Below are 121,682 nucleotides of genomic sequence, written 5' to 3'. Positions count from 1 at the left end.
TATTTTTGGATTGATTAATTAAATAATTAATTAATTGATATGGAGGTGTGGGCCATGGGTCCAGCCAATGTGGGTTTGGATAGGAAGAGGAGCATTTCGTGTACACAGCAGAGTGGATAGTTGAGTCACTTTCATTATCCACGCACATGCCACATATGCTTAGGGGATTTCTGGGCACATGTTAAAGGGGGAAGCAAAAGCATAAGCCTTTTTTACCCAAAAAAACAAAAAGCTTAAGCCTTAAACCCTATCTGTTCCATTTTAAGCAAATTAATTAATTAATTGTTGCGTGAGAAACCCGCTATAAACAATATAGAATTATTAACTACTTTTTCAAAATATAAGGTTTTTTTAATAATACAATCGATAGTCTAAACTACAGAGAAAGGGGATTTCTCACACTCACACAACTAAAATGTCTTAAGGGTTCGATGTTAAAATACGAAAACTTAATTATTTCTTTGGTTTCTAGTTTCCAGCTTGAATACGGAAAATGAAAATTAGAAAATAGACCAAATAGAAAACGAATAAATATATGGGATTTCGTATACAAAAATAAAGCTTCTATATTCAATATTACGAGGCATGGAGCTAGCTAGCAGTTAATCTCATAAAGATATATTCTTCTCACTATTAATAATTTTCGTATTTTTTATTTAAAACCCTAATTAATTTCATTATTATTCTAGTGCAAATCTTAACAATAACGGAAACAACGAAAAACTGCACAACAATATAGGAAGATACAAGCACAAAATGTATAAACGCTTGATTATTCTTTAATTCGATATCATAATAAGTTTCCTTTTTTCACAATATTTTCTATTGTGTATTAATGAAACCATGATGCACTGAATTAGTGGAATATAGTCGTCTTGGATTGTTTTTTTCTCTTTTCAATTAGAAAGATTTTGGAGTGTCAATAATAAGAGCCATGATAATTTGCGAGGTTCTAATTGCCGACCAAATTAAATATTTCAACGACCGACCCTCGTAGAACATTTCAATAGGGCATTTCTAATTTGTTTTTTCTTTTTTCCTACTAAAAGCATATATATTCCTCTATATAATATATTTTGTTATTTTCGACCAGGCTTAAATTAATGCTTAATCATTTTCTGTTTGGTAGTAGAAAGAAACATCCCACGTTCGCAGATGGTGCATGGCAATAATTATCTGGGATAACTAACCCTTAAGCTTAGACAATGGCCCATCTTGGAGCAATGAGTCATTGATGTGATCGTATTAGGCGATTAACACTATTTCCAGTCATTCTCTCAATCTTGTTGAAAGCAAAGCGAATTGAGCAAAGCGAATTGAGCAAAGCGAATTGAGCAAATCGAGGGAAAGAAAAAACTAGTAAGAAATCATCATCGGTCCTGTATTCATATGTTGATCGAAGTCGCACTTTCTAGGAAAACCATTAAGCTTATGCCACAAAGCAAATTATATATGTGTGGCAAACCTTAAACGTAATTAATCAGCATAATGAGTTTTAGTTGTGGCTTAACATATTTTTCCATGGCAACTAGTTAAGAGACTATATCTAACTAAAAGAAATGTATTGTCAATGAATGATTTTACATTCATTCATGCACACGTGTCAAGTACAAAAATCATGTATAACTCAAGAAATGTTAACATTATTATTATTATTATTTTACAATTGTATGGTTACAATCACGTTAATTTTACCTAAATACAAGAACATCTAGGCTTAATTTCCAACATTTTTATGCACATATGGCAAGTTATAGGGAAAGTTTAACTACAAGAAATGCTAATGTTGTTGGTTTCATAATCGTGCAATACTCATATTGCTTGGGTTTTAGTTGATGAAAAAAGATGACAGGTTTGTAAAACTTCAATCAAAACGCTTAAAGAGGGCGTGTTGGTATGTACTGCGGGAGGGTTTTCAATTTTCCTCTACAAGAACGTATGCTACAATCACGTGCTCAGAGACTGACCATATTTTGTCTATGTACGTACTCTATGATTTGTCTATGTACCTGCTCAGAACAAAATATCATACTTGTTGAATCATTATGACTCTTAAATTGACTCTTAAATAGTGCTACACCACTTAATGAGGTAAATGTACTAATGAATAGACCACCGTGACCCAACCAATATTATATTTTTATGTATTATAGTAGCCGGACCTAGAAATATGATTGTGTACCTTTCATTTGGCAAAGAGCTAGTGCATGCCATCAAGGCTTGTCGCGACAAAATATCGCATGTTTGACAATTTGCCATACCTGTGACCCTCCCTATCCCATCAATTTCGACCCAAACAAATAAAAAAATCCCATCACTTACATGGTAATTACTAATTAACCGTTAACGCATGGACCACAATATTGTATAAGTTGGTGTGACAAATGACAAAAGGTGACCGATACCTTTCTTTTTCGTTCCAATATCATTTTAAGGAAACAAGATCTCAGTGACTCGACCACACATCTACTTGACACGTCATTGGGTAAGGTAGAAATTATAACTGCCGGTACTTGGTACTATGTTATTATCACTATGGAACTTGAAAATTATGACCAATCAAATAACTTGTTAGTTTATTTTGCTATTTTACGTAATAAATACGAACGACAACTGAACGTGTCACTCAATAGATAAAGATGAATTTTTGAGGAGTCAACGAGTATGGTATTTCCAAGTGTTTGTATTGAATACGAGTTCGAATTGTTATCAACCTTCCAACATATTATTATGTGAAAATTTGTAATCTCTTGTTTATAATTATACGATTGACGGATGTGTCTTCCACCTTGAAAGTAGGTTTGGAATTTCCTGAACCTTTTGATGTTGTTTAACCATAAAAGTACCATCTACAGAGGTGAAAAGCATATATAAGTAGATCTAATGGATACGTTAAGAATAATTTGAGCTAGCTAGTGTAAAAGTGATTGGAAATTAATTAAAGAAATAACTTTTGCTGTTGTTTTTGAGTCACCAGTATCTATTATATTTATTGCGTACTGATGTTGAAGGATACATACCTTTAAATAATTTTCACTCTCTTTCGCCAAGTGCCCTAGTGCTAGTGGGCTGGGCACAGACTAAACAGTGTTGAATGTTGATGGTAACGAATACTAAATACCAAGCATATAGCCGCACAAAAACCGAAAAAGCATCTAGCCAAAAAAGAGAAACATAATAATTTGGGAAATAATTTAAGATTACGATAAATCGAGAGTTTGATACCCGTAACCAAAAAATAATTTAGACGTATATGCAGTAAGATATTATGTCATTGCATCTTATGCTGGTTTGATTCCATGAAACAATGGCGAGCATGAATGATTACGCGAAGGATTGGTGGGTTTGTTTGTTGGCAAATAGTGTTAGCATAAGGTCCTTTTAGTTGGGAAAATTCCAATAATATTCCTGTTTTTGGGGCTCTGGCTTGTGATATTCCAAAGTGGTATCAAATTATTAAATTAGGCAGGAGGTCCTGTGTGTTGGGTGGAATTGGAATCACATTCCCTTGAAGCACATATGGAGATTGTTAAAGAATATATAGGGGAATGGGAGAGAATTTCTGAAGGAGGACTATTGATAAGTGGATTGTGGACTGAGGATCAAGCATCTTCCCTTATGCTGCCAAGTTTTCTAAATTAGAAAGGTACCTTTTTTGGACTGATCGGTGAAGTCTTATTCACAGGGGACTTTGAATTTTTATGACACAAAAACTGAGATTGGGATAGAGAGATGGTAGCATAAGGACCGGAATATTCTTTTGAGGTGAGTCATATGCTATGAGGACAACAATTATGCCCTAAATAATACTAGTGTGACAAAATTTTGAAAAGCCCTTTGATACGAATATTTGTTTGTTTTATATTTGGCCTCTTGAGTGTAGGGGTAAAATACCTCTGTATACACTTGCTCTATTAGTTAGAGGAAATGGCATATTGGTTGGTGTTGAGTGATATTTCTATAACAGTGTGTATGCGTTTAATGAGATTCTTTGTCTTTTGTGAAAGAAGATTCGAACTTGGGACCTCTTTCAACATTGAAAAGAGAAGTATCACTAAACCAAGAATTAGTTAATAAAACCATTCAAGTTAATTGATTGACGTAAGAGTGACAACCATTATCGTATTCCCATTTCATCATATAGAACAAATTTGTACATGTCCACTAAAGATTTTGTTTCCACGTACCATACTAGAGCCAAAAGGTTTTGAGAGCTAAAAATTATATAAACAAGAGAACCACTAGGATTATTACTTGACCTAATAGGAGAAATCTTTGTAAGAATCCCCAACTGTAGACAAGCATTACTTTGTACAATAATGTAATCATTCTGTATCCATCTATCCTTTTTCTTGATTCATTGTTAACATAGAATCCAAAAATCCTTTTCACTAAAGATGCCAAATCCCAAAAAGTTAGTGGACTACGAGCAGCTTTTTCCCTGACCACCTTTTTCGACTGTTGTAAAGGAAGACATCCATACCGGCCCTTTTTGGGGCGTAACATGTGCGTGGGCTGGAGTTAGTAAGCGCTTACTCTTTATGGCCCATTGCTAACAAACTGATCCTTCATGGATCATTTACCTCAAATATTATCTCTCTTCCTCTTTTCTAAGCGATAGTCAAAATCACTCAAAATTAATCTAATCTACAATGATCGGAACTCAAACTTGAGTACAAGGGGGCGGATTGACTGCCCTGATCAATTGACCTAACCTACGTATGTAGATTAGTACACTTAAATGTAGGCATTCCTTCTCTCCAATACATAATTCTCTATCCCCCTTCTTTTTCCATTAAAATGTTTTCTTACACTTGCAAGTATCTCCCCCACTTTCAGAAAATGTAACTTTTAATTGTCTTTCTCTATGCTAGGTATGTCAACAATCTTTGTAAGTTAATTACAAGATTTAACTTTAATATAAAGCATGAAACATACTGGAATTCAAAGCTTCCCTTAGCTACTGAGCTTGTTATAGCAACTATAAACCAGGTGAATTAATTATGAAATTACTCATATAAAATTCCACCAAAAATAAAAGAAATTTCCTTTAACTTCGATCACTTTGACGCGACAGAACGCATCATTTGTACTATGTCCGAGGATTTATGAATCAACCTGGTCCCAACAAAAGCCAAGTAAGGTACTAAAGTCTAACCACCAACCTCACGTCGCCACGTAATCAAGCGCAGCTTAAACTACGTATGCCAAAGCACACCGTATCCGCGCTCTTTTCTCCCCTTCGTCAAACATTTATCACAGGTAGTGTTATCGGCTACTCCGCGCAATTGCTCTTGCTCTTCCTCTTCTCTCCCGGCTTGGCCAGTAAGCTCTTTACAGCTTCAATGGCGTCCGTACTGAATACGGTGTCGTCCATTAGATTATCGAAACTCAACGCCAGCCGAGTTCGAACTCAGTCCAATTTGGCGCCGATTTCTGTTTCGTTTACCAGTGAGTTCACTCGTCTGTGCTCCGTTTGGTTGCCGAGAATTCAAAATCCGGCAAACAACGTTTGAAACACTTTCAAGCTGCCCATTCAATTATTTCAAATTTTACTTCCATTTTCTTTTTTATTTTCTTAGCAATCTAATGACTAGTGAGATTTACTGATTGAGCTTCGTCTTATCTGTTTTTCTTTACACTGAAACGAGTTTGTAAACTTTTCAGGAAGAAGGCTTACGGTTAGGGCTGCGGAGACCGATACAAACGAAGGTATATTATCATATTGAGCTTGTGCATTTCTTTTTTCTCGAGAATTTTGATAGAGTGGAAGTGGATTATGGTGAGAGCTTTTGGGGATTTAAGGTTGCTATTTTTGTTTCGTTAGCTGTTGAACCTCAGGTACCCGATAAGGCACCGGCTAAGAATGGTTCGAGCTTCAATCAGCTTCTTGGTATTAAAGGAGCTTCTCAAGAAACTGTAAGTCGTCAAATGTTGGCTCATTATATAAGTTTTAGTACCTTTTCTATGTGCTCGGAATTTAGTTTCTTCAGATGATGCTAGAAGCTTAAGTTTATAATATACTTAACATGATTAAGGCGGATAATCGGAGTTTCAGATTTTTAGTTGAAATGCATCTTCTAGTAGATTTTAAGTTGATAGAGTTATAGTTGCAAGAAAAATGACACAAGATTTGAATATGTGCTTTGAACTGTACAGAATAAATGGAAGATTCGTCTTCAGTTGACAAAGCCTGTAACTTGGCCTCCCCTGGTATGGGGAGTAGTTTGCGGAGCTGCTGCTTCTGGTACGCTCGTTGTATATACCGAACCATCTATAGTTTCATAGTTTCTAGTTGCCTTATACTGTTGGTTTCATGATTGGAAATTGTCTATGGAGCTAATGAAGTCCCCTACAACTTACAATGCACATCAATATTCCTGTTTCCCATCTCCTCCCAATTTCCAATTTCAAGGGCTTACTTTACTTTGGAAGTTCCTGCAGTAGTACTGCCATCTTATCGGGGATGTGCTGTTCTCCATTAATACTTTCTTCCTTTTTAATACAGCTACTAAATTTCATGATTTGTTTCTGGCTTGGTCCGTTAAGCCTATAATGTTATACTAACCACACATTTAATGTTTATTGCTGATTTAAAGATTACACACCACTGCCAGAATATTTTCCTTTTGTAATGAATTTGGTCAGAATCTCAACTTGGAGATCCATTAAGGATAAAGAACTGCCACTTCACATTAATTTATTGACGTTAAGAATTTGGTTAGTATATGGACTTGGAGATTCATTTAGGATGTATTACTGCCAGTGCCAGTGATGAGTAATTTATTGATTTGAGACAAGAGCACGGTGTGGGAGTGGTCAGAAGTTTTTGACAGGTCATCTAATATTAGTGGAATTCATTAAACTTCTTGAAATATTTAATGTTTGCAATTCTAGTAATATTTCCTACACTTCTTCTCTGTCCATAAATTACTTTTGAGGCAATTCTTTCATGTTGCAGGAAATTTTCATTGGACTTTTGAGGACGTTGCCAAATCAATAGTTTGCATGTGTATGTCTGGCCCTTTTCTCACTGGCTATACCCAGGTATGCTTTAATTGGAATGCGAAGTTTGGTTTTGCTTTTGATCTAATGAGGTCTTTATACTCCAATAACTCCCTGGCCTTTTTTAGACACTAAATGATTGGTATGACCGAGAAATTGATGCAATTAATGAACCATATCGTCCAATTCCCTCGGGGGCAATATCTGAGAATGAGGTAATGGTGTACTTAACTGTGTTTTGTATAAAAAAGAAGGGATGACGACTACATTTTTAATCCTGTTATTTTGTTGTTAAATTTTCCCTCAGGTTATTACTCAAATCTGGGTGCTGCTTTTAGGAGGCCTTAGCTGTGCTGGTATATTAGATGTGTGGGTAAGTAATTGAAATGGACTGGCTCTTTCTTACCAATGTAAATATTTAGATCAATATCAATCATGAATTTATGTCCTTTTTAGGCAGGACATAAGTTCCCCATAGTTTTCTACCTTGCTTTGGGTGGATCCTTTCTATCATACATTTACTCCGCTCCACCTTTAAAGGTAAGTTTCCCCCACTATCAACAAATCAAATATTCCAGAAGAAACTTTGCTTAACCCCTGACTAAGCTTCATGAGTTGTTGCAGCTGAAACAAAATGGATGGATTGGAAATTTTGCCCTTGGAGCAAGTTATATCAGTTTGCCATGGTGCGATATCCTCTACATGATCTCTTTTTTGTGAATTTACAAAAATTGAATGATTCAAATAAGGGTTCAGAGCTCGCGATTTGATTTAGGAATCCTTTAGTAATTAAGATTGACGTGATTGTTTATGGTACCTAGATTTTTCTTGAAATTTAAAGAAGTTTTATCTGGTATGCTACATGCAGCCAAGAACTGCATTGAATTGGATAATCATCATTCCTGCTCGTTCGTTGAATTGGATACCTCTTAGGAATCTTGTTATAATGTAGCTCCCATTAATTAGGAACCGTCACCAATATATTCTTGTAATTTGGTTAACTGCTAGAAGCTGTTTTAGATTCACTGTGTTGGGTAACGTATTTTGGTTCAATCTTTTATTGATAGGTGGGCTGGTCAGGCATTATTCGGGACCCTTACACCTGACATAATTGTCCTCACACTCTTGTACAGCATAGCTGGGGTATGTTTCTGAAAGAAGTTCAATTATCTTAGCACGTGTTTACAAAAGATGATCTAACTGACAGTGCATATATTTCTGCCACATTTCAGTTGGGAATTGCTATTGTAAATGACTTCAAAAGTGTTGAAGGAGATAGAGCAATGGGACTTCAGGTCGTTTATTTTCTGTTTTACAATATTGTAAACAATCTTAGATGCAGACTTTGTAACATTATTGTTGCGATGCTGTTTGCAGTCACTCCCTGTAGCTTTCGGTTCGGAAACTGCCAAATGGATTTGCGTTGGCGCCATTGACATCACTCAGTTATCAATCGCCGGTATGTTGTGTTCATGCAGAGCAATTTAGGTCAAAGAGATTGTAATTGTTGAAGCTGGTTTTTGTGATCATCGGACGTGTGGGTTATGTTGTTATGGTTGCAGGTTATCTGCTAGGGGCTGGTAAACCATATTATGCTTTAGCTCTCGTTGCTTTGATAGCTCCCCAAGTCTTTTTTCAGGTAAATCATTTTTAAAAGATTGCTATTCTTTCTAAATCAGTTTTCCTTTTATTACCACAGATAGATATATGTTATGCTCTTATGTTTAGATTGCGAAAGTTTCGGCATTGCTTATGCTAAATTTTTTGCTCTGCAGTTCAAGTACTTTCTCAAAGACCCTGTCAAGTATGATGTTAAATATCAGGTATTGCTTCAAACCTTACTTAACATAATCTGATTTTGCACCATCCAAGAATCAGATATTCAAATCTGCTCTATTTACATTCCAGGCCAGCGCGCAGCCGTTTCTCGTGCTTGGTCTTTTGGTAACAGCATTAGCGATGAGTCATTGATATTTTGAACGCATGGCGCTTGGGCACGAGATGAAATAAAAAGAGAGATATATAGAGTGGCAATCACACAAATCACCGAATGCAGTACTTTTCCAGTCGTGTACAACAGCTACTGCTAAATTATGTCTCCGTGACTTATTGTACCAAAGTTTTGCTGATTGATTGAGAATCAATTTACTGGGAAGTTGCTGTTGTAAATATTCTTCTTTTAGCAGTGTCATCTTTAGGTGAATGGTGGATCAGTAAATTCATTCGGATAAAGCAACAATCTGTTATTTATGCTCTTGAAAGGAATTTGACTGTTTGTTTTGTTACAATTTTGACTTAATGTTACGTGCCTCGCTTGAACATAACTAGATTGTTGAACTTAAGCTATGAGATTGTAGTTGGACCTTTCGAAATCCAAGAAATTAGGATTATTATAGCAATCTGAACCCTAGTAATTAGAAGTTCCATTGAGACCTGGTCAGTGATACAGTTAGTACAGAGAATTCCAAGCCCAACTTCAGATACAAAAGAAAACACAAGGGTCACACATAGTGGCAGTTCAGAGACTATACTGACAACATACTTGGGCAACAAGTAAGAAAACTACAACCAACTAGGAGCCATCCTACAACTCTAGTTGGAGCAAAAACACTAGAAGCGAAAAAACAAAAATGAGAGGCCTTGAGCTTGGAAAGTCAATAATGAACATGTTAGCGGCTCTTGGTTTTGTACTTGGACTCATCAATGGGGATGCCTTCCTCAGCAGCACGCTCTCCTCCAGACTTGTCCTTGGTGCTGAGCCCTCCTTTTTTCCCCATCTCACGGTACCCTTCATGGCCTATCTGCTCCTTCCTAGTCTCGCCGCCACGGTGGCCCAACTCCTGGTACCCTTCATGACCCACCTGCTCCCTCCTTGTCTGCCCTCCGCGGCTCCGCCCTTCACCACCACAAAAATACAGAATTAGCCAGGTTAATAATGTGGAATTACACTTAAGACCCGAGAAACAATTACACAAAACAAAAGCCATGGAAAGAGTGGTTTTATTTTACCTTCAGCAAGGTGCTCTTGAGCCTCGAGGCTCTTGCCACCAGTTCCACCAGGGACAACAACCTCTCCCTGCCTTGCCTTCTCGTCTAGTTCTTTTCTTTTGCTTGGGTCACTTCTTTCCTGCTCTGATGCCATCTCCTTTGAACTTCAAGTCTTTCTCACAAACTCTGAACTTACTATATATTGGAAGTTGAAATGAAATCTCTGCTAATATGCAAAGTCGAATTGGAGGGAAATGGGGTGTTTATAAAGAGGGAGGCTTGGAAGGTGAGTGAGGAGGCTGAGAGAAGGAGGAGGTGACACGTAATAGCTGTTGAACTATGCTGTGATGACACGCAGGTGCTTTTGTCAGTGAAGATGCAGTGAGAAGGACGCGAGTCCATAGCAGCTTCATGGTCATCACTAATTCTCTGTCTTGTTTCTTTTCTTTTCGTGTCCCAGCTCATACTCATAGGCTCCAGTGCAACCGCAAGGTTGCCAGGAGATTCGAGATGATCCTTTCTTTTAGGATGGCTCTGAGATGAACTTTAAGATCAGTGTAACTTTCCATTTATAATTCGGCATCCGACCCTAATTTATAATTAGAATTGAGTGGGCTTTTAGACTAGTAATTAAGGAACCTTATGATCAGTGTAATCTTCCTTTTTTTTAAAAAAAAAACACGATCCTATTTTTCCACCCACAAATATTCCTAAAATACCCTTTTAATTATTACCTCATTCCTCTTTCCTTTTATTCACTCTGCTCATTTCTTCTCTCTCTTTGACAGCCTACATATCTCTCTCTCATTTTTGTTGTATCTTATTTTCCATCTCTCACGCTCCATCTCTTTCTGTCTCACATGTTTACTATACATCTCTCTATGCCTCAATGGAAACCACACCATCTCTCAAATCAAACTTCCTCTGGTACAGCAAGACCTTGTTCTTCTTCATCAAATATTCCACCATGTATTTCACTCTTCATCACATTTTCATGCAAACAATAGGGTTCGTGAGAACTTGAGAAGTCTACATCTTTTTTTTTTTTTTTTTATCTCTTTTTTTTTTCTTTAAGTCCTTTAAAGTCATTTTACAATAGGGTTAAATTTGTCTTTAAAAGTTTAAAAATAAAGTGGGTGGGAAAATAGGACAGGTGAGTGGAAATAGCAGCACTCTAAATTATATAGAAAAAAAACCCTAATTTATTGATCACTTGTGTGTGTGTGTTTTTTTTTTTTTGCAGTCAAATAAATGCTCACTTGTTGATAATTAAGAAGTCTGCAACATTGTATCCCTCTAATCTAAGTTGTGAAACGACTACAAAAAAAAAACAAAAGAAGTCTGCAACCTTGTATCCGTCTAATCTAAGTTGTGAAACGACTACATAATACAACAATTACTCTGCATTCTTTTGGTTTGTTTTAACCGTTTTGTGGAAAGGCTGACAGACTTACGCCGCGTGGAGATATATGAGGAATTTTATATACTACCCCTTGATGAGAAACAAAACAATAAGAAACAACTAACATCTAACATCTTTTAGAATTAATGCAATTTTATTGTATAAAATTAAATTAAAATAGTAAAATTTTAATTGCATGCATCCGTAATGGTTGTTCAATAGTTCAATGCAATAGAAAAAATACATCAATTAATTTATTTTTTCAAATACATTCAAAATTGATCTCTTTTTAAAGATCTCTTTGAGAATATTGCAATGGTACAATTTTTAGTGTTATAAAATTTATCCCTTTTATTTTATTTGAGTATGTAAAAAAACATGTAAGTATATATAACTATTGATATGAAGCTATTGAATTGTACAATTGAAAGTAAAATTGTAGTTCAATTCAATAGATGTAAAAAAAGATCAATTTATTGAACTATTGAACAACCATTGTGGATGCTCTTAACAAAGACCGATTGGCTATACGCACAAACCACTTTTTTCTATCAAAATCACCAAAATTTCTTACAAGAATCCTAAAAATTCATGGAGCACTGCAACTACCTAACCAAAGGAAAGCTAGTTATCTTGATTATACTACATCATTTAGATACCACTACATTTTGTATCACAATCTATGTAAGACCCTAATAAATAAGGAAAAAAAATGAGAGAGAGAGAGAAGAGAGAAAAACCATACCGTACAGTGAGTGTGATAATGATACCATACATCAAACGATATATCAGGATGAGTGATGCTGAGATATTGTAAACTACTAACAGGGCGTCGATATTCTATGGCATCAGTTGTAGGAGATCCATCATGAACAAGGAGATGAGCAAAAGTGGACATGGGAACAATGACCTCCTTAGCACCATCCATGTGAGCCTTGTTTAAAAGCTCTTGAATATACTTGTGTTGGGATAAGAAAACACCACTAGCAGTAGGGACAACTTCTACACCAAGAAAATAATTAAGGGACCCCAAATCCTTAATAGAAACCATTGGGCCAGATGCTGGATAAAGGTAGAGATAGTAACAATGTTGTTTCCAATAACAACAAGATCATCAACATACACCAAAAAATCAATAATATCACCATCCTTACGATAAATGAATAAGGAAGCATTATAAACAGCCAAGTAGTTGGATCATAAACAGATCCTCACTAATAGAGCCATCCATAAATGCATTATTTATGTCAAGTTGATGAATAGGCCATAGGGTAGTAAATGTAAGATAGAAGACAACTCTGATAGTAGTAGGTTTAACTACTGGGTTGAATGTGTTAGCGAAATCAATTCCAAGGCGTTGGTGGAACCCCTTAGCCATCAAACGAGCCTTATACACGTCAATACTACTATTAGGGTGCCGCTTGATGCGGAACACCCATTTGCAACTAATGAGATTCTGAGTAGGAGAGGCAGGAACAAGCTCCCAGGTTCCATTGCGAATGAGGGCATAAAATTCCTCGGATATGGTGGCACACCATTGAGGATCTCGAACAGCTTGGGAAACACATGTAGACTTCAAGAGAGAGGTATGAAATGCTTTGTAACAATGTAGAGATGCTTAGGTTTAGAAATATTATTTTTGTGATGAGTGATCATTGGATGGTCATTAGTGAGGGTTTGGGGATAGGGCTTTGGAGGAAAAGGAGAAGAGAGAGTATCGAGGGAAAACTAGGTGTGTCCTAAAAGAGGGGACTAGGCTGGGCTGGGAGCTAGATGGGCCTACGACGTCAGGGGTAAATGAGGGATTTGGGTGGGGTTTAGAGAAGATGTACTGGGGCTAATTGGGTTGTGGGCTAGGTGGGCATACGGCTTCAGAGGATGGGAATGGATTTTGGTGTGGAGAGAGAAAGGGGGGGGAAGAGAGAGAGGAAGATGTTGCGTAGATTTAGCTCCACCAAAATGGATTAAGCTGCATCCTCAACTTGTGATACTCGCAAGTGCACGAGCCGTTGGTAGTTTAGCGTATGTAAGTGCGAGGTCGATTCCACAGGGATTGGTGATTGAATGATCCAATTTAGTTTCCCTACACAAAACAGAAATGAAAAAGAGGAAATAAATAAAACAAGGAAGAAAGAAATAAGTAACTCAAGCAAATAAGTTCCCAAGTTCAATTAGATTAATGGATTGATTCTAGCTAAAGTATGATTAAGCCATGGTGTGTGGTCATAACCTTGTGTTCCTAATTCCCTAATTTGATCATTTGTTGTCTAACCTAAAATTAAGCATTAGGAACCCATTAAGCATAGAAGAACATTTTAAACAACCAAGCATGTATCTAATCCCTGTTGTCGAATGTCCATACATACTCTTCCTATTCATAGTTCAATTCGAATTAAAGCATGGTGTATACTCTTAATTCAAACCAAGATAGCTAACATGCAAACCTAAATGGTGATCAATCATTCAAACTAGCATATTAACTTATAAGCATAATGAATAAGAACAAAAACCATAATTGAAACTTGGAAACTAATTCAACTTGAAAACTTAAGAAAAGAATTTACATAACAAAAAGTAAAGTGGAACTAAGAAAAACTTAAGGAGAATTTCAGCACAAATATTTCATTACTACAATTGAAAACTAGAAAATGAAACTAAGAGAATTTGAGGAAGAGAAGGGAAGGGAGCTCTAGAGAAGTGTTTGAGAGCTCCCCCCCTTGGGGTGTGTTTACAAGCTTGGGAAACCTCACTATATATAGGCCTAAGGAAGCTGAAAATCTGAATTAAGTATGGCTAATGCATACAACACTTGTTTTATAAAATCTGAAATGGTTGATGCACTTCACTAATGCATACAACACTTCCATTATAAAATCTAAAATGGTTGATGCACTTCACTAATAAATCCCACCAGCAGCCCTAGCTCATCTTCATGTCACCATGACCAAGCTTCCAACCAGAAATAATAGCTCATCCTGAGGTCAGCATGACCAGCAACTTCAAGGGCTTACGAATTGGGCTTCCCTTAAGCAAATTAAGACTTTAAGCACTCAAACTTGAAGTTCAGAATGTCTTCTTTCCAGCCATATATCATTTGGGCCAATCCAAGGTCGGAGGAGGAAGTTAAGGCCAAAACAAATTGCTAACTCATTTTGCGCGCTGATAAAATCCATCCTGAGCATGGCTCTGTGTTTGCTAGGTAACAGACTCCAAAATTATCCAATGGGGCTGAATTTCGGATATGTTATAGTATACACCCATTGGAACAACTTTCATGAAGAATGTGGCCTCATCCGAGCTATGTAGGTTGCTGAAACAAAGCTTGCAATATGACCTACGAAACTGGGCTGGCAGGGGACTGTAGCCAAAATTGAGTTTGTCTTTAAGCTCTTCATCCATTCATCCAAATTAGGCCCTAACATGCATGGATTGCATCATTTACTATCCAAAGCCATCATTATTACCTAAAGCTCAATGAACTGAAAGATAAACACAAAAAGGATTAAAAGCACAAGTTTAACTCAAAAACATAACCAAATCATAAGCTAGAAGGGTACAAAATGATATACAATTATGAACCGATCAGAAGACACCTCCGAGGCTGGGAAAGATTGTGAAGATGCGTCAGCGAAATGAGCAGCAGACGATAAGGACGACGCCAAGGGAGGTGGCAACATAGTAGATGTGTGGCGGAGAGGGACATGGGAGACAATAGGGAGAGATTACCATGCGAAAAATAAGGTGGGGGAAACTTCGAGAGTAGTGGCATCTAGAGAGGAGAAGGGGAATATGGACTCATCAATCCAAATGTGACGAACATAAAGATACAATGAGAGTCAAGACGAAGACAATGATAGGCACTTTGGGAGAAAGAGTAGTCAAGAAAGAAACAAGTACGAGAGTTAGACAAAAGTTTATGAGAGTTATATAGGCACAACCATTGGAAACATAAGCACCCAAAGGTGCGAAGTTTAAGGTAATTTGGATTTTCATGGAAGATAGCAGTGTACGTGGCTTCGTTGTCGATGGTGGTGGTGGGCATATGGTTAATTAGGTATGTGGCTATTTGAAAAGTGTAAGACCAATAAGAGAGTGATAAAGAGGCATGATGAATTAGTGTTAAGCCAGCTAACGACGTTCCGCTATGTCGTTGTATTCAGGTGTATGCGGAGGAAGGGTAAGGTGTTGAATGCCATGAGAAGCAAGGAAAGTTTGAAGTTGGCCAAACTCAATTCCTCCATTAGAGAAAAGGGAAGTGATAATGGTTTTAAAATAGTTCTCAACAACAAACTTAATGTTAACAAAAACAAAAAATACATATAATTTGAGTTTTATTGGGTATGACCAAATGTAGCGCATGTATGATCAAGGAAAATGACAAGGTGGAATACAAGTATGAGGAACTTCCCATCATTACCTTCGCCGGGCACTAAACAATTACCTTTGTGCTCATCTTTGTATACTTTTCTGTACTCTCCACATAACCTTGCTCGAGCCGCACAACATTGTATTTGCAATTGGAAACTTACATAGGTAGTGCAAGCATGCTTGGACACCCAACCCATTTGTTTTTCTACTAATTATTCACTCATGGTATCAGTAGCACAATTGTAATCTCATTCTGACAAAAGCTGAAATAGATACAATCAGTGGCTAACCATGCGTTTTAACTAATAAACCAATTTTCTAACTTTAAATTAATGCTCACTGTTGCATTCCTAAAAGGACACAATTTAATGTGCAAACAACCAATTAAAAATACCCGCAAGTGCACGAATCTATTGAAGTATAGATTATGTAAGTACGGGGTCGATCCCACGAAGAACTTGTCGGCTTCCTATAAGTTCTAATTTGAGTACGTAAAGAACACTTAATTGACACACCACAAATGCACAAATGCAAAATGGAAACTAAAAATGAGTAAAGAAGTGTAAAAGAAATGAAACAACACAAGAAAACTAAACAAAAACACAAACAGCATTTTCTATCACCCTTTTATCACCCATTTATCACCTATGAACAGTGCTAAAGCGACCGGTCGTCAGGTAAAAGCGACCGGTCGTTTTTGGGCAGATTCGAAACTCAAAATTTGACTTGAAAAGCGACCGGTCGTCAGGTAAAAGCGACCGGTCGTTTTTGGGCAGATTCGTTTTCTCTGTTTTTCAGTTTCGACCTCTGTCCAGTGTTTTGCCTATAACTTTCCAACCGTACGTCCAAAATTCACGTTCTTTATACGGTTGGATTCAGCACAGAAAATGGAAGAACACAACGCGGACCAAAAGTCCAAAATAATTACAGAAAGAAATAAAATTCAGTAACAAAGACACGTAACGTGTCAAACACGCAACTCACACACACATTGGGGGGGGGGTTTTGATTTGGTTCAAGTGATCTATTTCTATTGCATGTAAGTAAATGGACTTCGAATTTAAATGAGAATGGAAGAGATGAATTATCAAGATGTGAAATCAAAATGTAACAATCACTAGGGTTTCGGAATCCACCCTAAACAATTCTACCCAAGTTCATGAATACTCAAGTGATGAACTCTAAACGTGTTGATGAAGATGTTCGCAATCAAGACCATGGGTCGTGGCTCAAGACGCATTGATTCTCTCTAATATACGTAAAGTGCATGGTTCGTGCTACAATACTTGTGCCCTCCTCATAACCGAACCTAGGTATGGTTCGTACTTCGATTCAATTACAAGGAGAACCCATTAAGTTCAAAGAGAATATGAACATCACAAGAATCCTAATAGCATGGTGTTTACATTAGGTATTCAAGAAACCAATTCACATGGATGATTCTTACTTCATCCATTTATTGCTTAGGATAACATGAGGATACACATAATCCCAACAATCTCAAGAAGCATGCTTTCAAAGGTGATCAATCAAAGAAGAACATACATCAAGGATAGATTAATTTGGTGAATTGGAATTCATCAACAATATCTAGAAATTCATACACTCAAGCATCAAAACAATAAGGTATTCATGTTTAGGGCTTCAACCTAAGCCCTAGCTATGGAGTTTAGTTCCTCATAATCATTTCAAACACAAATTCGAAATAAAACTAGAAAGAAGTTACAGCTTTTGTGAAGGTAGAAGCTCAAGGTCTTCAATGGTGGAAATCTCTTCCACTTCTTGCTTGGATGACTTTGTCTTCCTCCTCTAGCTCTCTAGCTCCCAGCTTTTAGAAAGTCTCTGCAAATTGTAATAAAAACTGAATGAATGATCCGTAGCCTAGCTGCTGCCCCAAAGTCAATTGATTCCTCTCTATGCTCCTCTCTCTCCTCCTTTTCATCATGGCACACTTTTGCCTTTGTTTTCTTGTCTCCTCTCATGATGAAGTTTTGTCCTCACAAATATACTCTCAGAAAATTCCACTTAACTAAAGTAAAATATTGTTACGAAAGGCATGGTAACAAGTAGAAGTAAGATCACACTAAGTGGAGGTGAAAACTGGCCAACTCGGATTTCCAGAGCTGTGGTAACATGCTGGATTGGTTGGATAGGCAATACTTATCCAATAGAGCTCAAATTTGGATATGTTGTAGTCAACATCCATTGGAACAAGTCTTATGAAGATCATCACCTCATCCAAGGACCGGAACATGCTGATCCAAGGCCACGAAGTTGACCTACGAAAATGAACAAAAACAGAATTTATATCAAATAATGCACTTTTAGCTCATTTTCATACAAACCAAAGTAAAACCTATTAAAACACAAAAAAGAAGTAAAAAGCTATAAAATGTCAAGAACTAACTCAAAATAGTGGGTGAATAACATGAAAAATCATGTGTAAAAATGAACCGAACACTCACCTCAAGAGTTCATGGTCGAGTTTTTAATTATCGTCAAACAATCCATCTTCTGGATTGACGGCGAGGCTCCTGTTCTTGAGACAGAGAGGCGAGTAAGTCCAGACAGAGGCGGTGCAATTCTTTTACGTTCCACTCTGGGTTGTTTGAAATTGAACCTTTTGAAGAAACTAACAATGAATCCCCATAAGAAAAAGACACCCGAACCCTTGGAGAGATCGACGACATTGAAACCTCCCAAAATATCTAGTCCTATCCCAACTCTAGTTCGAATTGCTTTTTCCCTTTTTGTAGGAGTTCATATTTAATCTTTGTCTTTTTTTTTTTATAAAGAAACTTTGTCTTATTCAATGTTTTTTGGGTCGAAATGTCTTATTCAATTTTTAGATAAAGTAATCCTAACTCAACTAACCAAATCAAAATTTTAAACTTTATATAAATCCAATTAACCAAATCATCGTCCGTTTTAACTAATCAACCAAATTTCTAACTTTAAATTAATGCTCACCTCATGAGTTCATGGCCGACTCTTTAATCATCGTTAAACAATCCATCATCTGGATCAGGGTTATCGTCCTCTAGATTTAAATTATCGTTATTTGGATCTGAATCATCATCCAACACTTGCTTGTGTTGATATATGTTGGGTTCAAGTATGTCACTTACACAAGTATTTTCAATTGGAAACTTACACAGGTAGTGCAAGTGTGCTTGGACACCCAACCCAGTTGTCTTTATACTGGATTATTCACTCCTGGTATTAGTAGTACAATTGTAATCACATCTTGACAAAAGTTGAAATAGATACAATCAGTGGCTTACCTTGTGTTTTAAATAATCAACCGTTTTTCTAACTTTAAATTAATGCTCACCTCATGAGTTCATGGTTTGATCATCGTCAAACAATCCATCTTCTGGATCAAGGTCATTGTCATTTGGATCTAAATCATCTTCCTCTGGATATGAATCATCATCCAACACTTTTTTGTATTGATCTAGGCCAGGTTCAACCATGTCACTGGAGCCGTACACTATTGTATTTGCAATTGGAAACTTACACATGTAGGGCAAGCTTGCCTAGACACCCAACCCAGTTGTCTTTCTACTGGATTATTCACTCCTGGTATTAGTAGCTTAACTATAATCACATCATGATAAAAGCTGAAAAAGATACAATCAGTGACTTACCTTGCATTTTAAATACTCAATCATTTTTCTAACTTTAAATTAATGCTCATCTCATGAGTTCATGGTCGACTCTTTGATCGTAGTCAAACAATCCATCCTTTAGATCAGGGTCATCGTCGTTTGGATCTAAATCATTGTCCTCTGGATCTGAATTATCACCCAACACTTGCTTGTGTTGATCTAAGCTAGGTTCAACTATGTCACTGGAGTCGTACAATATTGTATTTGCAATTTGAAACTTGCACAAGTAGTGCAAGCTTCCCTGGACACCCAACTCAATTGTCTTTATATTGAATTATTCACCCCTGGTATCAAAGCTAAAATATATACAATCAGTGGCTTAACTTTAAATTAATGCTCATTTCATGAGTTCATGGTTTGATCATCGTCAAATAATCCATCCTCTGGATCAGGGTCATCGTCGTTTGGATCTAAATCATTGTCCTCTGGATATGAATCATCATCCAACACTTACTTGTGTTGATATGGGCCATGTTTAACCATGTCACTGGAGCTGTACACTATTGTATTTGCAATTGGAAACTAATACATATAGTGCAAAAAATCCACCAGTTCATGGTCGACTCTTTGATTATCACCAAAAAATTAATCCTCTGGATCTGGGTCATTGTCCTCTTAATCTAAATCATCATCCAACACTTACTTGTGTTGATCTAGGTTAGGTTCAACTATGTCATTGGTAAGACTTTTATGGTAGTTTCATGATAAAGATAATACGACATGCAAATATTAAATGCATAGTTTGTTGACTCATGTTTCGTAAGATAGATTCCCTTAACAATTATCTCATTTGGTGGTCGGAAAATAAAATTGTGGAAGCAAGGCCGAGTTCCATTTATATGTTTCTCTGACCATATTTTGAAGAGAATGTAGAATCGACCAGTGATGCCCTCATCGAAAGCAATAACCAACAGCTCATATTTGAGATTATGGTGATTCAACAAATAATGACGCTTTACATCGCCAATTAAGTCATCAGCTTGCCCTTCATAAGATAGACTAGAAATAAAGTCGCAGGGTCTTGCTCTGCTTGTAAGGTCCTAGGTGAGAGAAAAGAACACATTAAAAATGTTTGTCATTGTCATATATGAGAATTGCAACCATTTAAGTCATTTACACTTTAATATTCTCATATATGTGTATGAGAATGGGTAAACAACTTTGGTAATGCTCAGAAAGTACTTGAGCACAATTTGGAAACCGCTTATTCCCTTTGGAAACAATGTTTGCATATATAGAAGTATGGAAACCACAATGGAGAGTCATGCCCTTCAACAATGTTAGTCATGTGTTGAGATAAACTCAAATATGATAGAACATAGGTTCAAAAGAGTTTTTGAGAGTTCTAAAGGGCACATATAAGGGAATGAATAAGTTTCAAGGCCTAAGAAGTAAGGATTCTCTAAAAAAAACTATTTTCATGGTATTTTCCGTAGGATGATATATACACAGAGGGTACTTAAATTGTTAAAGTTTTTGATTTCCTAAGCGTATGAAGGATAATTACCTATTTGCCAAAAAATCGATTGACTCTGGAAAAACCAATCCAATCACCCGCTAGAGCATGCCCACCACCGTAACAAACTGGCCCCTCATAGCTTATTGTTGAGGAACTTGATGGGCATTAGAACCATTAGTAATTTTTGAGGAAAAAGAAAGACACACACACGCACACGTATATATAACTGTCTCAGGTTAATACCACACATGAATCACTCATTGTTACTAGCTCCTACTGAGAGCCTATGAAATTAACAAGAAGAAAATCAAAACCCATATCTTAAACCCAAATACATAATCAGTGCTATGTTAAACGATCAGACCTTGTGTTGGAAGCAGGAGGAAGAAATACATTAAGCAAAGGTAGCACACAATCTTGATTGAACCAATCTCATAAAAAATTTTCTTACAGGAACCCTAAGAATCCATGGAACTCTACAATTACGTAACCATAGGATAGCTTGAAATCTTGATTTTACTTTTATTTTTATTTTTACAAAGGTAACTGATAAACAAAAGCTACCCAACTGGGATACAACCACATAACAATAGCATCCCCCGAACATTGACGGTGAGAGCATAAACACATAGCTGAAATACAAAGATAATACAACATTAATGAAATTTAAAGCTAAAACAAGACATAACCCCAACAAAACTAGAACAACACTACAAACAGAAGAGGTCATGGTGGTCATAGTCAGAAGTTATGACACTCATTGAGGGGAATGGAGGAAATCTCGACTCAAAATGTGCACAAGAGAGGTAGAGGGTATGGACAACCAAACTTTCGATCTCGACCTCGAGAATGTGAGTGACGCCACATTATCAACCGCTTGATTGTTTGTCTTGCTAGTCCATGACCAACTCTAGTAACCAAACTGCGAATGGCAGTCTCAAATTTGTGTAAAGATGGGGTTAGATGTTACATCTTCCTCAGCGAATGTTGTCATTCATACTCTTACTAGATGTTTGGAATAATATGCAAACTAAATATGGGAGTGATTCAATTCAATTGCCCACTTACAGCTTTCTAACACTGCCTTTGCTTCAGCCATAATTGTCGATTTTGCTTGGAAAGGAAAGTACTTTACCATAATGAACTCACTATTAGCTCCTATGATAACCATTCCATCTCATGCTCTACCAAATTGTCCATCACATCACCACAATAATATGTAATAATCTCCTTTTGTCCTCCTTCGAATGCAACTCGTTGTTCACACAGCTCAAAAGCCACCGATCAAAGGTAGTAATGCCTTGCTTATTGAATATGTAGCTATGAGGGCTCCCAAATCAAATTAAGTTGACCCATGGGCATAATAATAGTGGGTGCTCAATCAACTTTCCTTGAGAATGACGAATTGGACAGAAGGGCATATGGGATGATTTTATTTTGAAATGATTAAGATTCGTGGCCAAACTTGCATGTGTAGCACGCCATAAGAAATGTTTGATCGTTGGTGTAACATCTGTCATCCAATTCGTCTTCCACATATGTGGGTTCTATGTTGCATCGACACTCCAAATTGCTGGAGTGTCAGAGTGTCGGACACGCCGACACGCCGACACGGCTCAGACATGCGTTGGACAGGGTCAACGACTGGGACACTGTCAAGACACGCCGCCGACACGGTCAAGACACGGCAGGGACCATATTGAAATTTTGAAAAAAAAAGTTGGGGTCTAAACGTGATTTTTGAAACTTTAGTGGATTGATTTGAAATATTTTTAAAAAGATGGGTTAAAAGTGGAAAAAGACTTTTTTAAACCTAAATGAATCCCACATTTTTCCCTTTGTTTTCAAATTCTTTTTTTATGTTCTCTATCTCTATTTTCTTTTCTTATCTCCCTCTTCACAGCAGTAGAAGAGTTGAATTTGGTGGTGAGGTGAAGATTATTTCTTCTGTTTTTTTTGAAGAGAAACACAACAAGAAGGACGATTCTTTCTTGCAAATCGTGACCAAGAAGGACGATTCCTTCTTGCAAACTTAGGTTAGGTTTCACAGATTTTTAATTTTGTTTCTCTGTTGTGTTTTTTGTGTGTGGGTATTTTGTATGATTGTATCTGTTTGGAGTTTTTTTTTATTTTTAATAAAAGTCTTGTTATTAGTTGTTGAGTATATTTGAATTTGTTTTATTAATTGGGTATTAGACTATTAGTCATAATGAATGTGAACCATGTTTTATTTTGTTTCTCTATTTTGATGTGTTTTGTATCTTTGTATGATTTTATCTGTATTTGGTTTTTTATTTTTAATAAAAGTCTTGTTTCTCTGTCTTGAAATATTGAGAATTAATTATTATTTTAATTGCCGTGTCCTAGCTGTGTCCGTGTCCTACTTTTTTGAGATTTTCCATGTCGTCGTGTCGCCGTGTCGCGTTCCCGTGTCCCCGTATCCGTGTCCGTGCAACATAGTGTGGGTTAATAGTTGAGGAAACGGATAGGCGTCTCGTTCTCATAAGTTTTTATTTATTTATCGTGAATGCAATGGTAACCAGACCACACAAAATAGTTGTGTTTGTTCCCTGGCCACACTAGACTATCAGGATCCCGCCCACTTCCAATAGGGATATGCAGAAAAGCATTTGCCTCCTCGTAAAAAATACAGGGCCTGATGGATGATAAATTCCAAGCTCTAGATTCATAGTCGATAATGAATTCCACATTTGTGTTTAGATTCAAGGGAATATCATGATTAAGGTGGAGCATACCATCCGGGATGCTAGTAATCCAAAGATGAGTCCAAAAACGAGACTTGCCTCCATCCAGAACTTGCAGTGAGCTCCATTTAGAATCACTGCCCTAACTTCTAATAAGCTTGCCCATGCCTATGATGCTCGACCGCCTTTTCTTGACTCAAGGAAGTTGCAGTTGGGGAAGTAGCGCGCCTTCATCATTTGTGCAAAAAAAAAAAGAAAAAAAAGAATTGAGTTCATGGATGAGGAGTCAGCATTACTCGACCAGAAGTGTAAGATTAAAGTCATTGAAGTCCCTAAAGCCCATCCCACCCTGCTGCTTCGCAAGTCCTATGTTCACCCAGCTAATCCAATGGGTCTTCATATCATCTTGTTTTTGCCCCATCAAAACTTGGCAACATCCATTTCTAAGGTATGACAAAAAGTTTAGGGAATTTAAACAAACACATTGGATAACTTGGCATAGCTTGTACCATTGACTTTATTAAAATCTCACGCTTAGCTTAGGATAAGATGCCTTGCTTCCAATCCCCAATCTTTCTAAGCAGCTTTTCCCTCATAAAATTTAGAGCCTTTCTTTTTATCTTCCCCATAGTGAGGAAGTCTTAGATACTTCCCAGGGTCAGTCATAGTAGTCATTCCCAAAATAACGCCTAATTCATTTCTCAGGTTCAGAGGTGTATTTGGACTGAAGAACACACGTGACTTTCCCACATTAACTTGTTGCTTCGATGCCTTACAGTATCCATTTAGCAAATGTAGCATGTTACGACAATTTTGGATGTCTGCTTTAACAAACATGGAAAAGTAATCTTCTATTTCCCATCCCTTAAGAAAAAATATGGGCAATTATTTCCCATCAAATCTTTTCCATGAACCAAACAAGGCCTGATTTCTTAGAGCACTTCCACCCATTTGCCATGACAAAGGGCAAGGGTAAGGCAATGGCTGTTACTATTCACATGAATAGTGGCAGCCCTTGCAAAAGGCTTGTGGTGTTTCCACCCATTGCCATGGCAATCACTATTCACATGAGATATAAAGAGAGGAATTTGTATAGAGTTTGGTTGGGAAGTGAAAAATATAACTAAGTATTTATTTAAAAAAATTCTGAAAATTCTAGTATTTTTTTAGATTTTTAATAATTTTTTTTCGTTGCTGATGTCAGCAAATCCAAGCAACAGCTCATGCTATTTTTGCCTTCGGGATTGCCCAAGCTTGTGGAGCCCACAAGCTGCTCGGGCAGCTTAAGCCCGTTGGAACCATGAAATAGGGCTTGGGCCCCTTCCTACCCTAACAAGGGATGCATGGTGGAAGTGTTCTTACGGAAATTGAAGAATAAGGAGGGTTTTATCTTGCCCGGGAAAACAAAGGAGAACAAATTTCGAAATTTTGAATCAAATCGAGGTGAGATATTCGGACTTGTAAAATGATAAGCTCCAATTGGCAGATAATTTCTCTATTATAACAGTCAAATGGCCTTATTGGTTCAGACTAAAAAAATGGCCTTATTAGGCCTTCGGCCCACTATGAGTATTCAAAAAATTGTTTGATTGGGTTGATGAAGGCCCAGGTAGAATCCTGCAGTTTGGGCCTTGGCCCCACCAAATTTCCAAAATTGGTCTGTCTGTGTCTTTTTTTTATTATTATTTTGTCACAGAGTGTTGTGGATGCATGTGATCTGGGACTTTGTGATTGGAAAGCAAGCAATAATTTGATTGTGTTGTGACTTTCTTACAGAATCACTACATAATCATATGTTTCATGGGATTGTATATATAAACCTTTTCAATCCAAAATTAGAATTTAAGAGTTGATAATCTAGCTAGAGATCACGCTAATGTATGACGTAACCAGGTAAACTCAATAACAAAGTTCCTGACGGAACCAGGTTTATATTTATATTATATATTTTTTTGTTAGTATTTATTTAATCGGTTTCCTTTATTGAATCGGTTTATAGAGGGGTCGGTGGAATGGAAACGCCTATATATTCTCCCCAACCAAATATTAATTAATCAGATCAATGGAAGCAATCTCACGGGACAGGGTTCCTGAAGAAATCAGACCCAAGAAAAGAATTAGAATTAGATTTAGATGTAGGCAAGCAATGCCGACGGACAACAGCGTTAATATTCCTGAAGAAATCATTCACGACATCCTGCTCTTGTTGCCCATCAAATCTCTACTCAAATGCACTGCAGTGTGCAAGTCATGGAGGTCTCTAATCCAAAGCTCTGCCTTTATGCATACACACCTCAGCCGCGCAATCATCCAATCAAACAACCAAAATGACGACGCTCGTCTCTTGCTGCTACAGTTTGCCAACAGGGAAGAGAGAAAAAGATCTTACTCGTTGCATTGGGATCGATGCCCTTCATTCAGTGAGTACTCCAAGCTTACAGATCCATTCGTAGCTTACAATGAAATTAGTGGACGTCAAGAAGACAATAATCAAACAACAAAAATGGGTAACAGAAACTGCAAGGTCAATGTGTTAGGGACTTGTAACGGGCTGGTATGCCTCCAGGAAGGTGACATTGCGACATTAATTTGGAACCCCAGTATTAGAAAGTTTGTGGTTTTGCCTCCCCCTGGTGTTACCTTCATGGGGTCTAAAAGCCACGCATTTGTCTATGATCCGCGTACCAATGACTATAAGGTTTTCAGAACTGTTAGTTATTATAAGCCTTCCCGCTTGTCCCGTGCAGTTGAGATTTTTTCCTTAGCAAGGGGCTTCTGGAAGAGGCTTCGTAATGCTGTTGTTCCTGCAAACTTCTCGCCTGGAAACTTCACTAGTAATGATAAACTCGATGCTCTTGTTAACGGTGCTCTGCATTGGATTCAGACAGAGGGGGAGGACAAGTTCATTGTGTCCTTTTGATTTGTCCACTGAATTATTTGGCAAGATCCTGATGCCCAAATCAGCTTTGAGAAGGAGGGCTAAGAGGTGGACACGCGAAGCTCCCGTGGTAAAAAATGTTTGCTATGCTTCAAGATACGGGGACTGCCTTGCCTTTTTTGAGAAACATCAAAATACGAAGTTACCTGGTGATGTTCATTTGTACTTGTGGGTGATGAAAGACTATGGTGTTGCAGAGTCCTGGTCTAAATTATTCACTATATCTACACAAGAAAATGTGCTCAGGCCACTTAGTTTCAGAAAGAGTGGCCAAGTAGTGCTTGCGTATTCTTCGGATGACAAGTGTTATGAATTGGTAGACCCTAACAGCAGACAATGTGATGATTTTCGAATTGATGGGTACTGCCCCAGGACAAGCCTCTACTGCTTCATGGATTATTTTGTAGAGAGCATTGTCTTACTCGATCGACCCGATGCTATTTCGTACTAGATAAGGTTGGATTGGTTCGAATTAGCATTATCTGGGCTTCATTCCTTCTTACTGTTCTGTTTCTTTGGATTAATTATCTACGTTCGTGGTTGTTTTTTCTCTCTTCTTTTCTTTGTAAATTTTGTCTCTTGTAGTATTATTTGAAATAAAGAGTGCATGCTTCGTTCTTCATTGATAGTCTGAGAGAAGTGAAAGAAAAACATATTTGAGATAGAAAACTAATTCTAAATGAAGAAATCAGAGAAAAAGTAGAAAAACATAACACAATATTAACGAGGTTCGACAACTTTGCCCAACTACTTCACCTGTGGAGTTTGACACTACTATTGATCATGAGAACAACACACATATAGGCAAGCCTTTACAAAAAGGAAGATGACGAGGTTTATTACTGGAAACAAACATAAGTCGTCCCGATGCTGTTGTTCCTGCACAAGATGAGGCATATATGAAGCTTGAGACTTGGGACTTGTTACAACTTAGCTTCAAGTGCGCCTCTTATTGAAGTGAAATCCACAAAGTTTTATCACAAAAGATGTGACGTTCCTCCTCACCATTTGCTCATGCATAAAACTGATATTGGATTTGATTTCAAGGTAGAAATTAGATTCAAGAGCAAGGATGGGATGTGCTATTAAGTACCATATGGAGATCTAGAATACAAAAGCAGAGAAAACTTAGCACTGAAGCTCCACCCCAACTTTACACACACAAAAACAAAAGGATTACATAAGGGCGTCAAACAAAAACACACCAGCTAGCTAGAGATAAAAATCACACCATCATCCCTACTACAACTTTATTTTACACACACACACGTAGTAGCTAGAAACACCAAAAACCTAAGTCATGGTCAAGTCAACGAGGCCCTAGAAGCCTGGAAGCTGGAGCTCTTCAAAGTCACTCATTAGAACGACCGTTAGTTTTGTACTTGGACTCGTCAATTGGGATGCCTTCCTCCGCAGCACGCTCTCCTCCGGACTTGTCAGTTGTGCTCAGTCCACCCTTCTTCCCCATCTCATGGTACCCCTCATGCCCTATCTCATTCTTCCTTGTCTGCCCTCCACGGCTCCTTCCTATCGATCATATACATATATATATATATATCATCACATATTAGTTCACTTAAGAGAGAGAGACACAAGAGAGAGAGAGAGAGAGAGAGATTATATATATTAAACCTTCAGCAAGGTGCTCCTGAGCCTCAAGGCTCTTGCCACCAGTTCCACCAGGGATGACCACCTCTCCCTTTCTTGCCTTCTCGTCCAGCTCCTTTCTTTTCTGTGGATCCATTGTTTCTGATGCCATCTCTTTTCAAGTAAAAACTCTTCTTCCTTCTCACAAACTCTACAAACTCGAACTACGTCAAGTTCAACTGAAATCTCTTTTTCTTTATGGTGAGTTTGAAATGGAGGGAAATGGGGTGTTTATATATTAGGTGATGGTGGAGGCAAGGAGGAGGAGGAGGTGACACGTAATGAGGTAAACGCGGCTGATGGGGAGCTCTAGAGCCATGCTGTGTCGACACGCAGTTGTTTTCAGTATGTGAAAATTGTGTTTGACATGCAGTAAGAATGACACGAGTCCATTGCTTTGTGGTGACTCACTGAATCATCAATGTATGAGGAGGAAACCAAATATGGACAATGTCTACCTTAAATTGGTACCAAATAATGTTTTCTCTAATGGCATGACCAATGTGGTGAAGTTTATTTGACTTTGTATAATTCATTCAGTTTATAGAATAGAATGGTCATGTTTGGATGATAATAATGAGTTTAATGAAGAAAATATTAAGTCATACGGTCAATGAAAATGTTTAAATTCAATAATTTCTTTATATCATAAAAGCAACTGAATTGAACATGTACACGACGCGAGAGCTGGTAATGGTTTTTAATCAGAGCTACAAGTTCGGTCCAGTCTCTCAACAAGATCCCTCATTATAGAAGCTCCTGAGTCGTACGGTACCACATCTAAAGTCTGAAACTTTAGTGGACCATATAAGTGGGCCTCAAATGGCCTTAAGACAATTTCATGTTTCTCGTTGAGGGACTGTCCAACAATTATAGCCCAAGTTTGAAGGGGCATTTTGTGCTTAAAAAACCTGCTTGTGTGGAACCCACCACCAAAGCCGGGGGCCCATCAGATCAAATCCCGAGTCACGGCGTCTACAACTGGAAGATTCTCATTTCATCGTCACCATTTGTTGTTTGTTTACGCATAAAACACATGCTTATGACAGCAAAACAAAGCTCACCGTGCTTAATCACTAATTAATTACCCCTAATGGCTGCTTAATTCTTTATTAACGAACAAAGAAGAAGAAGGCTGCTAATTTCTTCACCTCCACAACGAATGAGAAAGGAGAAGAAGAGAACAGAAGAGAGAGACTAATTTCTCTTCTTCCTCTTCTTCTTCTCAACAAAACCCTGTTTTCATTTCCCACAGAGAGATTCAGTGTCACAAAACCATGAAAGAAAACCAAAATGAAAGCCCCAATCCGACGGCCAGTCCAACCAAGAGGCCCATCCCGCCGTACGTCAAGGCCTTGTCCGGTTCGCTCGGCGGGATCGTAGAGGCGACGTGTCTGCAGCCCATCGACGTCATCAAGACCCGGCTCCAGCTGGACCGGACCGGCGCCTACAAGGGAATTATTCACTGCGGCGCCACGGTTTCGCGCACCGAAGGTGTTCGCGCTCTCTGGAAGGGCTTGACCCCCTTTGCCACTCATCTGACCTTGAAGTATGCGCTTCGGATGGGCTCCAATGCGGTGCTTCAGGGCGCGTTCAAGGACGCTGAGACTGGGAAGGTCAGCAATCACGGGCGGCTCATTTCTGGATTTGGAGCTGGAGTTCTTGAAGCTCTTGTTATCGTTACTCCTTTTGAGGTTAGTGCATTTGTTTTCAGGTTTCAATTGCAAAATGATTTTTTATTGTTGGAATTTTATGGTTATTTGAATGTGGGTTAGATTTGTATCTTGGGTTTCAGTTGATAATTTTAGAAAAGCTAAAAATTTTCATTTGTGGATTTCTCTATGCTCTGGCAATTGTGGCTTAACTCAGTTCATGAACAGAGAATTTAAAGAATTTAGAAGCAGGGCAGTTAGGGGTATCAGTAATTACTTCGAAATTTTGATGACTGATAAGAAAATTTAGGGAAAATACTAAATCAATTTGTTTATTGAGGAACCAACTTAGCTTTTGAATTGCTCATTACACTTATTAAAGCCATTCTCTTCATTGTAAGCATTGGTTTGAAGTTTGAACATGTATGCACTCTAAGCATCAATCTGGGATCGTTTAAATTCTTCTGTAAGTTCTATTAGTTAAACTTAGTTTGCAGCTGTAATGGTTAGCTGGTTAAGTTACTTTAAGTTTAAGTTGCTGAGTTGTTCATTCAATACAATACAACCATTCTACATGTTCATTGTGAGCATTGTCTTGACTCTTGATGAAGAGTTAACAAGTTGAATTGGAATTTTGTTGGTGCAGGTGGTGAAAATTAGACTGCAGCAACAGAAAGGATTGAGTCATGATCTTCTAAAGTATAAGGGTCCTATTCACTGTGCTCGTACAATCATCCGAGAGGAAGGTATCCTTGGCCTCTGGTCAGGGGCTGCTCCAACTGTCATGCGAAATGGGACAAACCAGGCTGCCATGTTTACAGCCAAAAATGCTTTTGACGTTCTCTTGTGGAAGAAACATGAAGGGGATGGGAGGGTCCTGCTGCCATGGCAGTCTATGATATCGGGTTTCCTTGCAGGCACAGCAGGTCCCATTTGCACGGGTCCCTTTGATGTAGTGAAAACAAGACTGATGGCTCAGAGCCGAGGTGAGGATGGCCAGATGAAATACAAAGGCATGATCCATGCTATCAGGACAATATATGCAGAGGAAGGGCTTCTTGCCTTGTGGAAAGGACTGCTGCCTCGGCTCATGAGGATACCACCTGGGCAGGCCATTATGTGGACGGTGGCTGACCAAGTAATAGGATTGTATGAGAGACGATATCTTCCGAGTGCACCTTTGTAGGTATCATCATTTCATTGGTTTGCTTGTTCTGGTTTTCTAGTCCATTGAAAGCCTACGATCCTCAAATCATCTTCATTCTTAAGAGTTAGCATTTCTTCTTTGAGTTTCTTTTGATTCTCTGAATGAACTTTTTTGGACGGTATCAATATTTTTGAAGTTTAGGTGGGAGAATAGGCAACTTCTCATCTTACAGAAATGAATTCAATATTGTTTTCGATATGAGTGTGAGAATGTGTCAATGGAATTACAATTTTTGTGTTCTCTCTATGTCAATCCTATTTTCTTCATGTTTGTATCAAGGGAGTGAAATGCATTTTAGGCCCTATAATCCCGTTGCGCATAATGGTTGGGCCAACTCCTCGGCCTAGCCCATGGTTGCTGTCTCTGTTGCAAAGCCCCTCATGGTTTATGGCTCCATAAACCATGCAGAATAGCAATAAATTGACTTGATATTAGGGGTGGCCAGTGGCCACAATTCAATCCGGTTCGAATCGGTTTCACACCAAACCTGCGGCCAAGTACCTTTAATGGATCAATTTTGTTAGCTTTTAACTATAGTCATGGATGAAAGTTCGGTTCGGTTTTGGTTTGGCATGTTTAGTTTGTTTTAGGGGTCTGAGTTTGGCATGTTAAGTTCAAGCCCAAGTTTTTATTTATTTATATTTTCTAGAATGGGAAAATAAATTGGGCCCAAGGCCCCAGTCCAAGTAGACAAAAAGAGGTAAAAAAGGAAAGAAAGAATCAAGGTACAAGCAGACCAGTGCGAGGAATTCCAATGTACTACAAGTCGCTGCACCTCACCACGCTCCCAACGGAGGGAAAATACACTAACGGCCACATTAATTACTACTTCGCAAAAAGAAAAAAGAAAAAGTAGAATGTAAGAAGGTGAAGTAATTTAAAAATAAGTAAGACAAAATAAAAACCCTACCGTAAGCAGTAACGCAAAATCCTATATAAGCAAACGCAGCCGCACGTTGAAACCCTAGCTCTCTAGTAAGCCACCACCTTCCTTTCGGTACAAATTCGTCCATTTCTCTGTTTATAAACCCTAACCCCAAACGCCTAACTCAGAGCTCCGCACTCTGCTCATCACCTCAAATTTTCTTCCAATCAGGTCTGCGATTAATAGCTACTCGGATTGTGTTTTCGTATTGCTTGTGCTCATCTGCAGCACATTTAGACGCTTGTTTTTTGCGTTTCTCTGATTAAATTCTGATTAAATTCTTGGTTCTCGATTTTCAGGTTTTAGAAGTTGGAGAATTTACAAGGTCCCGAAACGATGTCGGACGATGAGAGGGAGGAGAAGGAGTTGGATCTCAGCTCTCCTGAAGTAGTCACCAAATACAAGAGTGCTGCTGAGATTGTTAACAGTAATTTTCTCGCTTTTTCTCTCATTTATAACCGTCGCAAATACATACGTATTACACTTTTGAATATTGATATACTTTTATGGCTGACTATGTTGATTACATTTGGGAAATTCTTGCAGAGGCTCTGCAGTTGGTAATATCCGAATGCAAACCGAAAGCTAAGATTGTGGACCTTTGTGAGAAAGGTGATTCATACATCAGAGAGTAAGTATCCCATGAATTAATTTTTTCTCGTTGGCATTGAAAATTTGTTTGTTTTAATTAGAATTTATTACTTATGGCTGTGTTGATTTGTCCCTTTAATGCGATGATTTATGGGTCGTGTTGTTTTTATATTTTTTAGGCAAACTGGTAATATGTACAAAAATGTGAAGAAGAAGATTGAACGAGGTGTTGCCTTTCCAACTTGCATTTCTGTGAACAACACTGTATGCCATTTTTCCCCGCTTGCCAGTGACGAGACAGTGTTGGAAGAAGGAGATATTCTCAAGATGTAAGTTTTGTCTCATAAGTTTCTTTTTATTACTTCTGCTGTTTTTGAAAGATAGCTAAATGTTATATGAACTGAATATAAGCTTGTAAGTAGGAACATATTGATGGTTTTTTGTTCTCCTGCAGTGATTTGGGTTGTCATATTGACGGGTTCATTGCCATAGTTGCACATACTCATGCTCTTCAAGCAGGGCCTGTTACAGGAAAGGCAGCTGACGTTATTGCAGCTGCTAATACTGCAGCTGAGGTTGCCTTAAGGCTTGTAAGGCCAGGAAAAAAGGTAATTTTGTTTGCTAATTATTATACTTTTTTTAATGTTAAACAAAAGGATTCTGAATGGTTGCATTGTTTTGTTTTGGGGGTCTAGAATTGGATTTCTTGTGTAATCAAGTAGCCTCCTTGCATTTCTTAGCATAACTCAAGACTTGTCGCATATTCTTCTATTTTCATGTTATACTTTGAATCTACATTTGCTTTTCTGTTTGATTTTTAAACTCGGAATACGTGTTTTATGCACATTGCATCCCCTGATGATGAGATGTTAGTATAAGCTATGGACTTACATCCAAATGAAGCTTTTTGTCATAGTTACACTGAAGGGGAAATGTACACTATTGAATTGAGGGTGAATCTTGGTACAGTGGAGTTGTTCCATTGAAACAGAAGAAAACCCTTTCGTCAACTTGGGAAGTCCACCTGAGACAGTTTTAAAATGCTCTCTTTCTTTCTCATATCTTTTTATCGCTCTTGTTCTCCGTGTTGGAAGGCCACATGTTTCCGATGTTGATGTCAAGCTGTTCTGATGCTGATGTCTGCTAGTATAATCTGCACTCGCTGTTCCAACCCATGTTGGAATAAATAATTGCACAATGATATAATATGTCATTCTATCGAACATCAAGTTTTGAAGGCAACTTTGCCGAGGAAATCTATGATTTATTGGTTTCCTCTTTTTCCCTGTTGCCTATATTATGCTTGGCTTTGGATGGGCTGATGTGGTGTACACTTATTTTGTTCATCCTAATGTCCTCTCTGGGCCGACATTGTTGCAATCCCTTAGAATATACTATTCTTGTTGGACTTGCGTGTCTTGAGCTAGCTGGGAGTTTGTTTTAATTTCTTTTCATGGATTAGATGTTTTTGTATAACTAGTCTTTCTGCTGTGTTATTATTTATTATATAGGAACAATCAACAAGGTCTAGTTCATACTTTTTGTGTGTGTGGGATGTCTCTTCAATTAACATGATCTCTCTAGATGATGATAAGCTATCACTGGCTATGGATTGAATCCAATTAAGCTTTTTGTCATAGTTACACTGATGGATGATTGTGTTTCTTTCATTCCATTTGTTCTTTTGAACCTTTCCATCTCTCTTCATCCAATGAATGACCATGGATTGTCATGTGCTTTCTTGTCAGTGCATTGGAAGTAAGATACATATGGAAGCCCTTTTAGTCATTTTTACTCAAATGTTGCAATTTGCTCTCCGTCAGTTGGTTACTTTTCCCTTCTTACTGCATCAGTAAAAGACGTTGGTTTATCTTTAAACTATTTATTGTGTTCCATACTTCTATATGATGAAACTTGTCAAAAGCTATGGACCAACATCCAAATGAGGCTTTTTGTCATAGTTACTCTGATAGGATAGTGAAATTATTTAGGGGTTGTTTTTTAACTGTGTTCATTTATGTTATTTATTACTTTTCTGTGAACTCTTCTGTGTTTCTTGTAATGTGGTTGCCTTCTACCATGCAACTTTGCCGAGGTGATCGATATCCTATTTGGTTTTCCTCCTTTCCTTGTTGCGTAGATGAACTGGCTACATTTGGTGCCTAGTGCAGATGTATTTGTTGTCTGCAATCATCATTCAAATTAGCCAACATCAAGTGCTTTGCTCTCTTACTTGTGCATTGTCATAAGAAAGAAAAAAGAGAGGCCTAATTGAGTAATTTGTAGTTGTAGGCAACTTTGCCGAGGTAATTGGTACCTTATTGATTTCCTCTTTTTCCCTGTTGCCTAGACTAACTGGCTACATTTGGTGCCTAGTACAGATTTATTTGTTGTCTGTGCGATCATCATTCAAATTAGCCTACATAATTTGATGGAGATCTTTGTATGTAACAATGCATAATGCTTGCTTTGTGCTATATATGAAAATAGATTTGAACATGTGCACATGAATTCTATTCTTGTACTGAAATTTTCTTCTGTATTTATTTCATTTTTCATTTCTTTTTCTGGCTGCAGAATAAAGATGTAACAGAGGCGATCCAAAAGGTTGCTGCAGCTTATGACTGCAAAATTGTTGAAGGTGTTCTTAGCCATCAGTTGAAGCAGTTTGTGATAGATGGGAACAAGGTCATATTAAGTGCATCCAATCCAGATACAAGAGTTGATGAGGCAGAATTTGAGGAGAACGAAGTTTATTCAATTGATATTGTCACAAGCACAGGTGAAGGAAAGGTAATGAAGAAGTCACGATCAGCCAGCCCAACCACCATTGTTATGCTACGTTATCTGATTTTCCATCAACACATTTTATGTCAATTTGCAGCCTAAGCTGTTGGATGAGAAGCAGACGACTGTCTATAAGAGAGCTGTTGACAAGAATTATCACCTGAAGATGAAAGCTTCTAGGTTTATTTTCAGTGAAATAAGGGAGAAGTTTCCCATCATGCCATTCACTGCTAGGTTTGTTAAAATAATGTTATTTCCTACTTTATTTGTCACTGGTTCTTCAGTTTCTTTTGTTTCTCTTAAAAAAACTGTACTGTCTTGCCATCAGAGCTTTGGAAGAGAAAAGGGCTAGGCTGGGTTTACTTGAATGTGTCAACCACGAGCTTCTGCAGCCATATCCTGTTCTTCATGAGAAACCTGGTAACAATCTTCCTACTGGGACTGGCTTTTAGGAAATTTAAATTCTTCTGTGACCCTGATTCTAAATCCATTTATTGGTTGTTTTGCAGGTGATATGGTTGCCCATATCAAGTTCACTGTCTTGCTGATGCCAAATGGATCAGATCGGATTACATCTCATCCTGTACAGGAGCTGCAGCCCACCAAACAAATAGATGATCCTGAAATCAAAGCCTGGTTGGCTTTGGGGACAAAGACCAAGAAGAAAGGTGGCGGCAAAAAGAAAAAGGGTGAGCAAGAGAAAATTTTGAGCAAATAAGTCAATTGTTTGCGGATTTAACAATGTTATGAAGAACTTTTAGGTTTAATTGTTGGGAGAAGGAATCCTGATGTATTTGCACATTGTAGGTAAGAAGAGTGACAAGGCTGAGGAGTCTACAGAAGCCGAACCAATGGATGCGACAACAAATGGTGCTGAGTCTCAAGCATGAGCCCTTGTTTCTTGTTAGCGATCAGATTTCAATTTTGGTTCTTTTCTCTACCCCTGTTGTATCTGGTTGGATATTAATTTAATATAGTGTTCAGACTTTGATTCCAGCCGGGTTTTCTCTACGTTTCAAATTCCAGTTCTTGCCGTTTACTTGTGTATCATCGAATTTTGTTGTCGATTAACATTATATTTAATTTATATAAGAACCTAACATAGACAATTGAGTTGAGGCTGTCAATATATCAACCAAAATTTCGAACCGAATTGTTTTTATGAATCTCTCTTGGTTATGTACGATGGGAGTTTAAAGAAATTGGGTTTTACAACCTCTTCCTTTTTTTTCTTTCAATATTTCATCGAAATGCTAATGATATCGGCGAAAGAGAACTTGTGATTTTGGTATTGCTGTGGTTGGAGATGGAGATCGAATTCGGATGTAGGGATTAGGGTTTGAAGAAAGGATAGAAAGGTTTTATATTCTCGCTCTGTCAACGATAGAAAGGAGAGTAGATTATAATTTTTAAATTCTGAATATCAAAATATCAAAATGTGATTGAAGTGAAATTTCTATAACATTGTGCATAAGAATATCGACAGATATCAGCTTTACGCTGCTCAAGATTTGATGAACTTAGCATCAGAATGTGTTCTTGAATCCAAGGGCTGAGTGATATCCGACCGCTAAGATCCTACGGCTCTGGCGTTCATCTAAGCTGAATAGTCACCTCAAGCATGCAGAGCGTAAAGAAGAAAAGCGCGTGATGGCGGTGCGTTCCCTTACACAATCAAGAACTCTGAAATACTATTGGTCAGTTTGCGTGGGAACACATCATCACGCCACGTGTACCTAACGGCCTTAAAGACGCGAAGCATCTGGATTTGTTTAGATCCCTCGAATTCCTTTATAAGCCCTCAATTTCAATCTCCTCCCTCCCTCTCTCTCTCTCTCTCTCTCTCTCTCTCTCTCTCAGCTGCGTCTAAAACGTACACACAGCTTTCGTACGGAAAAACCATTAAAAAGAAAACATCCCTAACAAATCTTGAAAAAATCTGAGTGTAAATTTCGTATTCGAATATGGGGAACCGGTTAGTGTTGTGGATCTTCTTGTCGGCGTTGCTCTTCTTCTTAACCATGGAAGCAACAACCATAGACCCTTACAAGGTATTGTTCTCATTGCTCTTCCTTCATTCCTTTCCTCTAATTTTTCCTCTTATTCCAGTTTAATGTGAATGAATTGAATGTAAATAGAGCGGTTTTGATTTTGAATATGGAGTTCTATGATCGAATCACGTTCTAAAGAATTTTTTTTTTCGTTTCATATGCTTGGTTTTGAGATTGAAAAGAAAAGAAAATTTGACAAAATTGATAATGAAAAAGTTTCAATCAACACTTGAGATAAACAAAAGGAACTGAATTTAACGACTTTTTTTATTTATAAAAAGAACTGATTAATCGTTAGTTCTGTACTTATTTACTCATTTTTTAGAAATGGTTTCAAATTCTTATCAGGTCCTTGGAGTCGAGCGGAATGCAAGCCAACGTGAAATTCAGAAAGCTTTCCACAAGTATGTTCCAATAACCATTTATAAAATTTTTGTGCCCTCTAAATGCAATTACTTGGCTAGGATTTTCTAGATGAATTTATGCAAAGCGAGATCATAATGTGCTTTATTTTGTGCTGATCACTGGGAATGAATTTTTTTTTCTTGGTGATGGTCATTATCTAGGCATTGAAAGTATTGACACTTAATGTGACCTCTAAGCTCATTTATGATATGTATACATCAGTTAGGATGGTCATAGTCTGTGCAAAGTGTTGTTATTGGTTTGGGTCCCGTTGGGGCTGGCACAAGTGCCAAACTATAAGTTTTCTCAGGCCTGAATCTGTCACTATAGGCCCTTAACATACAGTGCACCTTGGTGGGGGTGTTGGGCAATGACAGTTAGTGCTTGTGCAACTGTGTTGAGCTGTTGTTGTAGGATGATAGTTTAAATATCTCGAATATGTGTGTCTTTACAACATTGTAGTTGCCAGAATAAGCAGTTCATTGCTTTCTTTTGTCATATTTGTTACTATGAGACTAATATATGTTTCATGATACATTAAATAAAAAAGTTGGGTGTTCTTTGACCAATATTGAAGTTAGAGTTTCTTTACAAAATTGTAGTTGCCAGAATAAGCAGTTCATTGCTTTCTTTTGTCATATTTGTTACTATGAGACTAACGTATGTTTCATGATACATTATATAAAAAAGTTGGTGTTCTTTGACCAATATTTAAGTTAGAGTTTCTTTATTTTCTCTAAAAAGGAGTAGTAATGTTTCTTCTTTTGCTTTAGGATAATTTTGCTTAACTTTATTGATCCATATTACCTAGAAGGTTGTAAAGTCGTGTTCTGGGATATATAATTGGCTCTCTAAAAGTTTCTCATTGTGTGAGTGTTTGTGCTGTGCTTGTGCATTCGTAATGCAAATGCTTATAACACAACAAAGAAATACAGAAAGATACATGTAACATGCATTTGTGTCCAGACACGTTGTGTCACATGCTTTTTACTTTACTCAAGCTCATTTGAATAATTCCCTGTAGGCTTTCTCTTCAATATCACCCGGACAAGAATAAGAACACGGGAGCTCAAGCAAAGTTTTCTGAGATAAACAATGGTATAACCTCCTGACTTCTCTTCAGTCTATGCTTCCTTTCCTTTTGCCTTTTTGGTTGGATTTTTTTCAATTCATATATATCTATCCTGCTGTAGTGGCCACTTCCTCATAAGTTTGTACTTAATGTCGATTTGTTTCTTCTTTATTGTTAGCATATGAGATTTTATCAGATGAAGAGAAGAGGAAAAATTATGACACGTATGGAGATGAGAAGGGCAGTCCTGGATTTGGAGCTGGTTCTCCCGGAGATCATGGTGGATATACTTACTTCACAAATGGTGGACCAGGAAAAAACCAGTATACCAATGGACCAAGTGAGTGGCAGAGCATGGGTGGGCAGGGAGGTTCCAAGTCATTCTCCTTTTCTTTTGGAGGTCCCAGTGGTCCAAGTTCATTTGGTTTTGGTATGGACGACATTTTCTCAAACCTTTTTGGGGGAAAACCTGGAGGTTGGGGTCAGTTTAGTGGTTTCAGTGGTTCAACTGGGTCTCGGCCAGGGTCTCAACCTGGGTCTAGGAGTTCCCCAGTGAGCATTAGTGCCATCAGTTCACAGGTGTATAAGAAAGAAATAGTTGACCAAGGGATGACTTGGCTATTGTTATCTTACACACCGTCATTGAAGGGGCATCAACATGTTGAATCTATCATAAAGGAAGTTGCCAGTTCACTGCAGGGAGCTTTAAAGGTATGTGCAGATTCTTATTCGGTCCCTACTCCCTACCATCTGATCTGCCATTGATCGCCACATATGCTCATTCTCTCCTTTTCTTTTGTCAGATTGGAAGCATAAACTGTGAGACAGAACCATCTCTCTGTAAGGACCTCGACATATACCCTCGCAGAATGCCCAGGGTATTTGTTTATTCTTACAAAGTGAGTGAAAGGGGTTCTTTGGTTGAGTATGATGGTGATTGGGCTGCAAAACCTTTAAAAATGTTTTGCCAAGATCATCTTCCAAGGTTTTCAAAACGGGTTGACTTGAAACACTTTGAGTCCTCCACTGTCACAGTCCATAAATTGCCTAGTGTTGTGCTTCTTTCCACCAAGAAAGATACACCTGTTATCTGGCGTGTCCTCAGTAGATTGCATCACAATCACTTCCTTTTCTATGATGCAGAGGTATGTGGTGATTATTTGTTGAATTAATTTACTCAATTTTCCTTTTCTGAGTCTTTTTAATATAAGATGAATCTAGTGTCTTTGGCTATGGAATTGCTTTAACTGACTTCTTGAAGGAATCAGAAGCCTTTTCACTGTAACAATTTCCTGACATCCATCCTAAAAATCTGTTAGAAAGAATGAGGCAATGTATATGCTTAACAGAAGGGTAGGGTGCAATGATGATCCCGATACTTCCATGACAAAGTGAATCATATACTTTTGCTTTTCAGGAAAATGTGCTTTGGTTGTTTGCATTCACCTTAATTTTTTTTTTCTCAATTATAAAAATAACAACTTTTTAAAAAATTATTTCACAATGACCATGCAGGTCCATGAAGTTTCTGATCCAACAGTGAAGAAGCTAGGAGTTGATGCACTTCCAGCTATAGTTGGTTGGCTTTCAAACGGGGAGAAGCATGTCCTAAAAGCAGGCATTACCATCAAAGATATGAAGTCGGCAATTAATGAGCTTAGTGCTTTACTTGAAGGTTTTGAGAAAAAGAGCAAGAAGGCAGCTTCAAGTCAGGCCAAGAAGTCAGCGACTGGGGAGAAGCAAATACCCCTACTGACAGAGTTTAATTTTGATGCTCTTTGTGGTGAGAAAACTCCAGTTTGCATCATTGGTGCATTCAGGTCTTCCAAAGAAAGAAAGAAGTTGGAATCAATTTTGAACACGGTGAGTATACTTTCTCTTGTATTGAGGCACTACTATCCAAAACATCTGTTTCTTCACATGAAAATGATGAGCTTTGTCTAAAAAAATTGAATGTCTTTGAACTTTGTCTGACTAGCAGCCTCAACCCATGTGACCTGCTAAATTTATAAACCAGAAGTTTTCGTTAAGGATTCAAATGTAGTCCCTAAACTATCTGCTTGACTGGCTATTGTTACCCAAATCACCTGACCATGATCTTTTTATGGAAATTGCTTTTTTTTTCTTTAGTAATTTGCTTCATGATGTTTGCTTTCAGCTCTCTCAGAAATCACTATCAAGGCAACAGAATTCAGCCGATGGAAGGGATTCCATTTCCTACACTCTCTTGGATGCCTCCAAGAAGGCATCATTCTTAAATGCATTTGACAAAGCAGGATTTAAATCGTTAGATAAGGTCTTGGTTGCCTATAAACCTCGGAGGGGGACGTTCGCAGCGTTTGAGGGTGAAATGACCACAGAAGAAGTAGAGGGGTTCATTGGCTCAGTTCTTAATGGGGATATACGTTTTTCCAAGACTCGGCAGAAACCCGTCCTCAAATGAGAGCTATGGTGACAAAGTTTGGGCCAGGTAGTTTCTGGCTTATGTGTACATAGCTTCACTATTTATGTACAGAAAACATAACACAAATTTAGACTAGAACTAAGGAGGATCTGTCGAGGAGCATCCGTCGTCATCTTGATAAAGTGGGCTTGAACCCTACATAAGTGGTTCTTTTTGTAATGCCATAGTAGAAGTCTGTCTCATACATTTGGTTGTATGACCCGTGTAATTTATTTGTTCTTTTACGCGGTGTAAAATTGATGACCAAAATATATATGAAAATGAGAAGCTGATGAAGTTTGTAATTCAAGTTCTGGTTTTATCAGATACTGATCCGCGTCTTGCTGATTTTCATTTATTTGTGACCTGCATGCAGCGTGGTGATTGATGGATGCCCTGTTCTCTTATGAGCTTTCGTTGCTCCTTTATTTGGATTTCTTTTCTTTCTTTTCTTTCAAGCACTGGTTAATCAAATCCTATCTCACTACCGTGACTTACTCTAATGCCATCTCAATCTCTATCTTCTCACAGCTTGGGCTTAGCTCAAAAATGTTTAGTCTAAGAGTAGATACAAATTATTATTGTTATTCAAATCACTTACTCATTGCTATGAAAAAAAAAGAGAAGAAGACATTATCTTATGCATTAAAAGCAAGATACTATTTCATCGAATTTCTACATCATTGAATAATTAAATTTAGGTGAATAAGTTATGACATCAACTTTTGAATACCAACCCGACGTGACAGGACGTTATATATTTACATAAAATAAGAAGTTACCACACAAATTGATGACTCTAGTATTATTAATTAGTGCACCGTGCACGATGGTCATTGGCCAAACTTGCACCAATTTTCTGTTCTCTAGGACCACACCACACCAACAAGAACCAGCCAGTTATCTCTACACCATTCCATGCATAATTAACCCAATTAACAAAAACCAGCCATTTAATCATTGCTATATGGCGCTTTCCTTTTTTATGCATGCCCACAAGATTAAGATTGGACAGATGCAATGGATACGTAGTGCATTTCTTTTATTAACGAACATTTTGTATATAACTCCTCACGGAAACTCATTCATTTTTTAGTGTTTGTGATCAAACATTTCAAAACTTCACCATCTGGACTTGAAATTGCTCATATCAAATCCATGTCCAAATTACCAAACCATTTCTCAACGAACACAAAGGACCAAAACCCACTATAAAAACCCAAATCCCCTCTCTCTCTCTCTCTCTCTCTCTCTCTCTCTACAGCACAACACAAATGCCATTACAAAGCCTCCATTTTTAAGTGTTTCTTCTAATTCTAAGTGTGGTCAAAGTCACACAGATTCATTGCCTCCCAGGTAAAATTTGGCCTCTCCGATTTACCTCTGCACTGATTGAAGTGTTTTATGTAAAGCTTGTGACTTGTAAGTAAAAAGATTCAATTATTGGTTTGCTATGTCACACAGATTCAGTAATCAAATGGCCTTGGAGGCAGCAGTTGAAGCAGCAGCAGACTTGTTGGACAAGGCAGTGAAAACAGTTATGGTGGGTGAGCCTAAACTCCGAGTTGCACAAGCAGCTGATGCTTTTGCTGAGCTAGCTGATGCTAGTGGTTATGCTCTGGCTGTGATGCCTTCAGCAAAGGGGCTTGTGCCAGAGCACCACCCTCATTTCATTGGGACATACTGGGGTTCTGTGAGCACCACCTTCTGTTCTGAGATTGTGGAGTCTGCAGATGCCTACTTGTTTGCCGGATCGGTTTTCAATGACTACATCTCTGTTGGTTACTCAGCCCTTTTGAAGAAAGAGAAGGCAGTCATAGTGCAACCGGATAGTGTGACCATTGGAAATGGCCCTGCATTTGGTTGTGTTGTAATGAAGGATTTTCTGAAAGCTCTATCAAAGAGGATTAAATGGAACAAGACTGCTTATGAGATGTGCTCCTACAGAGCCTTTGAGGGTTAATGTTCTGTTCCAACACATCCAAAAGATGTTATCAAGTCAAACAGCTGTGATTGCTGAGACAGGGGACTCATGGTTTAACTGCCAGAAACTGAAATTGCCACCAGGTTGCAGGTAATTAAGCCATGGACAAAATTTGATCTTAATTTGATGCTTGTTTTTATGATTTTAATTGAGCAATATGATAATGGGTTTGCAGGTATGAATTCCAAATGCAATATGGATCAATTGGTTGGTCAGTTGGAGCAACTCTTGGGTATGCTCAGGCTGCACCTACAAAGCGAGTGATTGCTTTCATTGGTGATGGGAGTTTCCAGGTGCACTTATAACATTGTTCAATGTGAATAATCACTGGTCACATATATGAATTCTTCAATACTAAATCAAGTGATTTGGAAAAATCTTTCATTTTGATTTGAACCTCTACACTTTTAATCACAATTTTGATATATAGCAGAAGTTCCTTTTGTTTCCCAAGTTGACGTGTTTATGGCTTTCTTGTTGTATGTGGTATATGATTGATAGATGACTGCACAAGATGTGTCCACAATGCTGAGAAATCGGCACAGAAGCATCATCTTCCTGATAAACAATGGAGGATACACAATTGAAGTTGAGATCCATGATGGGCCCTACAATGTGATCAAGAATTGGAACTCCACAGGACTGGTTGATGCCATCCACAATGGGGAAGGCAAATGCTGGACAACAAAGGTTCATTGCGAAGAGGAGTTGATGGAAGCAATTGAGGTTGCAGAGGGGGAAAAGAAGGAATGCTCGTGCTTCATTGAGGTGATTGTTCACAAGGATGGAGCTGCTTCAATGAGTGTCTAAGGTTGCTGCAGTCAATAGCCGCCCACCAAGCCCTCATCAGTAAACTCACATATAGGTCATCAACTGCATCAACGGAGTGCTATTACGGGTGCTTATCGGTTTGAAATTTATAAATTAAGCCAATTCGTATTCGATATAATGTAGATTGGATTATAATTTTTCCAATCCAATCCGATTAGAGCTTACGATCCAATTCTCGTTAAATCTAATCCAATCAAATATTTTAATAGATGTAATTACATCTTTTATATAATATAGTTTATAAAAAGACGATATCGATCGAAAATCATGGATAAGGCGTGTGACAGTTTGGACTCCCTCATTAATGGCTGAGAAATTATCAAGCACCCTCTTGTAACAGAAGCACAGCCCTAATTTGATTTACATAAAATGTTAGTAGTTTGGATGAATATTCGCTCTTCAAATTTTGGATCAAGCCAAAAACTATTTCTTTGGTGTGGCAGCACACTTCACATGATGCTGTTAACCTTGAATCAAACGTCCCCAATAGTAAGACATTATAACTCGTGTATTAATGCTACATTCTAGATCCATACCATATATAAATTTTATCGTTAATTTATATTAAATTACATGAATTGAGAACACTAAATGATAATGTGACGGTCACACCAAATAAACCGAGACCACTTGGCTCGATATGTGGATGTAAATCGTTGCTGTCCTTTGTGGAATCAAGTTACAGAAAGAATAAACCACTTGTTTTCTGAGTGCAGTTTTGCTTGACAAATTTCGCAAGCTTTGAAACATTTAATTGGGTTTTCTTTGGGTTCATGTGTCCTTTAAAGTCTTGTTCGATGTTCGAGCTTTGAAGGACACACTAATCCAAAGAAAACCGAGACATGGAGCCCATAGGTTGTGTTTTTTTCTTTCGAGCAGAACACAGTTTTTTTTTTGGGGTGGAAAAACCTCAAACATTGCTTGATTTAGGTTTTGACTGCCAGACAATGGAGACGTGCCTAGTCCGACTTACCAAAGAGTCTGGTCTGTGACCGTAGTGGAAAAGTATAATGCCCTCACATTTGTTCCTGTGATTGCGCCACGTCACATGATGAGATCATGAGAATCACAGTCTACTACGCTTGCGTTCCACACTGCAAAGTGCATGAATCATGCATACCGCTCGCTTCCAAAACTTGGAAATTGCCAATTACCGGCGACTCTTGTGGTTTCCAAAACCAGTGGATTTTCTCCCTTTCTCGGATACAGTATTATTCCATAACGTCGTCGTCGGTTTGGTAATATGACTCTGGAGGAGCCGTTACGCGCCAAGTTTACGATCAGAAAGCCACGTGTCACTCATTGCGAGTGGCTGAGATTGGGATTTAAATTTGTGTGTTTTGAAAGGGGGGAACGAAAGCAACTTTTAAGCCTTTAAAAAACCAGATTAATTACAGCTAATAATTAAGTTTTTGGTAAAACTACGGCTAATTATTCGTTGACGCCTTGACTGGCTTTTCTTCAGGGCCACGAAAATACGTCCACCGTCAATTCTTGTAAACCATTTCACGCGCACAACAACAACAACCATTTATTTAATTACTACTTTACTGTTACCCTTTTATGGTTTTACCTTTGTTCATCTTTTGCATATTGACCACGGTCCGTGTGTTAAGTCCACAATATTAGAAAGAATTCAAAGGAGTTATAATATGCATTTGACTTTGCCATTAAACTAAAGCCACACGTAATTAAGATATTTTCCAACACAATTGAACAAGATCCAAAAGAAAACAGAAAAAAGCAAAACAAGATGCTGATACTTTGCCCAAAAAAGCAACGTCTTTTACAATTCTAAGTCCTCGGTAAGAAATCAAAGAAGTCTTGTTATGCGTTGGCTCTGAAATGGGGTAGCCTTGCCACCCCATAATTTTTTTTTTTCACCCAAAAAAGAGAAGAGAGATTCGAAATTAAAAGTTTCCACTATTATAGAGTTCTTGTCATTGGTTGGGCCACTAAATTCCATAGCTAAGTTGCAGATTTAATTGGAAAATAATCAGAATTTTCTAGTCCTTTCTAAACGAAACTCAGAAAAATCAGAAACAATTATTATAATACTTGCGCGCCACTCATTTACCTGTATTAAGAATCCACTGCCACCCACTGCCTTCACTAAAAGCCTCTCATGAAAACCGCCCCTGGTATCTTCCCTTCTCTGCCGACCGCCCTATAAAAACCCACCTCCCTTTTCACCACTAAACATCAAAAAACCAAAAACCAAAAGTCCCATTTCTCGCTACACGAAAATTCTCATCACAAAGTTTCGATTTTTATTGTTTTGAGTGTTTCTGAGTGTCTCCATCTTTCTTTTGTTTTGAGTGTTTCTGAGTGTGATCGAAGTCACTCAACAATCCATGGACACCAAAATCGGAGCACTTGACGTTTGCAAGCCCGCAAGCAACGAAGTGGGCAGCCTGCCAAACGGCACAGCTATGGCGATTCAGAATTCTGCCCCCTCCACCGTGATCAACTCTTCCGAGGCCACTCTGGGTCGCCACCTTGCTCGCCGACTCGTCCAAATCGGGGTCACCGACGTCTTCACTGTGCCCGGTGACTTCAACTTGACCCTTCTCGACCACCTCATCGCAGAGCCTGGGCTCACCAACATTGGCTGCTGCAACGAGCTCAACGCCGGCTACGCCGCTGATGGCTACGCTCGCTCTCGTGGCGTCGGCGCGTGTGTTGTTACTTTCACTGTGGGGGGGCTCAGTGTTCTCAATGCGATCGCTGGAGCCTACAGTGAGAACTTGCCTCTGATTTGTATAGTTGGAGGACCCAACTCTAATGACTATGGAACCAACCGGATTCTTCACCACACTATTGGGTTGCCTGATTTTACCCAAGAGCTTAGGTGCTTTCAGACCGTCACTTGCTATCAGGTCAGTATGAGATCAAAGTTTGGTTTTTTATTTTATTGTTGAACTTTAACTTCATTGATTGTTATTGGGTTTCTAATGGATTTGGTTAAAAGATTCATAGTGAGTTTGATTTGCCCTTATTTTTCGAAGTTCTGCTGATTTTTGGTATGTGGGTTTTTATTAGGCTGTCGTAAATAATCTGGAAGATGCACATGAATCGATCGATACGGCAATTTCAACTGCTTTGAAAGAAAGCAAGCCTGTTTACATTAGCATAAGCTGTAACTTGGCTGGGATTCCCCATCCTACGTTTAGCCGGGAACCAGTTCCATTTTCATTGTCTCCCAAGTAAAGTTTTGGGCTTTTTTAAAATTCCATTTGATGACGTGTTGATTAAAGGTTGTGCTTTTTAATTTTGAAGTGTGGGATTGATTTATTTGTTTTGTTGTACAGACTGAGCAATCAGTGGGGCTTAGAGGCTGCAGTTGAGGCAGCTGCAGAGTTCTTGAACAAGGCAGTGAAACCAGTTATGGTAGGTGGGCCTAAACTGCGAGTTGCACATGCTGGTGATGCCTTTGTTGAACTAGCTGATGCCAGTGGTTATGCTCTGGCTGTGATGCCTTCAGCAAAGGGGCTTGTGCCAGAGCACCACCCTCATTTCATTGGGACATATTGGGGCGCCGTGAGCACTGCCTTTTGTGCTGAGATTGTGGAGTCTGCAGATGCGTACTTGTTTGCTGGACCAATTTTCAATGACTACAGCTCTGTTGGGTACTCTCTCCTTCTCAAGAAAGAGAAGGCAATCATCGTGCAGCCCGATCGTGTGACAATAGCAAATGGCCCTTCATTTGGTTGTGTTCTCATGAAGGATTTCCTCAGAGCACTAGCAAAGAAGCTCAACCACAACAACACTGCTCATGAGAACTACCGCAGGATCTTTGTTCCTGATGGACACCCTCTAAAGTGTGCACCCAGAGAACCTTTGAGGGTTAATGTTCTGTTTGAACATGTCCAAAAGATGCTGTCAAGTGAAACAGCTGTGATTGCTGAGACAGGGGACTCATGGTTTAACTGCCAGAAACTGAGATTGCCGGCTGGTTGCGGGTAAGCCAAGGATAGAATATGGTCTTTCATGTTCCTTTCTATGTTTTGGTTCATGCTTTTAATTGGAATTTTGAAATTGGCATTGCAGGTACGAGTTCCAAATGCAATATGGATCAATTGGTTGGTCAGTTGGAGCAACTCTTGGGTATGCTCAGGCTGTTCCTGAGAAGCGAGTGCTTGCTTTCATCGGTGATGGGAGCTTTCAGGTGCATTTTATTCCTTTCCTCATTTTGATCAAAGCCAAGCATATATATAAGTACGTAAATCTCCAGAACTCTGTAGTTTACAGCTAGGAATCTTATAGAGAGTGGTTGTAGAAAATTGTATTTGAAATGTGAAGCAAAGATTGGCATATTTGCTTTTCTCAGTGTTGAAGAGTTTCTTTGAGCTTCTCCTATATCAGACACTAAAATCTCACAGAGATTCCATAATTTTCTTACATTTTGTTGTTTAATGCCTAATAGGTGACTGCCCAAGATGTGTCGACAATGATTCGAAATGGGCAGAAGACCATCATCTTCCTGATAAACAATGGTGGATACACCATTGAAGTAGAGATCCATGATGGACCATACAATGTGATCAAGAACTGGAACTACACAGGACTTGTTGATGCCATCCACAATGGAGAGGGCAAGTGCTGGACAACCAAGGTGATTAGTTCGTTAATTCGTTTTCTTAATCTCCTTTAACCTCACTAATTAATGATTTAATCAAAGGGCTTCCTGGATCATAACACTCCTTGTAATTGAATTTACTACTTTTGCAGGTCCGTTATGAAGAGGAGCTGATTGAAGCAATTGAGACTTCAACTGGGGACAAGAAGGATAGCTTGTGCTTCATTGAGGTGATAGTTCACAAGGATGATACCAGCAAAGAGTTGCTTGAGTGGGGGTCTAGGGTTTCTGCGGCCAACAGCCGCCCACCCAACCCTCAGTAAACTCTTTCATGCCATGGCCTTCATTAATGTAGTGTTATTTGTTCTGAAACATTAGAATGTTGCTCTTTCTTATGGAGGGTTTCTTATGTTTCTTGTTGTTTTTTTTTTTAAAAATTTCCCTTGGTAAACGGTGTCTGTGTTTTACTTGAATTTTTGTTGGGTTCTATGTATATTCCCCTTTGAATTTGAGCATCTTCTGATATTTTAGTTTATGTGGATCCCAAATGAATTGCGCAAAGCAAGTTGTCTTTTTTGACTTGTTTATGATGACAAATCAACGTGTTCAAATAACGTTGTTGATGACAGTGACTATAGTCATATCATTGTCATCATCTGCCAGCATTTTTAGACCTAAAGTATTGACCCAAATGTCCTGCAATCTGTCACGGTTGTTTTGTATAATTGATGCTGAGTTCATTGTTAATTATGCACAGGTGGAGGTTTAGAAAGGGACAGAGAGGAGTATGGATGCATATATATCCTCGTTTTTCTGTGTTACAAACAATTAGCGTTGACGACAGTCGGAATCTTAGTGTAGGTGTGTGTATTAAATAAAATCCCATGAGGAACACGAAAGAAAAAAAAAAACGATAATGGAATCCTATATTGATAGATTATCAAATCGTTGTACATGTTCCACCAACCATGTTTGTAAGGCTTGAAATTATATGATTTCTCCTAAATTATTTCAGACACGACAAAACTTTTGTTTGATAATCAAGGATATGAGTAATATCTTTTTAATTATAATTTTCAAGATTTTTTGTCTGATTTTTCAATGCAGTTTTCGTTGTGCTAAACCGTAAATTTGAGGGTTGAAACTTGAAGCATCAATTCCATTAACCATGCCATCAAAATTGGAATTCCCGCATCTTTTTTTCTTGAGTTAAGCTAATTTAGCTCATTCATTGAGTCAAGTCGACAGCCAAACTAACATGCTGCATGCATGAGAATACCATGGGGCCATTGGAAGTCATATGTAGCCACTAGCCAAATGTTCCTTGGGCTATGAAAATACACTTTCTCACGGCCCTCCACGGGCAGAGAAGCTTGTGAGAATTGAGAATCTTGAAAAACCATACCAAGCATCTCATTGCAATACCAGTTTCGCCAATCACAAAGCATCTGTTGTTTATATACAACAAATTTTGGATGAGATACAATGGCTGGTGGCACACCTACGCATCAATGCTGACATTGCATGGCGCGAGCACTAGACGACCCTTTTGGAGCAGGGTGCTTGGAAAAGAGGCTCGACAGTTTGTAATGTGTGATTTTAATCGGGGTATGTTGGGGTGAGCACTTCTACACCGGTGACATCGCAACTCCATGGACAACATGCTGTCCTCATCTTTTAGTATTGCTTTTTCATCACTACTGACTTCCTCCATTACATCCACAGAGTCTCGAAAGAAAGCAGTATTAAAGGAGTTCCAATGTTTCTTATTCTTCAAATGTGTTGAATCAAAATCCTGGCTAATAACATGCAGGTGCAGCTGTCGCATTGACGGTTCCTGCGAGAGAAAACATCCAAAAGTACTTATTAGGCAGTCTCGTTTTTCAGCTCCCTAATTGGACCACCAGTTATCTCCATCACTCGACTTTTTTGTGTTATACATATCTCTTGCTTCCTATTCCACCATAACAGAATGTTCAAGATAAAGAGATGGGACAAAACGATAGAGGAGAAGACACATTACTAAAAGCACACTACCATGTCACTCACGATTTCCATAAAGAAATTTCTACCCAAACCTAAAGAGTTGCATATCTGATATGGATGCTTATTGTTTCTGTACTATCCAGGATGCGGGAAAGGGTCTTCACAAGACAATGTCAAAGAAAACAAATATAACAACGAGCTCTAAGCAGAGTATCATGCATACCGAGTGATATCCAAGCCGAAAGACCAATGATGAATCATCATGCAAGAACTTCTCAGCCCACTTCAAACCAACAGCATGCATTGTCCTTAACAACTGAAGGTGTTCTTTACGTACATCTGCCAGGCAATCAAGACCTTCATATCGTGCCACCACCAGAACATGCCTTTGTGCCTGCAAAATCCCGAAGTTCTTTTAATCAACTAAAAAGTAGAAGAGGATGGTGAAGAATATAATAGGTGACATTTACCTTTGGATAAAGATCATTCAGTACAACAACATCAACGGATATCTCTAGTACAGCATCCCTGTGCTTCTCTGGCTGCATAGCAATGTTGTAGAGAGCCTGAGCCCATGACCCCCAGGATTTAGTCCTGCTTCCATCAGACTTGTTGCTCAGGTTTACTTTACCAGCATTAGAATCAGAGGCATCTTCAGTTTCATCCCGATATCCTTTACTTCTTTTGCTCCTCTCAGATTTATGAAGACCCTCTCTCTTATTCTTTTGATCACTGTTAGTAATATGATCTTTAGGGACACCGTCACGGTGATCTTGTGACTCTGTCATCTTTGACTGAAGGTTTTCAATGCTTCCCTTGGGTAACTTCGCTTGGGACCTTACAATTGATGAAAAACCTTCAAAAAGTGAAGTGTAAGCCTCCTGGAGAACTTCGCAGCCTTTAATGTAGTCATTGTTCAGACAATTTGGTCTCTGTGGGTTCATGTTGGGTCCAACAACATGTATGACATGGGTTACCCCTTCCCTACAAAACAGTGGAGAAGCTGAAGGGAGAGGCACAACCACAGCATTCCCAGGAAGCAGAGATTTGGCCTGTTCTTTGGTTGCAACCTCCAAAGCTTGACCTCCAGCACTGAAGATTGCAGCATTGACACCTCCACCTCCAGGTTTGAGTCGCCTGCAGCATAATATTTTTTGTTCAATCTACTTAATATGCAAACAAATATATACTCCCAGATTTTGGCATATCCTCCAGTTTTTTATTTTTACTATTTCGGTATTCTGAACTATTTACATGCATATTACGTACAGTTTTTCTAAAAGCTTACCAATTAGCAGCATTAGCTATTACGTTGCAGTGTAAACCCCCTTCTGAATGAAGCCGAGTGATATCTCCTACAAATGTGAAGAACTTGTTGGAATCAATGTTCTTCTCTGAAGCTTTAGTCCTTACCAAAGACAAAATCTTTGATTTATGACTTAAGTCCACTAAAACAAGTCTAGCATTTCCAAGCTTATTCACAAACTTTGCGACTTTCTCAACAATAATGTCAGATGCCTTCTCGAGGTCAAATTGAAAGTCTGCTGTTGATATAGAGGGAAATGCCAGAGTAGGAGCATCCTTAGGAGAAACATCGCCGCCAGCTAAGCCTACAAGTGGCTCTTCACCTTCCTTTAATTTCCTACCAGCATTATCAGATAATGAACTTGTTCCTTTCGAATAGGTATCCTTCTCTTCAGTAATTTGAGAAGCATTAGAATCTGGAATACTTTTCGAAATTGATTCAGAACTAGCAGGAGCATCTGTTTTCTTTAAGAACTTCATTATGCCGAGTTGAATTTTGGCACCGGGATTCTTCTGGCCAAAATAGCCATTGGGAAGTGTATCCAAAGGACCAAGTCCACTATATGCATCGATGGCAGATTGAACATCACTCTCATTCTGGCAAGAAGTGATTCTAGCAAACCCTTCACTCAGTTTAGGCAGTTCTTTCTTTTGCAGCATTCTATTCACAACCGCAGCAGCTCTCCCACCTTGCAAGTTTCCTTCATGGCCTGTTCGCTTCACAGACCGCGATATACAAAGCTTGGCAGGAAGATCAAGCACCACAGCATGAACATCAACCTGGGGACCACCAAGCTTAACAAACTCATTGCGTTGTTCTTTCTCTAGATTGCATCTATCTATAAACACACTCTTCCCATCCTTCAATGCATTAACTGCACTCTCTATACACTGAGCTTTGGTTCCAGCTTTACCACTTTTGATAGTGTCCTACAAAACACAAGAAATCAAAATGTAACGCACAGAAAGAAGAACCCAAATGTATCATGCCTATCGTCCTGAAAATAGTAATTCGAAACACACTGAGGCATTTCGTCGAACACATTGTAGTCGGAAGACATAAAGAAAGACCTGACAGACGCGAACCCAGGGACGGGTAGAGGAGCGCATGACATGTTCACAGAAGGTGGACTTGCCGCTTCCAGGTGCGCCCATCAATATTACCACGATTGGCCTTCCATGCTTTTCTTCGCCTGTTTGCACAGGAATTTCTGCTAATGTTAAAAAGCGTATGAAGGTTCTGTGATAACCAAAGGTGACGACCTAAAGCAATAAAACGCAGAGTTTTGGAAAAAAAAAAAGGGCTTACCTTTGGCTGTTTCGTCAATATCCATGTCCATTTTCAGTGAGACTCTGTCACTCTTCGAATCAACGGCTTGAAACCAACGGCCACTTCTCCAACCGGAAGCTTCTATCACCGGTGGATGGTTTTTAAGAAATGTGTGGGAAATGTGCATGTGACACGTGGGAAAGAGTTGCTCTTCGGCTTCGACAGTTCAGCCCATTGAGCTTTCCTTTCAAGCCCAAACCCATATTTGGAACAAGCAAACATAGGCAGAAAACCACGTGGATTTTGGGGAGGAGTTTCTTCCACAACCCAAATTGTTAGCATGGTCTCTCAATGACGTGGATTTTAGTATAAATCTATAGGTGAAATTACTTTCATACTTCAGTTAGTAAAATACCATATTTTCTGACAAAAAATACGAATAATATTTGTACGCATATTATCTGAAAAAAAAGAAGCAATAGTATTTCAATAATAATTGTAAGTAGGGATGATAAAAGACTGAAAGTAGGTTGGTGATTAAAGCTAAATGACATGCAAGGTTGTTATATAATGTGAACTTGAATCCAAGATTATGGAGCTCTTTGGTTCGAAATTTCCTCAGCATATCTTAATGTCTGTGGTTGGACATGAACATACAAGAGCACATGGCACATAAAATCATCTGCTTTCTTCCACCGAACCAAGTCAATACTCACCACAAAATCCAAGTTGGAAACCAACAAGTAGATTGTAGCCGGCCCCACTAGATAGATAGGGCAAGACTTCAAAGTCCACAAGTCAATACATAAAGCAACCTCACAATGTTCTCAATCCGACATGTCAATATCTCATGTGACAAATTTTCCATAGTTCACACACTATTGCAGAAGTGTAATAGAGTTTGCTACTTTTTGGTTGTTGGGTTTATAGTATAAAATATCGATAATATTGACAAAATATCGATGATATTATCCTTTTTTTGGAACACGGATATTTCAAAACGTATCTGTCACGCCCCGAACCCGGGGGTAGGTGGGAATCCCGCGCCTGGTGCGTGAGAAAAAAATAAATACAAAGAAATAAAAGGAAAGCCGAAACATAAAATAAACTTTTCTTATAAAAATATATCCAAAAGCTTACAACTTTACAATTAATAAATAAAACTCTATCACTCTCATCTAATTCAGCTTCAACCGATTTAGTCATTGTCTCGCCCACTAATTCATCTGAAAAATTAAACAGGGTGAGGGATGAGCAACCACCGCTCAGCGAGTAGATTATGTAATATGCCAGTCAAGCAATGCCGTTTTACACACTCTAGAAAATATCATGAAAAGATACACCAATCCAGATCATATCACATCATCCCTTCATATTTCGGTTATCCTTCATAGCATGTAACCAACCACGTGACCCCTATTGGCCTCATTGCCCTATGTCCCCGTGTGGTACATCTATCCCTCGGATACTCCAACATTGAAGTTCTCATGTTCCATGAATAATACATACATCATAAATATTCCAATTAATATATATATATATATATATATATATATATATTGTGAAAGATTGCATCAAATTAGACATGCTTGACTTGAAATAGAGAGATATTTGTAAATAGAACAAATCCAAGATAATTCATGATTTTCATATTTTATCACAAAATAAGAACTTTTAGAACACATTACATAAACCACTCACCTCGCTAATGAGAACCCTTTAAATAAATTGGCAAGACAACCCTACCTATCTTCATATACTATCACTCAAACCAAGCTCCAAGAGTTTCATCACCACTCTCTCTCCTTCTTTCTCTCGTTTTTTCTTTGTTTTCATTTGTTGTGCAACTTAACATCCTATATATATGCAAGGAACAAGTCGGTAGTAAGTCATTTCCCATTGGAGGGTGTATTGGCGGTTGATATAAACTTACTGTCCAAGTAATAGTTATTAATGTAGTTGCAGATAAGGAAGAATGCCTTTGCGTGACTTCCAATTCCTCTAATCGTGTTCTTATCTTCTTGGTGAGTTGGCTAGCCTTACTACTTCATAGGTTTCTACTTTGACACGTAATAACAAGAACTATTTTAAAACATATACATATATATAATAGAACAAGGTATATATTTTATATATATATATATATATATATATATATATATATATATATATATATAGTAGAATAATATATGTAATAAAATAAGATATAAATATTTATTAAAAAAAGTACATAAAACAATATAGATTTAACTATCTATGTTATGAACTAAATATATAACTAAATATTTAATTTCCCAAAATATAATATATATATATATGGGGTTTCACAGTATCGATACAAGTATCGTATAAATATCGATAATATTGATGATAATATCAGAAAATATCGATGTCGATAATTTCGCTCACACTTCAGCAATATTTTGTCAAAATATCGCTATAATATCGAAAATATCGATGTAATGAAAAAAAGGAAAAAAGAAACACAAAGCATGATAAGTCCATAAATTTACACATTTATGTACTCTTTAGACCTAGTTTTTGTAGGAGAATTTGATTTTAAAAGGACTTATTACTTTATTTTCTTAATTTTTAGCTTTCCGGAGCAAGTAATTGATTTTCAACGGAAATACGACATTTGGTGGAGTTTTAGTACAAGACCAGTTGGAGATGAAAGCTAAGATCTTGAAGATGTAGGGATCATTATTGATCCAATTGATTGTCCCGAGGGGATTGATAACCCCGAGGGTGATGTAGAGATCAACATGAACTCAATTCATCGTCCCCAGATGATTAGTAAGCTCAGGGTGATGTTGAGATCGGCATGAATCCAATTGATTGCCCCAGAGGATTGGTAATCCCTGAGGTGATGATGGATCAACATGGACCCAATTGATCGCTCTTAGAGGATTGGTAACCTCGGGGTGATGTTGGGATCGACATTGATCCAATTGATTGCCCTAAATGGATTAGTAACCCCCAGAGTGATGTAGGGATCGGCATTGACCCAATTGATCGCCCCCAGAGAATTGGTAACCTCGGGGTGATGTTGGGATCGGCATGGATCCAATCGATTACTCCCAAAGGATTGGTAACTCCCGAGGTGATGTAGGGATCAATATGGACCCAATTGTTCGCCCCAAGAGGATTGGTAACCTCGGAATGATGTTGGGATCGGGATCCGGTGAGATGTAGGGATCGACATGGACCCAATTGATCGCCTCCAGAGAATTGGTAACCTCATGGTGATGTTGAGATCGGCATGGATCCAATTGATTGCTCCCAAAGGATTGCTAACTCTCAGAGTGATGTAGGGATCGACATGGACCTAATTGATCACCCCAAAAGGATTGGTAACCTCATGGTGATGTTGGGATCGTGATGGATCCAATTGATTGCCCCCAAGAGATTGGTAACCCCCGGTGAGATGTAGGGATCTGCATGGACCCAATTGATCGCCCCTAGAGGATTGATAACCTCAGGATGATGTTGGGATCGACATGGATCCAATTGATTGCTCACAAGGAATTGGTAACCCCTAGGGAGATGTATGGATTGTCATGGATCCAATTGATTGCCCTAAGAGGATTGGTTACCTCATGGTGATGTTGGGATCGACATAGATCCAATTGATTGCCCTCAAGGGATTGATAACCCCTAGGGAGATGTGGGGATTGGCATGGGCCCATTTAATCGCCCCCAGAAGATTGGTGACCTCAGGGTGATGTTGTGATCCACATAGTACCAATTGATTGCCCCCAAAGGATTGATAACCTTCGAGGAGATGTATCGATCGGCATGGACCCAATTGATCGCCCCCACAGGATTTGTAATCTCGGGGTGATGTTGGGATCGACATAAATCAGATTTTGCCTCAAGGTACTGTTGGCTTAGGTGAAATTTTGTTGGAGATGGACAAAGGATCCAATGATATTGTTAAACAATTTATATGAACCAAGATAGTTTGTGGAGTTTTGAAGCATACCATATTTGTTGTGCTTTGATAATGACTAAGTCATCGCCCAAGCATCAGTTCATGGAGCGTGTTGGCTTTGGTACACATCTCTCCTTTCTTCAATTTATCATCAACTCTGTTAGTTGAGATTTGTTGGTCTTTGAAATAAAATTTGGATATGCTCCTAGTTTGCAAACCTTGTGTGATGTTCCCATTACACCTGCCTATGTCACGCTGAGTTTCAAATTATATAAACAAATTTTTGTCAACTATCAAAATCGTAAATCGTGGTGACTTAAAGAGCATTTGAATGATTGAAGAATATAATATAATTATCTTAGATTTTTAATCAATTTTCATGCAAATTGGAAAATGAACTTGGGATTAACCAAAAAAATGTCTTCCACAAAATGAACAACGAGTTCTTGCAGGACTCAAATTGGGTTCTTAAGCACTTCATGAATATACGATTATCAATGCATTAGTGTAGAAAAACATTACATTAATTAAGAATTTCAAGAAATATAATAGTGGAGCTAGTTCATACGTGTAGAAGCTAATTATATTGAAAAGATAACCAAGAATTATTAGGACATAACTTCCATGATAGACTTAAGCAATAATACACGTAGCAGAGAGAGTAAACCATTGCATTGGCAAATATTTGACTGAAGTTATTGTTCACATAGCTAATATCATATAGAAGTCTTTTAAAAAGAAACGCAATTATGGCATGTTTACTAATCCGGAATTGGAATTCTCATCCGGAATTGAATTCCGCCTATGGAGAATTCCTGCGTTTACTTCACATCAAGGAATTGAAAAGTAAGCGGGGCCCACACAAAATTAGGAATTGAATTCCTGATTTTGGAGGAATTCAATTCCGGAATTGGAGGTGGTATTCTAATTCCTGGAGAATTCACCCATTAGGAATTCATCTTTTTTACCCATTATATCCTCACACAATTTTCAAAATTCCAAATATGCCATCTACTTTAACCAAAAAATGTGGACATTTTAGTAATTAGTACCACTCCTACCCCAATTCCATATGATTTAGTAAACAACTTCAATAGGAATTCGGAATCTAACTCCCCTCAATCCATATGGTTTAGTAAACAACTTCATTAGGAATCCGGAATCTAATTCTCCTCAATCCAACTCCTCCTCAATTCAATTCATCCTCAATTCAACTCCCCTTAATTCAATTCCGGATTAGTAAACATGCCATTAGAGTAAAGCATATATACCTCGACTTGGAGACGAGCCAAGTTACTTGCACTAGGCATATGTAAAAATTGTTTTACTTGTTACTGTATCAATTAGTACGTAGCATTCAATTTAACTATAATTTTATTGAGGCAAAAGCCAAGTTAATTGACCAGAAGCATACTTGATCGGTTCATAATTGTATATCATTTTGTACCCTTCTAGCTTATGATTTGGTTATGTTTTTGAGTTAAACTTGTGCTTTTAATCCTTTTTGTGTTTATCTTTCAGTTCATTGAGCTTTAGGTAATAATGATGGCTTTGGATAGTAAATGATGCAATCCATGCATGTTAGGGCCTAATTTGGATGAATGGATGAAGAGCTTAAAGACAAACTCAATTTTGGCTACAGTCCCCTGCCAGCCCAGTTTCGTAGGTCATATTGCAAGCTTTGTTTCAGCAACCTACATAGCTCGGATGAGGCCACATTCTTCATGAAAGTTGTTCCAATGGGTGTATACTATAACATATCCGAAATTCAGCCCCATTGGATAATTGTGGAGTCTGTTACCTAGCAAACACAGAGCCATGCTCAGGATGGATTTTATCAGCGCGCAAAATAAGTTAGCAATTTATTTTGGCCTTAACTTCCTCCTCCGACCTTGGATTGGCCCAAATGATATATGGCTGGAAAGAAGACATTCTGAACTTCAAGTTTGAGTGCTTAAAGTCTTAATTTGCTTAAGGGAAGCCCAATTCGTAAGCCCTTGAAGTTGCTGGTCATGCTGACCTCAGGATGAGCTATTATTTCTGGTTGGAAGCTTGGTCATGGTGACATGAAGATGAGCTAGGGCTGCTGGTGGGATTTTTTGGTGAAGTGCATCAACCAATTCAGATTTTATAAAACAAGTGTTGTATGCATTAGCCATACTTAATTCAGATTTTCAGCTTCCTTAGGCCTATATATAGTGAGGTTTCCCAAGCTTGTAAACACACCCCAAGGGGGGGAGCTCTCAAACACTTCTCTAGAGCTCCCTTCCCTTCTCTCCCTCAAATTCTCTTAGTTTCTCTTTCTAGTTTTCAATTGTTGTAATGAAATCTTTTGTGCTGAAATTTTCCTTAAGTTTTTCCAAGTTCTACTTTAATTTTTATTGTTATGTAAATTCTTTTCTTTAGTTTCAAGTTTGATTAGTTTCCAAGTTTCAATTATGATTGTTGTTCTTATTCATTATGCTTATAAGTTAATATGCTAGTTTGAATGATTGATCACCATTTAGGCTTGCATGTTAGCTATCTTGGTTTGAATTAAGAGTATACACCATGCTTTAATTCGAATTGAACTATGAATAGGAAGAGTATGTATGGACATTCGACAACAAGGATTAGATACATGCTTGGTTGTTTAAATTGTTCTTCTATGCTTAATGGGTTCCTAATGCTTAATTTTAGGTTAGACAACAAATGATCAAATTAGGGAATTAGGAACACAAGGTTATGACCAAACACCATGGCTTAATCATACTTTAGCTAGAATCAATCCATTAATCTAATTGAACTTGGGAACTTATCTGCTTGAGTTAGTTATTTCTTTCTTCCTTGTTTTATGTTCTTTGTTTTTGTTTCTATTTTGTGTAGGGAAACTAAATTGGATCATTCAATCACCAATCCCTGTGGAATCGACCTCGCACTTACATATGTTATACTACCAACGGTTCGTGCACTTGCGAGTATCACAAGTTGAGGATGCAGCTTAATCCATTTTGGTGCAGCTGAAATCCACACAACAATACTCCTTGAGCATCTTTCAATGAATGTAAAGGTTCCGAATCATGTTAAACTGCACCTGACATAGCATCTAATTGGTATGCACGTAAGTGAAATAATATGACATGTATCTGTTAATGAAGAATGAAGAATATGAAAAATGAAGAATATGAACAATTCAAACTAATGTGCTAGCTTGTAGGGTAGTTAGGAACTAATGCTTTTCTTTTGTAAGGAATAAATGGATGAATAAAAGAAAGAATAGTAATGGTTATTGACATGGCATAGAAGGTCTTCCTTTTTTTCTTTAAAAAGAAAAATTATTGGCATAGTAATGGTTACTACTAGGATTAAAAAAAACTGAACCAAATTTCCGTGCAATAATTTGGATTGAAATTGAAAAACTTGCATGTTTTAAATTGGCCATAATTTGTCATATCATAGCAAAGTTAGGTGGAGTTTCTCTCTTTGAATTCGTTTGTCTTTGAGAAACAAGTTGCCACGATCAACTTTCAGTTAAAGCACGACATTATAAAGAGTTAAAGCAAATAAAAGACATCATGAAAGAGTGGCATATTTGGAACAAGCAACGTAGGCAGTAAATCACGTGAATTTTGGGGAGGAGTTTCTTCCATAAATTTTCCAGCAAACAGAAATAGGTTTGTGCAAGTAATTAATTTGAACCATAGTTTGTAAAAGAACTCTGCTTTAATTCTTGCACCACTAGAGGTATGTTTGGTACTATTCATATTGATTTGTTGTTTTAGTCATTGAAGTCTAGTCTTGCATAATCTACTTTTTATGTGATTTCAGCCTCAAAACATTTAGGCTAGTGACAAGAACTTTGGAACTTTTGGTTGGGCTAGATGCACTTGATTTTGGCCAGGTCTTCAATCTTCGTAACATTTAGGCAGCTGACATGGTTTAGAAGTTGTATATTTAAATTTAAGTATATTTCTTTGGTACTACGTTTGAGAGGTTGAAATCAACCTCTAAATGTTGTATTTTAGTCATGATTATGGCTCAATCTGATACAAAGTTATGAATTTTAATACATAAGGGGAATTTGTAATTTGTTATACACATGCCCTATACTGGGATGCTTCATATTAATATATTTTTGGTTGATATTTTCTTTTCGAGTACAATTTTGAATGTGATTTTGTCGATGAGAAAATGTGGTGTACGCTTGAATGACCTCATTATCCACTCTGTAGAGCATTTACCTTGTTAGTATATGGCCCACTCTGTATATGTGAGATCTCAATTGCTACTAATTTGTTTTAAAAATAAATAAACACTTTAGACACCAATGATTTGTGTGCGAAAGTGACACTATTACAAAAGTTAAATCACAATTTGTTCTCGATGTTGTTAGAATAATGATATTTTCCGTGCTCAAAAGTATGAGTTTTTAGGAAAAACAAAAAAACAAAACAAAAAACAAAATCATGCCTTTTGATCAAAAGAAACTCCTACGGAAACACCCGACTTTTTAAAAATTGGCTGAACCGTGGCCAACCTCATAAAGCACAAATAATTCTGCCAATTGCATTAAAGAGCCCAAACCCAGATATTACAGTAGTGAGTTTACTTGTATTATTAAATTTTTTGGTCCGATGTCACATAATTGACTACACTTTTCCTTTGTTAGTTGTAAGTCGGGATGATAGTGTGAAACTAAGTTGGTAGGTAGATAAAGCTAAACGATATGCAAGGTTGTTATTGAACTTGAATCAAAGATTATGGAACTCTTTGGTTCGAAATTTCCTCAGCATCTTCGTGTCTGATGGTCGGATTGGGCCACAGAAATCATCTGTTTTCTTTGACTGGGTCATGAGCTATGACTATTGATCTCGGCCGAGTCAATACTCATCCAAAAATCCAAGTTGGTAGGAAATCATGTAGACTGTAGCCGAGCCCACACACAAGATAGGGCAAGACTTCAAAGTCAACAAGTCAATCCATAAAGCGACCTTACATTACAATTTCCACGTTGTTCTCAATCCGACATGTCAATATCTCAGGTGACAAATTTTCCATAATTCACACACTATTGCAAAAGTGTAGAGTTTGCTTCTTTTTGTTGTTAAATGTTTAAAAATTCGAGTTTAATTGGGTTTAACTTGGAATAAAATGCGTTGAGAATTTCTGGGTTAAAATTTGGTAGTTGGGAAGTAGGAAGTTGATATTGCACTAGTGTATTAAACCCGCTCATTTCATTGGGAGCAACAAAACCTACAATTAATATGTTAGTTTTAATTTTTCTTTTTACCATGGATAAACACTTAAATATTACACATAATAAGTTTAGTACGAATCAATTGAGAACTTGAGATATGGTCGAGTTCTTGTTGAACAATAAGAGCCAATCAAGCCTTCTAAACCCAATTTCTAGCAGACACTAACTCATTCCAAAAAACAAAATATAGAAAAAAAAACATAATTTTAGCAACCGGCAATGAAATGGAAAACGAAGAATATAAACAATTCAAACTAATGTGCTAGCTAGTAGGGTAGTTAGGAACTAATTCTTTTCTTTTGTAAGGAATAAATAGATAAAGAAAGAAAGAATAGTAATGGTTATTGACATGACAAAGAATAATTGGTACCTTTTGTTGTCTATATTTTGACGAATTTTCCACCTTCGTTGTTGTAGTTTCAGCAATTCGAGTCCCTGTATAATATTTTAGACAAAATTGAAAGAAAATTTAACTGAGTTTATAATTCTTGAATTGCAAAAGATTTAATTAAAACTATAATGATAAAATTGACATAATCGGAAGATTGAGGTTTGCCTTTATTAAAAGTTGCTTTTTAAGATAAAAGATATCATGAAAGATTTGATTCCTCCCAATGTATAATTGTTTGGTTATTCACATGTCCAGATCAACTCTATTATTTTATCAAAAGCAGCTCTCCAAAGGAAAAAAAAAGCTAATGTAAACTATTTAAGAAACCAAACTCTTCCATTGCATGACAGCTATGACTTAACCCAACCCAAAACTTCATTTGAATTCTTTACAGCTTGCCATGCAAATTGCAATTATAAAGAAAGACTTTAAAGTGAACAAGTCAAGCTAACCGCGAATCTCGTGGAGGCCTTTTTACACGTCATTATTAAAGCTACATCATTATTATTTTTCTCTTGTCCTATTTTCCTGGTTACTACTACAAGATTAGGTGTCGGTGGAAGACTTGAAAGTCAAGCCAGCAGCGACGACAAAGATTTAATCTCATCAAAGCTAGGTGGTGTCCCTTTTCCATTTGTATTCTACCATGCGTATATATTAAAGCCACCACAACCTTTCTTTCTCATCAGTTGTTTGTTCACCACTTTCCCTCCCTCACATCAGCTAAAAAGTTTTTTCAAAATGAAAACTTTGCTGCATTACTTGTTCCTCCTCTGCTTCAATATCCTCCTCCCTGCACTTCACAGCCAGTGTATTAAAGACCAGCAACAATCATTGCTCCATTTGAAGAAAAGCCTTCAATTTGATCAACCTTCATGCCGAACCCCGCTCATATCTTGGAATTCAAGCACCGACTGTTGTTCTTGGGTTGGTGTTACTTGCACTAGTAATGGGCATGTTGTTGGTCTTGACCTTAGCAGCAAAACTATCTCCGGTCCAATTCCAAGATCCTTTGCCAACTTTTCAAACCTGAGGGAGTTGGACTTGAGTTCGAACAATATCTCCGGTCCAATTCCAGGATTCTTTGCCAATTTTTCAAAGTTGACTTCCTTAAGTCTCAGTGGTTGTCGGTTGAATGGAACATTTCCCAACGAGATCTTTCAGGTACCTACTTTAGAAACTATTGACCTTTCAGGTAATTTTAAACTTGGTGGTTCCTTGCCAGAATTTCCCGAGAATAATGGATCTCTTCGGTCCTTGTCTCTAAGAGAGACAAACTTTTCAGGGTCACTACCTGACTCCATTGGCAACCTCAAAATGTTGTCCACGATAGATCTTTCAAATTGCAGTTTCCATGGATCAATCCCGTCATCTCTCTTTTCTCTTCCCTTATTGTCACAACTAAACCTTTCCCACAATCAATTCTCAGGTGAACTTGCATTTTCTAATGTCTTGAGAAATCAATCCATATTATTCAGTGTGGACCTTTCAAAAAACCATATCCGAGGCAAGATACCCCATTGGATATGGAGTTCCGATCTACTTTCTAGCCTAAATCTTTCTCGTAACTACTTGGTAGCACTAGAAGCTCCTTTACTTAATTCTACAGTGGAAACTGTTGACCTTCATTCAAATCAACTCCAGGGGCAAATCCCAACTTTCCTACCATCTGCCAAGTATCTGGATTACTCGAGAAATAATTTCAGCTCTATACCATCGAACATTGGTGATATCCTCACAAAGACAATGTTCTTCTCTCTTTCAAGCAATAACTTGCATGGGCTCATTCCAGCATCAATATGCAATGCCTCAAATCTTCATATTCTTAATCTGTCCAATAATTCTCTGAGTGGCATGATTCCCCAATGCTTGACTGCAATGCGCAATATCAGTGTACTTAACTTAGCTAGAAACAACCTCACTGGATCTATTTCTAATGTTGAAGTTACTGAAGATAGTTCATTGCAAATTCTAGAGATCGGTGGAAATCAATTAGGTGGCAAGGTTCCAAAATCTCTAGCTAAATGCACTATGTTGGTAGTTTTAAACATTGGAAACAATAATATAATAGATAGCTTCCCATGCTTGTTGAAGAACATTTCCACCTTGCGTGTCCTTATTTTGCGCTCCAACAACTTTTATGGAGGCATTGAATGTCTCAACACCAATGGCACCTGGCCAGAGGTTCAAATTATAGACCTAGCTCACAATAATTTCAGTGGTGAAATACAAGGAATACTTTGGAGAACATGGCAGGAAATGATGGCTACCGAAAATGGTTCCCTATCGACAATTGTGTTTGGAGAACATACAAAAAGAAAACCCTCGGACACGATTTGCAATCGAGCAGGTGATCCATCCTGCCAAGGCCATCAAAATGCTGCTCTTTCTGCACCTGAATCTTGCCTTTCAGGATCAACTAATAGAGCCTGCGCGATTTGCAATCGAGCAGGTGATCCATCCTGCCAAGGCCATCAAAATCCTGATCGTTTACCTGAATATTGCCTTTCAGGATCAACTAATAAAGCCTGCTATAGGTATGCAGATTCTGGTTCTTCTAATGCAGATGATGGTTATTCTTTAGAGTATGGTGTAAGTGTAATAGTTACTAGCAAAAATTCCGAGATGGAACTGGTAAAGATTCTATCTATCTTTACCTTGATTGACTTCTCAAGCAACAACTTCAGTGGACCCATACCTAAGGAAATGGGAGAATTCAAATCACTACGTGTCCTTAACTTGTCTCGAAATGCATTCACGGGCGAAATCCCATCCTCATTTGGTAACATGCGGGTACTCGAGTCATTGGACCTGTCACAGAACAAGCTGAGTGGGCACATTCCACCGCAGTTGGTAAAGCTTACCTCCCTTGCCTCCTTGAATCTCTCATATAATCAACTGATTGGCAGGATCCCAACCGGTTATCAGTTTTCAACATTTCAAAATGACTCATTTACAGGTAACAAAGGACTATTTCCTTTGACGGTGGATAACAAAGCAGGATTTCCACCACCACCAACAGTGAATGGAAGGCCTCCAAATTATGGACATCATCATGAGGTTAATTGGGATCTTATTATTGTCGAAATTGGATTTACATTTGGCTTTGGAGTTGCCGTTGGGTCACTTGTGTTGTGCAAGAGATGGAGTAAGTGGTATTACAGAGCTATGTACAACATCCTTCTCAAGATATTCCCTCAGCTGGAAGAAAGAATTGGTATTCATCGAAGACATGTTTACATAAATCAAAGGTGGTGGCGACGTTGAATTGATTAGGAGAAACAATGCAAGTTTGGACTCCTTGTTAATTATGCCTAGGGTATTTTAAGATCCAAGAAATAAGAATTGTGCTTGCCTTTCTGGTGTGTATCTTTTATATTTTATTCTATATTTGGTGTGTATCTTTTATATTATATTTTATATTTGTGGAATGTAGCAAATATTACAAAAAATTAATGATTGTATGATACTCGGAGTTGGAGGGTTAGAACACATTAATTATAGAACAAAGCAACTCTACTCTTTGGTTCGAAATTTCCGACCAAACATATTCAATCCAAGATCACGGAAATCAATATGAACATATGTGTACATGATATAATGGGAACCCTAGACCACAGGCCACAGAAATAAATTATCCCTCCCACTGGGCCATGAGCCATGACAGGACAGAGCAACTCTGCTCTTTGGTTCAAAATTCCCTCAGCATCTTCATGTCTGAGGTTGGAGAATTCCTCTTCCAACCAACCCACCCATAAATTGACATGAAAATAAGTCCATATAATGGGAACCCTAGACCTAGAGCTATGACATGAGCCATGACGTTGTGTTTATATTGAGTCATTGAAGTATTGACAAATAGCCACCGAAAAATCCAACTAGACAAATAGGGCAAGACTTGGAAGTCAACAAGTCAACTAGTCCATCCATAAAGCAATCTCACAATTCCACTAGTCTTTCTGCTAAATGACATATTAAAATATCTCATGCGACAAATTTTCCACTTGTGGTACAATTACTTATAACCCACGCTATTTTAAAAGTGTTATTAGAGTTTAGTACTTTTTTGGTTGGTCAATGTTTAAAATTTTTAGTTTTATTGGGTTTAAATTGGAGTAATTCACTGAGAATTCATGGGTGGTGTTTGGGAAGTAAGCAAACTGCAGATTGATATTGCAAAAATGTAACTTATTCTGTAAAACCCAGTCATTGCTTGGGGAGAAACAAGGCTTAATACAAAAAATTTAGTTAAAATTATGTTAAACCGGAAATAACACCAATTATATAAAATTATGTCCTTAACTTGTTCGGAAATTCTTTGACAGGCCAAATCCCATCCTCATTTGGTAACATGCGGGTACTCAAGTCCTTGGACCTGTGACAGAACAAGTTGGGCGGGCAAATTTTACCAAAGTTGGCAAAGCTTACTTTCCTTTCGTTCTTGAACACCTTGGTATACACCTTTCGATAATTATTGTGAGACAAAGCCTTAAGTACATATAATTTTCTATTAATTAGACAGTGCCATTCTTCTCTGCAATTGATTACCAGTTTCTCTACTGTTAATGTTCATTTCACGTCTAAACAATCAATCACAAGGATTTGAATCGTGGATGTTTTTGGAGATCCTGCCTTGCCACTCAATTTTAGAGCGTATCATAGTTAGGTCTTCCCCTGAATCTGTAACAGAGCAACCTACTCTTTTTGGTTGGAGGAGGGTTTAGGTTGGGTTTGTAAGAACCGTACCTGGGGCTCACCTTGGCCTTCTTTTTCTTTATTTCAAGATCCAACAAATAAGAAATGTGCTTCTGTCATCACATTTCAGGTGAAGTTTGTCATAGTAATTTATGTAATATATATTATGGAGTTGTGAGCTCGTTCAAAACTTAAAACAAATAACAAATAAGAAATATCTCCTTTTCATTAATTTTTGTTTCATTTGAAGAGTTCAACCATATTGAAGGTCATATGGTTAAATTAACTTTGTCAACTCATAAGCTTCCTAATCCTATTCTACTACGTTAACCTTTTTCAATCAATTTAATTAACAATGTGTTTTCAATCAATTGAATGGAACATTTCCCAACGAGATCTTTCATGTACCTACTTTAGAAACTATTGACCTTTCAAGTAATTTTAAACTTGGTGGTTCCTTGCCAGAATTTCCCGAGAATAATGGATCTCTTCGGTCGTTGATTCTACGCCAAACAAACTTTTCAGGGTCGCTACCTGAATCAATTGGCAACCTCAAAATGTTGTCCACGATAGATCTTTCCAAATGCAATTTTACTGGATCAATCCCGTCGTCGCTCTTTCCTCTTACCTTTTTGTCACAACTAAACCTTTCCCACAATCAATTCTCTGGTGAACTTGCATTTTCTAGTTTCTTGAGAAGTCAACCCACACTATTATCTATTGTGGACCTTTCTGAAAACCATATCCAAGGCAATATACCCGATTGGATATGGAGTTTCGATCTTTCTACCCTAAATCTTTCTTGTAACTACTTGGTAACACTAGAAGCTCCTTTTCAATCTACAGTGAAAACTGTTGACCTTCATTCAAACCAACTCCAGGGGAAAATCCCAACTTTCCTACCATCTGCCAAGTATCTGGATTACTCAAGAAATAATTTCAGCTCTATACCATCGAACATTGGTGATTTCCTCACAAAGACACTGTTCTTCTCTCTTTCAAGCAATAACTTGCATGGGATCATTCCAACATCAATATGCAATGCCTCAAATCTTCAGATTCTTAATCTGTCCAATAATTCTCTGAGTGGCATGATTCCCCAATGCTTGACTGCAATGCGTGATCTCAGTGTACTTAACTTAGCGAGAAACAACCTCACTGGATCTATTTCTAATGTTGAAGTTACTGAAGATAGTTCATTGCAAATTCTAGAGATCGGTGGAAATCAGTTAGGTGGCCAGGTTCCAAAATCTCTAGCTAAATGCACTATGTTGGAGGATTTATACATTGGAAACAATAATATAACAGATAGCTTCCCATGTTTGTTGAAGAATATTTCCACCTTGCGTGTCCTTATTTTGCGCTCTAACAACTTTTATGGAGGCATTGAATGTCTCAACACCAATGGCACCTGGCCAAGGCTTCAAATCATAGACCTAGCTCACAATAATTTCAGTGGTGAAATACATGGAATACTTTGGAGAACATGGCGGGAAATGGTGGCTACCGAAATGGTTCCCTATCGACAATTGTCGTTGGACCACATACAAAAAGAAAACCCTTGGGCTTGATGACTAGGAATGGAAAATCTATGAAGGCTACCGAAATTCCTATGAGCTGCAAGGATCCAACTAATAGAAAGTGTTATCGCCTTGCAGATGATAGTTCTTCTTCTGCAGATGATGGTTCTTCTTCTGCAAATGATGGTTCTTCCTTAGAGTATATGGTGTCAGTGTAACAGTTACCAGCAAAGGTTTCGAGATGGAACTGGTAAAGATTCTATCTATCTATACCTTGATTGACTTCTCAAGCAACAACTTCAGTGGACCAATACCTAAGGAAATAGGAGAATTCAAATCACTACGTGTCCTTAACTTGTCCCGAAATGCATTCACGGGCGAAATCATGCCAAAATCTCTAGCTAAATGCACTATGTTGGAGGTTTTAAACATTGGAGACAATAATATAACAGATAGCTTCCCATGCTTGTTGAAGAACATTTCCACCTTGCGTGTCCTTATTTTGCGCTCCAACAACTTTTATGGAGGCATTGAATGTCGCAACACCAATGGCACCTGGCCAAGGCTTCAAATCATAGACCTAGCTCACAATAATTTCAGTGGTGAAATACAAGGAATACTTTGGAGAACATGGCGGGAAATGATGGCTACCAAAAATGGTTCCCTATCGACAATTGCCGTTGGATCACATACAGATGGAAATCTCTTGGGCTATGCTGTCTGCGGTCGACCAAGTGGGGTAAGCTGCCGTGAAGTGCTATAACTCCTTTAGAGTATGGTGTAAGTGTAATAGTTACTAGCAAAAATTCCGAGATGGAACTGGTAAAGATTCTATCTATCTTTACCTTGATTGACTTCTCAAGCAACAACTTCAGTGGACCCATACCTAAGGAAATGGGAGAATTCAAATCACTACGTGTCCTTAACTTGTCTCGAAATGCATTCACGGGCGAAATCCCATCCTCATTTGGTAACATGCGGGTACTCGAGTCATTGGACCTGTCACAGAACAAGCTGAGCGGGCACATTCCACCGCAGTTGGTAAAGCTTACCTCACTTGCGTCCTTGAATCTCTCATATAATCAACTGATTGGCAGGATCCCAACCGGTAATCAGTTTTCAACATTTCAAAATGACTCATTTACAGGTAACAAAGGACTATTTCCTTTGACGGTGGATAACAAAGCAGGATTTCAACCACCACCAACAGTGAATGGAAGGCCTCCAAATTATGGACATCATCATGAGGTTAATTGGGATCTTATTATTGTCGAAATTGGATTTACATTTGGCTTTGGAGTTGCCGTTGGGTCACTTGTGTTGTGCAAGAGATGGAGTAAGTGGTATTACAGAGCTATGTACAACATCCTTCTCAAGATATTCCCTCAGCTGGAAGAAAGAATTGGTATTCATCGAAAACATGTTCACATAAATCAAAGGTGATGGAGATGTTGAATTGATTAGGAGGAACAATGTAAGTTTGGACTCCTTGTTAATTAGGCCTAAGGTATTTTAAGATCCAAGAAATAAGAATTGTGTCTGCCTTTCTAGTGTGTATTTTTTATATTTTATTTTATATTTGTGGAATGTTGCAAATATCATAAAAATTAATGATTGTATGATACTTGGAGTTGGAGGGTTACAACACATTAATTATAGAACATAGCAACTCTACTATTTGGCTCGAAATTTCCTCAGGAACTTCATGTCTAAGGTGGGACAAAATATATCCAATCCAAGATCACCGAAATCAATATGAACAAACGTGTACATGATATAATGGGGATCCTAGACCACAGGCCACATAAATAAATTGTCCCTTCCAGTGGGCCAAGAGCCATGACTATTGATTTGTACATGTCAAGCCAGCAATTTTTTCAATTCTACCATATTTAATTTAATTTAATTTTTTTCATTTTTAGATTGAATTAGCGTATTTATAATCAATTACAATTTTTTGAAATTAATTTAAACTGAATTTAAACGTGACTAAATTGACTGGTATAGGTAAAAACATAGGAACTATTTTAACATTTAAGTTTTAAATCTATTATTTTTGTAATGGGGTGTTGCGTAGAGTTTTTAATTTGTAATTCGAAATAAACTAGGCAAATTATGCATATTGTATCAATTCTTGAGAATAGTAATTTGAAACACACTGAACTATTTCGTCGAACACATTGTGCTTGGAAGACATAAATTGAAATCCGACAGACGCGAATCCAGAGACAGGTTGAGGAGCGCATGACATGTTCACAGAAGGTGAACTTATCGCTTCCAGATGCACCCATTATTATTACCACAATTGGACACCTCGTGCTTTTCTGGTAATGTTAAAAAGCGTATGAAGGTTTTGATCACCAAATGTGATGACCTAAAACAATAAAACGCGGAATTTTGGAAAAGAGAGGGCGCACCTTTGGCTACTACATAAAAAAAAAAGGTGGACTTGCACAAGCAACATCACTTAATTTTAATTTTAATTTTAATTTTCTCATTTTTCATTAATTTGGGTTAAAATAATTTAAATAATAAAAAATTTGTCAAACTTCTCATCGTCCTCCACTCTTCGTCTCCCCAATCTCCTCCTCCCTGCTGAAAGTCCTTCTAAGCTTCTTCATCCTCCCCTCCCGTAATTTAGACTAGTATGTAAAAAAAATAAAAAAGGCCTTCTATCTAAACCAATTCCTCCGCCCAAAAAACAAAAAAATCATAACTTGAGCAAGCAGATTGAGAAAAAAAAAATCAAATTAATAATGGAGTAGGAACTTGGTTTTCTTTTGTAAGTAAAACAAAAAGAACAGAAAAAAGAAAAAATGGAACAGTAATGGTTATTGACGTGACAAAAATAAATCAAATGCACTTATTTAACAGAGAAAAAGATGACCATGCCTTTATGGAAAACCCAGAGTACGTAGGCGGGACATGGGAGTATGCCTTATCATATCCGTCCATTTTATTGGACCACATGGCTCTCTCTGTCATGGTGTTGGTAGTCTTACAGATAGACGGGAAGAAGACTTCAAAGCCAACAACGACGACAAATAAATAATTAATCTCTTAAGTACATATATTTTACTATTAATTAGGCAGTGACATTCTTCTAAACAGCCAATCACCGGGATTTGAATTGTGGATGTTTCTTGAGATCCTGCTTGCCACTCAATTTAAAAGCCACCGAATCTGGAGTTATAGAATATCATGGTTAGGTCTTCTCCTGAATCTGTAACAGAAACAACCCTGCTCTTTTTGGTTGGAGATTTCTTCACCATTTTCATGCCTGAGGTTGAATGAAAAACTTATCTGCTCTTATAAAATCAGTCAAGGTTCAATTCATCTTCTCCATTTGATCTACCAAATGATCTAAGTGGCACGCACACGTCACAAGATAAATCTATAGGTGAAATTACTTCAATACTTGAAAGGTTATAGTTAGTGAAATACGGGAACAGAAAAAAAAAAAGAAAAAAAAAAGAAGAATAGAATGAAAGTCTCAGCTATTATAGACTATTTATTAAAATGATAAAGTGTAGTGTTTTTTTCTTGTATTATTCAAAAATATGTAAAAAAAATACATGTATTAAATGTCAAGAATGCATAACATGCTATATGCAAATTTATTAACTATATTTTGAATAGGCTATTCACAAGAAAAACTTTCATACTCCCATTTCTTTATCTTCTTCCTATATATCTCCTCATGTCACTTATCAAAGGAGGTGAAAGATAAGAAAGAACGTCGCAATAATGAAAGATGAGCAGGAAAGTATTGTTAGTCAAGACATAAACAAGACATAGACAGCTTTCCTAAAACAAGGAAAAGCTTGTCTATCACATTTCCACTTTTCCATGTTTATAGAAACACCTTTCCATGTTTACATTTCCATGTTTTAGGGAAACACAAATCCTGGAAATAATCCTTGCTTTGTGATCTTGTTTGTAACTAATAGTTAGCTAGCTACATTTGTATAAATCTCCTCAAGATAGTAATACAAGTAGCTGATTGGAATTCTCTGCAAAACATATCATATCTCATATTCTCCACACTCTCAATTACACTATCTTTGGCATGGTATCAGAGCAATCGATTTTGGTTGCCTCTGCATAACCTTGTTCTTCCCTAATCTCTACCTATCCTTGCCCATAATTTGCTGTTATATCATTCCTATCTCATACTTTGCCTTACCTTAAAATTGGTTGTGATCACAATCCTAATTTGTGCTCTTGTTTGCTGAAGTTCTAAGCTTGTTTGCTGAAGTTCTAAGCTTGTTTGCTTAAACCTTGTCTCTACTTAACCTTGTCCCTGCATAATTCAAACTTGTGTTCCTTTGATGACTTGGTTCTGTTGTACCCCTGTTGTGTTCCAGAAAACTTCCGCTGCATTTACGTATCCATACTTTCACACAAGACCCACAACATGGCACCCAAGACTGCTTATGTCATGACTATCAGTGAGTCTCCATCTCCTGCCTTACTCTCCGACTCCAACCCCGACTCAGGTACACGCTCTACTACATGGATAATTGATACTGGTGCCACTGATCATATGACTTTTGACTCTACTGTTTTTTCCACCTTATTTCCTAAATCTCATTATCCTTACATCACTAGTGCCAATGGGGCTCCTTCTAATGTTGCTGGAGAAGGGACTATATCACTTTCCCCTAAATTGTCCTTACCTCATACACTACTTGTCCCCTCTATTAAATGCAATTTGTTGTATGTTGGGAAATTCCTTGACTCACATAATTGTTATGCCACATTCTATCCTTCTCATTGTAAGTTTCAGGACCTTACGACTCACGAGACGATTGGGCATGGTAAACGGAGAGGGGGGTTGTATACCTTGACGGTCTCATCACCACCACGAGCTGCCCATGTTCAAAACTCACGTGCTCAACAACAGATTTGGCTATGGCATCGTCGCTTAGGACATCCATCGTTTGGCTACCTTCGACGGTTGTTTCCATCTTTATTCCAAGGCTTAGTTGATTCTCAGTTTAAGTGTGAAACATGTGTGTTGGCCAAGAGTCATCGCACTGTATTTCCCTCAAGTGATAGTAAAACAGAATTTCCTTTTGAGTTGATTCACTCCGATGTTTGGGGCCCTGCTAAAGTCTCTTCTACTGGCAAGAGGTGGTTTGTTACATTTATAGATGACTGTACCCGCATGACATGGGTATATTTGCTCGCCCATAAAAGTGATGTTACCACCACAATCCGCGAATTTCATGCTATGATCACCACTCAGTTCCAAGCATCCATCAAAGTGTTTCGATCTGACAATGGTGGGGAGTATGTGAATGGTGCCTTGGCTCAATTCTTCAAGGACCAAGGTATCATCCATCAAACCTCCACACCCTTCACTCCACAACAAAATGGTGTCGCCGAACGAAAGAATCGCCAATTACTTGAAGTTGCCCGTGCCTATATGCTTGATAAATCTGTTCCTCATCACTTATGGGGTCATGCTCTTCTCTCTGCAGTCTATGTGATTAATCGGGTGCCTAGTAGCGTTCTGAATTTCCAAACTCCACTAGATACCTTAGCTCATCACATCTCTCTTCCTACCATTCTCAAGTTGCCTCCTCGTGTGTTCGGTTGCGTTGTTTATGCTCATGTTCCTTCTCATCAACGGAGTAAGCTGGATCCGTGTGCCCTCCGATGTGTGTTTATTGGATATGGCTTGAATCAAAAAGGATACAAGTGTTACCATCCTCCTACTCAAATTTTTTTTGTCACTATGGATACCACTTTTCATGAAGATTTGGCCTACTTTATGGTTTCCAAGACCCCTTCTCTTCAGGGGGAGAGGGGGAGTGAAGAGAAGGACTTGTCATTTGAAGAGAATATCGAAAAAAATGCTGAAGAAAACGGAGAAGTACCCTAGGCGACCGGTCGCCACCCTACTTGCGACCGGTCGCTTTTACACAGAGTTGAAGAATCTCATGAAGTGCCCCAGGCGACCGGTCGCGATCCATTGACGACCAGTCGCGAAATGCCCCATGCGACCGGTCGCGACACATTTACGACCGGTCGTTTTTACACAGAGACGAATACAACTCAAATTCCCGAGGCGACCGGTCGTGAAGAACCCAGCGACCGGTCGCTGTTTCACAGAGTCGAAAATTCTGAAGAAAATCATGATCTGTCCAGCCCTGACATCAGTGAAGACCTTGAGACTATGGAACCAGAAGGTGATCCAGATGCCCCTGATGATCAACTACAAAATACAACCCCTCCTGCCCTGCCATCGCATCATTCGTCTAGTGATGAAGAAGTACTTGAGGTAACCACTGAACCACCTAATGTTGCACCATATACACTTCCACCTAGATCCAATAGGGGAAAACCTAAACCTCAATATTGCCCTGACCTTAATGCTAAATCTAAATACCCCATCAATAACCATGTGTCCACTCATAGATTGTCAAAGTCATATGCATCATTTGTCAATCAATTATCTACTGTATGTGTTCCAAGTAAATGGCAGGATGCTGTGACAGATTCTAGATGGACTGAAGCAATGGCAATTGAAATGGAAGCTTTGAAAAAGAATTCTACATGGGAAATGGTTCCTTTACCACATGGGAAGAAACCAGTTGGATGTCGATGGATATACACTGTTAAATACAAAGCTGATGGATCCATAGACCGATACAAAGCTCGATTAGTGGCCAAGGGATATACACAAACATATGGAATTGACTACCAGGAGACGTTTGTACCAGTTGCCAAAATCAACACTGTACGTGTTCTCATATCCTTGGCTGCAAATCTTGACTGGCCACTACTGCAATATGATGTAAAAAATGCTTTTCTTCATGGGGACTTACAAGAAGAAATATATATGGATCCACCACCAGGGATTCCTATGACATCCGGTCCTAATACCGTATGCAAGCTGAGAAAATCTCTGTATGGGCTAAAGCAATCACCCCGAGCTTGGTTTGGGAGATTTACTGATTCCATGAAACGATTTGGGTACACTCCAAGTAGCTCAGATCACACATTGTTCTTAAAGCGTCGTGGTGGAAAGCTTACGGCCCTGATCATCTATGTTGATGATATGGTGGTTACCGGTAATGACAATGAAGAAATGCAGAATCTACAGAAGCTCCTTGGAAGTGAATTTGAGATGAAGGAACTGGGTGAGTTACAATATTTTCTTGGCATTGAGGTTGCTAGATCTAAACATGGCATATTTTTATCCCAAAGAAAGTATGTGTTAGATTTGTTGACAGAAACAGGAATGCTGGATTGCAAGCCAGCTGACACACCTATTGAACAGAATCACAAATTGGGAATGTATCCAGATCAAGCTCCTACTGATAAAGAAAGGTATCAAAGGTTAGTTGGGCGATTGATTTATCTATCCCACACACGCCCTGACATAGCTTATGCTGTGAGTGTGGTAAGCCAATTCATGCATCAATCGAGTGAAGCACACATGAATGGAGTAATACGAATAATGCGATACTTGAAGATTGCCCCTGGAAAAGGATTGATGTTCTCCAAACATACACCTATGGATCTTGAAGGATACATTGATGCTGATTGGGCAGGGTGTATCACGGATAGACGCTCAACTTCTGGATATTTTACATTTGTGGGTGGCAATTTAGTTACTTGGAGGAGTAAGAAACAAAGAGTTGTAGCAAGATCCAGTGCTGAAGCTGAGTTTAGAGGAATGGCTCAAGGAGTATGTGAATTGCTTTGGTTGCGAAGATTGCTAAAGAATCTTGGCATTAAACAAGTGAATGCCACAAACCTATATTGTGACAATAAAGCTGCCATCGAGATAGCACATAACCCAGTACAACACGACCGTACCAAACATGTGGAAGTCGACCGACACTTCATCAAAGAGAAACTAGAAAGTGGTATAATTAAGTTTCCGTTTGTAAACTCGGAAAACCAACTTGCCGACATTCTGACGAAGGCCGTATCGAGTAAAGTCTTTCATGACTCAGTTGACAAGTTGGGCATGCGTGATATCTTTGCACCAACTTGAGGGGGAGTGTTAGTCAAGACATAAACAAGACATAGACAGCTTTCCTAAAACAAGGAAAAGCTTGTCTATCACATTTCCACTTTTCCATGTTTATAGAAGCACCTTTCCATGTTTACATTTCCATGTTTTAGGGAAACACAAATCCTGGAAATAATCCTTGCTTTGTGATCTTGTTTGTAACTAATAGTTAGCTAGCTACATTTGTATAAATCTCCTCAAGATAGTAATACAAGTAGCTGATTGGAATTCTCTGCAAAACATATCATATCTCATATTCTCCACACTCTCAATTACACTATCTTTGGCAAGTATTTCTTGTAATTTACATCCGCTCAAGAGAGAACATTGATTTTTGGGAAATGAAAACTGTGTCATGATCTCATCCTCAACTGAGTATGATTTTTGAGCCCCTTCTTCTCTGCATGATTGCCATTTTCTCAAGTGATGAAGGTTCATTTCATGTATAAGGCTCTAAACAACCAATCAAAAGGATTTGGCAAAAGCCCGCATTATTGTCCCTTTTCTTATTTTTAAAGCTCCCAAATAAAATATATCTAGTATTTGTAGGCACTAAAGATTAATTCTTCACCTGATTTTATAACAGTCATTATAAAACAAAATGCCTTTAGCGAGGGCAGTTTGTGGTTGGAAAAGGCTTCTACCGTCGGAAACACACTCGTTAGAAATAGTTTTTTTCCGACCAGTCCATCGTAAATAATTTATTTCCAACGCCCATGTTTGTCAATATGACTTATATTTCTGTCATAAATGGATTTTCAAAACAATCATACAAATTCATTTCCAACAATAAATATGGTTGCAAATACTTATGCGACTATCAGAAATAGTTTTTTTTATCAAGATATTTTGTTTTGTGACACTATATTTTCAACCAATGACTATTGGTCGAATATAGTATTTCCGACCCTAGAGTATTATTTGTGATAAATATAATTTGTTGGAATTGTGCATTTCCGACATGGAAGTGTGTCGAAAAAAATATTTTTCCAACCATATTTATGCGATTATCAAGAATAAAAAGCCGTCGGAATGTACAAATATTTTGTAAAAGAAGTATAAAAAATATTTCCAATGAGAAATTAGTGTCCGAAAAATAATATATATTATCATTAGTAAAAGATCAATGTAACAAATTCCAAAAGAAACTCATTACAATCCTAAAATATATCCTATATCACTAGTCCTCGAAGCCCACTTCCAACCGAATGAGGTGTTTGAATGTAGCTTTCAGGTCTTCATGTGACTTGTATGTAAATATGGCTTCCTTGAATTAATGCAAAACCTTATCCCATGATTCAAGCACACCTACATACAAATAGTTATGATCCTGAATTGAAAACATAAATATTTTTTTGGATGAAATAAAATGTTATGAGGAATTAAAAAAACATAATACATGCCTTAAACGAAATAAAGAAACAGGTGATTAATCTAATTTTTACACATAACAGAAAGTGGCTTTTTCGTTCAATGTTTTTCAAACGCAAACTCAAGATCTTAATCATGGTAACCACAAATTGATCTTTATGAGGTTTAAAAAAAATAAAAATAAGAGTTTAATAACATACCTGAAACATAACAAAATAGATCAAATAAAGAACTAAGGCCAAAAATGCATTTCTAGACCTGCGCCAGAGGTATCCCTTGGACTATAGCATGTCTTTCTTGATATTTAGTTTTGAGGTATTGAAATGTCAAATAAAATGATAATTAAAGTTTATTTTGCCACAGTTCTAAGTTGAACATGATGTAAGAAGTATGTCAATTATTCTATCTATATTTTAGTAATGAAGCTGAACATTATCTAGTCCATAAAATGCTCACTCTGACCGTGTGCCTTTGTAAGCATATAATTCATAACTGCCTATCCTAATTCCTAAGTAACCTGAGAAAGGAGAACTAACACATTCGCTTTCAATGTAATTCCTATTGTTGGGTGAGAAAGAAGCCTGAGGTTTTGTGGGTGCATTTTCATGGCGAATAACCCTGATATAAACTTCTCTGGTGTACATTTAGCCAACACAAACAATTGTAATTGAAATAATGTTGAAACATATGTATAACACCTAAAAGACCATAAGAAGGAAAGAGTATTACATGTTCAACCAGTGAGGTTCTAGTAAGGGTGGAAAGAAGTGCTCTTGATATTGTCTTTGGCCCACTCACAAGCCAGATTTTTTGCAAAATGATTGATTGTAGCTGAAAACCGAGAAGAGGAGAAAATGAAAAAGGCTTTAGCTTTTGCCTTTTTCACACTCATCAAATTTAATACAACATATTGACTATGGACTATGGAGCAAAGGGAGACAAACCATAACAGAGCAGTAGCTCACCTTTACTTGTTATTGGTCCCAGAACCTATACCCCCCCAAACCAGAAACAGAGGATATAAACACATTGCTTCCTGCTCCAGATGTTTTCAAAAGAGGATCTGCAAATTGAAAGATGGTATGTAGATTCTAAGTTGGTAGCCATGAGTGAAGAATATTCTTTAGAGTGCACTCAGTAGTTGGGTTCCTGATATTTGTCTCAACATCATTTACCTAGTCCAACAATCAAATTAAATATAACAATTTTCTTTCTCATAAAATACCCTTTTCAATTCGAGAATTGAAGTCATAACCACAACCTGTTTGTACTTAGACTATGAAATATTAAAAAGTTCTTTCTGACATTTATACAAGCAGCTAGAGAACGAAACAAACAGGGGGTTACTTACAATTAAGTTGAGCTTGCCATTGAAAGAAGAAGCCACTTTCGGTTTAGACTAGACGAGCCGTCACAGACATACCCAATGACCAGAAAGCCCTTAGCCTCCTAAGCAATTGTGCATCTAACTTTTTTTTTCTCTTTCAGAACGGGAGTTTCTAAAAATTTTTTTGGGGGGGGGGAAAGGCGGCAACAAATTTTTATTTTATGATTTTTTACGTAAATAAGTTTTTTTTTAAATATTCATTTCTTAAATTCTTTGTGATTAAATTTTTGAATAACTCAAAATTACCTTTATGTTAAAAAAAAAAAACCAACACACAACTACATTTTCAAGAAACAAATATATAAACCAACAGTATATTAAAATATGAATAATTATAAAAATAAATGGAGAATAGGAGCTAGTTCAACAGAGATTCTCCACACAAAATGATACAACAAAAAATAAAAAAAATAAGGAATTCTATTGGCATGCTCTTGAAAGTGTGACGATAGGTTAGTAGATAGAACAGAGATTCACCATTGCATTGCTCATATAACAAGGTCGGTAGTAGAAGCTTTCATCAAATTAAAGACCATCGGCCCTTCTAAATTATTGGGGCTTGCAATTGGAGTGAATTATTAGAATACTTATATGGACCATCATACTCGTTGATATAAAATAAATACCTAGTATGTGTTCACTTAGAAGATTACTATAAACTCAATTGTGTGGAATCATGATTTTAGACCTATAAAATCAAAGGATTTGTCGTAAGCAGTGTGTAGCTTTTTTTGGTGCATTTTTCTAATTTTTTAAAGAATTTTTCACGATAATTAAGTAGTGTGTAGCTTTTGCGTGGTTGAAAATATCGTCCCCGATATTATCGCGATAATATCGATATAATGACAATAATTAAGTGGATAAGTGTGAAAATATTGCCCTCTCAAAAAAAGACGAATAATATCGATATTTAAATCATTGCCTGTAAGAAGCTGCATCAATTCAGTTTAAAATAGATTTTATATGATTTCACTCCTAAACATCAAAATAAATACATTACAATTCTGAAAATTTCCCCAAAAATTCCTACGAAGTCCTAGTGACATTCTCCTCATCCTAAAGCTTGGACAATCAAAACTCAAATTAGTTTGTAAACAAACAAAACACTAGTTAATGTTTGTTAACCTAACACTCTTGTTTCTTTGATCCAATGATTACTATGAACTTAATTATGTGGAATCATGATTTAAAACCTTTAGAATCAAAGAATTTGTTGTAAGCTGTACGTAGCTTTTTTCGGTGTACTTTTCTAATTTTTATTTAATTTGTTAAGATAAACAACAAAAAAGTAAGAAAAAAGAGAGGTGGTGTTGTGGTATGAGGACACGCATTACCAACACAGAAAAAGCACCTGTAAGAAGCTGCCACTTGTCGATCAATTCAGTTTAAAATAGATTTTATATGATTTCACTCCTAAAAATCAAAATAAATACATTAAAATTTTTGAAAATTCACCAAAAATTCCTACAAAATCCTAGCGACATTCTCTTTGTCCTAAAGCTTCATTTTAACTTACAAAAATTCAAAGTGACAACAAAAACTCAAATTAGTTTGTAAACAAACAAAGTACTAGTTAACTTTTGATAACCTAACACTCTTGCTTCTTTGATCCCTCAATTATGTGGAATCATGATTTTAAACCTCTAAAATCGATGAATTTGTTGTAAGGAATGAGTATCTTTTTTCGGTGTATTTTTTTTTAAAATTTAATTTGTTATGAATATTTTAAGATAGTCATTTCCGACGACTGCTAATTCCCCTTGTAAATAGAAAAATTATTATCGGCGACCATATGTTGCCCTCGGAACTAGGTTGTGATTTCCAATAGCTATGAATATGCCCTCCAAAACAAGCACAACTATTACCGACAAGGATGAGTTTGGTCATAAATATAACGGCATTACCGAGCGGACATATTTCCCCTAGGAAATAGTCAAACAATTTTGAGGGCATGAGAAGCCCCTCGGAACTTATTTTTGACAAACAAATTTTGTGTCGTTAATAAAGTTAGTGCAAAGTTTTCATGCCAAATAAATTACATTTCCGACGACTATAGAGACTTTTTTCGAAGGCCATTCCTTTATGGAAATAAATTCCAGCCCCGTAACATATTTCCAACGGACAACATTTTTTCATTGGAAAAAACACTTTTGCCGAGGGAATTTGGGAGCCCTCGGAATAAGTTGGTCGGTAATGAACCTTTTTTTTTGTAGTGAGTACAGAGCAACTCTGCTCTTTAGTTCGAAATTCCCTCAGCATCTTTATGCTGGAGGTCGGACCAAACATCTCCATTCCAAGTTTATGAAGAATTCCTCTTCCAATCAACCCAGAAATTAACATGAAAATATGTCCATATAATGGGAACCCTGGACCTAGAGCTATGACACATGAGCCATGACGTTGCGTTTATATTGAGTCATTGGCGTATTGACTGACCTTAGGCCATCCTCAATGGTTGGGGCTCTAAAAGAGGTTTATAGAGCCTCATTTAGAGCTCTGATGGAATCTTTGGGGCTCTAAAGGCATCTCTCCCACAGTGAGAGGCTCTACATCCAGGGCTCTATATTAGAGGTTTGATATATTTTTTTTAATGATGTAATTTAATTAAGGTGCTATTTTTGTTTTTTGTTAACTTATTTATGTTAGTTTTTTTTTTTGGTGAACATTTCAACCCAAAAAAATAAAAAATTGGACAAGATTTGAAAACATGGTTATAAAAAATAGGGAGCTTTAGTTTTAAACCATAATATAGTTTACTAATTTAGTAGAAAGAAATACAATTTAGTCTAATTAGCAAAAGGCCAAACACCAAAATGTAACAAAAATACCATTACAAAATATGAAAATTACAACATATGCCATTTTCAGTATTTAGTTTCAAACCAAAGCTGAAAAACGACATCAAACCAAAACTGAACCAAAACGACATCAACCGAAACCAAAATTGAATCACAACCCATTCGCGCGACCTTTCAACTTCATCTCCAGAAACCTCTTCAACTTCACCTCCAGAAACCTCCAGACCACTGATGAGCACATAAATTATCACATTTTCTATCCTTAAATTATATTTGTTAGTAATTATTTTTCTTACAATGTTAGTTAATTCGGTGTGTTTTCACTTATATGCTTGCTTACTATTTTCTGCACCACTTTTTGATTTGTAATATTGCACTTTAATGTTTGCAGTGGGGAGCCAACCATGCTTTGCAAGTGATGATAATTGAAGCAATCCAATCAATTGTGGCAGTCGACACTAGAGAAGAATTGAGGTGCAGCTTCCACAAGCCAAGAAGAATTATAAAATGAAGAATGTGGTTACAGCACAATAAAAGCCAATTGAATTGATTACATATGTTGATGTGTATTCCAATACAAGAGATGAAATTGCATAAACAAAAGAAATTGGATGAGCTTGGCGGCAAGGTGGATGAACAAAATAAATGAAGAAATATTTGATTGGCTTTGTGGCAAGGTGGAATAATAGTTTAATCAAAGCAAGTTGCAACATAAGCAATTCCCATTCTCTATAAATAGAGTGTTGCCGTAGAAGGAAAATACACCAAGCCTCACAACTTGAGCTTTCTCTCCTTCCTCCATATCTTTCTAAGTTTTAATTTCTGTTTTTAGTTTTATTTTATTATGGGGAACTAACTCCCTAGCTAAGGCTAGGGAGAAAGCTTTTAATATAAGTGTGTAATTTTTATTAGTTTGATCCAAACTTAAGCTTTAATGTGAATTTGTAGTTTTTGTTCAAATGAAATTTGTAGTTTTCTTTTTAATTAATTGATGAATGTTTGATAATCTATTTCATGGGTTCAATCATGTTTTTCCCATTGTGTAGTAAAAACTTTCATGCTTTTAAAAGAGAAGAAAATTACTAAAGATTAATAGAATTTTGATGAAGATTATTTTTTGATAGTTTGTTGCCAATGGTACAAGTTATGCTTAGAATACTTCTAAAGGAAATTAAAAAGGGCTTTAATTATTTTGAACAACTACAAAGGAAAATATTTTGTGGATCAAATTATTAAGAGTTGCATGCTTATGTTAAAAGTGGAACCCCAATGCCTTAGTGTTTTAATCAATTAAATTTTCTCTAAATCAAAACTTGCATAAATCTACTTTTCAATCATAATTGTTCTTTTTCAGCTCTGCTATCTTTACACCGCTCTCTGTGGATACGACACTCGGACTTCCGAGCTACACTGCTATACGACACCTCCCTTAGGTTTTGCAAAGTGGTGCGAACAAATTGGCACCGTTGCCGGGGAGCGGCTTGTCAAAGAGTACAGAGATCCCCTTGGTCAGAGGTTTGCTGGTTATGTGAAATTCTTCACATATGGTACACTCTTTCCAACTTTCATCCTATTGTTAATATTTTTTTTTTTTTAATTTTTAATTTTGTTTTTGTTTATTTATTTATTTACTTTATGCGACCTAGAGATCATCTAGGAAGGTTTGTCAAAAAGTCTGAAACTGTTAATTTAGAACATTTTGCTTCAACTTCTTCAACTGAAATATCCAATAAATCTGAAAGCATGGCAGCAATTGTGAATGTTGAACAAGAAATTGCGAATAATGAACAAGAGGTTAATGCTCAGATTGTGAATCATGAAATGAGAGAAGAAGTAGTTGCACCTAGGACTTTAGAGACATTTTTGCATCCTATTCGTGCACCAAATCCTTCATGCATCATGTTTCCACCTAACATGCCAAATTACGATTTCAAACCTGGAATGATTCAATTACTACCTATTTTTCATGGCATGGAAAGTGAAAATCCTTATGTGCATGTTAGGGAATTTGAAGAAGCAATTGGCACCTTTTACAATGTTCAACTTGATAGGATTAATTTCATAAGGTTGAAATTTTTTCCTTTTTCCTTAAAAGAAAAGGCTAAAGGTTGGTTGTATTCATTAAGGGCTAGATCCATAGGTTCTTGGGGGGAAATGACTCAAGCATTTTTTAACAAATATTTTCCAAATCACAAGACAATTGCTCTTAAGAAAAGAATCTCAAATTTCTCTCAAAAGGAAAATGAAACTTTGTATCAAACTTGGGAAAAATTTAAAGAGCTTTTGAATTTGTGTCCACACCATGGCTTTGAAAACTGGCGTCTTGCTAGTTATATCTATGAGGGACTTCTCCCCCGTGATCGCCAATTTGTTGAGTCTATGTGTAATGGAAATTTTATGCAAAAAGACCCTGATGATGCCTTAGAATTTTTGGATGAAATTGCTGAAAAAGCTCATCAATGGACTGTCCCCAGTCTAGTTGAGACCACTGATCGTTCAAGAATTGCCACATCTTCTACTAATAAAGGAATTTATCAATTAAAAGAAGAAGATGATTGGAAATTAAAATTTGAGGTTTTGACTAAAGAGATAGCTGCTTTGAAAACGGAAAAATCAAATTTGCCTCAACCTGTTTTTCAAGCTGATGTTAATCAAGTATGTGATTCTTGTTATGAGATTGGTCATACTGTTAAAAATTGTCCAATTTTTCAGGAAATGAAAGGAGCTTATGAGGAGCGTTGTGCTGCTGTTGGAAACTTCAAACAACAATATTCTCCTTTTTCCAACACTTACAATCCAGCAACAAGGAATCATCCAAACTTTCGTTGGAGCAATGATTCACAACCTCAGGTAAGTGATAGAAATTCTTTCAATCATCAGTTTCCTGCAACTAATACATTTAATGCTAGACCTTCTTTGAGCGATACTCTTCAAGCATTTATGCAGGAACAGCAGAAGCAAAATCAAAGGTATGATACCTTGTTTGGTCAAATGGTTGAAGAAAATAAAGAAATTAAAAGCCAAATTTCTAAATTGACAAATTCTTTTGCAATAAATGAAAAAGGAAAATTTCCTTCCCAAACTCAACCAAATCCAAGGAATGTTAATTCGTGTGAAACCTCAATTGAACATGCTAAGTCTGTCATTGCTCTTAGAAGTGGTAAAATAATTGATAACACACCTTCACTGAAGGAAGTTGAAAAATCTAAGAATAATGATAAACTTAACATGTCCAACTTGAATGAATCAAATGAATATCATTTTCCTGCTCCTTTTCCTCAAGCTTTAAATCCTCCAAAGAAATTGAATCAAAATTTTGAAATTTTGGATGTTTTTAAAGAAGTCAAAGTTAATATTCCTCTGTTAGATGCTATTAAACAGATCCCTTCTTATGCTAAATTTTTAAAAGATCTGTGCACATTTAAAAGAAAGCATCAAGTGAAGAAAACTGCATTTTTGACTGAACATGTGAGTGCTTTGTTGCAACATAAGGTCCCTCCTAAATACAAAGATCCAGGAAGTCCCACTCTTTCATGTGTAATTGGAAAAAATTACATCAATTGTGCTTTGCTTGATTTGGGGGCTAGTGTAAATTTATTGCCATATTCAGTATATTTGCAGTTAGGTCTTGGTGAATTGAAGCCCACAACAATGAAGTTGCAACTTGCTGATCGTTCTGTACGAGTGCCGAGAGGGGTAATTGAGGATGTGTTGGTCCAAGTGGACAAATTTTACTACCCTGTTGACTTTGTTGTTTTGGATACACAACCTGTTTTGCATTCTGAAAATGAAATTCCTGTCATTTTAGGACGTCCATTCCTTGCTACATGTGACGCACACATTAGTTGCAGAAGTGGGGTAATGAAACTCAGTTTTGGTAACATGACATTGGAAATTAACATTTTTAATGTTTTCAGGCGACCTTATGAAGATGATGATTGTGCAGTGGTGAACTTGATTGAAGCTCTTGTGCAAGATCAATTTGAGAAGACCAGTATTTCTGAACCTTTAGAGGATCTTTTATTGAATTCTAAAGAATCTGAATTACTTGAGGATCCGGAAATTGCTTATCTTAATTCATTATTTAATTCCTTGCAGGTTGATAAATGGACGCCAAGGTTTGAGAAGCTTCCACCTCGGAAGGAAAAGACATTGCCATCAAATGTGGAAGTTCCTGATCTAGAATTGAAGCCTTTACCCATGGGACTTAAACATGCATTCTTGGGGGCCAACAACACTTTTCCAGTGGTAATATCTTCTAAACTTGACTCTTTGCAAGAAGGTAAGTTACTTAATGTGTTGAATTCTCACAGATCTGCCATTGGTTGGACTCTTGCTGACATTAAGGGAATTAGTCCTCTTGTTTGTACTCATAAAATATTTTTAGAGGATGAAGCCAAGTCTTCCAGGGAAGCACAACGTAGGTTAAACCCAATCATGAAAGATGTTGTTAAAACTGAGGTGTTGAAATTAATAGATGCAGGTATTATTTATTCCATCTCTGATAGTAAATGGGTAAGTCCTACTCAAGTTGTACCTAAGAAATCTGGCATAACTGTGGTTGAAAATGATAAGAATGAATTGATACCTACTAGAGTTGTTTCAAGTTGGCGCATGTGCATTGATTATAGAAAGCTAAATTCTGCAACTAGAAAAGACCATTTCCCTTTACCTTTTATTGATCAAATCTTAGAAAGGGTAGCCGGTCATGAATTTTATTGCTTCATGGATACTCAGGTTATTATCAAATTGAAATTGCCATTGAAGATCAAGAAAAAACTACTTTTACATGTCCTTTTGGTACTTTTGCTTTTCGTAGAATGCCTTTCGGATTATGTAATGCTCCTGCTACTTTTCAAAGATGCATGATCAGTATTTTCAGTGATATGGTTGAGCAATTTCTTGAAGTTTTCATGGATGATATATCTGTTTTCGGTGATTCTTTTGATAATTGCTTGAGTAATTTGGAAAAAGTGTTGGTTCGATGCCAGGAGAAAAACTTTGTTTTAAATTGGGAGAAATGTCATTTTATGGTTTCTTCTGGAATTGTTCTTGGTCATATTGTTTCATCTAAAGGAATTGAAGTGGATAAAGCTAAAATTGAATTGATTTCAAAATTGCCAGTTCCAAAAACTGTTAAAGATGTCAGATCATTTTTAGGTCATGCTGGTTTTTATAGGAGATTTATTCAGAATTTTAGTGCAATATCTAGACCCTTGTGTAATCTCCTATTAAAAGACAGTAAATTTGAGTGGTCTGATTCATGTCAAAAGGCTTTTGATAAATTAATTGAATTGCTCACATCTGCTCCAATTATGCAACCACCTAACTGGACTTTACCTTTTGAAATTATGTGTGATGCCAGTGATTTTGCGGTTGGAGCTGTTTTGGGGCAAAGAAAGGATAAGAAGCCACATGTCATCCATTATGCAAGCAGAACCTTGAACAGTGCTCAGATGAATTATTCTACAACTGAAAAAGAACTCCTTGCTGTGGTATTTGCTTTGGATAAGTTTCGTTCTTATATAGTTGGATCACCTATTGTTATTTTCACTGACCATGCAGCTTTAAAATACCTTTTTGAAAAGAAAGATGCTAAAGCTCGATTGATTAGGTGGATCCTACTACTTCAAGAATTTGACATCACAATCAAAGACAAAAAGGGAGTAGAAAATGTAGTGGCTGATCATTTGTCTAGATTGAGTTTTGAGGATTCGATTGAAACATTGCCAATTAATGATTCTTTTCCAGATGAGCAATTATTTACTATTTCGGAATTACCGTGGTTTGCTAACATTGTTAATTTTCTTGCTACAGGTAAAATTCCATCTGATTGGACTGCTCAAGACAAGAGGAAATTTCTTACAGAGGTTAAAAATTTCTTTTGGGATGACCCCTATCTGTTTAAATACTGCCCTGATCAGATCATTAGGAGGTGTGTACCTGATAATGAAATCCATGCAGTAATTTCTTTTTGTCATAATGAAGCATGTGGTGGTCATTTTTCTGTAAAGAAAACCGCTGCAAAGATTTTGCAGTGTGGATTTTATTGGCCTACGCTTTTTAAAGACACTAATTCTTTTTGTCGAACTTGTGACCGTTGTCAAAAGTTGGGGGCAATTACCCGTAGAAATATGATGCCTTTGAACCCAATTTTGGTAATTGAAATATTTGATTGTTGGGGCATTGATTTTATGGGTCCGTTTCCCGTTTCTTTTGGAAATCTTTATATCTTGGTCGGTATTGATTATGTTTCCAAATGGGTAGAGGCTGTTCCTTGTCGACATAATGATCATAAAACTGTTTTGCGGTTTTTAAAAGAAAACATTTTCTAAAGATTTGGAACACCTCGAGCTATAATAAGTGATGGGGGGAAACACTTTTGTAATAAACCTTTTGAGGCTTTAATGAAAAAATATGGTGTCACTCATAAAGTCGCTACCCCATATCACCCACAAACAAGCGGTCAAGTTGAACTTGCTAATCGGGAGATAAAACAAATTTTGGAAAAAACTGTGAGTCCTAACCGTAAAGATTGGTCTTTGAGATTAACTGATGCTTTATGGGCATACCGTACAGCATACAAATCCCCCATAGGGATGTCACCGTACAGACTTGTCTACGGTAAGGCTTGTCATTTACCAGTTGAACTTGAACATAAGGCATATTGGGCAATTAAATTGTTTAATTTTGGTTTAAATAATGCAAGTTCGAATAGGAAGCTTCAGTTGAATGAGTTGGCAGAATTAAGGAATGATGCTTATGAAAACTCTCGAATTTACAAAGAGAAAATGAAGGTTTTTCATGATAGAAATATTTTGAGGAAAAACTTTGAACCATCACAGAAAGTTCTCTTATATAATTCAAGATTGCATATTTTTCCTGGTAAACTGCGTTCCAGATGGACAGGTCCATTTGTGGTCACAAAAGTTTTTCCTTTTGGAGCAGTAGAGATTGAGGATCCAAAGAATGGTAATGTTTTTAAAGTTAATGGCCAACGTCTTAAACCATTTTTGGAGAATTTTGTTTTGCAGGATGACACGATTCACTTGGAGAATCCTGTTTATCAGGATTGAATTTTCAGACTATCTTTACTTAGTATCATGCTCGACCTAATCGCTTCAAGGGGGAGCATTCCAATCCTTTCTCTTTACTTATTTTGTTATTATTTTAAGTTATTTTTTTTTTTAATAATTAAAATAATATGAGTTGACTTTTGGTAACTCCAGTGAGCGTCTCTGTCAATACAGTGTCTAGGAGTTCTTTAGGCGACACTTTCGGTGTCTAAGAAGTTTGGGTTTTAAGCGGGACCATTGTGACCCCTCCAACCTTCCCGGAACCCCTGGCTGTCTTTTCTGAGGCCCTTAACTGGTCATCCATGAGTTGCTTGTATACTTGTGTGATTAAGGGTTCCTGTTTCTTTTGTTTGTTTGTTATTTGTTTTGTAATTCTATTTTCTATTTATTTTGTATTTTAATTCTTTTTTTTATATTTACTTTAATACCCTTCATTGGTTGTTATAACATTGCTTATTTCTAAGTTTTATACATTGAGGACAATGTTTCATTCAAGTTGGGGGGGGAGTGGAATTAGTTATCACAATTTGTTTCTAAAATTTTCTCCTTAAAAAAAAAAAAAAAAAAAACCCTCTATGCTTGTTGTCATCGAAATATATTTGCATTAAATTGAGATTTGATATTCATGCATGAGTTTAAAATTGAGAACACTTGAGCGATACGATAACTAATCCAGTCTTTAGTCTTTTTCATTTATTTCTACTTAATGAATGATTTATGAGCTAAGCTTTGAAAAATTCACACTCACACTAATGCGCTTGAGAAGATAGAGTTTGAGATTGATTGTATTTATCTTTGTTGTCTTAAAAAAAAAAAAAAAAAAAAAGAATAAAAAAGAATAAAAAGAGAACTTTCACTTAGTAACCGGGCCTCTTGCCTAATCAGTAGTGAGTGTTCGCGTCAAACCGTGAAGTTCTTAAAAAAAAAAGAAAAAAAAAAAGAGAAAAAAAAAAGAAAAAGCATGTGTGACTTGTTTAGCTTTGTAGCCTTTTTAACTCGAGTTATTAAGCTCATCGGGGTGTTTCAACACCTAATGCCTTAAAGCCTTTGTGTTTGAGAGTCATTGGCCTAACACTTGCTACATGGGTTAATTAGAAAGCTTAAGGGAGCTAAACATTGCACATTCCACATAATAGCATGTATATATTTATTTCTTTAATTTCTAAGATAGGAAGGATGGTGTGATTATGATTGAATTTTTGTCTTCTCAACTGTGTTAGTTCACTTTACACCAAAGAAAGCAAATGAAAAGTTTATTAATAGTGATAAATGACTTTGACTTTAGACTGGGAGAACTTAAAGTTTTGGATTTGTGTTCGCTCTTTTAAATTTATTCATGAATTGAGAATCTTGGTTTTTGGGCTTTGACATTCTTGATGATGATTTGGCAGGAGAGTTACTTAAAATTTCAGATGTTTGTGGGTATCATCCCTGAAAACCCTCACGAGACTATAACTCGTCCACTAGGGCAACCTAGGGGTTTAAAGGCTTATTGCATACGCTAAATGCAATCGAGATCCCTGCGGAAGTGGCTTAGTTAGTTTTCATTTTAGTTTGCTCGAGGACTAGCAAATTATAGGTTTGGGGGTATTTGATGAGCACATAAATTATCACATTTTCTATCCTTAAATTATATTTGTTAGTAATTATTTTTCTTACAATGTTAGTTAATTCGGTGTGTTTTCACTTATATGCTTGCTTACTATTTTCTGCACCACTTTTTGATTTGTAATATTGCACTTTAATGTTTGCAGTGGGGAGCCAACCATGCTTTGCAAGTGATGATAATTGAAGCAATCCAATCAATTGTGGCAGTCGACACTAGAGAAGAATTGAGGTGCAGCTTCCACAAGCCAAGAAGAATTATAAAATGAAGAATGTGGTTACAGCACAATAAAAGCCAATTGAATTGATTACATATGTTGATGTGTATTCCAATACAAGAGATGAAATTGCATAAACAAAAGAAATTGGATGAGCTTGGCGGCAAGGTGGATGAACAAAATAAATGAAGAAATATTTGATTGGCTTTGTGGCAAGGTGGAATAATAGTTTAATCAAAGCAAGTTGCAACATAAGCAATTCCCATGCTCTATAAATAGAGTGTTGCCGTAGAAGGAAAATACACCAAGCCTCACAACTTGAGCTTTCTCTCCTTCCTCCATATCTTTCTAAGTTTTAATTTCTGTTTTTAGTTTTATTTTATTATGGGGAACTAACTCCCTAGCTAAGGCTAGGGAGAAAGCTTTTAATATAAGTGTGTAATTTTTATTAGTTTGATCCAAACTTAAGCTTTAATGTGAATTTGTAGTTTTTGTTCAAATGAAATTTGTAGTTTTCTTTTTAATTAATTGATGAATGTTTGATAATCTATTTCATGGGTTCAATCATGTTTTTCCCATTGTGTAGTAAAAACTTTCATGCTTTTAAAAGAGAAGAAAATTACTAAAGATTAATAGAATTTTGATGAAGATTATTTTTTGATAGTTTGTTGCCAATGGTACAAGTTATGCTTAGAATACTTCTAAAGGAAATTAAAAAGGGCTTTAATTATTTTGAACAACTACAAAGGAAAATATTTTGTGGATCAAATTATTAAGAGTTGCATGCTTATGTTAAAAGTGGAACCCCAATGCCTTAGTGTTTTAATCAATTAAATTTTCTCTAAATCAAAACTTGCATAAATCTACTTTTCAATCATAATTGTTCTTTTTCAGCTCTGCTATCTTTACACCGCTCTCTGTGGATACGACACTCGGACTTCCGAGCTACACTGCTATACGACACCTCCCTTAGGTTTTGCAAAGTGGTGCGAACACATTGAGGTAAACATTCCTTCGACTTCATTCTCTTTGCATGATAATAAGCATGATCAAGTTAAAGTTGTCACTACTCCTCAAAGTAGAAAAATAATTGGGCTAGAAAATTCAAAAAATGTTGAAAAAGAAAAGAATTTTGAAATACCAAAGAATAGTGAAGATAATATTAAAGAAAATGAGAATAATTCTGGAATTTTGAAATATCCTTCTTCTGTCCCTTTTCCACAAGCACTTAAGGCAGTTAAGAAAGACTTAAATTCTGAAATTTTGGAGGTTTTTAAACAAGTGAAAATCAATATCCCTCTTTTGGATACTATCAAACAAATTCCTTCATATGCAAAATTTTTAAAGGATTTATGCACTGTAAAAAGAAAGCACAATGTTCAAAAGACTGCATTTTTAACTGAAAATGTAAGTGCAATTATTCAAACTAATACTCCACCCAAGTATAAAGATCCAGGTTGTCCCACAATTTCATGTGTTGTTGGGAATTTTTATGTTGAGCATGCTTTATTAGATTTGGGTGCTAGTGTAAATTTGATGCCTTACTCGGTTTATAAGCAATTGGGTCTTGGTGAATTAAAACCCACCTCTGTAACATTGCAATTGGCTGATCGTTCAGTAAAAATTCCAAGAGGTATGGTGGAAGATGTGCTGGTTCAGGTAGACAAATTCTATTTTCCTGTTGATTTTATAGTTTTGGATACTCAACCAGTTGCGTATTCTAGTTCTCAAATTCCTATTATTCTTGGAAGACCTTTCCTTGCTACAGCTAATGCTCATATTAATTGCAGGAATGGACTTATGCAACTATCATTTGGGAACATGACATTAGAGCTCAACATATTCAACATACGCAAGCAGCCTGAAAGCGAAGAAAATTACGAAGAAGTTGACATGATTGATACAATTGTTCAAGATTGTTTTGATTCTTCTTGTTTTTCTGATTCTTTGCAAACTTGTTTGGTCAATGAAGATTATGATTTTGCACAAAACTCTGAAGTAAATTATAATTTTTCTTTGTTGGATTCTGCACAGGTACAAGAAGAAAACGGGTGGATACCAGAATTTGAAGGTGGATAAGAACTTAAAGATGCGTCTGAAACACTTGGTGCAAAAATTCCAAATGTTCTTTTAATTTCTTGCACAAATTTTTATTTATTTATTTATTTATTTTTGGTGGTTTTAATTAAAAGATTGTTTGGCTTGTTTATTTCAACTTCTATTGCTAGTATAACTTTTATTGTTAGTGGAATTTTATTTATTTATTTATTTTATTTTATTTTATTTCCCTTTCAACTTTTCTTTATGACATTGTTTGATCTTAAATCTCCATTATTCATAAACAGTGTTTCATATAAGAAATTTGATTCATGATTGCTCAATATATTTTCTGAATACGTGGTGTGGTTAGTTAGTTTATTTCTGAGTGGTAAAAACACATTTTTATTCAAACACTGCATTAAACAAAAAAAACAAAAAAAACAAAAAAAACAAAAAAAACAAAAAAAACAAAAAAACAAAAAAACAAAAAAACATTCAAGTAAATTAAAAAAAAAAAAAAACAACTTCTTCATCTTCATGGCATGCCTCTATTTTCTCTTACTTGCAGAATCTGCAGCAGCTCCACATGGTCCTCATTTTTTCTCTGCAGTGCTTCCACGTGCTGATTGGCACAGTAGAGCCGCTTCTGCAAGTCCGCCACCATAGCCTTCAAGGAAGCTATTTCCTCGCTCATCGCGGCACACTCCCGTGTCCTCGCCAGTAATCGCATGCCCAAATTGGTAGCCGAGACCGCGTGGAGCACAGTCAAATTGTGGGACTCCTCCACTGCAGCTTTGTCAGACCTCTGCGCCACATGCAGATGATCTGTCGCTGTGAGCTTGCTGGCAGTCATGCCTCCCAGCAGCAATACTCTGTTCGGTATTGCCTCAGCAAAGTTCGGTATTGCCTCAGCAAAGTTTGAGGCCGTGCCGTGATGATATGTGGAGTTTGGGAAGACAGGGTTTGGAGGAGCCCTTATCTGGGCATTCGGAGGTGCAAGGGACAATTCAAGGTTGAGATCATCAAGGTGAGTGCATGAGGATGCCATTGTTTTGTTTCTGGTTTTTTTTGATATTTTTCTCTGAATTTGCAGGAAGAAATGCTGGGTGCTCTTCTACTTCACCGAGATGAGTTTAAATAGACTTATGCAGATGAGGGAGCCGAAAGCACTTCGGATCTCGAGGGTGCTATCCTGTGCTCTTTTCTCTCGGATCCCTTCATTTCCGGCGCAAATTGCGAGCGCGTTTTTTTTTAGAAGGGAGCATTTCTACTTTCACTTTACTTTTCTTTTTACCTCTGTGGTTTCTGGTGTTTTATGTTTTTTTTCCCGTTACTTTTTTATTTTTTTTATTTTTTTTGGTGCTTTGTGTTTTGCTTTGTTTTATTTTAAGTTTGGGAAATGTGTTTTCCCTTTCGGCTGTCATCTTTGTTTTGTTTGGGAAGTGTGCTACTCTTTCTTTTGCAACTTAATTTCTTTTATTTCCGAAAAAAAAAGTGAAACAAAATGAAAATGAAAAATACAGGGGAAGGGCGAAACAAACAGGCACACTAATAATACATTAGAAATTATTTTTTCACAGTGCTTGGTGTCTCGACCATAGGAGCTTTGAGTTTGGCCCTCTGGATGTCCTCTCCAGGGTCTTCACGCACAGCCTCTTGGGGCTCATCACTTGAGCTCCCAAAGATCGCAATCTTCGCTTCAGCAAAACTTCTCTCGCGATCTAGTTGCTTGCGTTTCCCTGGTCGGTCTAGGTCCTCCAGCTGCTTTCGCATGTCTCGAGAGTACAACTCTACCATCTTTGATAGGTTTTTATTCTCGTCCCGCAATACTTCTAGCTGGTGTCGATTCACCTCCACTATCCTTGACCTCTCCCTTTTCAAGCTTTTTATAACACTCTGACAATCTTCAACTATACTTCGCTCCGCCGCCAACTGACCTTTCAGCACCTCTACCTCATGGGACTTCGCAAGTAGGCGATGACCCAAACTTGCGACACATGTTGTACTCTGCACGCTTAGTGCCAGGGCGTCGCTCACGACCCGATTGTCATCCCTTGTGCCCAGCACACGTATATCTTTAGGAGTCACTAGATTTCTCGCAACTCCAATGGCAACATCGTTGTCCAGGAGTATTGAGTCATTTACTGTTACAGGCCCCCGTGCGGAGGCAAAATAGGGCACCCATACTGGTGCCACTGCTTGGCCCCAAGTTTGAGTCGGTGGAGCTAAGTTAAGATCCAACGAAAATGGATAGGAAGAGGCCATTTTGATTTTTCACTCACTTTTCTTCTTTCTTTTCTCTTTTGTGTGTTTCTGAGTTTGTGTTTTTCATTTTTTTTCCTTTGCCTTTTATAGACTAAGTTTTTTCTAAACCCTAGCCGCTGCGCTTCTGAGTTTCGCGCGCCCCTACGGCTTATCTCCATCTGCCGCACCCATCCCCCAACCCTCTTAATTGTATTTCTGCCTTTCCGCGCTTTCAAGAAACAAAAAGTCATCGCGCCTTCCTACGAAGCCAATAATTCTGGCTTTGGGGATGTGAAAGCGGCATCTGCGCGCTGAGACGTCCCTCACCTCTTTTGGCCCGTGACCTATCAGTAAACGAGACATCCGGCCCCCTTCTCTCTTTTCAGAAATCTCGTTCCTTGCGCTTCTGACAACGCTTCTTTGTTTTCTTTAATTTTTAATAATAATAAAAGAAGTGTTTGGGCTTTCGTTTGGGTTGGGTTTTAAAATTGATTTGGACGTTCTCATGGGCTGGATTTTTGCGTGCGTAGAACTGTTGTTAGGGCTTACTGTTGTATTTGGTTTGGTTTTGTTCCGTTTGATTTTGTTATGTTTTTACAACTGTGTTGTAATTTTAAATTCTTGTTTGTTCTTTATTTAATTGCTTTAAACCCTCTTATTTCTTATAACATTGCTGATGCCTAAATTCTTTAACATTGAGGACAATGTTTCATTCAAGTTGGGGGGAAGTGGAATTATTTTTGGCAATTTGTTAGTTTGTAAATTTTATTTCAAAAAAAAAAAAAAAAAAAACTCCACTCTTGTTGTCATCAAAACAGACTTGCATTAAATTGAGATTTGATATTCATGCATGAATTTAAAATTGAGAACACTTGAGCGATACGATAACTAATCCAGTCTTTAGTCTTTTTCATTTATTTCTACTTAATGAATGATTTATGAGCTAGGCTTTGAAAAATTCACACTCACACTAATGCGCTTGAGAAGATAGAGTTTGAGATTGATTGTATTTATCTTTGTTGTCTTGAAAAAAAAAAAAAAAAAAAAAAGAATAAAAAGAGAACTTTCACTTAGTAACCGGGCCTCTCGCCTAATCAGTAGTGAGTGTTCGCGTCAAACCGTGAAGTTCTTAAAAATAAAAAATAAAAAATGCATGTGTGACTTGTTTAGCTTTGTAGCCTTTTTAACTCGAGTTATTAAGCTCATCGGGGTGTTTCAACACCTAATGCCTTAAAGCCTTTGTGTTTGAGAGTCATTGGCCTAACATTTGCTACATGGGTTAATTAGAAAGCTTAAGGGAGCTAAACATTGCACAGTCCACATAATAGCATGTATATATTTATTATTCTAAAAATAAAAAAAAATATAAAAAAATCTAAGATAGCAAGGATGGTGTGATTATGATTGAATTTTTGTCTTCTCAACTGTGTTAGTTCAATTTACACCAAAGAAAGCAAATGAAAAGTTTATTAATGGTGATAAATGACTTTGACTTTAGACTGGAAGAACTTAAAGTTTTGGATTTGTGTTCGCTCTTTTAAATTTGTTCATGAATTGAGAATGTTAGTTTTTGAGCTTTAACATTCTTGATGATGATTTGACAGGAGAGTTACTTAAAATTTCAGATGTTTGTGGGTATCATCCCTGAAAACCCTCACGAGACTACAACTCGTCCACTAGGGCAACCTAGGGGTTTAAAGGCTTATTGCATGCGCTAAATGCAATCGAGATCCCTACGAAAGTGGCTTAGTTAGTTTTCATTTATGCTTAGTTTTTCATTTTAGTTTGCTCGAGGACTAGCAAATTATAGGTTTGGGGGTATTTGATAAGCACATAATTATTACAATTTCTATCCCTAAATATATATTTGTTAGTACATTAATTTATGTTATTTTGAGCTTTTAGGCTAAAGTTTGATTTTTATAAGTTTAGACATTATGCTAATAAAAATATTGGAAATTAAATAACTACTTTCTCTTAGTAGGTTCTTGGTCAGATTGGCAACAAGCAAGAACAAGGAAAGAAGAATGGTGGAGACTAGATGGCGTTGAACATATGGAAGTTGGGATTAAACAAATAAATGAATGAAGAAGTGGTAATGACATTGATATAAATAAAACAAAATGCATAAGGCACAAAGAAAAGAGAAGGAATTTAATTGTCAAAAAGATGAGATGTGCCACGCAGCAGATAAAAAGAAGTTCAACAAAGCCAAAGAAATAGAAGAAAATGAGAGAGAAACCGTGGGGATTGGCTTCCAAGGGATGAATCATTGTTAGTGGTCAGTCAACTTAAAATAAACTATACATCTTTACTTCCTTAAGGTGCTGCACTCAACCAAAAGAAATGGAATTGAATAACAAAAGCAATGGAAGTGGTACGTGTGCATCAATTGATGATAAGATCAGAGATGGGCTGGCGGCAATGAGCAATTCCAATCATCCATAAATAAGAGGTCTTTGCTGCAGCTTGCTTCAGACACCCAAGCTCCTCAAACTCTATGAGCTCTCTCCTTCCTCCATTTCTTTTATAGTCTTAATTTATGTTTTAGTTTTTATGGGGAACTAACTCCCTAGCTAAGGCTAGGGAGAAAGCTTTTAATATAAGTGTGTAATTTTTATTAGTTTGATCCAAACTTAAGCTTTAATGTGATTTTGTAGTTTTTGTTCAAATGGAATTTGTAGTTTTCTTTTTAATTAATTGATGAATGTTTGATATTCTATTTCATGGGTTCAATCATGTTTTTCCCATTGTGTAGTAAAAACTTTCATGCTTTTAAAAGAGAAGAGAATTACTAAAGATTAATAGAATTTTAATGAAGATTATTTTTTGATAGTTTGTTGCCAATGGTACAAGTTATGCTTAGAATACTTCTAAAGGAAATTAAAAAGAGCTTTAATTATTTTGAACAACTACAATGGAAAATATTTTGTGGATCAAATTATTAAGAGTTGCATGCTTATGTTAAAAGTGGAACCCCAATGCCTTAGTGTTTTAATCAATTAAATTTTCTCTAAATCAAATCTTGCATAAATCAACCTCTCAATCACACTTGTTCTTTTTCATCTCTGTTATTTTCTTTACACTGCTCTCTGTGGATACGACACTCGGACTTCCGAGCTACACTGCTATACGACACCTCCCTTGGGTTTTGCAAAGTGGTGCGAACAAATTGGTTTAGGGTTATTATTTTAAGGCTTTAATGAAAAAATATGGTGTCACTCATAAAGTCGCTACCCCATATCACCCACAAACAAGCGGTCAAGTTGAACTTGCTAATCGGGAGATAAAACAAATTTTGGAAAAAACTGTGAGTCCTAACCGTAAAGATTGGTCTTTGAGATTAACTGATGCTTTATGGGCATACCGTACAGCATACAAATCCCCCATAGGGATGTCACCGTACAGACTTGTCTACGGTAAGGCTTGTCATTTACCAGTTGAACTTGAACATAAGGCATATTGGGCAATTAAATTGTTTAATTTTGGTTTAAATAATGCAAGTTCGAATAGGAAGCTTCAGTTGAATGAGTTGGCAGAATTAAGGAATGATGCTTATGAAAACTCTCGAATTTACAAAGAGAAAATGAAGGTTTTTCATGATAGAAATATTTTGAGGAAAAACTTTGAACCATCACAGAAAGTTCTCTTATATAATTCAAGATTGCATATTTTTCCTGGTAAACTGCGTTCCAGATGGACAGGTCCATTTGTGGTCACAAAAGTTTTTCCTTTTGGAGCAGTAGAGATTGAGGATCCAAAGAATGGTAATGTTTTTAAAGTTAATGGCCAACGTCTTAAACCATTTTTGGAGAATTTTGTTTTGCAGGATGACACGATTCACTTAGAGAATCCTGTTTATCAGGATTGAATTTTCAGACTATCTTTACTTAGTATCATGCTCGACCTAATCGCTTCAAGGGGGAGCATTCCAATCCTTTCTCTTTACTTATTTTGTTATTATTTTAAGTTTTTTTTTTTTAAATAATTAAAATAATATGAGTTGACTTTTGGTAACTCCAGTGAGCGTCTCTGTCAATACAGTGTCTAGGAGTTCTTTAGGCGACACTTTCGGTGTCTAAGAAGTTTGGGTTTTAAGCGGGACCATTGTGACCCCTCCAACCTTCCCGGAACCCCTGGCTGTCTTTTCTGAGGCCCTTAACTGGTCATCCATGAGTTGCTTGTATACTTGTGTGATTAAGGGTTCCTGTTTCTTTTGTTTGTTTGTTATTTGTTTTGTAATTCTATTTTCTATTTATTTTGTATTTTAATTCTTTTTTTTATATTTACTTTAATACCCTTCATTGGTTGTTATAACATTGCTTATTTCTAAGTTTTATACATTGAGGACAATGTTTCATTCAAGTTGGGGGGGGAGTGGAATTAGTTATCACAATTTGTTTCTAAAATTTTCTCCTTAAAAAAAAAAAAAAAAAAAACCCTCTATGCTTGTTGTCATCGAAATATATTTGCATTAAATTGAGATTTGATATTCATGCATGAGTTTAAAATTGAGAACACTTGAGCGATACGATAACTAATCCAGTCTTTAGTCTTTTTCATTTATTTCTACTTAATGAATGATTTATGAGCTAAGCTTTGAAAAATTCACACTCACACTAATGCGCTTGAGAAGATAGAGTTTGAGATTGATTGTATTTATCTTTGTTGTCTTAAAAAAAAAAAAAAAAAAAGAATAAAAAAGAATAAAAAGAGAACTTTCACTTAGTAACCGGGCCTCTTGCCTAATCAGTAGTGAGTGTTCGCGTCAAACCGTGAAGTTCTTAAAAAAAAAAAGAAAAAAAAAAGAGAAAAAAAAAAGAAAAAGCATGTGTGACTTGTTTAGCTTTGTAGCCTTTTTAACTCGAGTTATTAAGCTCATCGGGGTGTTTCAACACCTAATGCCTTAAAGCCTTTGTGTTTGAGAGTCATTGGCCTAACACTTGCTACATGGGTTAATTAGAAAGCTTAAGGGAGCTAAACATTGCACATTCCACATAATAGCATGTATATATTTATTTCTTTAATTTCTAAGATAGGAAGGATGGTGTGATTATGATTGAATTTTTGTCTTCTCAACTGTGTTAGTTCACTTTACACCAAAGAAAGCAAATGAAAAGTTTATTAATAGTGATAAATGACTTTGACTTTAGACTGGGAGAACTTAAAGTTTTGGATTTGTGTTCGCTCTTTTAAATTTATTCATGAATTGAGAATCTTGGTTTTTGGGCTTTGACATTCTTGATGATGATTTGGCAGGAGAGTTACTTAAAATTTCAGATGTTTGTGGGTATCATCCCTGAAAACCCTCACGAGACTATAACTCGTCCACTAGGGCAACCTAGGGGTTTAAAGGCTTATTGCATACGCTAAATGCAATCGAGATCCCTGCGGAAGTGGCTTAGTTAGTTTTCATTTTAGTTTGCTCGAGGACTAGCAAATTATAGGTTTGGGGGTATTTGATGAGCACATAAATTATCACATTTTCTATCCTTAAATTATATTTGTTAGTAATTATTTTTCTTACAATGTTAGTTAATTCGGTGTGTTTTCACTTATATGCTTGCTTACTATTTTCTGCACCACTTTTTGATTTGTAATATTGCACTTTAATGTTTGCAGTGGGGAGCCAACCATGCTTTGCAAGTGATGATAATTGAAGCAATCCAATCAATTGTGGCAGTCGACACTAGAGAAGAATTGAGGTGCAGCTTCCACAAGCCAAGAAGAATTATAAAATGAAGAATGTGGTTACAGCACAATAAAAGCCAATTGAATTGATTACATATGTTGATGTGTATTCCAATACAAGAGATGAAATTGCATAAACAAAAGAAATTGGATGAGCTTGGCGGCAAGGTGGATGAACAAAATAAATGAAGAAATATTTGATTGGCTTTGTGGCAAGGTGGAATAATAGTTTAATCAAAGCAAGTTGCAACATAAGCAATTCCCATTCTCTATAAATAGAGTGTTGCCGTAGAAGGAAAATACACCAAGCCTCACAACTTGAGCTTTCTCTCCTTCCTCCATATCTTTCTAAGTTTTAATTTCTGTTTTTAGTTTTATTTTATTATGGGGAACTAACTCCCTAGCTAAGGCTAGGGAGAAAGCTTTTAATATAAGTGTGTAATTTTTATTAGTTTGATCCAAACTTAAGCTTTAATGTGAATTTGTAGTTTTTGTTCAAATGAAATTTGTAGTTTTCTTTTTAATTAATTGATGAATGTTTGATAATCTATTTCATGGGTTCAATCATGTTTTTCCCATTGTGTAGTAAAAACTTTCATGCTTTTAAAAGAGAAGAAAATTACTAAAGATTAATAGAATTTTGATGAAGATTATTTTTTGATAGTTTGTTGCCAATGGTACAAGTTATGCTTAGAATACTTCTAAAGGAAATTAAAAAGGGCTTTAATTATTTTGAACAACTACAAAGGAAAATATTTTGTGGATCAAATTATTAAGAGTTGCATGCTTATGTTAAAAGTGGAACCCCAATGCCTTAGTGTTTTAATCAATTAAATTTTCTCTAAATCAAAACTTGCATAAATCTACTTTTCAATCATAATTGTTCTTTTTCAGCTCTGCTATCTTTACACCGCTCTCTGTGGATACGACACTCGGACTTCCGAGCTACACTGCTATACGACACCTCCCTTAGGTTTTGCAAAGTGGTGCGAACAACCACCAACGATCATCGAAGACCACCAACCCATTCGCGCGACCATCATCGAAGACCACCAACAATCGAAGCCGATTCTTCATCTCAGTTTCTGCGGTTTTCTGCATCGCAGTTTTGTTTTCATTTTCGTGGAAAATAACTCCGAAATTAACCAATTAAACCTCAAAATTTCTGAAATCTTACCCATGCTAACAGCTAGATCGTGGAAAATAGCTTGAAAACCATACCTCAATCGAAGGATTTGAGGGCCGGAGGAGAGAGATCGAGGGATTGGAAAACCGAGTAAAAATCTGATCAAAACCGGGGTTTTCCGGCAAAACAGCAGCAGCAGAGGTAGGAGGAAGGTCGGAGCTGGCTTGGGGTGCGACGCCAGTCAAAACTTGACAAATAGGGCAAGACTTGAAAGTCACACAAGTCAACTAGTCCATCCATAAAGCAATCTCACAATTCAATAAGTCTTTCTGTTCAATGACATATCAAAATATCTCATGCGACAAATTTTGCACTTGTGCTACAATTACTTATAACCCACGCTATTGTAAAAACCAACGATATATTAAGTTTAATTTTCTTTTCACCATAGATAACCATAAACATTTTAATTACTCATAATAAGAACAATATGAATCACTTGAGATGGTTGAATAAAATTAGTCTCCGTGAACAAAAAGATTCAATCAAAGCCTTCTAAAGCCAATTTCTTTCAGGCACCGACTCAATCACAAAAACATAAGAAAGAAAAAAACATAGTTTTAGCAAGCGGCAATTAAAAAGAAAAGAAAAGAAAAAACAAACTAATGGTTCTCTTTTGTAAGCAAATAAAAATAATAAATAAAATATCAATATTCTCTAAAGTAATCTAATTTATAAAAAGAGATATTTAAACTTAGATGTGAAAAGACAGACTTATTGCCATGGCGAATTGGTCTAATCACCTTTGCAAACAAAACGACACTTAACAAAGAAAAATACGAACATGCATTTATGGAGTATGACTTATCATGCATCGAATTTCCATGCTTACTTTTTCCTGGTTACAGACGGGAAAAGACTTCAAAGTCAAGCCATATACATACAAACACACATACATATATATATATATATATATATACAACCTTTATTTCTCATCAGTTGTTCATCACTTTCCCTGATCAGCTAGCTAGCGTCTCTAGAACTAAAAAGTTTATCCAAAATGAAACATTTGCTCCAATATTTCTTGCTCCTATTCTTAATCCCGAAAATCTGTTTTACCATCATCCCTGCCGTTCACAGCCTCTGCACTAAAGACCAGCAACTATCATTGCTCCATTTGAAGAAAAGCCTTCAATTTTCTCATGACCCTGATTCCGATTCATACCCAACCAAGGTTATATCTTGGAATTCAAGCACCGATTGTTGTTCTTGGCTTGGTGTTAATTGCAGTAGTGATGGGCATGTCGTTGGTCTTGACCTTAGCAGCGAAGCCATCATGGCATTGATAATTCGAGGAGTCTCTTCGATCTTCAACACCTTCAAAACCTCAATTTGGCTGATAACTCTTTTACCTATGGCACTCGCATTCCATCTGCAATCGGAAAGCTTGTGAACTTGAGGTATCTAAATTTATCATATAATGGTTATTCCGGGCAAATTCCCATTGGGATTTCCCGCTTGACAAGGTTGGTTGTTCTTGATATGTCTGGGTCAGAAGACTCCAACATTACGTCCCCGAAGTTAAGTATGCTCTTTCATAACCTCACAGAGCTTGCAGAACTGTATTTTGACCGTGTACATTTGTCAGCAGAGGGGACTCATTGGTCCCAAGCGATATCAAATCTGACGAACCTGAGGGTGCTGAGTTTGCAGGACACTGGTATTTCCGGTCCTCTTGATCAATCCCCCACTTAGCTTCAGTCTCTCTCCGTGATACGATTGGGTGATAACCAAATCTCCGGGCCAATTCCAGGATTCTTTGCAAATTTTTCAGAGTTGACTTCCTTGAGTCTCATCTCTTGTGGGTTGAAAGGAACATTTCCCAAAGAGATCTTTCAGGTACCTACTCTACAAACTATTGACCTTTCGGGTAATGAAGAACTTCATGGTTCCTTGCCGGAATTTCCAAACAATGGATCTCTTCGGTCCTTAGTCTAAGAGAGACAAATTTTTCAGGGTTACTGCCTGACTCTATTGGAAACCTCAAAAAGCTGTCCTTCCTAGATCTTTCATCTTGCAGTTTCTATGGATCAATCCCAAAGTCAATAGCAAATCTAACACAATTGGTTCGTTTGCATTTGGGATTAAATACATTCAGTGGTTCGATTGATTCTATTAGCTGGGAAAACCTTATTAATCTGGTAGACCTCCTGGTGGATGACAACCTACTTGAGGGGAGTATTCCATCGTCTCTCTTTTATATTCCCTTATTACACAACTAGTACTTTCCCGCAATCAATTCTCTGGTAAACTTCATGCATTTTCTAACACCTCTTCCGACTTAGAATATTTGGACCTTTCAGAAAACCAGATTCAAGGCAAGATACCCCATTGGATTTGGAGTTTCAATCATCTTTATTACCTAAATCTTTCTTGCAACTCTTTGGTAACTCTAGAAGCTCCTTTATATAATTCTAGCGTGTCAATAGTTGACATTCATTCAAACCAACTCCAGGGTCAAATCCCAACTTTCATACCATTTGGTTAGTATCTGGATTACTCAAGCAACCATTTCAATTCTATACCATCTGACATTGGTTATTTCTTCACTTCCACAATGTTCTTCTCTCTTTCAAGCAATAACTTGCATGGGCTCATTCCGGCATCAATATGCAATTTGACAAGTTTTCTTATGAGTCTTGATCTGTCCAATAATTTTCTGAGTGGCATTATTTCCCCACGCTTGACTGCAATGCGTGGTCTCAGAGTACTTAATTTAGCAAGAAACAACCTCACTGGAACTGTTTCTAATTTTCAAGTTACTGAATATAGTTTATTAGAAATTCTAAAGCTCGATGGAAATCAGTTAGGTGGTCAGTTTCCGAAATCTCTAGGTAACTGCACACAGTTACAGGTTTTAAACTTGGGAAACAATCGTATAACAGATACCTTTCCATGCTTGTTAAAAAACATGTCCACCTTGCGTGTCCTTGTGTTGCGGTCCAACAACTTCTATGGAGGAATTGGATGTCCCAACACCTATGGCACCTGGCCAGTGCTTCAAATCATACACCTAGCTCACAACAATTTCACTAGTGAAATACCGGGAATATTTTTGACAACATGGCAGGTAATGATGGCTCCCGAGGATGGTCCCCTGTCGATTGTCAAATTCCAACTGGATACAGTTATTGCCGGAAAACCAATGTTGGTTGATTATTCTTTTAAGGATCGTATAACAGTTACCAGCAAAGGTTTAGAGATGGATCTAGTAAGGATTCTATCTATCTTCACCTTGATTGGCTTCTCCTGCAACAACTTCAGTGGACCAATACCTAAGGAAATGGGAGAATTCAAATCACTACTTGTCCTTAACTTGTCCGGAAATTCTTTGACAGGTGAAATCCCATCCTCATTTGGTAACATGCAGGTACTCGAGTCCTTGGACCTGTCACAGAACAAGTTGGGCGGGCAAATTCCACCACAATTGGCAAAGCTTACTTTCCTTTCATTCTTGAATATCTCATATAATCAACTGGTCGGCAGGATCCCAACCAGTACTCAGTTTCAACATTTCCAAAAGACTCATTTACAGGAAACAAAGGACTATGGGGGCCTCCTTTGACAGTGGATAACAAAGCAAGATTATCACCACCACCAACATTAAATGGAAGCCTTCCAAATTCTGGCCATCGTGGGATTAATTGGGATCTTATCAGTGTTGAAATTGGATTTACAGTTGGCTTTGGAGTTTCCGTTGGGTCACTTGTGTTGTGCAAGAGATGGAGTAAGTGGTATTACAGAGCTATGTACAAGATGGTTCTTAAGATATTCCCACAGCTGGAGGAAAGAATTGGAATTCATCGAAGACATGTTCACATAAATCGAAGGTGGAGACGTTGAGGAGCAATGCAGCTGGACTCCAATCCATGTATGCCTGAAGGCTTGGGGATGTCCCTGGCCATCTTTTTCTTTATTTCAAGATACACGACATAAGCAATGTGCTTCTGCTGTCATATTGTATCTTAATAATCATTTATCTTGTATCATGCAATGTGAGTGCAAAACATATTACTATCGTTTGCTTGTTTAATTTTAGCCATGTTAAAAGGTTGTCATGACTTTCATATGCCTCCATCCTATTCCACTACGGAAGCTTGGTCAATTCTCTCTTTTCCTCTGTGCTGTAGAAGGACTCGTGGAGTTCTTTTTAAGTTTTAAGGATGGTTTGGGAATTTTGTAATCAGAGGGTTTTTTTTTAAAAGCAAAATAAAATTAAACAATGAGATATTTTAAACTATTCTAATATACGCCCTAGAATTTGAGGTAGGTAGGGTTGTTATCCTAGTTTGGGCCATGAACCATGACTATTGATCTTGGCCAATACTCACCGAATTTTTATTTTATTTTATTTTTTGAGAAAACACTCACCGAAAAATTTAAATTGGAAAGCAACAAGTCAACTAGACAGATGGACAGATGGACTTCAAAGTCAACAAGTCAACTAGTCAATCCATAAAGCAAGCTCACAATTTCCACAATGTTCATAGTCTCAATCCGACGTATACGGTATATCAACATCTCATGCGACAAATTTTCCATAATTCACGCTATTGTAAAAGTGGAATTAGAGTTTGGTATTTTGGTTGGTCAATGTTTAAAAATTCTAGTTTTTTTTTTTTTTTTTTTTTTTTTTTTGAGAAAAAGCGATTTCATTGAAGACAAAAAGAGATTACAGAATATCCTCTACCAAAACATCACACACGGCATCAGGAGGGTCCTGTAGCCACGTCAATGTTCCTGGTAAGGTAATAGCCAAACGAGCTAAGCGGTGGGCTACTCGATTCGCCTCTCTAAAAACAAACTGAATAGAAGTATTCTCTAACTGGGAAAGTAAAAACCTGCAATCTGAAAACAGAAAACTTAAAATGGACCTATCCTCATGCGCGGTTTGGACAGTCCGAATCACTCCTTGTGCATCACCCTCAATGATCTTTGGCCCCGGGCCAAGGTCATGGGAAAATAGGATGGCTGCACGGAGAGCAAGAATTTCAGCATGTTCTGGGGAAGAGACATGGCTGAATCGACATGCACGGGTAGCCACGAAACATCCTGCAGAGTCTCGAGCAATAATCCCCCCTCCTCCGGAACCAGTTTGCACATGAAGAGCCCCATCAACATTGATCTTTATGGCTCCAAGAGGGGGTTTCTGCCATTTCGCCTGGGCTCGTGAGAGCGCCTGCAACATGGTAGGCTGATGCTCTTTGAATTCTTGCAGCAATCGCACAGCGCCATCAACAACTTCACAAGGGCTTCTACGCTTTGCTGTCCATACGACCGTGTTGCGCTCATTCCAGAGATTCCATATAAGCATAAAAAGAAGCTCAGTTTTATGACGATCCCCACCCATCAGAATATGCTCGAGCCAGCCATTGAGGTCCCGTGTATCACGATCACGCCATTCAGTCTGCAAAGGGCTGTTCTGCCAGATTAAAGCTGTGAAAGAGCAGTCCAAGAGAACATGATGTAGTGTCTCCTCCCGGGCCCCACACAACACACAAACACCAACATCCCCTTGGATTCCTTTGCTGCGCAGCCGTTCTCTTGTGGGAAGGATGTTGAGAAGCACACGCCAGATGAGCACCTTAACCTTGGGAGGAACACAAATTTGCCAAAGCCGGGACCACGCTTGCGTTGAAACACCGTAGAACAGAGTGCGATCTGAAGTGCCTTCCCCTGCCTCCTCAAAAAGAAACTGACGTGCAACTTCATAGGCACTGCGCACAGTCAATTCACCCTTCTTTTCATAATGCCAGACCAGACGATCTGCTGGGCTTCTGAAACTAAGAGGGAGGGTCAGAATGCAGGAGGCCTCTTGAGCGCTAAACCATGCATGGATAAGTTCTTCTCGCCATTGATGCAGAACAGGATCTATCAGCTCACTCACCAGGGCATTCTCATGTCCAGCCACAGCCGCTGATGTAATCTGAAAAGAGGTTGGCTTGGGGATCCAACGATCGCCCCACACTTTCACCAACTTTCCATCTCCAATCTGCCATCGAGATCCTTTGGCTAAAACAATACGTGACTCACATAAGCTTCGCCAAATGTAGGACGGAGCATGACCTTCACTAGCCTCCAAAATTGAGCAGTTTCTATGATATCTTGCTTTCAAAATTCGAGCCAAAAGGGAGCTAGGCTGGTGGTGTATCCTCCACACTTGCTTAGCTAGCAAAGCCATGTTGAAAGCATACAGGTTACGAAAGCCCATTCCACCTTCACGTTTGGGTTTACACAAGCGTTGCCAACTCACCCAATGAATCTTCCGTTTATCTTCATTCGCTCCCCACCAGTAACGGGCCATAACCTGTTGGATTTCATCGCATAGGGATCGAGGGATAAGGAAACAACTCATCTGGTAAATGGGGATAGCCTGAGCCACCACCTTCAAAAGAATTTCCTTCCCAGCAAAACTGAGTAATTTTTCCCGCCACCCTTGAACCTTCTTCCAAACACGTTCCTTAAGGGGGTTGAAACAAACTCTACGAGATCTGCCAACAAAGGTTGGAATGCCTAGATATTTTTCATGTTTTTCCACTCTCTGAACACCAAGAATTTGCGCCAGTGCTGATTGGCAAGCTAATTCCACATTGTTGCTAAAGGAAACACAACTCTTTTGGAGGTTTATTTGCTGACCAGAGGCCAGTTCATAGGACTGGAAAATATGCCGAAGATGTTGGCACTCAGCCGGGGTGGCCCTTGTGAAGAGGAAGCTATCATCGGCGAAAAACAAATGAGATACCGACAGAGCTCCTCTACTAATCGATACTCCATGGAGGAGACCCTGCTGCTCAGCGTGCATGATCAAACCTGAAAATACCTCAGCACAGAGTAAAAATAAATAGGGGGACAGCGGGTCCCCTTGTCGGAGACCACGTTGTGGGGAGATAAAACCAACTGGTGAACCGTTAACCAGAAAAGAATAAGTCACAGTAGTAACGCATGCCATAATAAGCTGAATCCATTTCGGATCAAACCCCATACGTTGCATAACAGTTTCGAGAAAACCCCACTCCACCCTGTCATACGCCTTGCTCATATCTAATTTCAATGCTTGGAAGCCCAGCTTACCGTGATTGCGGGTATGCAGATGATGAAGTACCTCAAAAGCAACAATTGAGTTATCCGAAATCATACGACCGGGAACAAACGCACTCTGATGAGCACCAATCACATCATTCAAAATCAGTTTGAGGCGGTTGGCCAAAACTTTAGCCCCAACCTTGTATATCACGTTGCACAGGCTGATCGGACGGAGCTGGGTCATATTCTTTGGGTCTTTCACTTTCGGAATAAGAGCAACATGCGTAAAATTAAATTTTGGCAAAAGTCTGCCAGTCCGTAAAAAATCTAAAACAGCCTCAGTCACCTCGCTTCCCACAACATCCCAGTATTTCTGAAAAAAGAATGGGGACATCCCATCTGGCCCAGGTGCCTTGGAGGGGTGCATCTGAAAAAGGGCCCGTTTGATTTCCTCAGCTGTAAAATCGCATAGCAGAATTTGGTTCATCTCCGGAGACACCCGACCGGCCACTAAGTCACCAAGTGAGTCGAAATTATGATTGCCCGATGAGTGGAAAAGGGATTGGAAATAGTTAATCACCGTTGTTTCCAAGCCATGCTCAGAATCCTGCCAACGCCCTGCACTGTCAAAAAGCCCATGTATTGTATTTTTTTTTACGCCTGGAAGAGGCTTTGTGATGAAAAATTTTTGAGTTTCGATCCCCCGCGGATAGCCAGATGGCGCGCGATCGTTGACGCCAAAAGAGCTCATCCTTTGCCAAAAGGGAGTCCAGATGCGCCGTCAACCGCTTGCGGTCCTCCACGACCTGAGGAGAACATGGACTGTCCAATAACACACCCAGTTGTGCTCTAGTTTTCTGTAACTCTCTTTGGGTACCCCCGTAACACTCGCGACTCCAAGAGAGAAGTTTTAGGCGAGTGGATTTAATTTTTTCAAAAACCAGCTCCGGTGCATCTCTACCAATACCATTCGACCACCCTTCCTTAATTGTATTAACACAATCTGCATGTGTTGACCAAGCCTCTTCAAAACGAAAGTGGCGCTTCCTAAAGGATCTGCGGTTCACACTCGTCCCTGTGGATAAGAGAATAGGCAGATGGTCCGACTTGGATGGGTTCAAATGAGTCACTTTGGCGTAAGGAAACAGCCCACACCAATTCCAATTAGCTAGAACACGGTCCAGGCGAACTCTAATATCTTGGGGGCAGTTACGCCACCATGTAAATCTGGGGCCCGTAAAGCCGAGGTCCTTCAATCCACAACTATCAATAGCTTGCCGGAAAAGTTGCATTTGGCGTTCATTCCGTATCGCTCCCCCTATTTTTTCCTGAGCTAAAAGTATCTCATTGAAGTCACCCAAACACACCCATGGGAGGGAACTGGCGACACCCAGTTGGCACAGCAAATCCCAGGACTTGTGCCTCTCAGACGTTACCGGATGACCATAGAAGCCTGTCAGCCGCCATGTACCTTGCCCACCCACAATCTGCACCTCAGTATCAATGTGGTGAGCACTAAAGGAAAGAGCACGAACGTCAACCTCCTCAGTCCAGAAAAGGCATAAACCACCTGAAGTCCCAACACTATCAACCACTATACTTTGACGAAAACCCAATTTAGTTCGAACCTTTTCCATAGCTGCGAAAGAACTACGTGTTGCACTCAAAAAAACAATCTTGGGATCTTCACGACGAATCAATCCTCGCAGTGCTTCAACTGTCCAAGGGTTCCCAAGCCCTTGGCAGTTCCAACTTAAAAGATTCATGGCACCCGGCGGGGTTGGGCCTCGCCAACCTCCGCCGATCCCATCATAGAACGGGAGGATGCAGAAGAGAGACACGGGCGTTTCCCAACTTGCATACACTCCATACCTGGTACCATACTCAGACTTCGTTTCCCATTCGAGTTCACTGTTCCTCCTCGTCGTGGACCCATCCTACAGCCCCTCCCCACCCGCTTACTTGGACACTTTCCTCTATCCACTCTGTCTTGGGCTGTGATCCTGCGGATAATAGGGCTGAGATTAAATGGATCATCATTAACAAGAGCATTGGGCCCGGCTCCAAAGGTGGGTGCCCTCATATATTTGGTCCAAAATTGGAATGGAGGGCCCAATGCCGGACCCAGCGACCCGCACGCAAGGACCTCCCATATTAGTCTCCCGAATTAGAGGACCCAAGGTCAATTGTGTCCCATTGACTTTATCTGCATGAGGAGCATGTTCAAAAACAGCAAGGTCTGGACCCACAAAATCCGCAGTCAAATCAACCACAAAATCAGGCGGGCCATTTAGATCCGGAATCTGTGTTTCCGACTTTGTTTCCTCTTCTGTATAGCAATCTGCCCCTTGAATCCTGCTGCCTAGGCTGTAAGCAATTAAGGCATGATTTGCATTCCCATTATGGTCGTCCAAGTCAGCCCTACCGGCCTCCTGAACTGGCCCCTCTCGCCTCGCCGTCTCCCCCTCGTCCACCTCCATCGGAGCACGCATAGACCACCCTCCTGAGGAAGGCAAACCAAAGCGTCGTCCTTTGGGTTTACGATAATCAGGACCAAGAACATCGTGCTGAAACCACAAACCATAAGGTTTATCACTATCGTCTCGCTCTTCTCCTGTGAAGAGCCCACATTCTTTCTCACCATGATCCAGCATGCCACACAGAAAGCATGTGATGGGTAATTTCTCATACCGCAATTGCACCCATTCCACCATCCCACTATCATCGGGCAGCCGCACTGCAAGCCAACGACGGAGGGGTCCGCCAACATCTAGGAGGACCCTAATCCGTAGGTAACTACCAAAATAATCACCGCGCCTACTCTGGTCTGTCACGACATAGGTCCCGATCGCCTCGCCAATTAGTTTACCCATAGCTCGGGTCATAAACACTAATGGAAGGCCCTTGACTTGCACCCAGAATTCCTGTGAACGTAACGGAATGGATAGCGGGTCGAGCAAGCCATCGGCTGTAGCCATGAGCAATAACGAATGATTAAAAGTCCAAGGTCCGCCTCTCATAATGGTGTCCCGCGCCGCCCTGGTCTGGAACGAGAAGACGTACTTGTCCTCCTCCATATCGATAATCTGAACTTGTGCCTTAGGTCTCCAAAGTGACGCCATCGTGCGTTTGAAAGCCTCCTTATTATATGGTTTCCTTGTGAGCAGTTTGCCCACGAGCAAGAACTTAGAAGTAAGGAGATGCTTGACCTCATGCTGTTCTACCACCAGTTCCGCCAGCTCTTCATCAGTTAAAGCACTGAGATTTTCTTGGTTAAAATCTGGTGGTCGGGAAGCCTTCCAAATTATGGTAATCATGGGATTAATTGGGATCTTATCAGTGTTGAATTGGATTTACAGTTGGTTTTGGAGAATTCGTTGGGTCACTTGTGTTGTGCAAGAGATGGAATAAGTGGTATTACAGAGCTATGCGTGCAAGATGGTTCTCAAGATATTCCCTCAGCTGGAGGAAAGAATTGGCATTCATCGAAGACATGTTCACACAAATCAAAGGTGGAGACACTGAATTGATTAGCAATGTGCTTATGTTGTCATACTTTAGCTTAATTATGCCCTAATAATTTATGTAAGTTATTCAATGTGAGTTCAATGCAAACTGTCTTTGGTTTCCTTAGTTTTTGTTTCTTTTAAAGTTTCATAATTGCATGGAGTTCAACCATGTCATGACTTTCATATGCCGTCTAATCCTATTCCACTTGGAACCTTGGTAAATTCAATGAACACCTTGGTATACACCTTTCGATAATTATTGTGAGGCAAAGCCTTAAGTTCATATATTTTTCTATTAATTAGGCAGTGTCATTCTTCTCTGCAATTGATTACCATTTTCTCTACTGTTAATGTTCATTTCACGTCTAAACGACCAATCACAAGGATTTGAATTGTGGATGTTTGTTGAGATCCCTGGTGGCTGGGTTGGCGAAGTCTATTGAGTGGAGAGAAGAAGAGCAGAAGAGAATCTTGACAAAAAGATAGCAGAAGAGAAAAAGAGAAGAACAGAGCAGAAGAGAAAAACGAGAGGAAGAAGAAAAGGAAAAGGGAAAAGAAGAAAAAGACAAAAAGGTAAGAAGAAAAAGACACGGAAAGAAGAAAGAAAAGGGGAAGAAGAAAAGAAAAGAAAAATATTTTGCAAAATTACAAAATTAACCTTCTTAACGGGTGGTAACGGGTTAACCCGTTTTCGACCCGAAACGACCCGTTAGCTTAACGGGTGGCTAACGGGTTCACCCGTTTTCAACCCGACCCAATAAGCTCAACCCAAATACTGATAATTTCGTGCGAATTCGTGTCGTGTTAACGGGTCGTGTGCAATATTGCCGGGTCTAGTTTCAGGTTATATGGTAGCATAAGCTGATGGGAGATGTGTTGTTTTTAGGCATAGGTGCCGAAGTAATAGTTATTGCTATTTTTTTTTTGGCAGGGATTTATTGTTTCCCTGTCCTTGTGGGATTTGATGTTGGATTGCTTGTTCTAAGTCTGCCTTTATCTCTTTTTCTTCCCTGTGTTCTACATGCATTAGTTACGTATCTTTCTTTCACCCTTCAAAAGGAGATCTTATCTTCTTCTTCGTTTTTTTCAATTTGAAATTAGGGAACGTTGTGGAATTTTGTAGCAGCTCTCTTATGCAAATAATACTTTTTTCAGCAAACAGAAATAGGTTTGTGCAAGTAATTAATGTTCATATTGTGAAACTATCAATTTGAACCATAGTTTGTAAAAGAACTCTGCTTTAATTCTTGCACCACTAGACGTATGTTTGGTACTATCCATATTGATTTGTTGAGTTGTTTTAGTCATTGAAGTCTAGTCTTGCATAATCTACTTTTTATGTGATTTCAGCCTCAAAACATTCAGGCTGCTGACATTTAGGCTAGATGCACTTGATTTTGGCCAGGTCTTCAATCTTCGTAACATTTAGGCTGCTAACAAGGTTTAGAAGTTGTATATTTAAATTGAAGTATATTTCTTTGGTACTACGTTCAGTTTTTAGTTGAGGTTGATATCAACCTCTAAATGTTGTATTTTAGTCATGATTATGGCTCAATCTGATACAAACTTATGAATTTTTATACATAAGGGGAATTTGTAATTTGTTATACACATGCCCTATACTGGGATGCTTCATATTAATATATTTTTGGTTGATATTTTCTTTTCGAGTACAATTTTGAATGTGATTTTGTCGATGAGAAAATGTGGTGTACGCTTGAATGACCTCATTATCCACTCTGTAGAGCATTTACCTTGTTAGTATATGGCCCGCTCTGTATACGTGAGATCTCAAATTGCTACTAATTTGTTTTGAAAATAAATAAACACTTTAGACACCAATGATTTGTGTGCGAAAGTGACACTATTACAAAAGTTAAATCACAATTTGTTCTCGATGTTGTTAGAATAATGATATTTTCCGTGCTAAAAAGTATGAGTTTTTAGGAAAAACAAAAAAACAAAACAAAAAACAAAATCATGCCTTTTGATCAAAAGAAACTCCTACGGAAAACCCGACTTTTTAAAAATTGGCTGAACCGTAGCCAACCTCATAAAGCACAAATAATTGTGCCAATTGCATTAAAGAGCCCAAACCCAGATATTACAGTAGTGAGTTTACTTGTATTATTAATTTTTTTGTAAAAAGATACATAAATTAAATGTGAATAATGTGTAAATATGTCTATAATGTTGTGAATTGAGCACAAAACTCAACTTACCCTCCCCTAATGATCTTGTTGTTGATGGACTTTGTGACACACACAAGAATTGATGAATCACACACTCACACTTGAGAAACCAACCAAGCACAAAGTGACACAAGTATTTTAGAGGTTCAGCAATTGCCTACATCCTTTTGGTGATCCCCTTGAGAAATTCACTAATGAAAGAATAAGTTACAACTTTGGTTTACAAAGAAACCCCCTTAGAACTCTATTCTCTCCCAAGCTCTCTTTTCTCTCTCACCCCTTGCTCAATACTTTGATGCACTTGTGAATACTCTCACACACTTGGTGTTTCCCTCCTTGGTGTCTAGACTCTCAAGATCCAACTCAGCTCCTATCTTGAACTGATTTCCCTCTCTCTCTTCCTCCCTTGGTGAGATAACCTCCCTTTGAACACAATAGCTCCCAACTACTTGACAACTTTGAGATTAACCACACACTTGCTGTCTTGCTTCCTCTTCCCTTTAATACACAAGCCTTTGGACTTAGGAGAAGGCTCCATCTTTTCCTCCCACGTTCTCCCCTTGGTTTCCAGACTTGGACCACAACTTGGGCAGAACAAAGGCTAGGCATTGATAGCTGCAACTTCAGCCACCCTATCTAGAGCTATAGGGTAGGTACTCTTTGAAACAAGTCAACAATCCTCATTCAATGTTGCTCTAGCTTTTCCAGCACCTTGCTAGACCTCCTAGAACCCATAACACACCTTAGAGGCCCGAGGGATTAGGTAGGGAACCAACACATGTGAAGACCTCTTGAAAAACGCGTGGAAGAAAACAGCACAGCAGCCCTGGTGACTGGTCGCCCGTTACTGGCGACCGGACGCTTTGCACTCTGACTGAAAGCGACCGGTTGCTTGCACCTTGCGACCGGTCGCTTTTCGCGACTTCCAGCTTCATCTCCAGACTTCGAATCTGCTTCAAAACGACCGGTCGCAAATACCCAGCGACCGGTCGCTTCCTCCTTTACTTGCATACTTAATGTGAGCCATTTTTCCAACAATCTCCACCTTGGCGAACCATTAATCATCCCATGGACCATTGTTGAACTCTAGAACCTCTTCAAACCTCTTAGAAATCGTTCTAGTAATTTCCAAGAGTTCCACCATGACAATACTCTTCTTGCCTCAATGCACCTTTGGTGGAAGGTGCTTCTTCCAAGCCTAAACTTGAGTAACTTGGACCTCTTGTGCAGAAAAGAGTTCCCCCTTGCCAAATTCGTTGCTCCTTGCCTTCTTGGAACCTTGAATCATGGACTTCCCTTGATATGCAAAACACATACCAAACTTTTGTTCACTAAATCCCCACTTAGCACTCCTTGCTCTTGGATTTAAGAACACCTTTCTTTTCATCTATGCACCTCTCCAACTTTCCCGTTTCATGCTCCCTCTAGCACTCCGAAACGTGGCTGGAACTTCTTGGTCCATCCATCCAAAACCTAGGGATGGTTTGATGGATTCCTTGGGCCCGGACCTTGCACTTGATGATGGCTCCACCTCAAGTAGAACCCCTTTGTGAGTTTGTTGTTGCTGCCCTCCTTCTTCAACCCTTGTGTCAAGCTCCACCTCAAATGGAGTCTCCCATGACCACCTTGGCAAGAAGCTTTTCTTCAACAACATCCTCCTCATCATCCTTTTTCTTGACTTCACCTTCTGCACTAATGAATTCAAGCACCTTTGATGATGAACCTTCCTTACTTTACTTAGTCTTGCATGCAAGAAGAACTTGCTATGACTTCCCCGTTACTCTCCTCCATAACGATCAAGAGTTCATCACATGTGTCCTCATCACACACGTTGGCTGAACTTCCAGCTTTCTTCATCTTCTCCTTCCATATTGGACAATTCCGCTTCCAATGATCCTTAGACCCACACTCGAAGCACCCTTCATTGTCCTTGGACTTAGCATTCCTTCCTTTGTTGCTCTTGCCTTCTCGCTTGTTTGAACGGCCCCCTGCGAATAGACCCGTGTCTTGAGAGTTTTCCTCCGAACGTTGGGACATCCGGTGATGCGTCATCACATCTTGCACCACCTCCTCAAAATTCAAGGTACTCATCCCGAACGTAAGCGTCGTTCGGAAGTGCTTATAAGACGGAGGCAAGGATGTTAGAAACATAAGTGCCTTATCCTCCGTATCATACTTCACATCCATTCTTTGCAAGTCAGCAACACATCTATTGAAGCTACTCAAATGCTCCATTAGATTACCTTCCTCCTCCATCCGAAGATTTAGGAGTTCCTCCTTGAGGAAGAGCTTGTTGGGCAGCGACTTCCCTGCAAACATCTCTTCGAGCTTCTCCCATGTTTGCTTCGCTGTGTCTTGCATCACGTTGATGAGCACCTCATCGGTGATGTAGTTCTCGATGGCTCCTCTAGCCAACTCATCTAGCACACCCCACTCCGCATCTGTCATGGTTGTTGGCTTCTTCTCATTGCCTCCCAAGACAATGCTAAGATTTTGTTGTGTAAGGGCTGACTTCATCCTCCTTTGCCATAGAGTGAAGTTCTCCTTCCCTGTGAAGGGCTTCAACTCCACCTTCATGGTGACAGATTGTGGTTGTCTCTGCTGCAAAGAGCTACCTCCTTCTTCACCTTCCTTGTCACTTGCCATCTTCAACACACTAGCAACTTGCTGCTCCAACTCAGCTCTGATACCACTTGTTGTGAATTGAGCACAAAACTCAACTTACCCTCCCCTAATGATCTTGTTGTTGATGGACTTTGTGACACACACAAGAATGGATGAATCACACACTCACACTTGAGAAACCAACCAAGCACAAAGTGACACAAGTATTTTAGAGGTTCAGCAATTGCCTACATCCTCTTGGTGATCCCCTTGAGAAATTCACTAATGAAAGAATAAGTTACAACTTTGGTTTACAAAGAAACCCCCTTAGAACTCTATTCTCTCCCAAGCTCTCTTTTCTCTCTCACCCCTTGCTCAACACTTTGATGCACTTGTGAATACTCTCACACACTTGGTGTTTCCCTCCTTGGTGTCTAGACTCTCAAGACCCAACTCAGCTCCTATCTTGAACTGATTTCCCTCTCTCTCTTCCTCCCTTGGTGAGATAACTTCCCTTTGAACACAATAGCTCCCAGATACTTGACAACTTTGAGATTAACCACACACTTGCTGTCTTGCTTCCTCTTCCCTTTAATACACAAGCCTTTGGACTTAGGAGAAGGCTCCATCTTTTCCTCCCACGTTCTCCCCTTGGTTTCCAGACTTGGACCACAACTTGGGCAGAACAAAGGCTAGGCATTGATAGCTGCAACTTCAGCCACCCTATCTAGAGCTATAGGGTAGGTACTCTTTGAAACAAGTCAACAATCCTCATTCAATGTTGCTCTAGCTTTTCCAGCACCTTGCTAGACCTCCTAGAACCCATAACACACCTTAGAGGCCCGAGGGATTAGGTAGGGAACCAACACATGTGAAGACCTCTTGAAAAACGCGTGGAAGAAAACAGCACAGCAACCCTGGCGACCGGTCGCCCGTTACTGGCGACCGGACGCTTTGCACTCTGACTGAAGGCGACCGGTCGCTTGCACCTTGCGACCGGTCGCTTTTCGCGACTTCCAGCTTCATCTCCAGGCTTCGAATCTGCTTCAAAACGACCGGTCGCAAATACCCAGCGACCGGTCGCTTCCTCCTTCACTTGCATACTTAATGTGAGCCATTTTTCCAACATATAATACAATCACTATATGCAAAATTTTCTAACTAAATTTCAAAGGATTATCCACACCACTAAAGAGAATTTTTTGGGAAATGAAATTCTCAATCTATAGATTATGCATTACAGGAGAATGAATATGATTACCATTAACAAGTCTTTAACTTGGTTTTTCACATTTTTTTTTTCTTTTGATAGTAATTAGGCTGTGTCCCTATAATAGACACCTTACCTAATTGAAAAAAGTTAATTGAAGGAAGTTAGAAAATGAAAAATGAAAAAAAGAAAAAGGTCCGATGTCACATAATTGACTACACTTTTCCTTTGTTAGTTGTAAGTCGGGATGATAGTGTGAAACTAAGTTGGTAGGTAGATATAGCTAAACGATATGGAAGGTTGTTATTGAACTTGAATCAAAGATTATGGAACTCTTTGGTTCAAAATTTCCTCAGCATCTTCATGTCTGATGGTCGGATTGGGCCACAAAAATCATCTGTTTTCTTTGACTGGGTCATGAGCTATGACTATTGATCTCGGCCGAGTCAATACTCATCCAAAAATCCAAGTAGGTAGGAAATCATGTAGACTGTAGCCGAGCCCACACACAAGATAGGGCAAGACTTCAAAATCAACAAGTCAATCCATAAAGCAACCTCACATCACAATTTCCACATTGTTCTCAATCCGACATGTCAATATCTCAGGTGACAAATTTTCCATCATTCACACACTATTGCAAAAGTGTAGAGTTTGCTTCTTTTGGTTGTTAAATGTTTAAAAATTCGAGTTTAATTGGGTTTAATTTGGAATAAAATGCGCTGAGAATTTCAGGGTTAAAATTTGGTAGTTGGAAAGTAGCAAGTTGATATTGCATGCATGATGCAAATTAATATTGCACTAGTGCATTAAACCCGCTCATTTCTTTAGGAGCAACAAAACCTACAATTAATATGTAATTTTTAATTTTTCTTTTCACTATAGGCTTTCTATAGGCTTCCTAAACGCTTAAGAGCATCCACAATAGGCTTCCTAAACTACCTCCTTAACTAAAATTTAGTAAGTTTAGTAAGAATCAGTTGGGAACTTGAGATATGGTTGAGTATAATTAGTCTCGTTGAACAATAAGAGCCAATCAAGTCTTCTAAACCCAATTTCTAGCAAACACTGACTCATTCCAAAAAAACAAAAGAAAAAATATATATAATTTTAGCAACCGACAACAATATGGAAAATGAAGAATATAAACAATTCAAACTAATGTGGTAGCTAGTAGGGTAGTTAGAAACTAAGGGTTTTCTTTTGTAAGGAATAAATAGATAAATAAAAGTAAGAATAGTAATGGTTATTGACATGGCATAGAATAAATGGTACCCTGTAAATAAATAAATAAATTGGTAAAAAGTAACTTTTGTTGTCTATATTTTGACGAATTTTCCATCTTGGTTGTTGTATTTTTGATAAAATTGAAAGAAAATTTGACTAAGTAAGAATCGATCAAGCCTTCTAAATCCAATTTCTAGCAGACACCGACTCATTCCACAAAAACAAAAGAACTGGAAAAAAAACATAATTTTAACAACCTGCAACAAAATGAAAAATGAAGAATATGAACAAGTCAAACTAATGTGCTAGCTTGTAGGGTAGTTTGGAACTAATGCTTTTCTTTTGTAAGGAATAAATGGATGAATAAAAGAAAGAATAGTAATGGTTATTGACATGGCATAGAAGGTCTTCCTTTTTTTCTTTAAAAAGAAAAATGATTGGCATAGTAATGGTTACTACTAGGATAAAAAAAACTGAATCAAATTGCCGTGCAATAATTTGGATTGAAATTGAAAAACTTGCATGTTTTAAATTGGCCATAATTTGTCATATCATAGCAAAGTTAGGTGGAGTTTCTCTCTTTCAATTCGTTTGTCTTTGAGAAACAAGTTGCCATGCACTACGTTAACGATCAACTTTTAGTTAAAGCACGACATTATAAAGAATTAATGACAGGACCGTCCCAAATTCCTTGGAACTCGAGACGAATCCTGTGGAAATTCCGACATCACACCGATGCCGAGCTCACTTACTAAAAATTTAGCCTCTTTACCAAATTAAGGGAAAATAGCACGAGACTTTCTACCGAAATTTCGGCAGAGTCTCCCTTGTAAATTAGACTTTCCACAAAAATTCCAACCTGCATAAAACACATTTAAAACACCAACTAGCAGCATGCACAAGTTAACAACATGCAATCACAAAATAGGCCTCCGGCCTTCCAATGGTTCGAAACAAAACCAACAAAGTTCTTAAGTCAGATACTTCATAAACAATACAATTAAAGATCTCAAACAACTTTACGAATACCACTGAAATCATTAAACTAGATTTAAATCCAATAACCACAACGAAATCAAATCACAAACTCAGAATCGCTCAAACCCTTTTAAACATAATATAATTCGCGGTTGCACCTAGGTGAGACCCCAGGCTGCCTACGTACCCTTGGACAAGGGATCAAGCCACACGTAGTTCTCATCTCAACGGTCACAACTCCGAT

The 121,682-nt window shown here is 37.9% G+C and overlaps 11 protein-coding genes, 1 long non-coding RNA gene, 1 other non-coding gene and 4 pseudogenes across 16 annotated transcripts; 11 read left to right on the top strand and 6 right to left on the bottom strand.

Annotated features, from left to right (window-relative positions):
- The first annotated feature begins 5,265 nt into the window (after positions 1–5,265).
- Positions 5,266–9,293, top strand: G4 (UbiA prenyltransferase family protein). Its single transcript, XM_021972166.2, has 15 exons — positions 5,266–5,451; positions 5,668–5,712; positions 5,828–5,919; positions 6,160–6,247; positions 6,962–7,047; positions 7,134–7,220; positions 7,313–7,378; positions 7,462–7,545; positions 7,630–7,691; positions 8,073–8,148; positions 8,238–8,300; positions 8,383–8,464; positions 8,568–8,644; positions 8,781–8,828; positions 8,914–9,293. Exons 1-15 carry the CDS (start codon positions 5,346–5,348, stop codon positions 8,974–8,976), a joined length of 1,125 nt encoding a protein of 374 aa, XP_021827858.1. The 5' UTR covers positions 5,266–5,345; the 3' UTR covers positions 8,977–9,293.
- A 76-nt stretch (positions 9,294–9,369) lies between these two features.
- EM1 (Stress induced protein) lies at positions 9,370–10,427 on the bottom strand. Its single transcript, XM_021972164.2, has 2 exons — positions 10,015–10,427; positions 9,370–9,901 (listed from the first exon to the last, which is right to left on the bottom strand). Exons 1-2 carry the CDS (start codon positions 10,145–10,147, stop codon positions 9,675–9,677), a joined length of 360 nt encoding a protein of 119 aa, XP_021827856.1. The 5' UTR covers positions 10,148–10,427; the 3' UTR covers positions 9,370–9,674.
- Positions 10,428–25,690: 15,263 nt separating this feature from the next.
- Positions 25,691–27,158, top strand: LOC110768422 (F-box protein CPR1-like; annotated as a pseudogene).
- Positions 27,159–27,595: 437 nt separating this feature from the next.
- Positions 27,596–28,380, bottom strand: LOC110768420 (late embryogenesis abundant protein EMB564-like). Its single transcript, XM_088255353.1, has 2 exons — positions 28,169–28,380; positions 27,596–28,063 (listed from the first exon to the last, which is right to left on the bottom strand). Exons 1-2 carry the CDS (start codon positions 28,293–28,295, stop codon positions 27,888–27,890), a joined length of 303 nt encoding a protein of 100 aa, XP_088111479.1. The 5' UTR covers positions 28,296–28,380; the 3' UTR covers positions 27,596–27,887.
- Positions 28,381–29,242: 862 nt separating this feature from the next.
- On the top strand, positions 29,243–31,282 carry MSFC1 (Mitochondrial substrate carrier family protein). Its single transcript, XM_021972142.2, has 2 exons — positions 29,243–29,877; positions 30,482–31,282. Exons 1-2 carry the CDS (start codon positions 29,461–29,463, stop codon positions 31,019–31,021), a joined length of 957 nt encoding a protein of 318 aa, XP_021827834.2. The 5' UTR covers positions 29,243–29,460; the 3' UTR covers positions 31,022–31,282.
- Positions 31,283–31,973: 691 nt separating this feature from the next.
- Positions 31,974–36,341, top strand: LOC110768430 (metallopeptidase M24 family protein). Its single transcript, XM_021972156.2, has 10 exons — positions 31,974–32,138; positions 32,267–32,394; positions 32,514–32,598; positions 32,738–32,887; positions 33,013–33,166; positions 35,136–35,351; positions 35,443–35,579; positions 35,674–35,765; positions 35,855–36,034; positions 36,153–36,341. Exons 2-10 carry the CDS (start codon positions 32,304–32,306, stop codon positions 36,233–36,235), a joined length of 1,188 nt encoding a protein of 395 aa, XP_021827848.2. The 5' UTR covers positions 31,974–32,138; positions 32,267–32,303; the 3' UTR covers positions 36,236–36,341.
- A 711-nt stretch (positions 36,342–37,052) lies between these two features.
- Positions 37,053–41,626, top strand: ATERDJ3A (DNAJ heat shock N-terminal domain-containing protein). The gene is made up of 7 exons (XM_021972163.2): positions 37,053–37,396; positions 37,745–37,800; positions 38,826–38,899; positions 39,052–39,584; positions 39,677–40,018; positions 40,389–40,736; positions 41,032–41,626. Exons 1-7 carry the CDS (start codon positions 37,310–37,312, stop codon positions 41,314–41,316), a joined length of 1,725 nt encoding a protein of 574 aa, XP_021827855.1. The 5' UTR covers positions 37,053–37,309; the 3' UTR covers positions 41,317–41,626.
- Positions 41,627–42,576: 950 nt separating this feature from the next.
- LOC110768419 (pyruvate decarboxylase 2-like) lies at positions 42,577–44,473 on the top strand (annotated as a pseudogene). Its single transcript, XR_015836271.1, has 4 exons — positions 42,577–42,672; positions 42,781–43,390; positions 43,476–43,593; positions 43,802–44,473. The product of XR_015836271.1 is annotated as a pyruvate decarboxylase 2-like (transcript).
- A 1,637-nt stretch (positions 44,474–46,110) lies between these two features.
- Positions 46,111–49,245, top strand: LOC110768434 (Thiamine pyrophosphate dependent pyruvate decarboxylase family protein). Its single transcript, XM_021972162.2, has 6 exons — positions 46,111–47,010; positions 47,174–47,337; positions 47,443–48,093; positions 48,182–48,299; positions 48,558–48,746; positions 48,863–49,245. Exons 1-6 carry the CDS (start codon positions 46,486–46,488, stop codon positions 49,031–49,033), a joined length of 1,818 nt encoding a protein of 605 aa, XP_021827854.2. The 5' UTR covers positions 46,111–46,485; the 3' UTR covers positions 49,034–49,245.
- Positions 49,246–50,101: 856 nt separating this feature from the next.
- APTX (APRATAXIN-like protein) lies at positions 50,102–53,741 on the bottom strand. 2 transcript variants are annotated; one of them, XM_021972160.2, is made up of 6 exons: positions 53,311–53,741; positions 53,073–53,212; positions 51,985–52,931; positions 51,167–51,833; positions 50,920–51,090; positions 50,102–50,547 (listed from the first exon to the last, which is right to left on the bottom strand). In XM_021972160.2, exons 1-6 carry the CDS (start codon positions 53,456–53,458, stop codon positions 50,212–50,214), a joined length of 2,409 nt encoding a protein of 802 aa, XP_021827852.2. In that variant the 5' UTR covers positions 53,459–53,741; the 3' UTR covers positions 50,102–50,211. The 2 variants fall into 2 exon arrangements, with proteins under 2 accessions (XP_021827852.2, XP_021827853.2); XM_021972161.2 differs by having other exon boundaries at positions 53,073–53,194; positions 53,311–53,738.
- Positions 53,742–54,365: 624 nt separating this feature from the next.
- LOC148293533 (uncharacterized) lies at positions 54,366–55,077 on the bottom strand. Its single transcript, XR_015836332.1, has 2 exons — positions 54,973–55,077; positions 54,366–54,497 (listed from the first exon to the last, which is right to left on the bottom strand). It is a non-coding gene; the product is annotated as an uncharacterized LOC148293533 (long non-coding RNA).
- An 8,357-nt stretch (positions 55,078–63,434) lies between these two features.
- LOC148293532 (uncharacterized) lies at positions 63,435–66,263 on the top strand. 2 transcript variants are annotated; one of them, XM_088255691.1, is made up of 2 exons: positions 63,435–65,685; positions 65,792–65,961. In XM_088255691.1, exons 1-2 carry the CDS (start codon positions 63,574–63,576, stop codon positions 65,813–65,815), a joined length of 2,136 nt encoding a protein of 711 aa, XP_088111817.1. In that variant the 5' UTR covers positions 63,435–63,573; the 3' UTR covers positions 65,816–65,961. The 2 variants fall into 2 exon arrangements, with proteins under 2 accessions (XP_088111817.1, XP_088111816.1); XM_088255690.1 differs by having other exon boundaries at positions 63,436–66,263.
- Positions 66,264–68,084: 1,821 nt separating this feature from the next.
- LOC148293531 (receptor-like protein 7) lies at positions 68,085–70,502 on the top strand (annotated as a pseudogene).
- A 2,962-nt stretch (positions 70,503–73,464) lies between these two features.
- Positions 73,465–93,613, top strand: LOC148293529 (uncharacterized). Its single transcript, XM_088254506.1, has 6 exons — positions 73,465–73,546; positions 74,030–74,383; positions 85,700–86,917; positions 88,453–88,588; positions 89,201–89,343; positions 93,048–93,613. Exons 1-6 carry the CDS (start codon positions 73,465–73,467, stop codon positions 93,611–93,613), a joined length of 2,499 nt encoding a protein of 832 aa, XP_088110632.1.
- On the bottom strand, positions 84,838–84,944 carry LOC148293530 (small nucleolar RNA R71). The gene has a single exon (XR_015836889.1). It is a non-coding gene; the product is annotated as a small nucleolar RNA R71 (small nucleolar RNA).
- A 10,019-nt stretch (positions 93,614–103,632) lies between the features above and the next one.
- LOC148293528 (uncharacterized) lies at positions 103,633–106,726 on the top strand (annotated as a pseudogene).
- A 3,618-nt stretch (positions 106,727–110,344) lies between these two features.
- Positions 110,345–111,484, bottom strand: LOC148293527 (uncharacterized). Its single transcript, XM_088254505.1, has one exon. The coding sequence runs from the start codon at positions 111,482–111,484 to the stop codon at positions 110,345–110,347; it is 1,140 nt and encodes a 379-aa protein (XP_088110631.1).
- Between the last annotated feature and the right edge of the window lie 10,198 nt (positions 111,485–121,682).

Source organism: Prunus avium, chromosome 6 (genome assembly GCF_965620075.1).
Source record: "Prunus avium chromosome 6, drPruAviu1.hap1.1, whole genome shotgun sequence".
In the NCBI taxonomy this organism is placed as follows: Eukaryota; Viridiplantae; Streptophyta; class Magnoliopsida; order Rosales; family Rosaceae; genus Prunus; species Prunus avium.
This window is presented reverse-complemented; position numbering and strand designations above follow the sequence as displayed.

Excerpts from the sequence above, each read along its gene's own strand:
- G4 (XM_021972166.2), top strand. The coding sequence starts at position 5,346 with ATGGCGTCCGTACTGAATACGGTGTCGTCCATTAGATTATCGAAACTC. Across the intron at positions 7,379-7,461 it reads CTGGTATATTAGATGTGTGG|GCAGGACATAAGTTCCCCAT; the intron begins GTAAGTAATTGA and ends TGTCCTTTTTAG. Across the intron at positions 8,149-8,237 it reads TCTTGTACAGCATAGCTGGG|TTGGGAATTGCTATTGTAAA; the intron begins GTATGTTTCTGA and ends GCCACATTTCAG.
- EM1 (XM_021972164.2), bottom strand. The coding sequence starts at position 10,147 with ATGGCATCAGAGCAGGAAAGAAGTGACCCAAGCAAAAGAAAAGAACTA. Across the intron at positions 9,902-10,014 it reads TCAAGAGCACCTTGCTGAAG|GGCGGAGCCGCGGAGGGCAG; the intron begins GTAAAATAAAAC and ends GTGGTGGTGAAG.
- LOC110768420 (XM_088255353.1), bottom strand. The coding sequence starts at position 28,295 with ATGGCATCAGAAACAATGGATCCACAGAAAAGAAAGGAGCTGGACGAG. Across the intron at positions 28,064-28,168 it reads TCAGGAGCACCTTGCTGAAG|GAAGGAGCCGTGGAGGGCAG; the intron begins GTTTAATATATA and ends TATGATCGATAG.
- MSFC1 (XM_021972142.2), top strand. The coding sequence starts at position 29,461 with ATGAAAGAAAACCAAAATGAAAGCCCCAATCCGACGGCCAGTCCAACC. Across the intron at positions 29,878-30,481 it reads TTATCGTTACTCCTTTTGAG|GTGGTGAAAATTAGACTGCA; the intron begins GTTAGTGCATTT and ends TTGTTGGTGCAG.
- LOC110768430 (XM_021972156.2), top strand. The coding sequence starts at position 32,304 with ATGTCGGACGATGAGAGGGAGGAGAAGGAGTTGGATCTCAGCTCTCCT. Across the intron at positions 32,395-32,513 it reads TGCTGCTGAGATTGTTAACA|AGGCTCTGCAGTTGGTAATA; the intron begins GTAATTTTCTCG and ends AAATTCTTGCAG. Across the intron at positions 35,580-35,673 it reads ATCATGCCATTCACTGCTAG|AGCTTTGGAAGAGAAAAGGG; the intron begins GTTTGTTAAAAT and ends TCTTGCCATCAG.
- ATERDJ3A (XM_021972163.2), top strand. The coding sequence starts at position 37,310 with ATGGGGAACCGGTTAGTGTTGTGGATCTTCTTGTCGGCGTTGCTCTTC. Across the intron at positions 37,397-37,744 it reads CAACCATAGACCCTTACAAG|GTCCTTGGAGTCGAGCGGAA; the intron begins GTATTGTTCTCA and ends AATTCTTATCAG. Across the intron at positions 39,585-39,676 it reads CACTGCAGGGAGCTTTAAAG|ATTGGAAGCATAAACTGTGA; the intron begins GTATGTGCAGAT and ends TTCTTTTGTCAG.
- LOC110768434 (XM_021972162.2), top strand. The coding sequence starts at position 46,486 with ATGGACACCAAAATCGGAGCACTTGACGTTTGCAAGCCCGCAAGCAAC. Across the intron at positions 47,011-47,173 it reads AGACCGTCACTTGCTATCAG|GCTGTCGTAAATAATCTGGA; the intron begins GTCAGTATGAGA and ends GGTTTTTATTAG. Across the intron at positions 48,747-48,862 it reads GCAAGTGCTGGACAACCAAG|GTCCGTTATGAAGAGGAGCT; the intron begins GTGATTAGTTCG and ends CTACTTTTGCAG.
- APTX (XM_021972160.2), bottom strand. The coding sequence starts at position 53,458 with ATGCACATTTCCCACACATTTCTTAAAAACCATCCACCGGTGATAGAA. Across the intron at positions 53,213-53,310 it reads TATTGACGAAACAGCCAAAG|AAATTCCTGTGCAAACAGGC; the intron begins GTAAGCCCTTTT and ends TAACATTAGCAG. Across the intron at positions 51,834-51,984 it reads ATAGCTAATGCTGCTAATTG|GCGACTCAAACCTGGAGGTG; the intron begins GTAAGCTTTTAG and ends ATTATGCTGCAG.
- LOC148293532 (XM_088255690.1), top strand. The coding sequence starts at position 63,574 with ATGAAAACTTTGCTGCATTACTTGTTCCTCCTCTGCTTCAATATCCTC.
- LOC148293529 (XM_088254506.1), top strand. The coding sequence starts at position 73,465 with ATGGCACCCAAGACTGCTTATGTCATGACTATCAGTGAGTCTCCATCT. Across the intron at positions 86,918-88,452 it reads ACTTGACTCTTTGCAAGAAG|GTAAAATTCCATCTGATTGG; the intron begins GTAAGTTACTTA and ends TTCTTGCTACAG. Across the intron at positions 88,589-89,200 it reads AGGTGTGTACCTGATAATGA|GGCATACCGTACAGCATACA; the intron begins AATCCATGCAGT and ends TGATGCTTTATG.
- LOC148293527 (XM_088254505.1), bottom strand. The coding sequence starts at position 111,484 with ATGAATCTTTTAAGTTGGAACTGCCAAGGGCTTGGGAACCCTTGGACA.